Source organism: Malaya genurostris, chromosome 1 (genome assembly GCF_030247185.1).
Source record: "Malaya genurostris strain Urasoe2022 chromosome 1, Malgen_1.1, whole genome shotgun sequence".
Lineage (NCBI taxonomy): Eukaryota > Metazoa > Arthropoda > Insecta > Diptera > Culicidae > Malaya > Malaya genurostris.
In genome coordinates this window covers 130,020,342-130,164,520 of record NC_080570.1, presented here as the reverse complement: position 1 = coordinate 130,164,520, position 144,179 = coordinate 130,020,342, and the positions used below count along the sequence as shown (strand labels likewise).

At 37.1% G+C, this 144,179-nt stretch overlaps 6 protein-coding genes across 10 annotated transcripts in view; 3 read left to right on the top strand and 3 right to left on the bottom strand.

Annotated features, from left to right (window-relative positions):
- LOC131425774 (protein big brother) overlaps positions 1-22,662 on the top strand; it is a 24,748-nt gene extending 2,086 nt beyond the window's left edge. Inside the window, exons 2-3 of the mRNA XM_058587922.1 lie at positions 14,000-14,230; positions 21,814-22,662. Of these exons, the coding sequence (XP_058443905.1) occupies positions 14,000-14,230; positions 21,814-22,110 (528 nt within the window). The 3' untranslated portion in view covers positions 22,111-22,662. The remainder of the gene's footprint in view (positions 1-13,999; positions 14,231-21,813) is intronic.
- Positions 22,663-88,425: 65,763 nt separating this feature from the next.
- On the bottom strand, positions 88,426-90,143 carry LOC131425773 (uncharacterized). The gene is made up of 2 exons (XM_058587921.1): positions 89,853-90,143; positions 88,426-89,490 (listed from the first exon to the last, which is right to left on the bottom strand). Exon 2 carries the CDS (start codon positions 89,398-89,400, stop codon positions 88,741-88,743), a length of 660 nt encoding a protein of 219 aa, XP_058443904.1. The 5' UTR covers positions 89,401-89,490; positions 89,853-90,143; the 3' UTR covers positions 88,426-88,740.
- A 7,426-nt stretch (positions 90,144-97,569) lies between these two features.
- LOC131425772 (G2/mitotic-specific cyclin-B3) lies at positions 97,570-128,247 on the top strand. 2 transcript variants are annotated; one of them, XM_058587919.1, is made up of 6 exons: positions 97,570-97,766; positions 108,003-108,647; positions 115,277-115,598; positions 115,664-116,443; positions 116,508-116,838; positions 127,141-128,247. In XM_058587919.1, the coding sequence occupies exons 2-6, from the start codon at positions 108,580-108,582 to the stop codon at positions 127,464-127,466; spliced, it is 1,827 nt and encodes a 608-aa protein (XP_058443902.1). In that variant the 5' UTR covers positions 97,570-97,766; positions 108,003-108,579; the 3' UTR covers positions 127,467-128,247. The 2 variants fall into 2 exon arrangements, with proteins under 2 accessions (XP_058443902.1, XP_058443903.1); XM_058587920.1 differs by lacking the exon at positions 97,570-97,766 and adding an exon at positions 107,728-107,922.
- Positions 128,248-128,353: 106 nt separating this feature from the next.
- Positions 128,354-129,503, bottom strand: LOC131425285 (steroid receptor RNA activator 1-like). Its single transcript, XM_058587046.1, has 3 exons — positions 129,336-129,503; positions 128,723-129,190; positions 128,354-128,655 (listed from the first exon to the last, which is right to left on the bottom strand). The coding sequence occupies exons 1-3, from the start codon at positions 129,367-129,369 to the stop codon at positions 128,474-128,476; spliced, it is 684 nt and encodes a 227-aa protein (XP_058443029.1). The 5' UTR covers positions 129,370-129,503; the 3' UTR covers positions 128,354-128,473.
- A 2,680-nt stretch (positions 129,504-132,183) lies between these two features.
- Positions 132,184-143,943, bottom strand: LOC131425771 (myrosinase 1-like). Of its 3 annotated transcripts, none has more exons than XM_058587918.1 (3): positions 143,540-143,943; positions 142,395-143,479; positions 132,184-132,377 (listed from the first exon to the last, which is right to left on the bottom strand). In XM_058587918.1, exons 1-3 carry the CDS (start codon positions 143,933-143,935, stop codon positions 132,356-132,358), a joined length of 1,503 nt encoding a protein of 500 aa, XP_058443901.1. In that variant the 5' UTR covers positions 143,936-143,943; the 3' UTR covers positions 132,184-132,355. The 3 variants fall into 3 exon arrangements, with proteins under 3 accessions (XP_058443901.1, XP_058443899.1, XP_058443900.1); XM_058587916.1 differs by lacking the exon at positions 132,184-132,377 and adding an exon at positions 138,860-139,250; XM_058587917.1 differs by lacking the exon at positions 132,184-132,377 and adding an exon at positions 139,309-139,429.
- On the top strand, positions 135,767-138,934 carry LOC131425770 (uncharacterized). Of its 2 annotated transcripts, none has more exons than XM_058587914.1 (5): positions 135,767-135,988; positions 136,088-136,367; positions 136,430-137,107; positions 137,545-137,852; positions 137,919-138,934. In XM_058587914.1, the coding sequence occupies exons 1-5, from the start codon at positions 135,925-135,927 to the stop codon at positions 138,761-138,763; spliced, it is 2,175 nt and encodes a 724-aa protein (XP_058443897.1). In that variant the 5' UTR covers positions 135,767-135,924; the 3' UTR covers positions 138,764-138,934. The 2 variants fall into 2 exon arrangements, with proteins under 2 accessions (XP_058443897.1, XP_058443896.1); XM_058587913.1 differs by having other exon boundaries at positions 137,533-137,852.
- Positions 143,944-144,179: the final 236 nt, after the last annotated feature.

Here is a 144,179-nt window from a genome sequence, read left to right as displayed (position 1 = left end):
TTGTGTAAAATGAATTCATATCTGCTTTTCAGTACCATGTGTGCTGCAGAAGTCTATCAATCGTCACCGGAAACTTGTTTGCTTACGATTGTATTTCACGCGTACAAAGATAAAAGCGATAGTGTTTGTAGATTACTTGCATTTGTAATATACATCTTGTAGGAAAACTTTCTATAAACACATCCAACCATCCTGACTTATCAATTTTCACTATCGAGCTATTGTAAGTTAATTTGAAAAAAGGACTGTAAAGCGCCTGTCAACATATGGTATTCTAAGATCGGTAGTCAGAGTATGGCACGTTTCTCGTGTTTATCAGTGATTTACTTTTTGACATAAATTCTTTCCAAGTCTGATGGAAGTGCTGCTACATTCAAGTAACATCTGTAACGTCATTTTTCGTTAATTGAATTTTGTTCAGAATATGAAATTCGACAGCGTTATATGACATCTTAAGACCTTTCATTTGAACATAAGCCGGTGAAAATTGGATAAGCGGTCTCTGAGAAAATCGTGCGCATTTTTTTCATTTTTTCAAGCACATTTTACCTCGTTACTCCCGAATCGGAATTTCGATCTGGGTAAAATTCAATAGGAACCAAGAGACCTTTCATTTCAATCTAAGTTGGTGAAAATCAGTCCAGCCATCTCCGAGGAAATCGAGTGCACATTTTTGTTACACACACAGACACAGATACACAGACATTTTGCGTACTAGAAGATCTGAGTCGAATGGTACGTGACACGGTACTCGGTACTCGGTTCAAAAATTTCACAGTGATTACATAGCATTTCTATATGATAAAGACAAAATGGATCAGGTGGCACGTTCCCTGATTATTTGGAGACTTATACCTTTCCATATTTTTTCTGTTGGGAAGGGCAGTATTTAAAACGAAATATGCAAATGTGTTGTGTTTTGATAAAAGATAGAAGATTATACAAAATACGAAATTGTTACGGTTATTTTTCAGGACAAAAAAATCACTTTTATATTATATTTAATCAAATTGGTTACGTATTAAAACACCTTGCACGTGTAAAATATATTGCATTCTAACTTGAAACTTGACCTTTCAGCTCGTCAGACCTTGTAGTCGATTCTTAATGTACAGGACTTCCTGACTAGAGCATATGCAGATTATTGTTGCAAAATCTAACATCTCTGTAAGCATTGTCTAGGCGACGACACGACCAGGCACTCCGAAAGAAAATCAGCATTAATATTGTCCGTTAATGATTTACAGCCAGTTACCAAAATATGGAGACCCCTTGTTAATGATAAAAATAATCTTCGAGCAACACTGTTTAAGTTGCTACGAACTAGTTACCAAGGAGCCCCAACATAAATAAACAAACATTTTGAGGAAGCAGTGGAATCGTCGTTCCATTAGTGTTAAATTTTATACAAACGACGGATTGTTTTGATAACGAAGCAGAACTGCATTGGATTGAACTCGAATGAAATGAAACAACCTTTGAACATCATAAATATGCATTTATTTCTAATATAACAAAAGTAATCGTATAGAGATATACATAATTGTTCGCGTGATGTTGAGATTCATGGCCAATGCTCACCCAACTTTCTGCGCCCAATATTATTTGCCACTCTTCCGTAGTTTTATCTATATATAGATGTAACCCTGCACACAAGACTTTTTCTGTAGATTCCTCTATCGAAGACAATTCTCTAGTTCACTGACCAAAAACAAAAATTTCCTCCGATAACGGAAAACTGGCTAAGATGCAGTATTTCTCGCTCTCGTTGATGTATTGAAACTATTACCATAAGAGTAGTCTCGCTGGCGGTATTCCGAATACAACTCAATTCATCCTAGCGGGAGGACTCATTCAGCGATCCGTTCCAATTGAAATGGATGATAGACACTTCCTATGGTCAATGAACCAGACCGGTCGTTTTATCGTTTCCCGACGAATTAACTGCTTCCAGCTATTCATCAATACACTTGAACTGTTAGCCCAGTACAAGAAACCCCATCTTCTGGGTTGTTGATTTTTGGCGTGAAATACCGGTGTTAGAATCGCCTCGTGTCGGCTGATTGCGTAGTATTTCACCTTGTTGGTCACCACTCGAGGATTACTGGATAAATCTTTCCAAACAGAGAAATCATTTTGTCGAACATTATGTAGGAACCGCAGCGCAATCCGCTGTCGCCTGGCCACGCTCAGCTCGTTGTAGGTCATATCCATGTCTTTCTTATCGGTTTGCGCCGAGCTGTCATAACACAACTGTTACAACTCAGCAGTGGGTTATGCGTAATAATGTCCACTACGGTCGAAATGTTAGACATGGCCGCAACGAATTTCAGTTATTGGAAAAGAAAAATTGAGGTATGAAATACTTACTTCTCTTTGGCAAATAGTAGAAACCGCTTTATAAAAAACTTTAATAACTGATATAGTAACAATCTAAAACAACTGATTTCATTCGCATTTCGCTTCCTGGCTGCATCCCTCGCAGCTTTTACTTATCGTGAGAAGAGGATCTTCTATTCGTCACAGTCGGTAAATCCATTAAAATTTTCCGTAATTAAATAACCGATCCGCAGTTTATTTTGTTTATCATCTAACCTTCAATATGCAATAACCAAAGCCATGGTAATTGTTATTCAAAATCAATAATATATTAACTTGTGCTGCCAGTTTAAGTATTTGCACTAGCGTTTTCGATTTGACATTACCAGTTACTGGGGGGTAGTTAAATTTGCGATACAGTTTTTATAGACGAGTGGCAGGTCGTGTCGTCGGTCTAGGCTTCTGAACCATCAACTAAAGCTACTCACATAGTAGGTTGTGATCGTTTCGTTGCTATAACCCATACTTTCTTTATTTCTTATGCATTCTCCACTACTTTACGAATACAAAATCGATATCGTTTGCTTTATACCACTCTAGCTCGTCCTTCGCGTAGTAGCATGATGCCAAATTCGGTCAGAAGATCGTCGGGCCGTCGTGAGCCTTCAAGAGAAGGAGAAGCCGCTTTTGAAAATACGCACCCAAATAGACCTGTCTATTCATGGTAGTTATCGCAAGCTCTGCTTTTTTCTGCAAGTACAAATCGCTCGTTTACCCAATCGCTTTTTTTTCGGATCATCACTTCCGATCGACGTTCTTCAAACCGTTTTATGACACCGTGGAACTCGCGATAGCCAACTTATTTTTTCCGAAGGCGCGATGCGATTCTTGAAGTACTAATGCAAAACTTTTTCGCGCATGCACTGTAGTTTCGTCGAGATACAATACACATTAAACTTTTTTAATGTAAAATTTCAATTACTTTACCCACCTGGATCTTTTTGATCTGTATGACGTCCCATCGGAACTCGTTTATAAAATAATGAGGGAATATTGGCTAATTTGTGCGCACGAAAATAACAGCACTGCATTCTCACAAGCGATTGGCACAATTTACATAATATGCTAAATATGATACCGTGCGATAGCGTTGCTAAATTTCGCTCCAACCAGACTCGGTCTGAATGGCAATCCTGTTAATTGTGGTGATATCTGCTATCTTTGTTCATTGCTTTGGCTTAAACGATAAGGCAAACGGTTCTAATTTTCACATCAATATGTCAACGATTCAGATGCTCATAGCAAAAAAAAATAGCTCCTAACACCTGAAAAGTTTAATTTGCCATCTGTAAGTCAATAACATTAAGTATGGTACGTTCGCCATATTTTTAAAATAGTTCACTTGTAGGTGTTCAGCAGTTGCTTGTTTGTTTCAAATGAATATTCTTGTTCACCATGTTTCACATCCAACTCAGTGGTATCAAGTAAGATCAGCTCGAAATCAGCTTTATTTTCCCCCATAATCAACTTCAAAGTAAACAGTTAAGAACCGCATGTCTATCCGATTACGCTATAACTTTGCATAATAGGATTGGATTTTACTTTCTGAAACTTCAAGTCACCCTTTTGCTAGTCATGATAAGATTTATCGTTCTTAACGCATCGGAAGCTTAGTAACGTGGTAGCTTTTTGAATTGATTTTCTCTAATTTTGAAACATAAAACAAGCGCAGTCAAAATGAGATTCATTTTTAAATATCGTGTTGAAGCGTCAGAAAAATAAGAATTCATTTTTTATTACTTTAAGTGCAATTTTTCTCGCTCATCAACCCATCAGATTTTGGCTGAACATCAGATATGGATAATATTCAATAGCAATCGGACCACGAGATCTCTCAGGTTATCTAAGTTTTAAAAATCGATTCAGTCATTTCGATGTAATCAATTGATTGAACTCAATTTTAGATCATTCTGATCAGTATTTACTAAGCTTCTGAAACCGACTTTTGAAATTCAATAGCACTTGACGCCATTCATAAGAACTTATTTTCTCACTTTTTCATCCATATTTTAAGCATTTCATCTGCTTCCAAAACTTTCTTCCCAGTCTTTCTGAGTTCCCGAATCACCACCCCTAACCCTTTACTCTGCCTTTCTAAATTGTCAACCATTCAATAAATAAAAGCAAAAACACGGATTTATCTAGAAACTGCGGTAATTCAGAAACCGTTAGGTACTCAAAATAAAGGTCATTTATTACACTTTAAACGAAGAAATATATCCCGAGTTGGTTTTGATGAAATCTCGAACTTTCATTCGAAGGCCACTGATCAAATATTTGAAAAGCTGTTGGTTATTCTAAACGGTTATTTTATTCCAATATATCTTCATCTCTGTGTATCTTTTACATTCATCTTTTGTTTTTGTTTGACAATTGCTCAATAATATTCAATTGAGGGAAATTGAAGGCAGTTGAGTGAGTTGTTGCTTGTCACGAAAACCTGGAATTTTTGTCTGTAGCTTCAAATACCTGGCCAAATCATAAGCTTTCTTGTGCATTTATCGGCCAGAACGATTTAAAACTTGCTAGAAACAACATCTGGGCGCAACACAAAAGTTTATTGACTGATGTAATAAAGTTCTGCGAATCAAGCTCGCCTCCTGTGTATCATCTCCGTTCTCAAATTTATCAGGAGTTGCTTCAAGGTAGCAATATGAGCTGTTTCGCTGCTCGGTGTTGACTGCAGATTAGTATATGCCAATGATTTGAAATTATACCATGTAGTACGCTTTGTCGACGACGGCATCCGGTTTCAAAAACTTCTTGTTACATTTGTCGCCTGGTGCGAAATCCTTCTCGCAGACTAATTTTTCATAGGTGTTTTGGCTGATATTGAACTTTTAGACGATATTCTATTTCAGCCTGGGTTTATCATAATTTTAAGCACCTTCAAACACAGCTTTCGATTATTAGTTCCATTAGTGTCCCTGAAATTAAATTGCGGTGCGCAGCTTCCATAAAGCAAAACTTGTTTGAAACAAAATGGATTGAGAGATATATTTTTAGCACTGAAATAGCTGTCATAACGGATCAGGGTCATTTCACCGAAAGCCATTTCGTCGAAAGCCGTTTCGCCTTTCGGCAAAATGACCCTTTCGGCGAAATGACACTTTCGGCGAAATAACCCCTTTCGTTGAAATGACCTTTCCGGCAAAACGACTTTCGGAGAAATGGATTTCGGTGAAATGACTCCCGTCAAAACATTCCAGTTCCGATAACTAGGAATTAGAAACACTACAGTAAAATAAACAGGGTGTCCAGATATTGAATCACTCCAGCTTTGAACGATACTGTCAGTTACATTTCTGCTAATATATAGAACATTGAACCTTTTTAGTACTCTACGATTTCGGATTCAATCGTAGAGTACTAAAAAGGTTATTAGCAGAATTTCCCCAAAGTACGATTGTACAGTTCCGGATTTTCCATGTGAGTGTACAATTGTTTTTCTTCTTCTTCTTCCTTTCTGGTTGGCGTCACCTCACTTGAGATGACGCCGAATTGATGGCACAGCAACTAAGGCTATATTGCCAGTTAATTTTCGTTTAAATCGTTTAAAGCGTTTAAATTTTCGTTAATTTCGTTTAAAGCGAAAATCTCGCTGTGTGGCTGCGTCGAATCGTCAAAGTACGGCTGAAAATCCTTTCTTTCTTGCGAAATACTCGAATTTTCCCCGGACTAACACGATGCAACGTGCTCACCCGTTGAGAGTTTCACCGGAAGTGACAATTGTTTTTCAGATATCCACTCGACTTACTAGCATACGCAATAATACACATAACTACACTGATAAAAATTGGCACCTATAAACTATATGTATATGTAAAACACGTGAAATTCGAATAAATTCCATTTATATTGTAAAAAAAGTGTATGGGAGACCGGGGCTGATTGACCGAGTTTTTCTTTCGGAATTCCTGTACTACTTCTGGTTAGATCTTTTGAGCAAATGTGCATTTTTTCCATTCCTGAAAATAGTTATTAACCAACAAATGCGGAGAAAATAAACGACCAACCAACCCCAGAGCCGGGGTAGATTGGTCTAGCTTGAAAAAAATATGTGAAACACATCAAGTGCATCAATAGAAATCGTTTATTAGTGAAAGTAAGTTAGCATGCGCCATTTTTTTTATGTAGGAACGTGGTTTTTAGTCTTTTTTTTAAACTATTTTGGACTTCGTTCCGGTAGTTTAGTGAACCTTTTACTGCAGCAGCGTACGCGCTTATGTTTGGTTTTATTTTTCTCCTCTTCTAATGTTGATTTTATTGGGAATTTTAACGCTCCTCCCAATCACTCGCCTTAGGAAGAAGCAGACCCTGTCAGCTTGGAGCGATTGATTTCTACAGTTCAGCAACGCCATCGCACGGCATCACAGTCAAACTATCATATCAATTTTATGGGTGCGCAGTGCTGCTATTTTGGCGCGCACAAGTTTGACATTTATATCCCCTTCTTCTATGTGCGAGATTCGATGCGGACTCGCCTGAGGGCGCCATACTCGCAATAAAGGATGTAGCCAATTATTTGGTCTGGAAATGTGAGAGCTGGATATCTTGTTAATATGAAGTCTTTGGAAGAAGTCTGACGGCTCTTCAGGAGGGCCTACATCTACAGTAGATTTTATACTGATGGACGAGTCTCGGTCGGGGTTGGGCCAATCTGCGACAAATCCCGCCAGAAACTCCTAATGCTAAAAACTGTGGTGACATTTAATTCATTAAATATTGGCATCGTCTTTTCTATCAGCAATTTCTTTATTTCTATTTGTTAAAAATTTTAATTTATTTTTAATATTTATTGCCCCTGTATATGTAGTTTTCCTAATAGTCATCAATATTATCATAATATCCAATTCCGCCCAAAAACAAGATAACATTTCACGAATATCGAAGTACACTTTGCTTTTAGCTAAGATCACAACTCGGCCAACCTGCCCTGATTTAATGTTTTCGAGAACAATCACGATTAACAAAAATAAAAGTAAGGCTACACTGGAAACCGATATGCCATTTTGTACAGTTTTGAAGCCCCTTTCCAATGTATACCTTGTTTTTAGAAATCGGAGGTACAAAACAGAAACTCACCATCGCCGAAAAAAGAAAAAACGTGTGTCTGTACACACGACAGCACAGAAACACCTGAAATTGCGTCGGTACGTGACCTAATACTCCACCAACGTCACTATAGATGTCACCACTGCGCATAATAGCCTTTTCAGAAAAGCCACTCGGCCAAACAGCCCCGGTCTTCCCTAAAAACTATGAATTTTGAATGGAATTCATGATACATTCATTTGACAGTCACTTCAAAATGATAAGAGATGCTAATGACGCCAAAATTCTAAATGAATTCCGTAGGAATGTCTCTTTCTTTTAAATATAGATATCCATTGAATCACGATTTTTCGAATCTATTGTTTTTAATATAAATACGTCGCATACAAACTTCTATTTGAGAAAGATGTTTCAAACACATGTAGAATATGGGTTAAATACATTCAATGGAAAACGTATCTTGGCTGAGCGTAGAGGCAATGAAACTAGTATTTAAGTGAATTTTCACATGAACTACATGCTGAAATAGCTTGGAAAATGTTTGTATTGGGAAAGAACATCAAATTGAAATTTTACTTCACATGAGTCTGTCGTGTGTACTTTTATCAGTGTACGGAAAATAAAAAGTACCTATAATTTAACTTCTTTTGACTTAATTTTGTTTTTGAATCTTTCCTTTCATTCGCTCATTTAATTATTGTCAAAATACAAAGAGCAAAACCACCCAACAATGAGAGTTTCGTTCAATAAGCTAAAATTAAGTTACCCGTATCGTCGGTGTTGAACAGTCGTTCGCACCGCACGCGTATAGCTCTTGGCTCCTGGAATTTTTTTCTGGCTACCTAGAGTTTCATTGATTCAAGGCTTCAGTCTTTTTCAAGGCTACCTGAATCACTAACTAAGTGACTAAGTGATACAAAGAGTGATATTAGAGTGACTAAGTGATACAAAGAGTGATATTAGAGTGACTAAGAAATTAATCAGCCTTTTTTAAGGCTAGCTAGGAGTCTAATCGAAGACTAATTTAGCCTAGTTAATTTAATTTAAAATTTCATTAATTTCAAAAATGCCTGCGTCCAACCGGAAAGGCAACAAGCCTAAGGCTAAAAATAATTCAATACGGAATAAATCACAATCCGTTATTCAACATTTTTCTAATAACATTCACGATCTTATAGAATCTGAATGTAAAAATAAAAGACAACGGACGGATTTCCCTTCCGTTGATCCTATGCCGTCTAACAATATTTACGAGATTCTTCCTGAATCCGATTGTAGCGACATAGAAGAAAATTCTTCAAAAATTCCCAAAATGGACGCTTGTCGTTCTGGGAAGAAACATCAATCTATGCCACCAGTGACGGTGATGATTTCCGATTTCAAAGCATTCCGTACTGAGCTTTCTACTTTTCTCCCGGAAGTAAAAGTCTCATTTCAAATCGGACGAAGAGGAGAATGTCGAGTCTTGGTGGATGGATTGGAAGATTACGAAAGTCTTATTCGATATTTGTCCGAAAAACTTCATAAATTTTATTCATATGATATAAAATCAGACAGACCCTTCAAGGCTGTCTTGAAAGGATTATCAAATGATCAAAGTATTGATGAAATTAAAAATGAACTAAAAGAATTGCTTGGTTTTGCCCCTTCCCAAGTAATACTTATGAAAAAAGAGCGAATGGTACTTCTAAACCACGCTCTGGAATTTCCCATGAACTTTACCTAATACACTTCAATCGAAGTGATGTAAACAATTTGAAAACTTTAGAAAAAGTACGTTTCGTTTCCCACATTAAAATTCATTGGGAACATTATAAACGGCATAATCGTATTGCAAACTTAACGCAATGTCGTCGTTGCCAAGGCTTCGGTCATGGAACCAAAAATTGTCATATGGATATACGGTGTTTGAATTGTGGTAAATCGCATTCGAAAGACGTTTGTCCAATGAATGAAACCACTGATAAATTTTCATGTTCAAATTGCAATGGAAATCATAAATCCAATTATTTGAAATGTCCTGTCAGGGAAAAAATTTTAAACGCTCGTTCGCTTAGACAACAAGTCAAATCAACGACCTTAAATTTACAGAACATACCTGAAAATTCTTCTAAGGCACCTGCCAATTCGTCTTCTAACGAAAACAATTTATTGACAGGTAGATCGACCTCGTCATCATCTTCTTCTAATGTCAGTTATGCTGGTATATTAGGTAGAAATCTATCTCCTATTTCTTCTAATGTAAATAATCAAAACACAGGACCGCCTTGCAGTTCTTCTTCTAACGAAAACAATTTATTAATAGGTAGACCGGCCAAATCATCTTCTTCTAATGGCAGTCTACCTACAAATATTCCTTCAATGCCATTCGCTTCTTTAAATGAAGTCGATTTAGGCGATATAACTGAAAATAAAATGATCTACCTACAAGATCAACTTTTTCAAATGATCATCCAAATGAATTCGACTTCATCACTTTTTGAAGCATTTCAAATCGGATGGAAATTTGCAAATAATATTATAATGAATTTAAAATTTAACAGTGATGTTAAATAATTATTTGAATATTTTAAATTGGAATGCTCGATCTTTGAAATCGAGTGAAGATGAATTTTATAATTTTCTCAAAGTTCACAAAATTCATATTGCCATTGTGACAGAAACTTTTCTTAAACCAAATGTAAAATTGAAAAGTAATCCACATTATGTGGTTCATCGATTTGACAGGTTTACTGGAATTGGTGGTGGAGTTGCCATTTTTGTCCAACGGCAAATTAAACATCGAATTTTACCTTCTTTCAATACTAAAGTTATTGAAAGCTTGGGAATCGAAGTTGAAACCATTCATGGAATTTATTTCATCGCTGGAGCATATTTGCCATTCCAATGCACCGGCGAACAATTAAATTTCTTTAAAGGCGATTTGCAAAAACTTACAAAATATCGATCGAAATTTTTCGTAATAGGGGACTTAAATGCTAAGCATGTCCAGTGGAATTGTAGGCAAAATAACAATAATGGTAAAATACTTCATAATCAACTCTCAGCTGGTTACTTTACAGTTCTTCATCCCAGTAATCCTACTTGTTTCTCTTCCGTGAAAAACCCGTCTACAATTGATCTGGTTCTAACAGATCAAAGTCACATTTGTAGTGAACCGATTACTCATGCTGATTTTGACTCAGATCATCTTCCTGTAACATTCAGACTTTCCAACGAAGCTATAATTAATCCAATTAGTTCTATTTTCAACTATCATAGAGCTAATTGGTTGGATTACAGATCTCACATTGAAAATCATGTGGATCATGAAACTATTTTAGAAAATTCTGCGGGTATCGACACAGCAATTGATAATTTGAATCATTATATTATCGAAGCTAGAAATCTTTCAGTTCCCAAATCTCAAACTAAATTAAATTCTCCTATCATCGATGACAATCTTCAACTGCTCATTCGGTTGAAGAATGTTCGTCGACGACAATATCAACGTTCTCGTGATCCTGCTATGAAAAACATAGTTAAGGATTTACAAAAAGAAATTAAACATAGATTTACTCTTTTGCGAAATGAAAATTTCGCTAAAGAAGTTGAACAAATTAAACCATATTCTAAACCTTTCTGGAAACTTTCTAAGGTTCTTAAGAAACCTCAGAAACCTATTCCTGCTCTCAAGGAAGGAAATCAAATACTTCTTACAAATGGCGAAAAAGCTCAAAAACTTGCTCAGCAGTTCGAGAGTGTCCACAATTTTAATTTAAACGTTGTGAGTCCTATTGAAAATGAAGTCTCACTGAAGTATGATCATATTTCAACCCAAGTGTTATCACACGATGACATTATTGAGACGAATTTTGATGAAATTAAATCAATTATTAGGAAACTCAAAAACATGAAGGCTCCTGGTAATGATGGAATTTTTAATATTCTTATTAAAAATCTTCCCGATGTTGCCTTGAGACTCCTGGTTAAAATTTTCAACAAGTGTTTTTCATTAGCTTACTTCCCAAAAAGATGGAAAAACGCTAAAGTAATTCCTATCCTAAAACCTGATAAAAACCCAGCAGAAACATCAAGTTATCGCCCAATTAGCTTACTTTCTTCTATCAGTAAACTTTTTGAAAAAATTATCTTGTTAAGAATGATGACTCATATAAATGAGAATTCAATTTTTTTACCAGAGCAGTTTGGATTTCGTCATGAACATTCAACTACTCATCAACTTGTCAGAGTAACGAACATGATAAAATCAAATAAATCTTCTGGGTTATCCACTGGAGTTGCTCTTCTAGACATAGAAAAAGCATTCGACAGTGTTTGGCACAAAGGTTTAATAGCAAAAATGTCTGATTTCCAGTTTCCTATTTATTTGATCAAAATGATTCAAAATTATTTAACTGATCGTACTCTTCAGGTTAGCTATCAGAATTGTAAATCTGAATTGCTACCCGTACGAGCCGGTGTTCCGCAGGGTTCGAGTGTAGCTCCAATCTTGTATAATATTTTCACTTCTGATCTTCCAAATCTACCCGTTGGTTGTCAGAAATCGCTATTCTGTGACGACACAAGTCTGTTAGCCACAGGTAGAAATCTAAGAGTGATCTGCAGTCGCCTACAAAGAAGTTTAAATATTTTCAGTGATTATCTGTCAAAATGGAAAATTAAACCAAATGCAGCAAAAACGCAATTAATTATCTTTCCTCACAAGCCAAGAGCTTCTTTTCTTAAACCAAACAATAATCACATTCTCAAATTGAATGGCTTGGAATTGACATGGTCTGATCAAGCTAAATACTTAGGTTTAACGTATGACAAAAAACTCACTTTCAAGGATCACATTGAAGGAATCCAGGCAAAGTGTAATAAATATATTAAATGTTTATATCCTCTTATAAACAGAAATTCTAAGCTCTGTCTAAAAAACAAATTGTTAATTTATAAACAAATTTTCAGACCAGCCATGCTTTATGCGGTACCAATTTGGTCAAGCTGTTGTTCCACCAGGAAGAAAACGCTTCAAAGGATTCAGAATAAAATTCTGAAAATGATTCTGAAGCGTCCTCCCTGGTTTAGTACAAATGAGTTACACAGACTCACAAATATAGAACCATTAGATGTAATGTCACATAATATTATAAGCAAATTCCGACAAAAATCGATGCAATCTTCAATTGAATCGATTCGCTCTCTGTATTAGTTAGTAAGTTAGTATATAAGTTCCTTTTCCCCATTACACAATACAAGTAGGTTTAGAATTTTCCCTACACAAAAATCTCAGAATTGCGGAAGCAAATGATGTCTTCATGGTAATAACCAAATCATATATATATATATATATATATATATATATATATATATATATATATATATATATATATATATATATATATATATATATATATATATATATATATATATATATATATATATATATATATATATATATATATATATATATATATATAACAGGGCTGAAAAGTCACCACTTGTGGCTGAACACCCAATTTAAATCTTAATAATTTAATTTTAACTCATATTCCAATAAATAGTTATTTAAAAAAAAAAAAAAAAAAAAAAAAGTTACCCGTATCAACCTGAAAGTGAGTCAACACGTTTCAACTGTAGAGTAAATATAAATCACCTTTAAGTATTTTTTTCATGTGCCTTACAAAAAACTACCTAGAACCAAAGACATCATATTAACAAGATATCCAGCTCTCACATTTTCCGAACAAATCATTGGCAACATCCTTTTTTGCGAGCATGTCGCCCTCAGGTGAGTCCGCATCGAATCTCATACATAGAAGTAGAGGAGAGAAATGTCAAATTCGTGCGCGCCAAAATAGCAGGGCTGTGCACCCATACAATTGACATGACATGTTTAATGAGACGCCGTGCGATGGCGTTGCTGAACTGAAGATTGAGATCGCTCCAAGCTGACAGGGTCTGCTAGAACCTAAAATCTAAAATTAGGTTATTGAACGGAAACCCCAAATTGAGTGGAATGTACTTAAAATTATGTTGTTTTGTGGTTCCGTGTAAATAATACACTTCAAAGAGGCACTGTGCAAAATTAAGTAAATTATTGTCCAACGACAAAAAAGTTACAGTCAGTTGTAAGAGTTTTCATACTTTCGAGTTCGTCTTTTAATGCGGTCATCTTTTAACATAGAAATCATTAATTACTACACCTTTGTTTAAAGTACTAGAAGTTGCTTTTATTTGTTTGTGTTATGATTCAATTTTCGTTTTGCTCAAATCAAATTAAATGGTACTGACCTCTAGATATTCATAATACAGCGATAAATGCAAATTCAGTTCGAGTGTGAAGCATGTATGCTAAATGTTGACAATGGGTAAACTAAATAATGCTAAGCCCGTCACGTTCGATATCGACCTATCGCTAAATGGTAAACGATTGGAACGGCGGTAGTTTGACGCTTGCCGTATGACGCAGCGCATGGAATTCCCGTCGGTGTTGTCACATCAGTATCAGTTTTTATTATCGAGCCCGGACTTTCCAAGCGCAATAATAAATCCGTTTCTTCTATTTCTTTTACGCTAGGTTCGATATACCGGTTTCCGCGATCGTCCAATCGAAGAGAGGCGCGGTCGCTTCCGGGCTGGATGCTGCGAGGGCCATACTGAAATTTCCTTTGCCGCCACCGGTATCAACCTGCAGCTAGTGTTCAATCCCAACCATGGACTGTACCATCACCCGCACCATCACCACCATCACCATCCTGCTCATCTGGGACTGGAGAAGGAGTGCGACTTCGATAAGGAACATGGCAAGGTAAGATCCGACAATTTTCTGACTATAATTGTGAATCAAACATGGTCTAGGTCTACGATCAATCAGCTGCAGCCGAAACTGTTCCATGTTACCCTACTTCACGACGTTGTTGAGATTGACAACTCAATTAGGCGCGTATAATTGGGGGCGAGTTTGAAAACGGCGCAACAAATTGGATTTGCTAGGGCGGATTTTTTTTGTTTGTTCAAGTTACTGTTGAAATTTTCAGTTCTGAAAATAGAAAAAAGAGAACTGACAAACATCGAAAAGCTCGAATGATTTATGGCCCATGGGTGTTTCGATGTGTTTCAAAAGGGACAAATCGGTGCAAGGAAACGGACATCATTCTTACAAATTCAGTCGGGGGTGAAGCACCCACCCCCTGTGTGTGAAGCACATGATGGACATCATTCCCTGATTGCTTCGGTATCTGCTGGGATGAGTTTTGTACGAATCTCGTCTATGCGTATAAATAGCTGCGCACTCGACGGGAAGCCATGTTGGGTCCAGAGCATAAAAAACTTACGGACTTGCGCATTGAAAGCATAACAATCAGTGCTGGGTGCTGGTGGTCCTGTTACAGGAATTGAGGAAACCTTTCCTATTAAATAGGGTAGTAAATCGATTTTCTGTGTTCGAACGAGCAGACTATTTAAAGCAGACAAAAAATGCTAATTTGTGACCCGACCGGAAGCGAACGTTCTAGGAAGAAGAAAAAACTATTCGTGCGGTGGTCGAATTGTTACAGGATTTGGGATCGCTAACAGACTGAAATGACTCCACTGGTGATCAATGAAATATGAATCATTTATTTTACTTCGCGGCAACGCAACGAGTTCACAGCTCTCGGCGAGCGATCTGAAATGCTAATGAGGATCCATTATTGTCTTGTGCCGGCCCAAGATCGCCGGCGTCGACTGGGGGTTCCTTTGCGTGAGTCATCGTTGGTCGATGGTATACGGCTAAGCGGCATCTTTTAGGCATTGGCACGAACGATTTTGGGGAATACTTGGAAGGTGGAAGAGCAGTGGGATTGTTTTCAGAGTTTAGACATTGTTAGAAACATAACTATGGAACTAGATGCAAATGATTTTTTTTTCAACATATCTGTTCCGCTTAGTGTAAAACTACGTAGTACACTGTTGTGCTCAGCTACTGTCAAATTATTCAGATCTGAAAATAAAAGCTGACTAGATGATTACATTTTTGTCCAGTTCGAACGAAATCTTAAATCATCCTCTTGATGGAGCCCATCGGCGCTAGCACAGATGAAACGGAATCTGAGTATTTTCTTTTGCATTCTGTCCACGCCGGTCGAAATTTTGGGCAATCCGAAGCATTCATTATCTTGTGAGTAAAATCGTTCTTGTTGGCAGCATACTAATCCAAAACCACCTTGGACTAGTGGCAGCTGGCCAAATCAAGCCAAAATATGACTCCACCCCTGTGCTTGCGGATGAACCTGATCCTTCGATGTAAATGCAAGATGTTATCACTTGCTAAATCATGGTCTTTTCCACGAACTTGTCGGCAAACATGTACTTGATTTCTCTCCGGCACATTTCCACGTCCACTCTGGAAATTCCAGGTTTTTGTGCAATTTTTTCTTTTCTTTCCAGTTTCATTTGATTTTATTTCTAAATTGTACGTGTGAGACTTTTCTCGTTTCATTATTTCAGTTTTGTTGTTCTAAAACACTGTATAATTTTTAAAATGTATATTCTGTGAAGAAACTATTCGTAAAAACCTGTTTTAATCCACCTAGCGGTGTAATGATGTCTTTCTCATATTCTCATGCATAATACTGCGGTATTACTAATATTACTAGTTTTTATTCAAATTTTGAAGACTTTATAAGATTTTGACGTCGTACTTTAAACCGAGAAATGTACTTAATTTTTGGTAGAAGCATAAAATCTTTCATTTGAACCTTTGGGAATATCGATTCTGCAGTCTCTATGAAAAGTGAGTAAGATCCATTTTTGAGCATATGGCTATTATCTCCCGTCGTTAATTGAAAAAAAAACGGGAGCCAGGATAACCTGAATCGGTTTGTTTGGCTGGCTACTAATAATGGCTACATATGGAAGTAGTTCTGAGGCCCATTTAGAGTAATTTTTACGGTCGACAATAGTCGCTGGGGGCCAGATTTGGAGAATACGGGATATGGTTGACCAATCCGTATAGCAAATAATTCAATCTCGCCGTTGCTTTTATGCATGGATGCGCTGGTGCGTTTTGTATTTCATAGCATGATGAAAACTAGAACTCGTCTGACACGACCAGCTGTTATTCAAACACTACTGGATAGATTGTCATGAAATTTGGTATTAGTTCATCTAGAGGATCAACAAAAATATACACGGTTCGAAACTATTCACGCCTTTTCTGTGAAAGGCCCGGGAATTTCTTTCCCTTTAGTAGGTGATATTAGACACCAAGAACGATTGACGAAAGTTGCAAATCGTTACCTTAAAAAATGAGGTCAACGCAGCCCATAACGAATTCAATAGTTTTTTTTTAGCGCTTTGTTTTCACCAGTATTGCATTTTCCAATGAAATGCACTAAAAGTCATTTTTCTGAGTTAATTTAAGAAGGCAAAACAAGTAGGATAACGGCTTCCTTATTCATCTGAGCTCCTATTTCCATCTCATTTCTTCATCTAATACCTTTGAACATGAATCATATCTTTCAACGTACCTGAACCAAACTGTGAAATGTTTTAAAGCGTTTATTTAAGCTTTTGTTACACTTTCACCTTCGGTAAAATGGCTTTAAAACCTTCAGCGATCGTTTTTCTCCATTTTTAATAAACTCACTTCATAGTTTAAAAAAAACCCTTCCGTCTCAAGTTTTACAGAACGTCATGTTTCTGAATACTTACTAATCAATTCGTCCCAAAACATGATCACTATTTCACGAAATTGAACCACTATTGAATGTTGGATGACTTTATAGTGAGTAATGTTCACTTTCCACTTGTTTAATCAACGATTAACGACTTTTAAAATTACCCGATAAGCAATAAAAGTCTTTTAAAATACGAGATGAAAATTTTCACTTAATTCACTTGATTGCGCTTTGTTTTCATCTCATTTCGTATCGAAAGGTTGCCAAGTTTTCTCATAATGCAGTGAAAAAAAATATTTTTTCTCGTTGAATTTCTATCAACAATTACTTTTTTGGTATCCGTGACATTAGTGTAATTATATTATTGATATTTATATTTCAATAAAAGTGTTTCGGCCTTGAATATTAATAGAAAGTGCGTGTTAAATGCTAATAGAACAACCATTGCGTCGAATCTTATAGCACTGGTTTCATCCCGATATATCACGGGTAATTTTTCAAAAAGGCGTATAAGCAAGTGACAGTCTTTCTTTAATCACTCTCTCTTTCGATTATTGTGATGTGATTAAAAAGATTTTCTTTGATATCACTATTCTATTTCGGGTATCATTTCATGCAAAGAGTTGAGTGATAAACGTGGAAACCGCTTGGTAATTAATAGAAGTGAAAGTAAACAAAGAGAAACTCTCACTTGCTTATACGCCCTTTTGAAAAATTAACCGAGATATGTCAACACAACGCTGTTAAGTATGTACGTTTCATGGGCTGTGCACAGAAATGCCAGATAATTTCATAGAAAATCTGTGTTGCTTTTTTATAAAAAGTCTATATATGTTGTATCTGTTTTTACAAATAAAATTAAATTTCTATTGAGGGCGGCCCTCACAAGAATATTCAACGAGGAATTTTTTTCAATAACTTCATAACTCCTTTGAATATCAGTTCAAATTGGTTTAAAATTATGATATAAATGATTGTCAGTGTTCATTATCTCATCAAATATCTGCACAAAAGGTTTCCATTTTAACATGTGATTTGTCCGGGTTCAGGGTCATTTCGCCGAATATCAGAAGTGCTTTTCAAGGGGTTTTTAAATACTAGTTTGATTTCCAACAAATGTGAATCAACCCCCAATGTGCCGCAAGGTGAAATAAGCAGAAATATTAAATAATTATAGTGATTAGTGAGATGAAATAGGGAGCCGTTACCCTATTTAGTGAAATTTCTATGTATGTTTACAAATATTGTTTGTATTTCCATTATTTGGTGGGGCATTTTTTCTTATTTCGATTATAGAGGATGTAGCTTTACGGTCATTCGCCTCTCGATTCAGAAAAACACCCTAGACCCGGGTCCGGAATTACAGGGTGATATGTACAATAAAAATGAAAATGTGTGCACTGAAATTTCTCGGAGATGACCGATTAGCTTAGATAAACTTAGATTCAAGGGAAAGGTCTTAAAATACCATAGAAAATTCCAGAATTTCAGACTATTTCGATTTCCGGTTAAGGATTAGTGTAAAAATTTAAATGGCAAAAAAACTTACTCATTTTCCTCAGAGATGGCGCGACCGATTGTTACAAACTTATGTTCAAATGATAGATCTAATGATCCCATACGAAATTCCTAAGTTTCGTCAGAACCGGTTCCGGAATTATCAGGCGAAGAGTGGCGAAGCAAAAAAGGGAAAAAATCTTCTTAATTAGGCTCAATTTTTGTGAAGAATTTCATCATTGAGTCACCTTCCATCTTTTCCATACTTATTTGAGCTCAAACAGTTGTTTTTGCTGCACATTTGATTTACCATTTTTCCCCACGTATTTACCACGGTGAGGCAAACTGGTAAGAAAAAAAAAGCTTCGGTAAAAGAGCCATGATTGTTTCGAGAAGTATTTACCAAATATTATTAACAAACATAGAGAGCAGATTACCCTACAAAATGAATATAATGATACGTATGTGCGTGACAATTTAATACCCGAACAAAATAAATGCTAATCTACTGCTAATGATTGCAATAATTGTGAATATTTAATTTTGTCATGGAGGTATTTTCTGTGATTTTTTTTTCATGGATTTTTTTTTATTTTGGCTCATATGCACTTAAGCTTAACATGGCCGTTTCACACTAGAAGAAAGTAGTACTGCTGTAGAGAGAGAGCGCAGTTGTCCTTTGATGCAGATGTCTTCTTGTCCAGTTTTTCACATGCCTTACAATAGTGAACAGCTCTTTGGCAATATTGACATGTGGCCATCTGATTGTCATAGGTAACAAGTGATTTGCACGGAACCCTAGTATCTTGGTCGAAAATCACATAAGAAGGTATAGCCTTCTTCAAGTGCATGCGTATCAAACGTACACCGTTTAGATTACCGGGGAAAAAGTTCTTCCACTTTTCTTTTTCGTTGGAAAGAATCTCTCCATACAGGAACGTAGTTTTGCGAATATAAGGATCACAGATGCTTAAGGGTAGACCATGCATACGCACTTCTTTAGCATTATCTTCCATATTTACTGGTACTTGATGTTTTCATGCTCCACATAGTGCACATTGTTATTGTCTTTAGCGAATTGACATGCATCTAACTCTTTATAAAACTGCATGAAAATAAAAAACATTATTTGTCTTGTTGCATTGTAGTAAATGCACACGTTTAATATCAAGATGCAAACCGTCAAGTTCTCGTATCGAAGGTCGAATTTTGCACTGCCTGAAGTCAACAATAATTGTATTCTTTCATAGCGGCTTTTGTTCGTTTGGTTCACTCATTTCGAGATCGTTCTATTGTTCACTACACGATACTGTACTTGGTTTCTTCCGTCCCGAACGTAAGCGGTTTTGTTTTATCGACTGACTTGGATGAGATGTGAAAGCGAACTTAATTTTCTGGGATGAAAAGTCGAAAAATATGTTTATAAAAGATATGAAATTAGCCTTTTTTAAATTATTTTTCCAGTGGTTGAAAATAGCTATTGAACTGTCAAAAACAACCATGCTCTCTGCCTTAGGCTAATTGGATCTAACGCAGCGTGCCGTGATAAAACATTCGTGCTCACGCTATTTTCTTTTTATTTTCGCGCCGGTGAAGTGTTGAACTTTAAATATATTCCTTAAATGCATCATATCGGTATAATCATAACATTACATTTATTTGGATGACTCGACGAATTGGGTCTAGGTCTCTAGTTAGCTGTCCACAAATTTTTAACGAAGCATAGAAATCAAAATTTCATCCTAACCCATTTAACTACTAAACAGTTGTTTAAAATCTGCAAATCTATTTGCAAATCATTACAATATCACGAAAAAATTACCGCTGACTTGAACCGTTACCAACTTTGCCACCTAGCAGAAAGCGCCCCGATGTTATCGTTCCCATTAGCCAACAATTACCCGGGAACAAAAGAACCGTTCAGACCGGAGCATATTCAAAAGGGGTTCCACTTCAGTTCCACTCATTTAGCATCAAACAATAACACCAAATGACATGTTAGCATGAAGCTTGTTTGGCACTGCAATTAAACTTTTCATTCAGATGGAACACGGACGGACCGATCGACCGACCGACCGACCGACTGTTGGGTACTCGAGTTTTGCTATTCGGTATGATTGCACCCAGAATGGAATACAAAAAAAAAACAACGGCAGAAGTGATGATGCGTCTGTGACAGCTTCCTCCTGCTGCTGTTTCTACTTCTGGGGGGAAGGCTACGCATTTGTGGCCGCCTTCGCCAATTTGTCCGATGCACTCGCATCCAGCTGACGGCCAACGAAGTGCAATGTTCTACAGGAAACAAATGCATCGGAATGGCTGCACTTTTCGATTCGATCGCGTGCCTCTAATTGGTCTGCTCAACCATCCGTTCAAGTATAGCTGCGAACCACTTGATCTTTTTCTCCAACATAATAAGTTAAGTAGAGCCCAAAGACATTGTTTGCAACTGACGCGATTTTTTGACAGGACGGCGAGAACTTTTACATGGGATCATGTTAAAAGATCATAACAAACAACCAAGGGCAAAGGCAAGTCAAGTGATGCTGAAAAGTATCGAATTACCGGGTTGGCGGGTCACATTCCTTCGTTCGGCATTGCGTTGCGGAGAGTGATTTGACGAAGGTCGACGCTGTTCTACAATGGCACAGGCAGTTGGAAATGTTTCACGTGGAGTTCGGTTCCAACGTTCACTACACCCTAATTGGGTCAATTTACAATCAGTGCAGCGTCCGCTGCTGTCGCCACACTCGATGGGCCGCTGCTGCTTGTGACGCTGCGTGCGGAACATGAAAATAGAAGCGAACTCGTGCACGGCACGAGATCAGTTGAGAGGGTGCTGGCTGACGTATACTGCATGCCAGCTTCCGTGGAGGTCCCAGGGATCTACATACGTTCCGTACTTGACAGCCGACCCACGCCAACCCGCGCGCGGAAGGCTGACAGGGAGTGGAGGGAAATTCCTGGGCTGCTGTTGTAAGTAAATCGTTGTTATGACAAAAGTACACACGACTGATCGTTTTTCAATGCCTTTGGAAAAGAGGGATAAAGAGCTACCAGCGAGGTTCGGGTTTAAGAACTAGATGACAAATGTTTCGAGACTGTCAAACAGATAGCTATTAACGTGAAGGGCTTCCGAAATTGATCCCTTTCCCGATGATTTAAATGACGAGCAAGAACACGTCGGCTGGATTAAGTAAAAGACTAACAGCTGATTCCTTCTTTCCTTTCGCAGGTTCACATCAAATCACACTTCATCATGAATGGCGTTTGCGTTCGATTCCGCGGCTGGCTAGATATGGAACGTCTCGATGGAATCGGTTGTTTGGAATTGGACGAAAAACGAGCTGCCCAAGAGGATGCTATTTTGCGAGAGCAACTGGATCGTTACAATCAACGCCTGCGAGATTTCGAGGATAAACAGAGAAGCTACCAACGTACAACACAGGACGAATTCGAACAGATGCGCCGGAACAGTTCCGGCATCGGAGTTGGCGTTGGCACCGGGGCGACCGGTATGTGGAGGCGATAAGGTGGCTTGTCGCCGGCAAAGTGCAAATTGTGTGATTTTAACACTTCCCATAGAGTCTGTGCTATATGAGAAAAAGGTGTACGTTTTAAAAACTGACTATCCGTTTACTAAGCATCACTATAAATCACAAGCAACTACCGTAGTGCTTACAGTTGATATGCAAGTCGAATTTCTGTAACCATCATGAATTACTAATCGAAACAGCGTGTATACCATTTTTTATGTTTTCTGTAAATATTATTTGAAGTACGGCCACGTGCACAAATTATGCGAAATTTTGCATAGCCCTTTGTTTCGATATTGTTATCAGCTTAGTAGTGTGGCAATCCCACTTTCAGTTTAAGCAATCAGCTCACAAAGTCAGATTTTTTATTCTACTCAATTGAAAGTAAGTGAGAATTTTTATATTATTTTATGAATGAATCACATCTCTGATGAACAGCCAAAAAACAACTTTATTATGATTTCATCTGTCTTATTATGAAGGCAGACGTTAGTTTTTAAGTAGAATCGTGAATAAATTTTACACTTTTTGTTATGATAATTATAAAATGCTGTCTGAATTATCAATCGTGAATGAGAAAAGAAATGCCCATTGGTTACTTGCCTTACCTAGCAGCTGTAGTCCTGGGGTGTCTCCGTCTAACTCAGTCCATAAGTGTTCGCCGCAAGAAACTCAAAGCACCGTTTGTAGATCACCCTCCACTTGATCTATCCCCCGGTTTTCAGTGGCATTATAAAAGTCATTGAATTTTCACTATCTTTATGGATGCGTTAGAGGTATGTACGATAGTTATTGGTTTTTTGGAAAATTTCAACTTATGTAGGAATTTTGAGATAACTGGTCTTTAACTACAGGGTGGGCCATTTAAAATGGAAGCATCGGGTAGCCCAATAACTTTTGACAGAATTGTCAGATCGACTAATGACATACCGCGTTGGAAGAGTCATTCCAAGACAATTTTACCATGGAACAGTACATACCAAAAGAACGCGCTGAAATTGTTCATCTTTACATTCAAAATAACTTCTCAACTGTAAAAACCAGACGTGCGTTGTGTTCGAGAAATAAAGTTTAAAGTGCTCCAGGTGATAACACTATAGGACGATTCTCTGCCGTAGAAAACCCTCAATTAATTGAGGAACGGCCTCTATACGACTAAAAAGTTACAGTTCGATGTGGCGTTTGTGCGGATATGGTGATTGTTCCCTATTTTTTCCAAGACGATGATGAAGCAACAAAAACTGTTAATGGCGATCGTTATCGAGCAATAGTAAATGTTTTTGTGGGGCCCATTGTTCGTGAAAATGGTTTGAATGGCTACTGGTTTCAACAGGACAGTGCAACATGGCATACAGCACGACTAACAATCGATTTGTTACGACCATTGTTCCCCGGACGAGTCATATCGAAAAACGGTGATTTTGACTAACCCTCGAGATCATCCGATTTGATGCCACCAGACTTTTTTGTCGTGAATACGACTTACTTTACTATAAGGTGCCTTTTCAAAATTTACCCTCTGAGAGAGTGGTAAGTTTTTGATCGTGAATATCTCTTGTTGTATTTAACGAATCTACATAATTGCATAAGTACCAGGACTTCGCCCATAGCACTGAATCGTCTTCCCTTCACACTTTTTTCGAGCAATACAGACTAACCTTGATTAACATTATTGAATTTTTTTACCAGCTATATTTTTCAATTTTCATCGCCGATTCTGATAAAATTTGATTTGATACGAGATAATAGTACTCCAAAACCATACTGTCCTCAATTTGGCGAATTTTACTATTTTGTCGTGAATACGACTTACTTTACTATGGGGCGCCTTTTTAAAATTTACTCTCTGAGAGAGTGATAAGTTTTTGATCGTGAATATCTCTTGTTGTGTCTAAGGAATCAACATAATTTTTGCTACATGCCATCGGAAATAAAGGGTGATTTTTTAAGAGCTTGAGAACTTTTTTTAACAATAAAAAGCATAAAATTTGCAAAATCTCATCGGTTCTTTATTTTAAACGTTAGATTGGTACATGACATTTACTTTTTGAAGATAATTTCATTTAAATGTTGACCGCGGCTGCGTCTTAGGTGGTCCATTCGGAAAATCCGCTTTTTTATCGACAAATTTTGTTCAGCGATGAGGCTCATTTCTGGTTGAATGGCTACGTAAATAAGCAAAATTGCCGCATTTGGAGTGAAGAGCAACCAGAAGCCGTTCAAGAACTGCCCATGCATCCCGAAAAATGCACTGTTTGGTGTGGTTTGTACGCTGGTGGAATCATTGGACCGTATTTTTTCAAAGATGCTGTTGGACGCAACGTTACAGTGAATGGCGATCGCTATCGTTCGATGCTAACAAACTTTTTGTTGCCAAAAATGGAAGAACTGAACTTGGTTGACATGTGGTTTCAACAAGATGGCGCTACATGCCACACAGCTCGCGATTCTATGGCCATTTTGAGGGAAAACTTCGGAGAACAATTCATCTCAAGAAATGGACCGGTAAGTTGGCCACCAAGATCATGCGATTTGACGCCTTTAGACTATTTTTTGTGGGGCTACGTCAAGTCTAAAGTCTACAGAAATAAGCCAGTAACTATTCCAGCTTTGGAAGACAACATTTCCGAAGAAATTCGGGCTATTCCGGCCGAAATGCTCGAAAAAGTTGCCCAAAATTGGACTTTCCGAATGGACCACCTAAGACGCAGCCGCGGTCAACATTTAAATGAAATTATCTTCAAAAAGTCATTCAGTAATAGCCGTTCAACCGAGAAGGTTGTGTATAGAAGCGTACAGTTTAATAACGCTGGTTAGTTTACAAGCGTTAAATACGACAACGGTTGAACTACAGGTAGAGACCTGTTGGCAGCAGCCGTTAAAACGTAAAATCGTGCTGCATAAGAGAGCCCTAGTGCTGGGCCAAGCTGGTGAAGGAAACAACAAAGGGCGTTTCCCAAGCTCTACCCAGGCCACAATATACAGCCACAAGTGCTGAGCAGGAGAGTGCAAAGGCACATTGAAGAAGAAGAGTGCAAAGGCACACAGAAGCAGGAGAGTGCAAAGGCACACCGGTGCGAAGGCACTTCGGTGCAGAAGCATATCGGTGCGGAGCACAAGGAAGAAGGAGACAAGACAACTCGGTCTTTCCACTGCCATACAACACGCAGGTATACACCGGTGACCTGCGCTGGTTGCAGCTGGCGAAGACAAAAGTAAATCGGAAATCGAGTGGTGCTGGATGTCAGGTAGCAGTAGCATCACATCATATTCTATCGCTACAGTGAGCTTCAGCATTGTACCAACGTCCAGATACATCCAACAAGAACATCTAGAGCAACGAGGATCTACACGGCAGTGCAACGGAGATAGACACAATTTCAAGGTAGAAGTTTTTTCTTTTCCTTTTGATTGAGTACTGTGTAGTGTTGATTTCATTTTTTACTTTAAAGTTTGATTAAAAATTTTAATGTGATGGATGAATCCATGGACGTAAATCCTAGCATGAATCCTATACCCCCACGAACGAAAAAATATCAGGAGAGCTCTTCTGGGCCTTGGATAGTCTTTTTTAGACGTATATCAAAGCCATTAAACATTTACCAAATTTCTAAAGGTTTGACACGATTCTCTTCAATCAAAGAGATCATAAAAGTAAATAACGATAAAATTCGTGTTGTGGTAAATAATTTGAAACACGCGAATGATATTGTCTCTTCGGAACATTTCAATAAAGAGTATAAAGTTTACATACCCTCCAAAGATGTCGAAATTGACGGTGTTGTTACCGAAGCGAGTCTTTCGGTAGATGATTTACTCAAGCATGGTGTTGGTCGTTTCAAGAACTCTATGCTCGAGGGTGTGAAAATACTGGAGTGCAAACAACTGTACTCAGTAGTTTATGAAGAGGGAAAAAAAGTTTATCGCCCATCAGACTCGTTTCGAGTGACATTTGCCGGATCTGCGTTGCCGTCCCATGTCTATGTCGATAAAATTCGCCTCCCTGTTCGGCTTTTTGTTCCAAATGTAATGAATTGTACGAACTGCAAAAAATTCGGACACACAGCTACTTACTGTAGCAATAAACCAAAATGTATTAAGTGTGAAGGACCTCATAAAGATAATGATTGCAACAAGGAAATTGAAAAATGTATTTATTGTGGGGAAAGTCCTCATGAGGATATTTCAGTATGCACTGCATTTAAAGTGCACAAAGACAAAATTAAGCTTTCTTTAAAAGCACGGTCTAAGCGCACATATGCAGAAATGCTTAAAACGGTCATTGATGTCCCCCCTTTGGAAACCGAAAACGGGTTTTCAAATCTAGAGGAAACAGAGGACTCTGACTCTGACGAAAATAGTGAAGGTAATTCGTTTATCACTACCCAAGGGTCAGTTAAGAGAAAGAAGTCTTCTTCCAAATTACCAAAAAAGACACCTAAAGTTTCATCTTCAAAAAAAGATCCCCGTGTTAAACAAAAAAAGTCAAAACCAAAGACTGTGCCTCCTGGTTTGTCAAATTCACAAACCAATCCAGGATCTAGCACAGAAAAAGGTAATAATCCTGTGGGCTCCATTTCACAGCCACCAACAGGATTACTGAAGTTTTCGGAAATTGTTGAATGGATTTTCTCAGCATTCAATATATCTGAACCCTTAAAGACCCTCATAATGGCATTCCTTCCAATAGCTAGAAATTTTTTGAAGCAGTTATCAGCTCAATGGCCAATTGTCTCAGGTTTTGTATCTTTTGATGGATAATTTATCACCCGCCGCAAATGATACAATCACTGTCCTGCAGTGGAATTGTCGAAGCATCATGCCAAAACTTGATTCATTTAAAATTTTATTGCATAGTCAAAAATGTGATGTATTTGCTTTATGCGAAACATGGCTTACTTCAAACATAGCTTTAAATTTTAATGATTTTAACATTATACGTCTCGATAGAGACTCTCCGTATGGTGGAGTGCTTTTGGGAATTAAGAAATGCTGTTCCTTTTATAGATTAAACATCCCTTCAACTTCTAGTATAGAAGTTGTTGCTTGCCAAATAAACATTAAAGGCAAAGATATTTGCATAGCTTCGGTTTATATTCCTCCAAAAGCACAAGTTGGACAGCGACAGCTTAATGAAATGGTTGAAGCCCTTCCTGCTCCACGATTGATTCTGGGGGATTTAAATTCGCACGGAATGATGTGGGGTTCCGTTTACAATGATAGCAGATCATCTTTAATACAAAACATTTGTGACAATTTTAGCATGACGGTATTAAATATGGGTAGCATGACACGGATCCCAAGACCTCCTGCACGCCCAAGTGCATTAGATCTATCTCTTTGCTCAACATCAATTCGACTAGATTGCACCTGGAAAATATTGCCTGATTTACACGGTAGCGATCATTTACCAATCATCATCTCAATTAGCTGTAACAAATGTATTGCTAATTCAGCTAGTATTCCATATGATTTGACAAAAAATATCGACTGGATTAAATACCAAAGTAGAATCTCTAGTATTTTGAATTCAATGGAAGAGCTCCCTCCACTTGAAGAATATGACTTCCTCGTTTGTTCGATTCTGGAGGCCGCAGAACAATCCCAAACTAAACGCTTTCCTGGGCCAACGACTAACAGAAGGCCTCCCAACCCCTGGTGGGACAAAGAGTGCTCAGAGGCTAAACTCGCAAAACAAAATGCTTGCAAGACGTTTCTAAAACGGGGAGGAGGAACTCCTCAGAATTTTGAAAAACTTATGGTTTTAGAAACCAAGTACAACAGCATACTTCGAGCCAAAAAATGTAGCTATTGGAGAAATTTTGTCGAAGGTTTGTCAAGAGAAACCTCAATGAGCACTCTTTGGAATACGGCCAGACGAATGAGGAATCGTAACGTGGGCAATGAGAGTGATGAATACTCGAACCGATGGATATTTGACTTTGCTAGGAAAGTTTGCCCAGATTCTGTTCCTACGCAGAGCATTATACGGGAATCTCCTCCAAATAATGGTTTTATTAATAACCCATTTTCAATGATGGAATTTTCTATAGCACTCTTGTCTTGTAACAATAACGCCCCTGGGTTGGACAGAATTAAATTCAACTTGGTGAAGAATCTGCCCGACCTCGCAAAAAGACGTTTGTTGGAATTGTTCAACAAGTTTCTTGAGCAAAATATTGTTCCACCTGACTGGAGACAAGTGAAAGTTATCGCCATTCAAAAGCCGGGGAAACCAGCTTCCAATCACAACTCATATAGACCCATTGCGATGTTGTCCTGCATCAGAAAATTGTTCGAAAAAATTATTCTACGACGTCTCGACACTTGGGTCGAGACGAACGGTTTGTTGTCAGATACTCAGTTTGGCTTCCGTAGAAATAAAGGGACGAATGATTGCCTTGCATTACTTTCGTCTGACATCCAAATTGCCTTCGCTCAAAAGCAACAAATGGCATCTGTATTTTTAGACATTAAAGGAGCATTTGATTCAGTTTCCATTGATGTTCTTTCAGAAAAGCTCCACCAACATGGACTTCCAGCGGTTATAAATAATTATTTGCACAACCTTTTGTCAGAGAAGTGCATGTATTTTTCACATGGCGATTTGGCAACATTCAGAATTAGCTACATGGGTCTCCCGCAAGGCTCATGCCTCAGTCCGCTCCTCTATAATTTTTACGTGAATGACATTGACAGCTGTCTAGTAACCCCATGTACACTAAGACAATTGGCAGATGATGGCGTGGTTTCAGTTACTGGGCCCAAAGCTATTGATCTGCATAAACCATTGCAAGATACCTTAGATAACTTGTCCGTTTGGGCTGTTCATCTTGGTATCGAATTCTCTGCGGAGAAAACAGAGTTAGTCGTCTTTTCAAGAAAGCATGATCCCGCGCAGCTTCAGCTCCATATGATGGGAAGAATGATCCAACAGGTTTTAACTTTTAAATACCTCGGGGTGTGGTTCGATTCCAAATGCACGTGGGGAGGACACGTTAGGTATCTGATAACGAAATGCCAACAAAGAGTAAATTTTCTTCGAACAATAACAGGATCTTGGTGGGGTTCTCATCCGCAAGATCTAATAAAATTGTATCAAACAACGATACTTTCAGTGATGGAATATGGATGCGTTTGTTTTCGTTCCGCTGCAAACTCTCATATTATCAAACTTGAGCGAATTCAGTACCGTTGTTTGCGAATTGCCTTAGGCTGCATGCATTCGACACATACAATGAGTCTTGAAGTTCTGGCGGGAGTTCTTCCATTAAAAGATCGATTTTGGGAGCTTTCATCACGCCTGCTAATAAGATGTGAGGTGCTGAATCCCATGGTAATTAATAATTTCGAACGACTAGTCGAGCTTCGATCTCAAACAAAATTTATGACAGTATATTTTAACCATATGTCACAGGAAATCAACCCTTCACGATATATTCCTATCCGTGTCAGCATCCTAAGTGCCCCTGACTCAACTTTATTTTTCGATACATCCATGCAGCGTGAAGTGCGTGGAATCCCGGATCATCTACGCTCGACGGAAATCCCAAAAATATTTTCAAGTAAGTTCAGGCATATTGACTCTGAGAAAATGTTTTATACGGACGGATCGCGAATTGAAGAAGCGACAGGGTTTGGTATGTTCAACAATAATGTTTCGGCCTCATTTAGGCTTCAAGAACCTGCATCTGTTTATATAGCAGAGCTAGCAGCAGTTCATTATAGTTTGAGTGTAATCGTCACATTATCTCCAAACCATTATTTCCTCTTCACAGATAGTCTGAGTGCAATTGAAGCCATTCGCTCAAACGCTGCTGGCAAAAATGAACCGTTTTTCCTGGGCAAAATAAAACAGTGCCTGAACGACATATTGAACAATAATTATCTAATCACTATAGTCTGGGTCCCGGCTCATTGCTCCATTCCTGGCAATGAAAGAGCCGATATTTTAGCCAAACGTGGTGCTATTGAGGGTGAAATTTATGAGCGACCGATTGCTTTCAACGAATTCTATAGCTCGTCTCGCCAAAGAACACTTGCCAGCTGGCAAGCATCTTGGGATAGAGATGATCTGGGTCGGTGGATGCACTCAATTATTCCGAAAATATCGACAAAGGCATGGTTCAGGGGACTGGATGTGAGTAGGGATTTCATTCGTGTGATGTCCAGACTCATGTCCAATCACTACACGTTAGATGCACATCTCCTTCGAATTGGGCTCTCCGAGACTAATCATTGTGCTTGCGGAGAAGGTTATCGGGATATTGATCATGTCGTTTGGACATGCGTGGAGTATCGTGATGTCAGATCTCAACTAATAAATTCTTTGCGTACCCAAGGTAGACTATCCAATATCCCAGTTCGAGACATTCTTGCTTGTCGTGACCTTTCATGCATGAAACTTATTTATCATTTCATAAAGAAAATTGGAGTTTCAATTTAATAAAGGCCCCTTTTAAGACTTAGTTCTGATCCCAGCTGCGTCCATGAGTTCAACCAATAGCTAAATTAGAATAAAAATTATGTAATGATACAAACAAACTCGAAACAGTTTATGAAATTATCAACAAAATGTCTGAAAATAACAGCTTATTTTATAATTTATAGAAGTTAATCGTTTGGTTCAAATAATATTTCCGAGTAGATTTCATAATTAATGACGAGTTACCTAAGATGATATTTAAGCTATAAGAGAATGTGTTTTAATAAATTCAAAACGTTGTGACTATGTTAGAATTAAATTAGGATAAGAATATTATGTAAAAGTGATGCTACGGCGAAGAAAAACTTATGTAAACTGCCTTAAGAAATAAACGTATTTATGGAAAAAAAAAATCTTCAAAAAGTAAATGTCATGTACCAATCTAACGTTTAAAATAAAGAACCGATGAGATTTTGCAAATTTTATGCGTTTTATTGTTTAAAAAAGTTCTCAAGCTCTTAAAAAATCACCCTTTATAATCACAATTTTATGATACAATTTTCAGTTGTGTGTCATAATCTCAAATAATTCAAAATTAAACTTTTCTGAAATGTTTGGTATAAACGAGTATCAAAGAGGATAATTCATAAGGCGCATTTGTCTTTCTGGTATTTTAAAAACTCATAGCTTAGTGATCTGTGAAAGGATTTATATAATCTAACTACCAATAGAATCGAAATTTTTCAACTTAAACGTTTTAGTAAAAGCATTGAAGTATCTGAATAGTACACTATTGAAAAACCTGTTTTTATAGCCGTTAGGACCGCCCATTAGTGAAAAAGCTACAAACGGAATCAGGTAAAAATAAACCTCTCAACAAAAATTGGATCAGTTTGGATTCTATCGCCACTGCGAGCAGATGTATTTTGTGTCGTTTGCAAAGCTAGTTTCGCTTCCGACAAGAGCGATTACGTCACAGCTGCCAGTCATTTGCATTGGTGAAAAAACAGCGGTGGAGAGCATCACACAAATCAGCCGATCTAATGTCTCTGAAAGTTTTCTAAAGAACTATTAGGATTTCTTGCTCGCAAATCGAAGCTAAATATCCTCAGTTTTGTGCAAATCTAGAACTGTTTGATTAGATTTGCGCACTTTTCGCTGTGTGAAATTCACAGTAATCGAGATCAAGTGAAGTCTTCTTTGTTTTTGCGAAAAATGTAGAAAAGGGGAATGCTTGCTTAATTCATACAATTGATCAACTAATTGATATTCGGAAGTGTTAAGGAACATGTCAGTTGTTTTCGTATTCACGACATCCAGTTATGTCTCTGACATTACCCTCCCGCATCATTTTCCCGATATATAAGAGGGAAGGATTGAAAGAAAATGGTAAGGGTTGGACCCTCCCGCCTTTTCTATGAAGCTATTTGAAATCCTAGGTATACGCTGAAAAGTCAAGAACCATAGCTCAACTAAAAGACAACATACGACATGAAATCACCACCATATCGACCGATAAATCAGCCAAAATGATGGAAAATGCCGAAAAATGGGCACATTTTGTACTCAAGACTGAAGGTGACCATTATCGCGATATCAATTTCTAAACCTTTTTTGATCCAGCTAGTGGTGTAGTGATGCCTTTCTCATATTATCTATATTTCCAAAAATATCGTTAGAAGATTCTGTCAATAAATTAATCTTGAAAAAAAAAGAAGTTCTTTGGGTATGAACTAGCATAACCTTTGCAATTTGTAAACAGTCGGGCCAATTTTGTCCCGGGTTGGTGGTTCAATGCAGAGGACGCTGGTCTTACAAGCCAGTTGTCGTATTGTCGAGTCCCGACCTGGAAGGATTCTTAGTGTCAGTAGGATCCATAGTACTAGCCATGCAATGATTCTGTACACTAAGAATCGGCTGCGAAGTCTGTTGAAACAGAAACACAGTTCCACAAAAGGAATGTAATGCCAAGACTTTGCTTTGCGGGCCAATTTTCATTAATCAATCTTTCTATATGAGAAAAGCAAAAGCATCGTTATCATGACTTTTTGTAACACTAACTAATAAACTTATAAAACCGATACACTGAAGAAGGATGTAAATAACATTCCGAAATACGTATCTGTATTATAAAAATACGTATTTGTATTATAACGTTTGATACACTTTCGTGAAAATAGTGACTTTGTGACATAGTGGAATTAAACGGTACAACAATAGTACTATTAGTGAGAATATACTACTAACAGCTCAAACAGAAATTTACTAACAAGTAGGTACAAATTGAATAAAAGATTTACAAATTCACAAATTTTCACCTGAATAATATAGATTTAAACGTGGAAACCATGCACGCTATACGGAATTGAACAAAGCACGCTGCAAACGGAGCAAAGCCGCACGTACCGACGCGTACCAGTTTTGCATCGTCATTTTGAATGATGATTTAAATGTTGTGACACTAAACGCCCTATAATTTCGGAACCGGAAGTCGGATCTGGATAAAATTGCACAGTATATTTTATGATAATGGGAGCTTTAATTTGAATCATGATTTGTGAAATTTGTGCTGAGAAATCGAAGTGAGTTCCGTTTTTTGAGCTTTTCTTCACTAATATCGGTGCTTTCGGAAGCGGAAACCGGGGACTAGTAGTCCCAAAGTAGTTTTATTTATTCACTACATAACAAGATCTGCCAACTAGATGAAATTAGCAGTATGTCTTAGCACTTCGTCTCGCCATCACTTGTGAAAAATACTCATGAAATTGAAAACTAATCGCACTGTAATACCGCAACCAGAAGTCGGATCTGAATCAACTTTTCAGAAACTTTTTAAAGAAGTTTAAGACCTTTTATTTGTTTCTTAGTTTGTAAAAATCGATTAAGAAATTTCTGAGAAAATTGAGCTCGCATTTAATCGTAAATTTGCACATATTTCCTTGTAATTCCTGAACCGGGAGCGGGATCGGAATAGAATGGTGATCTATGGGGCCATATGCTCCTTTGGTTTGAATATAAGTTTGTGAAAATCGGTCACGCCATCATTACCGGTAGTTTGTAAAAATCAGATTCCTACATTACCTGTCGGGAATAAATTCGGAATCAAATTCGAGTGGGCGAAAATTTTTCATTCCACTTGAAGGAAATCTGTCGGAACTGAGTAAAAAAAGCGAACTGAATTGTCAGTTCATTTTTCTCTTCTCCGATTTTGTGTTGCGTGCTGATTTTTAGTTAAATTAGAAAAAAAATATTGCAGTATCTGCCTGGAATTCCTTCCGTCTAGCAACAGCGCAACAAAACTTTTCCGGCGGAGAATTTCGCCAAGCGATTATTCATGGTTTGATTTCAGTCAAGATTGAATCGGTTCTACATTTTTATTCTTCCAATTAAAATCGTTGTTTAGAACGACCGTACTCCTTCCTTACATTCACTAAATGAGAAGGATTGGATATCTACTCTAAAAATGAATTATTGAGTCTTAGAATATTGTTTTTCGTTTGTTGCAGAATCGGTCAAAACGACGCACAGTGGTTCGAATCAATAAAACGTGGACATAAATCAGTAGCTGCCAAACCGTTCTTTTAATGCATATAGTTTCTTTTAAGAAATTATTTACAAATTCATACCGCGTAATTTGATTCTATCCTTAATTGTTCATGGCCTGCTTTGACAAAAAATACTTTTAGAACTATTAAAAATAATTTACTTTGTCAAATATACCAAAAGTGTAGGTCGCACCGTTTCGGATATACAAAGCGTTTTTGTGGCAACCCCCTTAAAATCAATTTTTTATTCATAATTTGTTTCAAGTTATTTTTTTATGCATACTTTGATTGGAATATTTGAAGAAAATAAAAAATCCCATATTTTTGTTGAAGGTAGTGCATAAGTTTGATTGTTTCCTGACAAAGTTATACAATATTTTACCTTTTTTTTACCTATGATAAAACCTTACATCGAAGCGAAATATGCAACTTTATGCAGCTGATTTTTACTAAATTAATAGAAAAAGATATGCCCAATACTACAAAAAAATTCTAAGTGGAACTCGATGGAACTTTTTTTTAGGCCATTCCAAAGTTAGTTTTAATTATTGAATTATGACAACCCCCTTAAAACTAGTTTTCTAATCATAACTTGTTTCAAGTTATTTTTTTTACATATTTTGTTTGGAATAATTGTAGAAAATATAAAATTGCATAATTTTGTAGAAGGTAATGCATAGGTTTATTCTTTTCTGAAAAAGTTATACATCATTTTACCTATTTTTACCTAGAAAACCTTGTACTGAAGCGAAATATGCAACTTAATGCAGCAAACTTTTACAATACTTTTAGGAAATTATATTCCTAATCCAATTTATTTTCCAATGAAAATATCCTGAGTACTATTCCTGTAACTCATTTTCACTATGGCCATGCTGAAACCATGAATGGTTAAGAAACGGAGGGCAGCACGCGTCTGCTATTTCTGTAACTCACTTTTGCAGTGAGCGTAGAGATGGGCAATTCGTTCCTGAACTATTCCAGTGAATCGAATCTTTAAAAAGAGCTGATAGCTCACAGCTCTTTTTAAAAGAACCGCAGCTCATCAGTTCATCGCACTGGTAAGCAGGGATGCCAGGTTCACAGATTAATCTGTGTTCCACAGATTTTCAACCTTTTGCACAGATTTAAAAAATGGCACAGATTTGCAGAGATTTCTGAGAATGGTCACAGATTTACACAGATTTTGAAATCGATCACAGTTTTTTGAAATTGATCACAGTTTAGCACCAAAAATTACAGAGCGTTAGGAAATAGTGAGACCTTTTTTTTTGCTTACCATAATGATTCCGATTAGTTATTATGGAAACGGGGAAACGTGCACAGATTTTGCACATACAGGTTTTTGGCTTGATCATAGATTTTTTAAAAAAAGCACTCGCACCCCTGCTGGTAAGGTGGAAACAAGCTACAAGCTGAACGGATTTTCGGATCTTGAAGAGCGAGTTATAAATGAGAAGAAATGTGTGCATGAGCTTTTGTTCGTTTTACCAAATGTGTATTTATCCTTTTTCAACAGATTGAACGAGCCGTTGTCAAAAAGAAATCTTACCTCTCACTCAGTAGGCTAAGGTACATTCAGGGATGCCACTTTTGCAGATATTCTCAAATATGACATAATAATAATTCGCAAACAAAGTTAGTTCGCATAGCATTATTCTTTGTGCATCAATGATTTCGATCATGCATATGAAAGAAAAACGGCGCTCAAAACAAACCTTCAGTTCAATTTAGATGAGCTGATGAGCTGATACATTAAATCGATTCTCTTTAGTGAGCTGATCGGTTCGGAGCTGCTCACCGGTATGAGCTGCTTCGCACATCTCAAAGTGAGCGTCGCACGATCAATATATCATCCTAAAAAACGTGTTGCTTCGCGATAACTCAATTTATTTACATGTTTAAAAATGGAATCTCTTCGTAAAGGTTTGCACTTTTTTCATATTTTCATTGGAAAACATTTTTACATTTTTTGGGATTTTCAATATTTAAAACCCACTTTGAAAAGCCTAAAAAATTGCATCGAGTTCCATTTAGATTTTTTATAATATTGTTAATTGTCAAAAAGTAAACAAACTAAAAATCCCAACAATTTGCTTAAGTTGCGCGTGCAATCATAAGCATGTTTATGCGTGTTTACGTGCACTTTGTAGTAGATACTTAGGTAATAGAGGTAGATTCTACGTAGATAAATCCAAAAAAATTGTTTTTAAAATAAAGTGAATATATCTCGAAAAATAATTTTTTTACACTATTTATATCTTCAGCAAAAATACTTCAAATATTTTTTTCTTCAAATTGAGATACAAAAAAAAATTTTTTTTGTGAAAAAAAAATATTTTTATTCGAAATTAGTGCTACCCCCTTAACAAAAATTAAGGTACCACTTTCAAAAGAAGCGTAATATAATCTTGTAAAACTTCTTCGAAGGCACGTTAGCTCTTAAAAATCAGTGAAAGTCAGTACAGACTTTTGACCGTCTTTTTCCAGTTTTGGACCACTGTGCGACGGCTTGAAATTTTAAGCAGTATCACTATTTCCACTTACCGCCATCACATATCGCTCGAGGATTTTTCGAACATTAGTTCTTGTTTTAGGGCGTCTATAGACCTAAAAATAGAGGAAAAATTGAATATTTGTTTCTGTTGATCGGTACATCTCCGAAAGTATTCTGTGTAATGAGTTCCTTAAATTCCTAAATTTTCTTCGAATAGTTTGAAACATTTAAAAAATTAATGAAACACAACAAACATTTTTCTTTGGAGGGTTTTTGGAAAAAAGGCCCCAAGACAGGCTTATATTATGTTAACATTTGCAGAAAATGACATGTTTTAACGTTAATAATATAAAGTTAAAACCGAACTGTTCACACTTGGATTACGTTATACGCATGACATATTGTTTGTTATTAAGTTTGTTTAGAAACAAACTGCAAAAATGTCTACCACGCAAAAATTAAGCACTCTTCAAAAAAGAGTTGGAGTTGATCTTTACTTTTTGGTTTCCAGAAATTTTGTAGTATAGTTTGTAATGCTTCGGAATAGGAAAATCTACAGAGAAAAAAATAAAGATTGCATTTCCGGCTTCAAGAAGCGTGGTTTTCCACGATACCTTGGAGCAAGTTAATCGCTTATTTCTGTGTATAAAAAAAAGTCTTTTTTGTCATATGTAGGTTTTTAATATTCATTTCACGTTAATTGCCAAGGTTTCGAAGATTTATTGCATCGAAACGTTAATTATTTAGGTGAAATGAATATTTTTAAGCAACAAATAACCAAAAGTGAAAATACAAAAAAAAACAAAAATAGTTCCAGTTTTGTTTTATTGTGATCACATGGCTACTTTGATGGAAATATGCTGTTGTTGAACAGCTTGTCAATTGACATAGTCGAAAAGTGACGGAAAATGCTAGCAGGGTTGTGCTTTACTGACAATTATATCAGGATGTTTAGGTAAAACATGTTTTAATGTGAAATTTTTGAATATGAAATAACGCAAAAGTAAAACATGTTATTTCGCTTAAAACATTAATCAGAGTTCGTTTAACTCGTACTGTGAACATCGATGAGGTCTTTTAACACGGATTACTGTATCACTTCTAGAAAATCTACAATTCAATACACAAAACAAAACCCGTTTTGAAACTCAATTCTACAGGTGGAAAGTGGACATTTTTCACTTTCCACAGCCTGCACCTTTACTAAATCAGTTATACGCTTACTGGGATCACATTATTCCACCTTAAAGTGCACCTCGTCAACTCCACCCCCAATTTGTTAACAAATGAAACGCAACAACTGTTACGACCCTGAACCGATCAATCCCCTAACAGCAATTGAAACGTTCTTTCGACTCGTATCATTTCGCGACCCGACCAAGTTCAAAGAATGTCCGCTCCGGTGTGTCGAATTTATTAAATATTAACTCGCTAATAGCCTCCCGAACGAACCGACTCATCATCATGATCTGCCGACTTCCACAACCAGCAAGCAATGAACCTATTTTGTTCCAGCTTCCAGCGTTAAAACACTTATCTAATAAATCGTGAACCAGGCTGTCGCACGGTCCGTTTTTTTCTTCTCTCGTTTTTCTTCATTCAACCCATTTATTACACCCGTCATCGTACCATGTCAGATTAACTCTTTCACCGGGGCTCGCTTATTATATCGTTAGTGCTACCAAGCATAATATAATAGTTTGATACGTGTGTGCATCTCTCAGACCTAAAAAAAATACAACTACAATAGCCGTCGGTCCACCCCTGTTTTGGCCCAGTTCGTTTTCGATCTGACAGCAGATCGTAAAAAAAGGGGTGACAGTACTCCCCTTTGATCCCTTCTTGTTAGTTGTTCCGCTGAGCATCACTTCTGGAGTTGTTAACAGCACTTGGTGACTCTTCTGTCAGTGAAGATATCGATTCCCAACAGGAGCTTCATGCTGGATTATTTAATCGCGTTAGTTTAGGAGGGCTGATACGTCTTCAGTGATTTTCGAAGATCGATAGAATCATCCATGTACAAAATATCTAAAAAGTTGCATTCAGTACAGCAGAGATGAATGTTATTTCAATTAATCACGTTTAAAGATGATAGACAAAATCTTCCGATTTGGCAAGTGTTTGTTACATGTGGGCGATTTTCGTATTTAAAACAACTGGGGTAAAAGGACTGGAATGAAACTAAAAATAATTTTGAATGATATTAATTGAAACTAGATATTCTAATGTTTCAATGTTGAGTATACATCTGCTTTACACTCTAAGTCATGTTAACTTATTTCATGCAGCACCACTAATATTTACATATTTCAATACATTACATTACTGAAATTTTCACTAAATGGGACTAATATGCGGACACTTAGCGTATGGGGCAGATACGAGTTGACATTTTGTTTTACATTTAACTGAACAAACTCATAATTTTTATTGCAACTTCAAAAAGTATATAAAGAATAGACATCATCCATCAAGCTAACCCAAAAATGCCGAAAGTCGATATTAGGCTCTCTGACAGCTCACTTACAACCACAAATGCAAATGAGATTGGTTTGTTTTCATCCGGAAAACGCATGCATTAAACACGGTTCAGACGATCAATTAACTTCTGTCGACGTCCAGATTATTTTTATTAATTTTTTTAGCCGAACATTGCTCACGTATCCGACGTTAACATGTTCCGTGAACTTGACGTAGTGTCCTTTCATATGAATTGCTTAGAATTAATGTTGTTGTTCCGTAATCGTTCCATGCAGGTGATAGTCACTTGATGCTGCGTGTGAATCGCTTTTACATATTGTTTTGTTTTCATCAGGAAACGTGTTGGCCACCCATTTTCCAGTAGGGCCGCCGTTCATTTTTCACCGGGCATAGAAACCTCAATGGGACTGATATGCGAGTATGGACAGTACACCAAACAATGAAATCATTCTTGGAGGCATTCAGCCTTGTCAATTTCACAATTCAGCAATGTCTGTTATGACAAAAATTTCATTTCACTTTCCAAAGGTGCAGATAGTCTACCTTATAAGATATTGAGAAACCAAACTTCCACATTTTTTTTAAAACGATCATTAACTTTAAATTTATCTTTTTCGGTGTAAAACTTTTAGTTTTAAGTTTTGACGAATGACGTATTTCAGGTGAAATTACAATGCACCGGCATTTTTTATTTTAATTTAAAATATGTTTTTATAAATTTTAAATAAAGACACTCCATGCTGGGAAACTACTAGATGAAAATAAACCTTCATTCTTCTACTTCCCGATGCCGCATTCGGTTTCTCCATCTCTTGTTTGGTTCCAATGTAACCGGAGAACAAAATGTGTCAGGTTCCTTTGCGCAGCCCTGTTCAATTCAAAGCAGTTTTGAGTTAAATTTAAATTCTGCATGAGATTAGAGTTTTTGAAAATCGGTTCAGAAATCTCAAAGAATATGAAGTAATTCCGGAACCGGAAATCGACATAACAGAGATGAATTATTTTAGTAATCAACTTACATATTTTAAGAATTATACAACTCAACTTTATTCGTTATTACGTCGCCATGTATATAAAAATACCATCGGTATTTTTTTCTTATCACCCTGTAATTTCGGAACCGAGAGTAGAATCTAAATTAAAATCGATGGCGTTGTATGGGGTTGTAAGACATTTAATTTGATTGTAAGTTTGTTGAAATAAACTCAGTCATCACTGAGAAAAATGAATATTAAAATATTATAATTAAGTTCGATCATCTCGTTATTTAAACTTGTAAAGTCTCACTTTCTCATAGAACGCTACGCATATTTATCGGGATCCGACTACTGGTTCCAGAATTCAGGTCACTTTTTTTCTCTACATTTAACGTATTCGCAATAACCACACCTTGCAAACTCATTTGCTGTAGCACCAGCCTTGAAAATCCAAACAAGTTACATAGATAAATCGGAGAACTGCTTGGAAATAATTATTAACCTATACTCCACATGACTAATGCACGTATATTACGTATAAGCAATACATTTTGCAGAAAAATCGAGAAAATACAGTACATCGACTTTAAAAAAAAACAGTACATTCTTCAGTACGCATTTTATTTTTAAAATAGTGAATAAAAATAAATCAAAATTATTCTCAGATGATTTATTTTCATCATCCTAATAGTATTTTTTATTTCCCGTTACAGTACAGATACGAGCGTTACACATAACCAAAACATTAAAAGAGTAGACGATATACATAAAATGGTGTCGAAAACCCACGAAGAAGACTTTGTCGGAAATTTCGAATTACTCGATTATTTAATAATCGAGTATCATTTTGAAACTAATCGATTGTAATTTATTCGATTATCTGGGTTATTAATCGATTACTCGATTATTCATTCGATTATTACTATGGGATTTTTTTAATTATTCGATTATCTCAATAATCGAATATTAGTTTTAAGCTAATCGATTGAATATTACTCGATTATCTGGGTTATTATTCGATTACTCGATTAATCGATCGATAGTACGACATCCCTATTCTAAACAGAAGAGTTGGCACCACTGGGAATGCGATACGGTCTCCTGGTGCTGCTCTCAAAAAAGTACAATTTTAATGTTTTGTTTGATACGTATAGTAAAAAATTAGGTTGAAATAGTTATTTTCAGTGATAGTGCAGGTGTAGCAAGTGTGTGTTTAGAAGTGAGAGTTCTATTTATTGATTAATATTGATCCGCGATGCTGATGCTCAAGGGGCGGAAACTGAGAATTTATCGCCCCAAAATTCAACGATGTTAACCTTTTAACCGATCGAAGCGCCGTCCGCATGTCATTGTCAGTGTTATCGGATTTCTATGGAATGTCTGAAAGTTTACAAGTCGATCGTGTCATTCAGACTGAAGGTCTACGGTTGCTGCAGCGAACCCATTCGCGAGTGTTTTTATTTTATTCTTTCAGTGGTCGTGTTTCATCTCGCGTTTCTGACAGCAGAGCGAGCAGGAGAAAAGGGATACTGGTGAGATCGTTCTTTGGAGATATTTTATATTTTACTTACTTATATTTCTCCTGAGTATCGAAAATTAGGTTTTGTTGAGATGATATTGTTTACCAAAACAAATCCGGATCTCTTTCCCTCCCTACTAACAAATTTCCTATCCCGTGATGCTCGTGGAGATACAGTGGTACCCGCGGTCTCTAGAAACAACGAGTATCGGACTAACATTCCTTCCTTTCCCTCAGTAGCACAGCCTTTGGTCGTAGCCAGCGTCGTTATTGATAATTTAATAAAAAGTTAGGAGTGAGTGGGTATGTACAGTGAAAATGATTTGATTCTCCCAAGCTTCATTTTCTTGGTTCATTGTACATTTCCACTCATGTGTGTTGGGAAGATTCAAGTTCGTGTTTGGAAGATTGGGAAGATTCATGTTCGTGTTTGTTGACAAGTGCTGTCAACAAGGTCGATTTTTTCGGGTTTGATGCGTAGATGTCAGGAAGCGATGTTTGCAGTCGTTTCAAAGTACTTGATGTCCACTTCCGGTATATCGATATTCGTTACAATGCTTCACAATGTGGGTTTTTTGGAACTAGTTTGAAGAGCTGGGAACTCCGGTTCATTGATGTTCGTTACAAACCATCGTAATATGGTATTTTCGGAATGACTTTGATGAGTAGAAGCAGGAAAGCGATGTATAAAGTCATTTTTTATTATCCTAGATGGTGACTTACATATCTAGGATCCTGAAGTTTTCGAATTCGAATGTTGAAATGGCTTTTACTATCGTTTTCCGACATCCACTCATGAATCCCGTTCCAAAAATATTGAATGATTTGTAACGGGATAAACTGAATGCCGTCATCTTGGATACTGAATCCATATCCACTAAATTATATCTAAAAGCATACATAATTTTTTACGTGGAATATTCCAAATAACGTGCTTTTATGTCAAAATTCAATTTAAAAACCTCCGATTATTACGTCAAAGGAGGTGTGGGTGCAATAATGGCACAAGTAGATTCATATACCGAAGTGGTCTGAGCACGCATACCATTCGAAAACTACTCAACTATATGATGTTGATGTCAGAATTGACGTATTGAAATAAGTGTTGCCATATTTTCAACCTTATCATGAAGCCCTCTTATTGTGGCGCGGCTTGAATTTCATATGGTTTGAACTCCGATAGCTTCTTCTAGTCCCGCAGGTTGCATATGTCAACCCCAATGCCAATATTTTCAATCATAAATTGTGCACCTGACATAATCGATTTGGTATTTCAATGACTATCAATAAAACAAATTCAGCAAACCGAACAGGATAGAGGCTCGGAAGAAACACACGTGCAATACGTAAGCTTGGTGATGTTAATTAATGATCGAATTTCTCGCTAACCTCAGGTTACTTCTGTTAGTCGATTTCCCACGGCAAAACACGGTAACACCGGATACCATCAGAAATCTACACGTGCAAGTGTAAAACTTCATGCTCGGGCAGCACTGTCACAATCAATGCCCAGATGATCTGAATTTAATGAATACAATCATGCATCCGTTCATCCATTCAAGCTACAAGAATTTTTAGTTTAATCCAGTAGGTAGGGATTATCTGCTTGCGTATGTGTTAATCCAGGCAGAAAACGGACCCTTCGTGTTGCATCATGATTTCAAAGGAAGATTGTCACCGAAAGCTCCATACACAAGTAAGTTTACCACCTATAGGTACCTGCAATCGTCTTTGTACTTTGTATCTCCATCGTCACTATGAACGGTTGAGAGATGAATTCCTGAATTGGAATGTATGTTTATTTACTTTGTATTAGCAGCAATTAAAGGGATTTCTAGCACCCCCTTGGCGCTTCGCAAAACCGGAACCTTATTACTCGCCCGCATTCCTTGCTGTAAAATTCGTCGAAAAATTCAAATTAAAAAGAAATATTTGAACACTTCGCCTCGAAGTCCCCGATTGGCATTCAGAGGCACGTCGTCGGACTTACGAGACTCTACTAACAACAATAACAGCAACTGGCCCCTGCATTCAATGGCATGCATGGATGATTCAAAGCAACGAAAAGGCTGCTAATGGTTCCGGCTCGTTTCGGAACAAATTTGAACTTTGAGATTCAAACTAAACATCCAGTTCACGAGGGGCAGTAGCACAACAAAAGGAATGTTTATTATTATTTCAATCCATGCTGAACACCCTCCGGTGTTCCGTGATTGAAGCGTGCAGCCGGAAGAGGAACGAGCTGTAGGTAGCGTGCAAACGAACGCAGCTAGGGTAAATTTCAATATTGTGCAAGGTATTTTCCTTCCAGACTACACAAATGACACTTCTAATAATGACGCTTGATCATGTACGAACTTCGGCGGCAAAGGTCTGTCCCATCATGCGGCCGCACACCAGCGCGCTGAACATCTCCGAAGGAAGAAGGGGTGTACGGAAAACGACACGTGCATGAGATCATTTGCATCAATAAGTGAAAGCGACTAGAACGTTATAAAATCATCGATTTCAAATTGCGGACGCAAGCGGCAGCCAGCATACTCAAGTGTGATTCTCCAGAATGATGATTAGATGTGCAAATAAGGTACGTGGGGCTGTCCCGAGCGCACGCACACGTCAAACGTCACGGATTGTCACCTTTGGCGTACGGTTTGAAGACGGGCAATCGGGCACGTATGCAAGCGTTTTTTCTTTTCTTCTGAGTCACTCAGTCGTTCCAACTGACCGTATGAGATCGTCATAGAATACAGAATATATTTTCGGCTATCGGGTTTTCCCGTTATCATGAGTTTAAGTTTTCTCCTATTGTCATGAGTAAAGCTAACTTCAACACAAGAGTCTATCTCGGACATAAATCATGAAAAATAAAACAATCTGCATGTAAAGCGAATATGCGACATACCTGTCTACTCTTTAGAGGGTAATTTCCAAACTTAGGAAAACGGATTTGGATAAAATTCAGCAAATCGTTTATGGAACTATCAATGGTTTATTTGGATACAGAGTCTCATGGTCTGCAAAGTAGAGAAAATCACTAGCCAATATAAAGAGGTAGCTTATGAACAAAATATTTCTGGAATTGACGTTTTCACCCTATCTCCGGAACCAGGGGTTTGATCCGAATGAAAATTGGGGTATTCTTTTGGCATCTTAAGGGGCGGGTTGGGTCTAACACTTTTGAAAAATTATTTAATATTTTCTTTATATTTTCTTATAGTAAAACATTTCAAGAATTTTCTGTGAAATTTTCGAGCCTATTGGAATGAAACTCTGGAAGTTATGGACCTTCATCTATGGCTATCTCATTTTACGAAGAAACAAGAGCTCGGCGCACAGGCCCAAGATTTCTACTTCGATTGATTTTAAAACTTGACAAAACATTCTTGAAATGTTTCGTTATAATAAATTATAAAAGAAAAAAATATGATTTTCTGAAAATGTTAGACCCTACGGACTCCCTGGAGTAATTAATTGTTTCCATTGTTTTTATAGACAAAAACCTTTAAACGCGTTTTCCTCGAAAGCAGGTTTTGAAAGTCCGTGTCCATCGTCATTCAAAACCTACTGCACCATTTTTTTTCAAATTTTGCACACACTTCCTATATATAAAAAAACAGACACCAACGTATTCCTTTTCGTTGTTTGTTACTTTAGGGAGGTTTAACAGCCACAAAATGGCGGATTTTTTCGTGAAAAATCGTAGTTTTCACTTTGAATAACAACCAAAAATTTTAAAAATTAAAAAAATCAAACAAAAACGTTAGGGTCTAGAAAAACTTCTACTCTAACTATGCTGCCGTCATTTGTTCACTTCTTATTGGTCTGCGCTGAATGAAAAAATGAAAAAATTACAAAATGTTGTTCGAATGATGCTTTTTATCATGCAAAACGTTTGAATTTATTTTGTTGAGCGATAATTCTGGGAAAAATTCGTAAAAATGATGATTTTTTTCATCGTTTAGAACCCAAACCCATGCTAACCCTCAGTTGGATAAACGTATACTGAAGGCGTTCGAGCAATTCGGGATGTGGCCAAAAAAGTGGGCACTTCGAAGTCAAATGTTCTTCGTGCTAAAGGTCGTTTGAATCTTCGAACCTATAAGAAACAGAAACAACCAAAACGTAGTCCGAAACAAGAAGCATCGATCAGGCCGTGGGTTTGAAAGCTGTACAATACGATTCTTGCTGTAAATTTGAACTGCATAATCATGGACGACGAAACCTACGTGAAACTCGATTAAAAATCCTTGCCGGGAACACAATATTATACGGTGCGAGAAGGGCAAGTGTTAAGTCCGAGACATTGATTGAAGTCGAAAAATTTGGTAAGAAAGCTATGGTCTGGCAAGCAATTTGTAGCTGCGGTAAGATTTCGAAACCCCACCGCTTCAATGATCAGCGAAATATACATCACGGAATGTTTACAAAAACGACTTCTATTCATGATTCGAAGCCACAAGGATCCTGTTGTCTTCTGGCCAGATCTTGCTTCTTGCCACTACTCGAAATCAACGGTAGAATGGTATACTACCAAAAATATCACTTTCGTCCCAAATGACATGAATCCACCAAATTGCCCACAACTTCGACCAATTAAGGAATTTGAGGGCATTAACGAAGGCACATATTAGGAAACATGTCTCGGAAGCCGAAACCATTCAACAGTTCGAAAAAGATTGGGAAAAAGTGTCAAAACTTGTCGCCAAGAAGTCTGTACGGAATTTAATGAGGAACGTTCGCAAGAAGGTGCGCCAGCTAGTCTACAATGGCTAAGTAACAAATGATGAGAATAATATTCTGTTGTAGTAGTCTAATATTATCAGCAAGTCGAATAAAATTTGAATATCTAACACTTGTGAATTATTTACAGCGAAATCAAAGTGCGTCCATACTTTCTGGGACAGTATTTAGGAGAGCAAAGCAAAGTCTTGGCATTACATTCGTTTTATGGAATTTGGCCTTTCTGTTTCAACAGACATCGCAGCCAATTTCAGAATCAGTGCATGGCTAGTACTACTACGATCCTACTTCTAGGTTGGGACTCGAACATACGACAACTGGCTTGTAAGACCGTCGACCCGGGGTTATTAGGAACAAGATTTATATCATCGAACTTAAATTTATAAATTACATAGAATATAATAACTACGGTTATTTACTTACTTACTAACTTGCTTCTCTTTTCATTAGCCTTGTATATCCTATGTTTTGATCATAAACGTAGGAGCTATAGATAATATCTGTCACCTTGAATTATAGCTTCATAAAACTTTGAAGCTCAAATCAACCTAAACTTCATTATTGTCTTTCTTACATACAAAGGAAATGCAATCACCGTGAAATCCGACTTTAGAACCGAGGTTCGTAGGGACGAGTGTCATATACCATTTGATTCAGTTCGTCGAGATCACAAAATGCCTGTGTGTGTTAAAAAAATATGCAAAAAATATACATTCATTTTTCTTCAATTCATTTTTCTTTTCGGCTAGATCGATATTTACAGACTTATGTCGTTTTCGCTTGAGAAAACTGAAACTAACCAAGGGTAATTTTATCAAACAAACACTTTTTTGACGAAACTGTGTTGGTTTCGCACTTAGCAACGGGGAGTTGAGCAAGCCTGATATAGAAACCAGGTTCGAAACTGACTCAATTTTCAGTTCAACAACATTGAAACTAGCTTCAAATATACGGTTTGACATCAGTTAGGGTGGAAACTGGGTTAGTTAGGGTTTCCGGTTCCAGAATTATGGGGTAAAATGTGCAAAAAAAAAGAAAATATGTGTTCTGATTTTTCTCATAGACGGCGCGACCGATTTTCACAATCTTAGGTTCAAATAAAAGGCCCTATGGTCCCAAACGTAATTCCAGAATTACATGCGCATCCGACTTCCGGATCCGGAAATATAAGGTAAAGTGGATTAAAAACTGTATACCATCACTGAAAATGGGGAAAAACCGTAAAAAGTTTTCTAAATCGACCTCAAATCTTTTCCAATTGATAGTTTTTATCAGTAGACGGTCGAACAAACCGATTTCATTTATTCTTTTAAGAATCGAAGAAATTTACTTTGAAGAATACCACAGTATTATATGTGATAGTTTGATTGATATGAGAAAGGCATCATTACACCACTAGGTGGATTAAAACAGTTTTTTTCGCTAACGTTCTCTATACTCTGAGGTGTGACATCTCACCCAGATTTTCATTTTTTAATCAAATAAAAATATTTAAAAAAAAATTTTCAATATGTAGTACGATCCTTCAACTTTTAATAATAATAAGTTTAGTTCTGATTCGGTAAATAGTTTTGAAGAAATATCGTTTTTTTTAAATTGTGCTTTGTTTCCGTTTCTTGAATAATTACTAAAAATAGTTCGATTTTCAAGTTACATTCGAGTCTTCAAATATTTCGAAATCTTTAACTCGTATGGCTCGTAACTTAAATTTGCACCAACTAAAACAATTCATTGTCAATGATATCGCACAAGTGATGTTCACATTATTCCGCCCGATGTGTCTTCACTTCGCACGTATCGTACCGTCCGAGTTACTACCAGCTGGTAAATGTTTCATTCATATTGAAGAGCGAACATAGATTTGGCAATTTAATTTCCGATCATAAATCAAGGCACCGAAACACGCCACAGCTCGCAATGACAGTCGGCTATAGTTTCCCTATAGTAACCCTTTGCTCGAATACGCAGTCACACCCAGCATCGATTGTTACAACACGGCTTGCAGTGTAACTCGTCTTTGTTCTGGTCGAAGGTGTTTAGGGAACATTTTTATTAATTCAACGTACGGTCTCGAGTTTGTCACACACAGACAGTACATCATTAGCTACAAGCAATTGTTAGTTCACTAGTTTTTTTTAGATGCATTCAGGGCGTGACCGTGAAATGGACACAAATGCTACTGGGAAAGGGTCAACATAAAATTATGCTAATTTTGACAGTTACAGTTTGTTTGCTTTTCGATTCTATGTATAGTTGGGTGAAGTTACAATTGTACTTAAAGTCATCCCCGTCTTGTCCATCGGGTCCGTACGACTGCGCTGCGAGTAGACGCCCACTTTTCCGAGAACTGAATGCAACCCTGATACCCTCGTTTGCCCAAATAGCCTGTTCGACTGTTTTCATTTCCGCTCGAGCAAAAAACGTTCCATCAAAGGATTTATTCTAGGGATAGCTATTAATCTCGAAGTAAAATATTTATGGAACTAATTCTGCACTGTAATTGAAACTGTTATTGGATTGACTGAAATGAAAATAAACAGCCATGAACAGAATCGAGGTCTGAATTACAGGTAGAGTTGGTAGCTGGTGATATGAAAAGAAGGTCCCAAAGCAGAACGTTGTTTGTCAAGGCAAAACGGGGGCGGAGATGTCCTTTTCTTCTACCGTGAAAAGAAGCAGAAAACAAATAAATTTTCGGGCTTTCGTTACCTGCAGGATTGTCTGAGCGCTCCGGGGATCCTCGACTTATTATGACATCGTAAATGGTGTAGATGTGATATTTGAGAAAGTGCGATTCTTTTGAACTATTTTTTTTATGGCATTCGGCATTCATTGGTTTCGAAAATCCAGAAAATCTGTTCGATAAATAGTGTAAATGATCCATTGTTTGTTTTTCATCTCTTTCAGTGCAATCTATCCGTTATCGGGGATTCTGTCTCATACACGAGTTGCGAGTTCCCGTTGAAAGGAATGTAGAGAATTGAACAATCGCGTCGTATACGTTCTAGGAAGTATCAAATTGATGTGAGAAGTTCAAAGAAGAAAAAAAAATTCTGTGTCAAAGATGTCTATAAGATAATTTGGTATTCGTAAACGTAATATATATTGTCTCACAAACGATCCGGACGAGGTGCTGATTAGTGACCAGGTCTTTGAAGAGTTTTTTTGCCTCACACGAAAATGGTTATGCAATGGCAGATTGTTATTGTTATAGCTTAACTAAATAAGGAAGTTTATCTTTTTAGTGTATTTCGCAATTGATATTACTTTGCTCCAATACATAATGATTTATAAAAATTGATGTGCTATTGAATTCGTATATTTTATAGGTTCGAAATGTTACTTGAAGATCCACACAGATAAGAATATTTTGTAGGTTTACACCTTTTTTCATGCACATATTTGGAGCACGGATTTGAATATAAAGTTACATTAATATTCTTCAGTTTTCAATATACTTTTAGAGCAAAACAAAGCTTTCATTAAAATATACAATCCAATTAATTTAAAAATCAATGCATTTTAGCTTCATTTTACATCGAAGATGGTTTTTAGTGAGATTTTCTATTCAACTGTAGTCTACTTCATAATAGAATTCGATGATCCCACAATAAAAGGGTTTAACTGCCAATGAAAGTTTCTCTTTGTTTGCCTTTTCTTTCATGATTTACCGGGTCGTTTTTATATTTGACGCCTTACTGTTCACAAAACTTTCAAGCTAAAACCACAATTTTCTAGCGACACACGAAAACTTGAAGCGAATGATTTTCGTATATGAGATGACTACTGGAGGTGAGATGACTACTGAAGCCTACTTGAAGGATCTTTAAGCATTATTTATTGATCTTTTTTCTATTCGTTATTTGTGTCGGTACGACCACGTTTAAACTCGGCGAACCACAGACAAATCGTTGCTTTTGATGGACAAGAGTCCGGATAACATTTTTCAATCCATTGTTTCGCTTGTACGGTGTTTTTACCCATTAAAAACAATGTTTTATCAAAACACGAAACTCGGTTTTTTCCATTTTTTAAACAAACTACAAAACGACTTTACTCCAACCTCGATAACTCAGCTGTTTGTGGTCGGATCGACTTAAAATTTTGACCCGTTTCAAGCAAAGGTTAGTACTCTAGAAAGACGTGGTTACTGGTTTACTACGAGCGCCATCTCTGCTTTAGTCTCGGGACTTATTGATCCATGTGTTATTATACAGCTATTGGCTGTTGATCAAATTTGGAAGTCTCAAAGCGAACACTTCCTATTTCAAATATAAAACGTAATTTTTTTGCTGGTATCTTTTTGGCAACACTGTTTATGACAGATCACACGTAAATCATGTCTTGTGTCATTGTCAAACTTGTTCAGTTTGGTCTATAATTTAATCAAGAATCCACGTTTGGTCTATAATTTAATAATGGCTCTGGCAAAGTCACTGTTTGGTGTGGAATATGAGCCGGTGACATTATTCGTGAAATACCAGCCTATATGTTGGACAGAGTATGCCAACATTAGCAAGGATCTAAATTTTGGATTAAACTCTAGAACTGAATTTTAAATCTAAATTCTGATTCACCTAAATTCTAAACTTAACTTTATGTTTAGAATTTAGTTTCAGAATTTAGTCCCAAACTATCAGGTTCAGAATTAAAAATTTGATTCTGCAACTGAATCTCAAGTACTGATTCTGAAACTGGCTTCTTGATTAGATTTTGGAACTGACCTTTTTGTCTTAATTTATGGTCGGGTTTCTTTTCAGCGTCAGAACTCGTGAACAAAATTCAGAATATGAATTTTCAATCTGAAATTAGGAACAAAATGTTAGATCTGAACTCCGAACCTGAGTTTTAGAATTGACCTCTTAACCAGAAATTAATTTCTGAATTTAGTATCATAATTTAAAACCTAAGTTCAGTTTCAGGATTCATTTCCAGAATACAGAACTTGTATGCTAGAACTAAATTCGGAACATGGACATGGAGCTAAATTTTGGAACTAAATAGGAACTATTATTACATTTTGAAATTCAAGTTTAGATTTCAGTTCTTAATTCGAAATATAGATTCCGAAAATGGGTTTAGTTCCATAATTTCGAAACTAAATTCGGAGCTTGAATTTTGCAGCTGAATTCTGAACCTGTCCCAGATTTAAAATTTACTAGTTGTAAACATTGGATAAACTTCGTAATTCGCTTCTTTTTAGAACCATTCAGATATTCCTAAAGGTGTATGTGAACTTTACCTTTACTTCTCTACTATTTGTTTCGTGTAAATAACAAATTTGTCGTCAATAAGTTATATTAGAGTATAGATGCATTGTTACATTGCGAAGCAATAAAACATGCCAAATCTACACCATCTACTAATATGATTATATAATCGGAAGTGTGAAAGAAACATGTCAGTTTTATTCGTATTCACGTCTTCCTATTATGCCTGTGACTTTTCATTGGCGAATTTCGAAACAACTCGTACAAATGTTGGCAGCACTTTTTCAGATTTTAATACTTTTTCTTATTCAAACGGAAGTCTTGCTATCGAACACTCTATTAGTGAAGGTCATAATTTAAAAATCCAAAGAATTTTCATTCTTGAGAAGATTTTGTCTAATTCAACGACTATACTTTTATTTATAAAGAATTCCATTTAAAATGAACTCATATCTATATATTTGCCTTTTACCTGTAATGTTTAGATCTGAGGTAAAATCAGGGACAGAAATAAAACGTATGGTTCGAAAATTTCTTTTGTTTTCATCATTTTTTCTTTTTTAATGTCACGCATATTTCACACGAGTTGAAGTAAATATTTTCGTTTTTACGGTGGCACTACACCGGTGTAGGGAAGAGAAGGATGCCTTGATTACACCCAAATTGGAACGAATATAGTCACTGCTACACTACACCGGTGCAGCGCTAAAAACAAAACCGGCATTAATCAAACTTTCGGAACAAAAAACCACGAACTTTGTTTTTCCAGAATTGATCTACACTGTAAATCGAGTTAACCCATTACTGTTTTTGAGTTCATAACGAATAGTAACTAAATCATTATCTACTCAAACTTTGACTTGATCGTAAGAAAAGGGTAGCGAGTTTTGACAAAGTTGCCATGACAACACTTTGTGTAATCTTCCATTTACCTAAATATTGAGGTCATCATTCGTTAGCCTGGTTTATGTACTTTAGTTGTTTTTGGATAGGTTTCTAACAAAAATTTCGATACTTTTCAGCAAATTTCATAATTTAAGTAGAATCGATACAAATCATGCCGGACAAATGTGAATACACGCATCGGAACATGGATAAGAATATGAGCGTCCCAGCACACCACCGTGCCGGCACTAAACCGGATCAGAAAAGTTTGAATAGACCTCAATTCGAATATTTTGATCGGTATGGAATAACGTTGTGCAAAAATTCACCAATAGCAGTAATATATTGATAATAATCCTTAATCTGATTAACGACGTATTGAATTTACCTAAGAATCCTAGCTTTGAGTTTGCTTGTGTTATTAGGAATACAAATGAAACACCGTAAAAGTACAGCAACTGACAAATCGCGTTTTTTCAGTCTGCTCTGTTTTTTTTGGAGATGACTCAACCGATCTCGATTATTTAATATCTGCCAGCAGAGTAAATTTTAGAATAAAGGTTAACGATTTCAAAGGAACTTTATTTCTTATGTATTTATAGAGTCAGCCTGAAAGATCTTCCGCACATGCACTAATGTGGATCTTTTTGAATAAATGCAAAGTACAGATAGTCTAAAACAACATAAGTGTAGCAAATTGCCATCACCTACAAGTTTTTAATAGTTAAGATCACTTTTAAAAACAAACCGTAATTCGCAAAATTTATACGAAACCCTTCAAAGGAAAAATGAGCTATCAGTTACTTCTCGAAATCTACGATTAGTTGAGTTTCATACTTCTCCAGAGTCAGCTAAATATCTTTCGGAGATACATACTATTCAAGAATTAAAACACAATTGTGTGTGACTAATTTTTGTTTTTCTAAATATCATATCTTGTTTTTTTAGATTTCACGGCAACTTGAATCAAATATTTCTTCATATGAACAAATTCTCGCTTTTCGTTTAGAATATATCAACCGGTTTGTTCAGACCACAAATTTTGTTTTTTTTTTCTTGTTTCCATTGATAAAAGAAAACGAATGCGTAACCAAGGTTATGGTAACTGTTTTCCGATAAACAACATGTTATCGACTTGTGTTGCCAGTTTCGAATGTATTTCAAATGATATCATTTTGACATTTCGACTTACTGAGGGGTAGCTAAATTTGTGATACAGTTTTCAGACACGAGTGGCAGGTCGTGTCGCCGGCTGAACTGAGCTGAGCAAAAGTAGGCCGCCTCTAGTCACACTTCGGCATTCATCGAGTGAAAATGCACAATGAACCAAGCAAATTAGACACTTTTTTAATTTTCGACGCATATTATGTTAACAATATTTACAACATGAGTTTTTACATACGGAACTATGACATTTCGCCTACAAAAATCATCCTCGTGAGAACATACCAGCTAGCTACCAACGATACTAAGTTGTTTACAAAAGTCATTTCTTCGTCATTATCCTTCTAATCGACTCACTAGCCCTTTGCAAAGATCCAAGCAAGTAAAATACATTCATCGGCAGCCGGTGTGAAAAAAAACTACCGATAAAAAACGTGCGGGTGTCCGTTATTGGCAATCAATCATTCTATTAGAAACCGAAAAAAGAAACATCAACCAAAGGGTGCAAAATTCGTCTGGGATCCCTATGTGGCGAAACGGATTTACTTGAAGTGGTGTTGCATTCTGCCTGCTTCTCCCGAACGTACGGGGTACGGTCATCGGCAACTTTTTTTTCTCTACAATCGACAAGCTCTAAGGGAACTTTCAGAAATTTGAGAACCGAAGCACACCGGTAATGAGCTGTACATTTGCAGGCAAAATTATAAAATAAACTGTTTTCATTAAATGACTGTTTTCTCATTGAACAATGAATAGTGGAAGCCCTGCTGGATCTAGCAAGCTGACGGTTGACATATACTCACAGCGACATCTATCTAGGTAGCTGTGAACTAGTGGCGACAGAATTACATGCTATATGAAACAGGCCACAGCTCGCAACGCAATGAAATCGGACACCATGCCGGCACTGATCCCGACGACCGACGATGGCGGTTAGACGGTAATGACAACACTGCAACGGGAGTAACATCGATAACTATAACAATCTTAAATTAATTTTCTACTTGGGTGGCATGCGACGTCAATTTAGTTCACACATGACTGGTCAAGGTGTTCTTTTTGCGCTATTTCATGAAAGGGAATGCTTGCTGGCTGGAAGGACTGAACTGCATCGAAGAAAAAACTTTCGCATTGCCATGCATTGTCATCGGTGAGGCTCTCCGCAGTACTATGGGAAAGTGAACTTTCATTAAATATACATGAACGATTCGGCTGGGGAAAGTGAAAGTGATTCAGACCATCGGTAGCATATGAGAATTGTGGTATGTGTCTGTGATTCAGAGTGTGAAGCGCATTTTTTTTTTTGGAGCCAGTGGTCGCGAATTCGAGCCTCGACCTGGAAAGCTGATTAGTGCGAATTTGAATGTAGTGCTATCCTAACAATAGGCTTTTCGCTCGTTAAAAATATGAACTAACATTTTTATTTAATCAGCAAATTTATCAACCAATGTAAATCCCGCGGACCCACACGAACCGAAAGGAAGCGGCCATAGATAGCGCCATCTGAAAGTCATGCAATATTCAATTCACCGACCACTGCCGAACGCCAGCTAAAAGCTTTTTTCGAAAATTCGAGACGACATAATCTAATGATACTATTCTAGTTTTAAGTTAGTCGTTAATTAAGATTAGGAAATACCCTTGCCATCATAGAGCTTAAGCAGTGTGCCTAAAATATATATTATACTTTTGAATAAAAAAAACAATGTAAATTTTTAATTTCTGGTGCTAATTTTGGATTACTTCTAAGCTTAATTCTTGTTATCATTTTGACTTATTTCTTGTGCTAATTTCGGCTTACTTGTGCTAATTTTCTTGTGACAAGATCTATATATAAGGTAAGTTTCTAGCACAGTCTTTGCATCTTTATCCTAAATGACGGTTTGATATAATCAACTCCCTGCATCTTCTATTTCTGGAACCGAAAGTCAGATCCGCATAAAATTATATATGTGACCATAAGACCTCACATTTTGATCAAAATTTTAACAAAAACCGCTATACCCGTGCAAAAATGTTCCATTTGACGAAGCGTTTCACTCGATAGTATCGTGAGATGGAAAGCGTTAGGTTAAAGAAACGTTGCATACGATAATTTTCTTAAATATTTGATGAATTATTATGAATCATGAATTATTTTATTGAAATTATGAATGTTAAAAACCGTTATAAGGGATAGATTGTTGTGGTAAACGAGTTACGAAGCGTTACTTTTAAGGAAGTTATAGGTGGTACGAAATGTTATATTTGTCGTTCTTTTGTAAGTTATAGATGTTACGAAACGTTACATGCGTTACTTTTTTTGTAAGTTATAGGTGTTACGAAGCGTTTCTTGCGTTCCTTTTTCGTGAGTCAAAAGCGTTATGAAGCGTTGCATGCGTTACTTTTCTGTGAAAGTGTTACGGAGCGTTGCATGCGTTAATCTTTTGTGAACCATAAGTGTTACGAAGCGTTACTTGTTCGTAAGTTATAGGTATTACGAATCGTTACATGCGTTACATTTTTTGTAAGTTATAGGCATTATGAAGCGTTACAAGGCGTTACTTGCGTTATTGTTTTGAAAGTTGTAGGCGTTACGAAGCGTTCCTTTTTCGTGCGTTGAAATCGTTATGAAGCGTTGCATGCGTTACTTTTTTGTGAACCATAAGTGTTATGAAGTGTTATATGCGTTACTTTTTTGTATGTTATAGACGTTACGAAGCGTTACTTTTTCATAGGTTAAAGATGTTACGAAGCGTTACATGCATTACTTTTTTGTGAGTTATAGGCGTTACAGCGCGTTATAATGCGTTACTTTTTTGTAAGTTGAAGGTGTTATGAAGTGTTACCTGCGTTACTTTTTTGTAAATTATAGACGTTACGAATCGTTACATTCGTTATTTTTTTGTAAGTTATACGCGTTACGAAGCGTTTCATGTGTTACTTTTGTGTGAGTGACAGATGTTACAGGTGTTACGAAGCGTTACGAGCGCTATTTTTTGGCAAGTTTTAGGTGTTACGAAGCGTTTAATGCGTTACTTTTTTGTAAGTCATAGGCGTTACAAAGCGTTATTTTTTAGTAAGTTATAGACGTTATATAGCGTTTCATGCGTTACGTTTTTGGAAGTTATAGGCGTTACTAATCGTTACAAGTGTTACTCGTTTGTAAGTTACAATCGTTACATATGTTTTTTTTTTAAGTTTAGGGTGTTATGAAGCGTTACATACGTTATTTTCTATAGAGATATAGGCGTTACGAAGCGTTACATGCGTTACTTTTTATGAGTAATAGACGTTACGAAACTTAATTCGTTTGAAACTTACAAGCGTTACGATGCGTTACATGCATCACTTTTTAGTAAGTTTCAGGAGAAGCGTTACTTTTGTAATTTACAGGCATAACGAAACGTTACTTTTTGTAAGCTACATGCGTTACAAAACGTGACATCGTTAGTTTTTTTGTGAGTTGTAGGCGTTAGGTGCGTTACTCTTGCATTCGTTATATTGAATAAGCTTAAAGCGTTACGAAGCATTACATGCGTAACTCTTTTATAAATTATAGGTGTTACAAATCGTTACATGCGCAACTTTTTCTGTATGTTTCAGGTGTTACAAAACGTTATATGTGTTATATTTTTTTTCAAGGCGTTACATCTGTTACTCTTCTGTATGTTTTGTGTGTTAGGAAGTGTTAAATGTGTTACTTTTGGTAAGTTATAGGTGTTAAAAAGCGTTACAAGAGTTTTGGCATCCCAATTTTAACATATTGAAGAGTCTCTTATTTGCAAAATCTAATGGAAATGTAAAAATTATGAACTGATTAGAAATGATCCTACAACGACATGGAATGCAGTGATCGAAATATTGCTCCAGCTTAGGATGGTTGACATATCTTTTCGAAACGAAAATTTGTAGTTTGAAGGAAAATGAGCGTGAATATTATTCTAGTGAATTAATTGTTCTATTCTGTCCATTAAGGAATCATTAGTTCTTTCCTTGGTATAAGGGGGGAGGGGGCGCTTATATGATGTTATCTGCGCTTATATTGATGTTTTGGAGACGCTTGAATTGCACAGAATACCATTACAAATCATAACAGAAATACATCTGAAATCAAATAGTTCAGATTGGCGTTGAGAATCAACCACCTGTCATAGAAAGCTATCGTGTTAACCATTATGCAAACTCCGCCTCCAAGAATTCTTCTTTTGGTTTTTCTTATAATTACGAAAACAAAAAAGTTGTGTAAGATGAAATAACTCTTTTACAGTACGGTCATAAAATTGGAAATACAACCGTACAACGCCGGATTTAATTGAAATTTCATCCAGCGACAGCCAAAAGCACATAGCTGTCAACTTATGCCAGTCAACTGTAACGTAAATCGGCACCTTTTTACTGAGTTGTCGTTTTTTTTATTTCGATCGGATTTAAAGTTGCATATCATTGCAATTTAAAATCATTAGCGGCTCTGTTTGGAAGTGGATTTGTTTGAACCCTCACAGTAGTAAATCTTTCTCATACACAACGTTTAGATCTAACTTTGCCCGACTCGGCGGAGGAATGTCTGGATATCCACAGGAAGGGTGCAACAATAGACTGTTTACTGTTCGAATTAATGCTATTTAGATTAATCTTGAAAACATATTTTATTACTACAGTGTCTGGCAGGGAACGAAGAAATGGAAAACAGGGAGGCGCACATGGAAGCATTGCTTCGGGCAGCGCAAAACTTCGAAGCAGGTTCGCACCCCTCGCGTCCTATTACTCCGTAAATCCGATTTCAATGAATACCTAAAGCATGGGCAAAGTAAACTTACACCATCCTAAGCTGGAGCAATATTGTTTTACATGCATTCATGGTCCCTTTTTTTCAATTATTTGGATATTCTGGACCTGATAAAAGGGTTAGCCAAACGTGTCACGACGTCTGTCGATCATTTATCGGATCGGACAAACGAAAAACCGATGAATAAAATCAGATCGTATCTGTACTACTCTCTACCAAAGTGCTCTGAACAGAAATCAATTACACGTAATAGATTCTAACAGATTAACGCTTCTAATTATACATCTCGGTTCAAAGGAAAACATTCCCCGTGAACTGTCAAACGGCAGGTATAACATTTCAGCATTCAACGATGGGACAAAAGTTAAAATCAATCCGTCGGATTTGTATCCTCGTCAGAAAACATCGTTCCGAAATTGATTTTCGGTCTCCGAAGGATTCCGTTTTCTACGCTTCTTCTCTACGTCGCACAGAATCCCAATCCTCATCCGATGGGTCATGTCTGAGAATGAAAAAGGACAAATTGAAAACGAGCCGGCGAGAGAACCGGAAATTAACAAATCATAATATGTGCCAATTTACGTCTGCTTTGAAATGTGTTCAAATATCGGTAAGCAGTGCGCCCAGCTGCACAGTTAAATTTGTGAAACAGTTACGTTCAAAAACACTCATTTTCATGTAGACCGAAAAGTTAGATATTTTAATTAAAATTCCAATTGTTATCATCAAATGTGGTCTCACTTTTCCGAGTAGTGGAAAATAGATAACCTAACATATCTTATTGATCAATCAAGTCCAGTTAACGTCTATTTGTTCATTTGTTCAGTTAGGAGCAAGGAGAAGCCAATTGGAGTTAGTTTCTGTCAAACTTGCTCTCCAACAGACATAAAACCTCTTCATTTTTAGCATCAGCAGATTACAATAATCCAAATGACACATTTTTCTAATACTAAATTCAATGTTATTAATACTAATTAGAATAAAACTATATTAATACTTATTAGACTAACACTAATCAGGCATTAAGCTGAGGGACAATTTCTTAATAATTTGCGTTGGATTGCTTCAATACGTTGGATAGCATGTTCAAGCGTAGATCGCACCAAAGTGCAAAAAAGTGCTTTCAGGCAGTGTATATCTTCGAAGTCTTTGGTAACGCGTAAAATGAATCCCAATAACTAGGAGATTTTCAAGATAGTAAATTCAATATGCTTCTTTAAAATTAATTTGGAATCTAGAAAGACTCCCAGATGTTTTACCGATGAGCTTTGTTCGAGAATAGTTTGATAAATATTGCAGTCGAACTTGACTGCAGACAGTTTGCAACCATTAATTATTCTGTTGATATAACACCATTTATCAACTTATCGAATTGTTGCTGTAATAACTCTGAAGTTGTTGATTTAATAATGTGAAACAGTTTGAAGTCATCAGTAAAAGATAGCTTCATGCACTTGAATAAAAAATATAAATCGGTGAGATAAAGTAAAAATATGAACGGTTCAAAATGACTTCCTTGAAGAACTGCAGAGGTAAAAGGGAATCGTCTCCAAACTGGTAAGCGAAGGGTTGTTTGCCAAAAGTCACTTAATGCGTCACTACTTTTTAGAACGCATTTGACTTGTTCCACTCCCCTTTATCGTTGATGCAGTTAAAGTAAATGGGGCGGCATCGATCCGATAATCGGATAATTTTTACCCTCAGTCTATAGGCAGCTCCCGCGTTGGCAGTTCTATGCATAGGACGCTTGTCTTACAAGCCAGTTGTCGAATGTTCGAGCCCCGACCTGGAAGGATTCTTAGTGTCAGTAGGATCCATAGTACTAACCATGCAATGATTCTGTACACTAAGAATCGGCTACGAAGTCTGTTGAAACAGAAAGGCCAAATTCCACAAATGGAATGTAAGGAAATTCCACAAATGAAATAAATGTGGAATTATTTTTATTGACAACTAATTAGTTCTAAGCTGAGATGCTTTGATAATAATAGAAAAAGACGATTGTTAGCTTATTTGAATTTATATTTGATTATTTTCGAATGAACCGGTTCTATCTAGTTTAGTTCAGTGATCCTTAGTTTATCTCACAACGAAACTTTATGTTCTGTAGCTCATAACATCTCATCCTAACAGTGCCAAAACAAATTTTGAGCTTGTTTTGTTCTGATCTTCTACCTCATACCTGGCATCACGTTAAACACCCAGACTAGTTGGCATAGTTCAACTTAAAAATATCTGAGGCAAACAAGACGTATGAACCAAAAAGTATTTAGACTTGGCCAATCAAAGGATCCGAGACCCAGGCCCGTAACAAGGATTTCGTTTCTTCGAGAGTGGCCCTCAAATAAACAATGTCACCGGAGATTGCTTATGTACATAATTTTCGGTGCTCCTCTTACCGACTTCTTTTCCACTGAAACTATCATTAAAAAGTATTCAAATAGAATTTATGACTGTAACCGAGAGAAGGATACTGCATTACATTTCTTAGCGTTTACTGTCATGCCCTTTCAGTTGCACATATCTAAGACCTTCAAAATGTCCATTTCCAGAGCACAAAAATCCACAACACTTTGCTATAGATTTTGAGAAATGGTTCGAGACAGCTCCCTTCGACTCGTGGAGAACGAAAAACATCTTCTAAATTTATAGGTCATATTAATTGATGGCCATACAAACTTACTTTGGCTATACAGCTTTCGGTATCAGGTTCCGGTTTTGTTCTCTGATATATAATAATGGATTCCAGCCAAACATGTACTCAAAATGCAGTTGTGTTCGCCTTTTTAGTCCTAAATAAGTATGTGCGAGATCCAGCGGCAGGATAACTTCCTCGTCTAGAGAATCTTGCTATGGCAAGCTCACGCACTTTTTCTTTCCGGCCATCCAGTAAAATTTAGCGTCTTTTTATTATTGTCGTTTATCTTGCCCCGCATTCAACCTCCATTTTATGTTGTTTTGATACTGTTCGCTTCATATTACATTTTTTTTGTTTCCTTTCCTGATTTAGGGAAGGGCAATCGTAAATCTCCCGGACATGTAAAGTTGGTTACAATATCACTAAACAAAGCATTAAACAGCTTATTTAGTGACAAGATATGTGTACAAACAATAACTAAGCGGAACACTCTCAATAAATGCATCGCTAACGAATCACGCCATGAGAATAATCGATGAGAAACGCGTATGAATTGAGCTCACCCCCACCTTTGTTTGAATTTTGAATTTTGTTTTCCAAATTAGATAATTCTTGAAGGCTCGACAGATAACAGAACATTGTATTGAAAAATTAAGAATAAATTCAACCATTCGGTGTACTAAGTGATAGTTTAGTTAAAGATAATTTTTGTACTAAAAGTAGAAAATGAGAAACTCCTGCAATTGTGGACTTTTACGACATGGAAGCAGGAACCTAGTGGATCTACTCTTGGCTGTATTTTTTTGCCGTCGGATTTCACACGGCCTCTAGGCTGGTCCTGCCCGGAGAAAGATAATAGGTACTGTCGATCACCTCTTGGACCCCAGCCCCTTGGCTTCCAAAAATCGGGAGGTAACCCAAAAAATGTTGCCCAAACACGCGTTCGGAAACTCTATTTACATGATGCTGTTAATAAAATACCAATGTTAATGACAAACCGTCATTTATAAAAGCCCTAATTAACAGTTACATCATCTCGCGACGGGAAAGGTTACTAATTCAGTATTATTTAATAGTTTGCGTTTAGCATGCACAAACATCTGAAATGTCAAAACTAATTGAGCATGATGCCCACTTAGAGGTGAGGACTTTTCTATATTTGAAGTGTTTTTTTCTGATGAAATAAAAAATCGCCTATAGACAATAGAACAATCAAAATAACAAACCGCTCAAAGTTTTTTTTATTTTTATTTTATTTTATTTCTGGAGCAGGGAAAAGCCCACTGGAGATAAGTTATTATCAATGTAACACTATGTCTCCAGTAGGCATAAAACCTCCTCATCCTTTGTACCAACAGATTACAGAATATCCAAATGATACATTTCATATTAATAACTATTATAACATATTGCATATCATTAACTATTATAACTACATAGCTAAGTACTTAGAACAAATGATAAACTTCTAAAGAGATAGTGTTCGGCTAAACAATTTCCTAATAGTATCACGAGTTAGATGAAAGTCGAACTGACTTGAACAGCTATTGAACACTCGGCACATACTGACAAATGACTCGTTGTGGCCATAGTTGGTTCTGGCGGCAGGAATGCGTAGGAAAGGATGAGTTCGAAGACAACGACGACGAATATCAAAATCTAGCAAACGTAACAGCTCCGAGCAATCAATTCGTGACTGGAGAAGATCAGCAATGAAAACAGCCTTGAACACATTTCTGCGATCGGACAATAGATCGAGATCTATGAGCTTGCAGCGATCTAGATGGAGTTCGCAGAAATGTGTTCAAGGCTGTTTTCATTGCTGATCTTCTCCAGTCACGAATTGATTGCTCGGAGCTGTTACGTTTGCTAGATTTTGATATTCGTCGTCGTTGTCTTCGAACTCATCCTTTCCTACGCATTCCTGCCGCCAGAACCAACTATGGCCACAACGAGTCATTTGTCAGTATGTGCCGAGTGTTCAATAGCTGTTCAAGTCAGTTCGACTTTCATCTAACTCGTGATACTATTAGGAAATTGTTTAGCCGAACACTATCTCTTCAGTGTTCAGTGTAGAATTAGAATTAAACTTATCGTCTTCACATACAAAAGTGATGGAGTAGTGATCAACTTTTCTGGAAACAAAACGACCTGATATTGTGTGTTTATACCACTGGAATCGGTAATCATCCCGTTCCGGGTTGGCGGTTCAATGCATAGGGCACTGATCTTATAAACCAGTTGTCGTATGTTCGAGCCCCGGCTTGGAAGGATTCATAGTGTCAGTAGAATCGTAGCACCAGCCATGCAATGGTTCTGTAAACTCTGAATCGGCTGCAAAGTCTGTTGAAACAGAAGGTCAAATTCCACTACAGGAATGTAATACCAAGGCTTTGACTTTGATCGGTAATCATCATCATCATAAACCAGAGTACTAATGAATTGATTTCTAAAATCAATAAATTGTAATACTTTCTTTGTAATACTTAGTATCACGATGAATTCGTTTTGTCCTGTGTTATCATTTAGAGTCATACGTAGATTGAAAATAAATCTCACATTCAATTATATCAAAAAAATGTTTGTTTTAATGATGGATTCTCTCTCGAATTAGTAAAAGATTGTATTTTTGAGTCGTTATCACAGCCTTTTTCCGTTCAGTGCATATGGAGAAATGTTTTATATATTTGGGGTTGTTTGATACAGTGTACTGATTGGAAAAGCTTTCATGTCTCGATGAACATTAGAAAAGGTCCCAAGTGCAGATGATAGTTTCTCTTGGTTTACTTTTCCTTTTAATTAGTACGGCAAATTCCAGTGATTTCCAACAAATTCTACAGTGCATATCGAAAGTTGATGGTTTTTGCTATTATCCTATGTAAAGTGTTAGATGGAAAGATTGCTGATTGGACCATAATACTCGAAAGAGAAACTGTCATTTGCACTTAGGACCTTTTCTCGTGTTTGTCTTCATATGTGTTAAAAAAGACTGCACTTGAATCGTAATATTTATAGCCATCGTAATAAATATCGTTTCAAATTTCGAACGATTAAATCGTAAATAATCATACGTATTTTATCACTGAAAATGCCTTTTTACGGAGAATCAATTAAATAAAAACAAAACTAGCCGTGCAACCTTTTTCTGTCATAATTTAGAACGATAATAACTCATAGTTATATATAATTTAACTACCAATCGATTCGGAAATATTTAACTTAAAAATGCATGGCAACGTTTACGTTTCAGTACCATACTATAGTAGTTTCATATCATTGAAAAATTGGTTAGAATCGACCTATGTTTTCACGAACCAATCACAGCAGGCCATAAGGATGTCATCCTCTTGATTCCTTTTGCACGCACGACGGTTTTGATCGTAGTTTTACACCTCGCAACAATTCTGCTCAGTAGACAGTAATCAACAGATTTAAAAAACAACCGAGCATTTTATTCAATGCTCATTAATAGACGTAGACATGAACAAATAGTTGATGAAAAACAAAATGGAATACAAGTACATAACACGTTACTGAAAAATGCATTAGCGCTGCTATTATTTCGAACAGCACTGTATAGAAGAATTCAAAGATGAAAAAAACAATTATTCTTGTGCCGCAGTAGTCTTCTCAGGAAAGAAATATGTAATGTTTATACATGACAAATACTGTTCCCATAGATCGAGAATAGTGACGGTTGAAAAGGGCTAACTGGAAACCGTTCTGGCAACACTGGTCAAAGCGATCCCGCACCACCAATAGGGATATAATTTATCCCAATTACAATGCGGCCGATCCTGTCGGTATGAAAAGGAGCAAAAATCACGGAACGAGAGCGTAGGAGTACCAATATAATAATAGCCTCCGAATGATCTCTGTATTGACAGACATTGATTGCACTAAAGTCATTTCAAAACTTTACCATATTTACCATGGTAGGGGGAAATGTGAAGCTGCTGCCATACAATTTGGCCACGTTTTCCGATCCGACTGGTCGGCTTTTGTGCACCTCAGCCGTTTGTGTTTATTTGTTAATCATTTGTACCCCAGTCGAGCACACTCTGACTGAACAGTAAACAAAAGAGTATAAATAATAAAGCAAATGAGCGAATGCGAGAACCATTAAACTGCTGAATGTTACCCAATAATTGCGGCTATCGAAGGAAGAGTGAAGGACTAACTTCCGTTGATGGATGGATGCGTTGAACCTACGACGATCTGCTCGAATCGAAGGATTAAATATTATTTTCAACCGACGAATAAATTTCACAGTCTGTTCTTTTCCCATGAGCAGGTGATTTTTTTTTGGCATGCTTTCATATCTGAATTTAAAAAAAATCGGCAAGAGACTAACATGATCACATGCACATGACGGGATGCAGTATCGAATTTCGAGCACCTTTTCATTGATACTTTCAAAGTAATTAATACGATGCGGATGAAAACAAAAAAAAAACATGTTCTGTCTGAGGTCGACTGATCCATACTTTGAAATGAGATTCAAAATCAAAAGTAAGTTTCAGTGCAGTCATTTAGGGGTGTTGTTCAAAAGTTTTACCGCCTTTGTATAGTCGAATTTAGTGATTAATTAATATCTAAGACTACAACGGAAGAATACACTTCCTGGTGATCTCCGTAGTAAAAAAAGCCTACCAACTGAAACGTAATAAAAATTAGCTGCGGTATTACACATTCGTTCTAGAAGAACGGAACATGATCCGAACTTGCATCATATGTATTTTGAAAAGGGGTAAATGTCTGCAAGAATGGACACCCTTTTTTTCACGGAACGTAACGTTTTCGAAAAAACTGCACAAGAAGCAAATAGCTGGGAAAATTGAAATCGATTTTCAATGCTCCATAAATTGTGTTTGATTTAGTTTCCAAGTTTGTCCCTAAGCTATTACGATTACAAAGTTCGACGAAAATCGGATCCGATGATGTGCGTGAAATTGAGTGCATATTCTTCGATTGATTTGTAACGTTTTTCTCTTGTTATTATATATTCAGTAAAAATGAAACACTAGGGCTAACTTCTCTACGGAGTACGAATTCCGAGTATGGCGGACAACCAATCATAACCTTCAAATTGAAATATCATATTTCACGTAAACTCCCCCTCTGTCTGTCCGTTTATTTTTATATACAGTTTTCGAAACGCACAAGCCGTTCGTCTCAAAAATCTGATTATTATCTCCCCTACAGTCGCAGCCAGTCGGTCTCTTTGGAGTTATATACGCACACTGTTTCCGAAAGTATCTATTACATTGTATAGATTATTTACATAATAAGACCCTTATTCACGCAGTTTTTGCCTTACGAAGAGAACTCTCACACTAAACGCGGTTTCTGTGATGAGAGTTCGATATTTATAGTCACTGTAGAAGAGTATGCTTGAATTCGATAGAAGTTATTTTGGTAGTATAGGTCATTGTTAATTGTTTGAAATTCAACTTAATCATTTAATCCTACTCGTCTCTACTAATTAAAATATTTTTTCTGCCCAATCGGATAAAAAGAATTTTCAGAGTATACATACCTAGATCAGTCATATCCAGTATCCTTTTCTCGAATTTCATCCCCTTCCTTGGTCTATCTAAGTTCCCGATTAGTTGTGGCCTGATAAATTTCTAATGAACGTAGTTCGGAACAGTTTAGTGAATTCTTGTCCTTGGCTATCAAAGGCACCGAAATAGCTTCATACTATTCAAGCATGCTTTCAGAATTATGACATGAAGCTAAATCCCACCAAAGAAGTGCTTTCACATTGTGCTGCACCAAAAATGCCAGACGGCATTTTCGGACATTCAGTGTAATAAATTTCACGTTAAATGGTACGTATTGTGATGAAAATGTCACATTTTGAAACGATCATCCACATCAAATTTTTCTTTTCCGGTATAACACTCCTTTCTTGGATCTTTGCCGGGCAGCTAGGACTTATATTTCATCCATCACACAGCAACTGTAGTTGCTTCCAGAGATGCCAGGTCATTTTTTCAAAAATCTGTGGTCAAATCCAAAACCAGTCTGTGAAAATCTATGACCGTTTCCCATACCCCGATAGCAGTTTAAAATCAAATTAGAAGAGCAAAAAAAAAAGGTCTCACCACTCATTTTCCGTCCCCATTTCTGCTGATCGAATTCAATTTAGTCTCACAACCAACACACTGTAACTTTTTGGGGCTAAACTGTACTCGATTTCCAAAATCTGTGATTCTGTGATTTATTCAAGAATCTGTGAAAATCTGTGACCATTTACAAAAATCTGTGTCAATTTTAAAATCTGTGCAGAAAACTCAAAATCTGTGAAACACAGATTAATCTGTGAACCTGACATCCCTGGTTGCTTCATATCTCCATACAGAGCTTCCTATTTAGAGTCTTGGCAAACAGTTTATTGCTATTAGGATCTGGGAAGTGTTGAAACTTGTTGCATACCTGCAGGGTTATACAGATTTGGCTTGACAACCTGGAGGTTACTTTGTGAAACACTAATTTCCTAGGGAAATTTACGTGTTAAAATACTGGGATTTGTCATAAAAATAACCTCAAGACCTCGAGGACAGCTAATTGACATCGAAACAGACACTATGCTTGAATTTACGACAAGTGTAAGTTTCATTTTATCTAAGAGTTCATGACTTGAGTTTACGAATTTATCAGGTGTACAACTTTGCTTCCGCCGTTTTCCGATAGGTGGCTGTACCGGCTGAGGCTGGTCAAAATACATAGATGATCATGCCTTTAAAGTGAGTGTGTACAATACCTAACGAATTGTCATCGCCGTTTCAGTGACAGTTGTCTGTTTATGTGCCCAATTCTCGCCATTTGCGGGAAGTTTTACTTTTCTGTTACAATACGAAAAAATTGCAGCTGAAGCGCATCAAATGCTCTCAGAAACAAACGGTGATGCTGCGCTGAGTAAAAGAACGTGTCGGGAGTGGTTTCAAAGTTTTAAAAATGGTGATTTCGATGTCGAAGACAAACATGGTGGTGGAAGAGAAAAAACCTTCAAAGATGAACAACTATTAGAAGCATTGCTTGATGAAGATTCGTGCCAAACCCAAGAAGAGCTTGTCGAATTGTAGGGAGTGAGTCAGCAAGCCATTTCAAAACGTCTCAAGGCCCTGGGCATGATTCAGAAAGAAGGAAACTACGTACGAGTTGAAACCGAGGGACATCGAGCGCCGTCTATTTGTATGTGAGCAACTGCTTCAAAGACAAAATCGTAAGGGGTTTTTCCATCGAATCGTAACCGGTGATGAAAAGTGGGTTCGATACGATAATCCTAAACGCGAAAAACCATGGGGAAAGCCCGGGCATGCTACTTCGTCGAAACAAAACCGAATATTCACGGCACCAAGGTTATGATTTGTATTTGGTGGGATCAACTCGGTGTGATTTACTACGTGCTCTTAAAACCGGGTGAAACCATCACAGTAGATCGCTACCGAGCGCAACTGATGCGCCTTAGTTGCACACTAAAAGAAAAGCGGCCACAATATCAAGAGCGACATGACAAAGTCACGACAATGCTCGGCCTCACGTCGCAAAAGCGGTCAAAAAGTACCTGGAAACGCTGAAATGGGAAGTCTTGACCCACCCGCCGTATTCCCCAGATGTCGCCCCTTCTGACTTCCACCTATTCCGTTCGATGCCACACGGCCTGGCAGATCAACATTTTCGATCCTTCGAAGAATTGGAAAAATGGATTGCTCCATGGATAGCTTCAAAAGAGGACTCCTTTTTTCGAGCCGGGATCCGATAATTGCCAGAAAGATGGGAGAAAGTTGTCGCTAGCGACAGACAATACTTTGAATAATACATATGTAAGCACTTTTTCGCAATAAAGCTTTTAATTTTGGAAAAACCGGCGGAAGCAAAGTTGTACACCTGATACTTTTTGCTGGGTGACATTTAGTGCCAACAAAGCGCGCAAAATCTTAGCCACCCCATAAATTGAACGAACCATCGCACAAAGCGTATCATGCAAACTAGACAAATAGAAACACGGAATATTTTCAGCGATTGAGCACAGTGGGCTTACGACACGTTTTGTTCGCTAGTAAAACAGGCACTTTCTATCTATGGTTATAAACCATGAGTATGTATAATTGACTAATATGAATTCAATCATTATAAATATCAATTTATAACCCAAATGATTTTATAACTGATTTTTCACTTGTTCATTCTTCATTACAAAAAATGTCTAGTTTTCTATCTCGCGTTTAAAAAAACGTGTGATATGTGCTTATCATATCGGTATATAAAACTGATAAATGCAGAGTTCGTGGCTTTCTGGTATTTCTCCTTCTTGTGGAAAGATTGACAAATGATGAAAAATCATTAGTGTATCTCTTGGATAATATTGTCGGGAGGAGATTTCCGGTTGAACTTAGATTGGTAATGAAATTTGAAGTTACTGGCGAGTGGAGCAAGCAGAGCAAGACTCTAACCACGATGGTGGCATCACGTGAGTTATTCCAAGCTCAAATTTTCACAAAAACAAGTATAAACAAATGCTCCTCCTCTCTCCTAACCCAGTTTCCACCCTAACTGCTATCAAACCGTTGTTTGAAGCTAGTTTCGAACCTGGTTCTTATATCAAGTGTGCTCTGATCCCCGTTGCTAAGAACGAAATCAACACAGTTTCGTCAAAAGTGTTTGTTTGATGAAACGATCGACATAAGAAAATACGTGATTATTTTTAACAGCTGGAAAATGCAGAACAAGTTCCACGTGAACTTTCTCGCTGTCTGAGAGTAAGCGCCGCTTCCGTTGAATCTCTCAACGGGTGAGCACGTTGAATCTTGTTAGTGCGGTGAAAGAAAGAATTTTTATTCGTACTTTGGCGATTCGACGTAGCCACACAGCGAGATTTTCGCTTGTAGTCCAGTGAAAAGAAAGTCCATTGGACTATAAACGAAAATTAACTGACAATATAGCCTAAGTTGCTGCGCCATCAATCGGTGTCATCTCAAGTGAGTTGACGCTAACCAGAAAGAAGAAGAGCGTAAGCGCGGAGACAGTCTCACGATAATTTTTTTTCCTTTTTTATTTATATAATTTGCAACTCTGCAAAAAAGCATGCTTGTTACATATTCGGCATCAACTCTCAAACCAAGCGCTTGACATTTGCGTTGTCTTTTTGTATTTGGCAACTTTCAGAAATATTATTCAATGTACAATGATCAAAGTCAAAGAATTCTATAGTTAGCATCTAGCATTTATGCTCTTGATACTTTCCTCGTTATTGCATAATTACACTCTTAGAAAAATGAAATTAATCCTTGACAAAAATTCAAGCATGCCGTAACTCCTTCGTCGATGACACAATATTACATCTATTAACATGTAAAAATAAATTTTGCGTCCGTATTGATGTAAGTTTCAACTAAATGAACTGTGAAGTTAACGATATGACTTGGCCTTACATGCTTTGAATCGTAAATGTAAGTGAATCGCGACGCTCCTTTTATGTGCATCTATAAAGATTTAAATTTTTCTAAGTGTGTAGTTTACGTTAAGGGTGCAATTCCACCGATTAGGCCAATATTTTGCTAAATTGCTATTCATACATCAAAGAAATCATATTATGAAGATATTCTGCTCTCAGATTCGATGAAATGAATTATAGGCGGCATTTTTGCGATTATAACTCTCCCAGTCGCGTCTGCATTGAACAACATTGAAGTAACAGCACAACACACTCACAAGTAAGCGATACGTTTGACATTTATGTATGCCTTTAGTGTAAACAATAGCAGCTTTTGATTGAATGTGCAGCTATGAAAGAGAACGGGCACCATGATGGAATGAAGCGTCACATTTCGACTTTTTGGAAACATAATTACGATCGAGAGTTCAATCTGACACAAGCTGGTATGGTTTGGACGAGACGAACAAAGAAAAGTTCACCACAAACTTTTTCTAATAACCGCGGTTTCCTGTGTCGAGCCGGAGGAAGCCAACACACGAAAGATAATGTTCTGTTATCGTTCGTATTTTACCTAAAAAGCGATCAGCAAGAAGAGCCATGCTCTTTTTTTATGTGATGAACTTTCATAACCAGCACATCATATTTCTTCTTGCGGTTTCCTTTGTGTTTCTGCGAGCTAAAAATGCAGCCACGTAGTTTTTCTCACCTCAGAGGTGGGAGCTCCTTTTGCATGCATCATACCAACGAGAAGATATTGGAGAACATTTTGAACTAACGCAGAACATATTTTGGATGCGGTTGCGTGTATACAAAATTAGAGTTAGTATTTGTATCATAAGTAGTAAAATTGACTGAAGTTTCATTATTTATTGTTCAGGCTAATTTGATTTGCAACTGAAAGCGATGTAATCAAAGAATTCTTACTTCATCATGTAGAGTTCGACTGATGTATCGAGACTGGTATTGTTTGGTGCAAACCATCTGTTTCACCACTGCACAGTGGTCCGGATTCACAATTTAGGGGGACAAAAACATTTGTGGTTTAGCCTTATACTTTAGAGCTATGATGTCTTCAGAACAAATGATCAGTGAAAGATAAGCCATATTTTGAAGTATATGGTATTAGGGTGGTTCTAATTATTAGGGTGATGCAAAAATTATTTTCCGTATGTGTTGAGATAGAGGACTGCATCCTTCGGCAAAATTGTAGGAAAACTTATATCAAACCATTGAACCATTACCTGGAAGCGGCAACTCGAATGATGGTATCTGGGCCCGTAGATTCTTCAAAGAATATAACACAGTAGCGCAAATCATCGAGTTAAATGGAAATATACTTGAACGGTTTTTTATAATCTTAACGTTGATAAACAGCAATGTGAAGATTTCGGTACCTGCTTTCCAGGAGTTTGCTGAACAAACAAGAATTCGTTTTGTGGAGCTGTATGTATGGTATGCTCTGTCGCCAACCGTGCATAAACTTCTGGTGCATGGGACTGCAATTATAAAACATGCTTTGCTTCCTATTGGTATGTACAGTAAGGAAGCACAAGCGAGTCGAAATAAATCATTTCGCAAGTATAGGCAGTTCCATCCGCAGAAATTCAATCGTTTAGTGAATCTAGAGGATGTATTCAAACGATTTCTTTTAACGTCTGATCCCGTAATAGCATTATCGAATAGAGTAACAACCAACGTGAGTGTACTCCATCTTCCCGATTATGCAGCTGAATTAGTTTTAACATGCTAGAAGACAGCAATACATTATTTTAATATATATATATAGCTAATAAATGTCTTACATGAAAGAGCATTTTTCAATGAAAAAACCCAATGTTTGAACACAATTTAAAAAATTTAAAAAAATATCTTCTCCGCCATTTTTTTTGTAAACATTCTCGAAAGTATTTTATATCAAATGAAAGAAACCGATTTCTTTTTCATTTGCTCCAATGTTAGATATAGCAGTTTAAAAATGATCTGTTTTTGAACTAGTTTTACTCATAACTTCGGCTCAGAAAACGCTACCTGAATGCGCTAGTCATGATAAAATTGGTTTCAACAAACTCTAAATGATATTCAAAGACACCAAAATCGAGAAGTGAAAATTAAGAAAGCTAGATCAAAAAATCTGATTTTTTTAGGAACACCCTAAGTTGCTCTATTAAAATAGCTGTAACACTAAAACCGTTAGAGATACTACAATAGTGTTTTCGGCAAAGTTGCTTGATATAAGTTTTTGTACAATTTTGCCGAAGGACGCAGTCCTCTATCTCAACACATACGGAAAATAATTTTTGGATCACCCTAATAATTAGAACCACCCTAATACCATATGCTTCAAAATATGGCTTATTTTTCACTGATCATTTGTTCTGAAGACATCATAGCTCTAAAGTATAAGGCTAAACCACAAATGTTTTTGTCCCCCTAAATTGTGAATCCGGACCACTGTGCACTGGTATTTAAAGCTATTAGAATTATGTAGCTACTTCGTTATGGTATTGAAAAATTATTGGAGGTCTTCGTTCAATAAGAATTTGTTTTGAGAAACTATTACTCGAGTCATTGCATCGTCTAAATTTTAGTGACTCTAAGACAATAAAAAAACCTGTTTGCTTAAAAGCTAACTTCTTTTGACAATGTATTAACATGTTTGCCTTTCTTATAAAGAAGGGTATGCAAGCACTGATCTCAAAATGTAGACCTTCAGATCCGAAATTGTGTTTCAAGTTCAAATCCATTTCGATTTATAGGTTATGCTAGTTGGGGCTCAATCATTTTTTGTAATTTAAAAATTTGAAGAAAGAGTATGAAAATATGAACGATATGAGAAAAGCACCATTATCCCATTTGGTAGATTAAAACAGTTCTCGGTTGATTTTTCATTAGGGCGTATAAGCAAGTGACAGTTTCTCATTGTTTTCTTTCTCTTTTATTAATTGCCAAGCGGTTTCCACTTTTATCACTCAACTCTTTGCATAAAATGATACCCGAAACTTTAAAACAGAAGTGAAATCAAAGAAAATCTTTTTAATCACATCACAATAATCGAAAGAGAGCAAGATTAAAGAAAAACTGTCTTTTGCTTATACGCTCTAATGAAAAAACAACCGGGAGTTGTTTTGACAGTGTCAATATTTCTACGAATAGTCAGTGAGCAAACTACCTGTCAAGTCCAATATAAAGCTTGCGGATAAGATTTCGCCACTACTGCATTTGATAATGTTGAGAAGGAGAAAAAGTTATAAAATTTTCAGATCTTCTTGCAAACATGATGAAAATCTTGGCAATTTATCATCTGCATAAAACCGAAAATCTTATCGAATTCAATTTCCCTTTTGGTTCTGCAAGGTCCAGTACACTGAAAATAATTTGCACGCTGGCATCATGTGCAAAGCATTCGATCTTTCACTGCTTGTAGAACACATGAAATTCATGAAAATATACACTTAACTCATAAAATGAGTGTAAAAACTGTTAATATTTAGTGGAAATCATGCTACGTTTATATGCAATGCACTTAAAAACGATCAGATATATCGTTACCTCTAGATTCTATATGCATTTCATGTAAATGTCACATAGTTTTCCACATAGATTTCAATTGAAACAGAGGTGACCGATTCAAATGTTTTGCACATACATTTATGCTGTACTCATTCCCACTAGAAAATGAAGTGTTTAACACACGAAGTTCGATTCAATAGCAAACACATCAAATCCAAAGGAAAAACCACATCGAAGCTAAGTGAAAATAATCTAATCTTGCATCTTAGTGAATTTGCACATGAAATCTTAAAACAAATCGCTTCGGTTATGTGTTGAAATGAAAAAGCATATTAAATTGAAGTGCTGTTTACATATGAATCTATCGTGCACATTTTTATCAGTGTAGTTCTAATTTTCCGACAACCAGGCCCGTACCCAGGATTTCGTTTCGGGAGGGGCCCACAAATAAGAAATAATGCATCTAACTGATGATTCTTGTGTCTTAAGTAGTTTTTTTTTTTTTTTTTGAAAGGTGAGTGCAAGTAATTATAAATTTAAGTAAATTTGTACTCACATATTTTGGATTGCACAATGAGGGATTGAAGCAAGAAGTTATATGTATCAAAGGGAAGAGATCGATTTTTTACATTTCTTTTATCATATAGTCCCATAGTTCGGCTTCGACTTCTGGTTCTGGAAAAACTGAGTGATGAGTATTAAAACCTTCAATTTTAAAGGTGTATTTTATGTAAATGTTATTATGTGTTCACTATGTAAAAAGAAACAAATATTTTGAAACTATTCAAGCTCTTCTAGTTTGCAAAATTTGTTGATTGTTTGTCGAACAGATGATCGAGCAGATTTAAATAAATTTATATTCAAATGAAGTGCTTTATGATCCCACATGATCCTATTTAATTTCATCGAGTAATCTTCCGTGTCTGGATCAGAGATGTCAGACCTGCAGATTTGTTTGTAAATCAGCAGATTTATAAAATAAGCTGCAGACATGTTTCAGTTGCAGACTTTTTTGAAGACTTGAAAATCACGTTTTTTGTAGACGTTTGTAAAAATTTACAGACTTTTGAAATCGCCGCGGTCTGCTTTGTTCACTATACCAATTCCTTACATCATTCTTTGAAGAAAACTTGGAGTTCAGACAGTACAGACTTCTTCAGCCCTGCATGAATATATTCAAAATTTTTACTTTGTATCTCTGTTCTGGTTATACAGGGTGATAAGTATAAAAATTTAAATTCGTCATTGGGAGTGACGATGCTACAACAGAAAAATCTTCTTAGTAGTAGTCATAAACTCCAAAATGGAACTCACATAAATTTCTCAGAGATGACTAGGACGATTTGCACAAATGTAAGAATGGATGGTCTTATGGATTCATAGACTTGTATGCTATTTTAACCCAATCCGACTTCCGGTTTCGGAACAGGTCCGGAAGAAGCGATCAGAACTCCAAAATGAAGGTCACACTCTGCTCTGTGCCTTGTCTCGAAAAACCAATCGCTATAATAATGCACACTTATACTTGCTGTCGAAGGTGTTTTTCTTTGTTCGAGGTAGTCCACGAAAAGTATACCGAGACAAACCCAAAGAACCGACCTCATAACCATTTCGCCTAATTTAGCCTACCTAGGTCGCTTCGGAGCACTCGTGCCGAATTCAGTCTATTGTCGGTTAATCATTCTATTCTCTGGTGTATAATAATGGATCCAGATTTCGTCAACAGTAACCAATCGACATCATCATCATCAGCATAGGCGGACAAGCTTCCGACGTGTGCTCGCGTTCATCGTTTTAATCCTGAGTATGCAAGTGCGGCATCCAGCGGCAGGACATCTTTTTCATTCGCAGAATCTTGCTAAAAGTATGATAATTTTGCTCAGTACTAATCCTCATGGCACTTTTTGGTCATCCTGTACCATTTCCTTTAATTTTGACATTGATTGAAATCACTGTGAAAACCGATTTTTGTGCTTGGAAAAAAATCGATTGGGTTATCTGAAATTGGTTGGTAAAATCTTCTAATTAACAGATCATGTTAGTTGATGAGTCATTTCTGTTCTTCACGGAACGACCGAAATCAGCATTTTCGCGAAAAATTTAGTTGATTTGCTGATTTTAGTTAGTTATTTTTTGAGACAACTAAAAAAATCTTACTTTTGCTGATTTAGATTTTTTATTCTCATTCCCTTAATAATAATAAAATATTTGTTGAAATGACTATTTTTTTTAGTTGAATTCACAAATTAAATGTACTGTCATTTCTTAGCTAAGGCACACTACATATCCAGTCAACTAATTTTTTAGTTGAATCAAAGAAATATAATGTTGTTTTCAACCAATATGAATGGTTGAATTGGCTTCTGCAATCTGCAGCTATATGGCGCCCTGTCACCGAGAAAATGTTAACACTTTAATGACTACTAGCCACTAGATGGCACACTACTGCCGAAAAAAATTCAGACGCGGTTGTCTTTTCTATATTGGCAGGTATAAATACGATGTTGTGTTGGAGAAAAAGACATAAACGAAACGTAAACATCTTTTTGAATTTTTTTTCTTCTAAATCACTGTTTTCTTCATTCTCACTGAAAACTTTGAGCACTCGGAAAACAAAAACCGAATACAAATAGTACACCGGACGGCGCAGCTCGGAAGGTTTGAAGATACAAAAAAACTTCATCACAATTAGAGTGAAACATTCGAAATTCACTTCACTGTTCCGCGTAAAAACATTATTACGCACAATCGCTTCAAGTGCGCACAAATTCTGAATAAATACGATTTCCACTAACAGTTTACGACATTTTTACATATCGGTTTAGAAATGGATTTAATGGATTGTTTTGCTTTGACACTTCTCATGAGTTTTTGGCTAATAAACTTGTTAATAATACCCATTTCAGTTTTGGTTTTTTTTTTGTGCTGTCCTTCAGTAATGATGGTGATAGATAAATAGAAACAAATTTTCTGATTTTAATAACAAAATTAGTTGTCAATGAGAATTTCGTGTTGGATTGAAATATTGCTGGTTTGAGTCCAGGATATTCACCAACTAAACACATTCTCTAATGGCGTTTTCGTTTTTAATTTGCACTACACCGGTGCAGTGCTACACCATGGCATGAATAAACGAACAAAAATGATGAAAACATAAACAGTAACCATTGACTACAATAAACGATTCCATTGCACAGAGCTACACCAAACTTTTGATGAGTGCTACACCAGTGGTATCGGTGCAGAAAAAGTGTAGCACTGGTGTAGTGCAATTGGTAAAAACGAACGGTTTCAGTGCAGCTTACGCTACACCAGTGTAGTGCAATTTTTTCAGCAAAGTAAATTCTCAATTTTAACTAATTTTATAGTTATTTTGGAAATTTTGTTGTTAAAATCAACTGATTCAAAAACAGTAATACGAATTAGGCGCAGAGCTAATTTCGGTCGTTCCGTGTTGATTCTGGAAATAGTGGGTATGGTGGCCGGTACCCAGGAGGAGCCCAAAGATAAAAAATAATGTTACTGAAGATTGCTTATGTACCTAATTTTCGGTGTGCTTTTTACGGGTTTTTTTTAACAGACGCTATAAACTTTTCCACTGGATCTGTTTACTGTCTTATTTTTTTTGTAACACATGTCTGAGATCTTCTAAATAATTATATATCTGTTTTCGATTTCGGGAGGGGCCAGGGCCCCTCGGGCCACCCCTCTGGGTACGTGACTGCCGACAACATTCCTCGGCTGTTCAAATTCCGGCAAAATTTTACCGAAATTCGACCATAAATTTGATCGGGTAGTATCCAACAAATCTCTAAAATTCTAATGAAATACCGATTTTTTATAGAACATTGGAATTGAAAATAAAACAATACATAAAAATCTGAATTTGCAGCTGTCTTTTAGTCATGCACTATTGGTTCGAAATAACTGAAAAAATTAACAAATATCATCAATCTAATTTTAAACCGAGCGGTTCGCCGCAAAATGACGATTATGATCGCATCATTTGGTTGGGGTTACTTGTACTCGCAACCAAATTTCCTAAAATGCATTATCCTGATTTTTCATAACCAACATTTACAACAAGCGAGCATCATCACCAAACGTCGCTATCGATAAACCCTATGCATCTCTCTGATGTCGAATCTGTAAACAATTAGTCATGGCTAGCTGCATGCAAATATTGGAATAGGTGTGAAATCGCAATTTCGTTCACTATAGGCATACCGAGTTTGATAATCTGTGTGAATCCCGGTGAAAAAAAAAACGATTCCTGTACCGAAACGTAATGGTTCAGCACCCCTGGATCAACCCGTTCGCGTCATGCGATTGCTTATGACAGGGTACATTTTTATTGAGATGTTAACGAGACAAAGTATTCAACCCTTTTCTGCATATATGGAAATATCTGTTCAAATGTTCAACTGTTTTTCTTTCTTTCGTTCTTTGTTCTACATGCATATTATTTATCATTTACGCCTGTTTGAGCCGAAAAAGGCCGCGAGAGATAAAAAAAAACTAACAAACCCTTTTCATCCACGGCGAAAACGAGGAAACAGCGATAAACAATTTTATGCATAATAAATTGTTGCTGATAATACTTTGGGCAAACATGCTTACGCAGCGTTGCTTCACTGATGTACTCTTCAGGCGCTTATCGAAAAAAAAATTCTGCCATATAATGACTTATGCACACATCCGATTAGTTCTGAAAACTCGATAAATGAGATGTAAATTTTGACTGTAATAGTTTTTTATTCTGCTCATAGTTCTTCTTAAATTGAATTGTCGTCGATTGAATCGTTCAGCTTGCTAGTATTGATTTTTCATTGCCGTTCCCAGTATACCAGCAGACTGTGACAAACAAATAATTTGACACTGGGAACCAATTACCTACTTTTGACGTTATTTCCTAGAAGTACAGATTTCCATCGTTGATTCTGCGTGATGGTACATACACTCGAAGTATGGTGATCGAAGAAAAAAAAAGAGCATTCATGCTCATCTAGATCAGACCCTGTCAGCTTGAAGATCAAAGATAGAAGATGTCAAACTAAATAATTAAAGTTAGAATCAAAATTTGATTGTTTGCAAGATTCAATTTTTTCCATTGAAAAAATCCTTTTTGATTAATTTCTCTTGTCATTCAAACATAAGAACATTTTTGTTCATTATGATGATTTCTGACTCTAATTCGGGTAGATTGTTAGTTCACAAAAGTGTAACACAACGTTATGTAAGCGTTATTCGACAGCATTCTCGAAACCAGAAATATCAGCAACAAGAAATTTGAATTTAATCATTGGATACTTTATGAAAAACATGCTTAATGGTGTGATGATGCCTTTCTCATATCTCTCATATTCTCATACATAAATGTGAGGTATTCTTCAAAATAATTTTCTTTGATTCTTGGAAAATAAAACACTTCTTAATCCACCTAGTGGTGTGATAATGCCTTTCTCTTCTTTCATAACAGTCTCATGAACATATGTTTCATACTTTTATTAACTAATTTTGGATACTAATTTTGACACCAATTGATTCTAGTAGTTCACAAAAGCATGCTTCAGTGTTTATGTGACACAGTCAGCCTCATTTTTCCAAACTAGTGCTTGACATTTGCGTTGTCTATTTGTAATCAGTGATGCTAATCTAAAAAACCCTTCTTAGTCCACTTAGTGGAATTTTCATATATCTTGAAAAATCACCATAGGGGGGAGTACATGAAATTTTCGAAATCGAAAAAAAAATTTTGATGCCAAAAGGCTTAGAATTGCATGAAACGTCGAGATTTAGTGTCATCTCGAAAAAATTTTTTTTTGAAAAAGTCGACTTTTTTCTAAGTCCCAGAAAGTTGATTTTTTCAAAAAAAATTTTTTTCGAGATAACACTAAATTTCGATGTTTCATGCAGTTTTAAGAGTTTCGGCATCAAAAAAAATTTCGATTTTGGAAATTTCATGTACTCCCCCCTATGGTGCTTTTTCAAGGTCGAAAATTGTCAAACCTTTACCACCGGGCAGCACCCCTTACGCATGTCCGATTTAGGTCAAATTTTGCATGAAGGCTTTTTTCGAGGTGCTTAAACTTTTGAGCACTAGAACTTAACGAAAATAGAGGTGATCCTAAAATTTTGGCACCCATATATATATATATATATATATATATATATATATATATATATATATATATATATATATATATATATATATATATATATATATATATATATATATATATATATATATATATATATATATATATATATATATATATATATATATATATATATATATATATATATATATATATATATATATATATATATATATATATATAAGAGCGGTAAAAATCAATGTGTTTTGTCGGTTACGTCACTTATACCATCATATATCTGGAACCAAAAGTCACAACCATTTGATCTTCGAACTTGATCAATGGCCCGATAGTACCTTTCAAACGAGCCCAAGTTTGTTAAAATCGGTTCAGTTATCTCTGAGAAAATTGAGCGCGTTCAAATACAACGCTTTTTGTCGGTTACGTCACTTATATAATCATATCTCCGGAACCAAAAGTCACAGCCATTTGATCTTCGAACTTGATCAATGGCCCGATAGTACCTTTCAAACGAGCCCAAGTTTGTTAAAATCGGTTCAGTTATCTCTGAGAAAATTGAGCGCGTTCAAATACAACGCTTTTTGTCGGTTACGTCACTTATATAATCATATCTCCGAAACCAAAAGTCACAGCCATTTGATCTTCGAACTTGATCAATGGCCCGATAGTAGCTTTCAAACGAGCCCAAGTTTGTTAAAATCGGTTCAGCCATCTCTGAGAAAATTGAGCGCGTTCAAATATCTTCTAAAAGTGCACACACACACATACACACACACACACACACACACACACACACACACACACACACACACACACACACACACACATACACACAGACATTTTCCGATCTCGTCGAACTGAGTCGAATGGTATATAACACTATGGGTCTCCGAGGCTCCGTTCGAAAGTCGGTTTTTCCAGCAATTCTAATACCTTTCTATAGAGAAAGGCAAAAAGGTTTGTCGATAAACTAGTACATATAACCTACAGAGTGAAACAACACTCAGGTCGGTTAAGCCATTTCTGAGGAAACGAAAAGAGTTCCACTATAAGGTTTTGTACGAACATGACATAACCTCACAAAAATGAACTAATTTTGACAGCTGTCAGTTGTATGTTTATGTGTTCATTCTAATTTGAATGCGTGGTGCACTGAATAAAATCCAAACTGATGGATTCATATGTAAATTGAACTTCAATTTAATGTGCTTTTTCATTTTAATATGCAAATTTACTAAGATGCAAGATCAGATTATTTTGCATTTAGCTTTGATTTGTTTTTCCTTTGGATGTGATGTGTTTTCCATATGAATGTCATGTATATGAGGCAACGATATATCTTATCGTTTTAATGTTCGTTAAAGATAAATATAGAATGATATTCACTTTCCACTGCATAACAACAGTTTTAACACTCATTTTATGAGTTAAGTGTATATTTACACGAATTTCATGTGTTCTACATGTAGTAATAGTTCAAATGCTTCGCATATGTTGCTGTGCAAATTATTTTCAGTGTAATAGATATGCAAAAAAACCTCTAATAGCTGTCAAACCTAGATTCATCGGAAGTTCACTTGTATCATCATCGTGCAAAACCTAATTCCAGGTACTTCCGAAACCGGAATCCGGCAACCGGTATAATAAAAGTCGGTTCGAGAAAAGTAGCTGGAATCCATTTTTGAGTCTATGGCTACAATCTCCGGTCGTTAATCGAAAACCGGGAATCAGGAATTAATTTGTTTGATCGTCTACTGACAATAAGTACCTGGAGTAAAATCCGCATGAAATTTGAACATTTTGTATGGGACCATGTAACCTTTCGTTTGAAATCGGTCACGCCATCTCTGAGGAAAGTGAGGAAGCAATTTGAAATAAGAATTTTTACACTAATCACCCTGTAATTCTGAAACCGTAAGTCGGATTCGAATAAAATTCAGGAACTTTATATGGGACTATAAGTTCTTTCATTTGAATCCAAGTTCATAAAAATCGGTTAAGCCATCTCCGATAAAACCCTCTTAGAAAAAAAACGTGCTTAATCCACCTAGCAGTGAGATGATACATGAATATTATTCGGTGTTTTAGTTCTCATGACATTATTTTAATGACCGTCGCTTTAAGCGGCTATTTGAGATTTTAATCACTCATTACTCTGTGACGTCTAAACTGCAAATCGGATCGAATTTGAATCTAAACGTGTGATAATCGTTTGAACATTCTATGATATGTCGCAGTAAGTTCAACTTTAGAGCTTACGGTTATTAAAGATATTTCCAGAGCCGGTATTCAGGAATCAGCATAACCCAAACCGATTGGTAGGAATTTTACATATTCATCATTCTATAATTCCAGAATCGGAAGTCAGAATTGGATAAAATGAATTAATTTTGTCGTTGTAGATTTGGCTTTTTTTGTGAACACGATTGAGCTTTGAGAAACGATTTGATACTGGAACCGAAATTCGAATCGAAAATCGATGTAGCCGAAGTCAGATGAATTCACCTGAGTAGCTGTATAGTTTATATGTAAATCAGTTTAGATATTTGAGAAATCGTAGTGCGAATTGAATACGAATCGAAAACTGAATACCAATAAAATAAAATTAGTTTATTTGGTTATCAACTATCCAAATCTGCAAACCCGATAAACCTCCAACGACTAACAGAAGGCCTCCCAACCCCTGGTGGGACAAAGAGTGCTCAGAGGCTAAACTCGCAAAATAAAATGCTTGCAAGACGTTTCTAAAACGGGGAGGAGGAACTCCTCAGAATTTTGAAAAACTTATGGTGTTAGAAACCAAGTACAAGATAAATACTCGAACCGATTTATATTTGACTTTGCTAGGAAAGTTTGCCCAGATTCTGTTCCTACGCAGAGCATTATACGGGAATCTCCTCCAAATAATGGTTTTATTAATAACCCATTTTCAATGATGGAATTTTCTATAGCACTCTTGTCTTGTAACAATAACGCTCCTGGGTTGGACAGAATTAAATTCAACTTGGTGAAGAATCTGCCCGATCTCGCAAAAAGACGTTTGTTGGAATTGTTCAACAAGTTTCTTGAGCAAAATATTGTTCCACCTGACTGGAGACAAGTGAAAGTTATCGCCATTCAAAAGCCGGGGAAACCAGCTTCCAATCACAACTCATATAGACCCATTGCGATGTTGTCCTGCATCAGAAAATTGTTCGAAAAAATTATTCTGCGACGTCTCGACACTTGGGTCGAGACGAACGGTTTGTTGTCAGATACTCAGTTTGGCTTCCGTAGAAATAAAGGGACGAATGATTGCCTTGCATTACTTTCGTCTGACATCCAAATTGCCTTCGCTCAAAAGCAACAAATGGCATCTGTATTTTTAGACATTAAAGGAGCATTTGATTCAGTTTCCATTGATGTTCTTTCAGACAAGCTCCACCAACATGGACTCCCAGCGGTTATAAATAATTATTTGCACAACCTTTTGTCAGAGAAACGCATGCATTTTTCACATGGCGATTTGGCAACATTCAGAATTAGCTACATGGGTCTCCCGCAAGGCTCATGCCTCAGTCCGCTTCTCTATAATTTTTACGTGAATGACATTGACAGCTGTCTTGTAACCCCATGTACACTAAGACAATTGGCAGATGATGGCGTGGTTTCAGTGACTGGACCCAAAGCTATTGATCTGCATAAACCATTGCAAGATACCTTAGATAACTTGTCCGTTTGGGCTGTTCATCTTGGTATCGAATTCTCTGCGGAGAAAACAGAGTTAGTCGTCTTTTCAAGAAAGCATGATCCCGCGCAGCTTCAGCTCCATATGATGGGAAGAATGATCCAACAGGTTTCAACTTTTAAATACCTCGGGGTGTGGTTCGATTCCAAATGCACGTGGGGAGGACACATTAGGTATCTGATAACGAAATGCCAACAAAGAGTAAATTTTCTTCGAACAATAACAGGATCTTGGTGGGGTGCTCATCCGCAAGATCTAATAAAATTGTATCAAACAACGATACTTTCAGTGATGGAATATGGATGCGTTTGTTTTCGTTCCGCTGCAAACTCTCATATTATCAAACTTAAACGAATTCAGTACCGTTGTTTGCGAATTGCCTTAGGCTGCATGCATTCGACACATACAATGAGTCTTGAAGTTCTGGCGGGAGTTCTTCCATTGAAAGATCGTTTTTGGGAGCTTTCGTCACGCCTGCTAATAAGATGTGAGGTGCTTAATCCCATGGTAATTAATAATTTCGAACGACTAGTCGAGCTTCGATCTCAAACAAAATTCATGACAGTATATTTTAATCACATGTCACAGGAAATCAACCCATCAAGATATATTCCTATCCGTGTCAGCATCCTAAGTGCCCCTGACTCAACTTTATTTTTCGATACATCCATGCAGCGCGAAGTGCGTGGAATCCCGGATCATCTACGCTCGGCGGAAATCCCAAAAATATTTTCAAGTAAGTTCAGGCATATTGACTCTGAGAAAATGTTTTACACGGATGGATCGCGAATTGAAGAAGCGACAGGGTTTGGTATGTTCAACAATAATGTTTCGGCCTCATTTAGGCTTCAAGAACCTGCATCTGTTTATATAGCAGAGCTAGCAGCAGTTCATTATAGTTTGAGTGTAATCGTTACATTATCTCCAAACCATTATTTCCTCTTCACAGATAGTCTGAGTGCAATTGAAGCCATTCGCTCAAACATGACTGGCAAGTTTTTCCTGGGCAAAATAAAACAGCGCCTGAACGACATATTGAACAATAATTATCTAATCACTATAGTCTGGGTCCCGGCTCATTGCTCCATTCCTGGCAATGAAAGAGCCGATATTTTAGCCAAACGTGGTGCTATTGAGGGTGAAATTTATGAGAGACCGATTGCTTTCAACGAATTCTATAGCTCGTCTCGCCAAAGAACACTTGCCAGCTGGCAAGCTTCTTGGGATAAAGATGATTTGGGTCGGTGGATGCACTCAATTATTCCGAAAATATCGACAAAGGCATGGTTCAGGGGACTGGATGTGAGTAGGGATTTCATTCGTGTGATGTCCAGACTCATGTCCAATCACTACACGTTAGATGCACATCTCCTTCGAATTGGGCTCTCCGAGACTAATCATTGTGCTTGCGGAGAAGGTTATCGGGATATTGATCATGTCGTTTGGACATGCGTGGAGTATCGTGATGTCAGATCTCAACTAATAAATTCTTTGCGTACCCAAGGTAGACTATCCAATGTCCCAGTTCGAGACATTCTTGCCTGTCGTGACCTTTCATACATGAAACTTATTTATCATTTCATAAAGAAAATTGGAGTTTCAATTTAATAAAGGCCCCTCTTAAGACTTAGTTCTGATTCCAGCTGCGTCCATGAGTTCAACCAATAGCTAAATTAGAATAAAAATTATGTAATGATACAAACAAACTCGAAACAGTTTATGAAATTATCAACAAAATGTCTGAAAATATCAGCTTATTTTATAATTTATAGAAGTTAATCGTTTGGTTCAATTAATATTTCCGAGTAGATTTCATAATTAATGGCGAGTTACCTAAGATGATGTTTAAGTAATAAGAGGAATATGTTTTAATAAATTCAAATCGTTGTGACTATGTTAGAATTAAATTAGGATAAGAATTTTATGTAAAAGTGATGCTACGGCGAAGAAAAACTTATGTAAACTGCCTTAAGAAATAAACGTATTTATGAAAAAAAAAAACCCGATAAACCTGATTAATTTATGTGAAATGGAATATTAAAACTTTTCCTTTGAATCTTAGATGATTTTTAGATTTCATTTAAATCTTAGATCGGTTCATCCATCTACGGGAAAAATCAGTCAAACAATTTTAATTTCGTTTCACATATCATCCTATAGTTCCGGAACCAGAAGTCGAATCCAAACATAATTCAGGAATATTGTTTGGGAGCATACGACTTTTCATATGAATCTGAGTTTGTAGAAAATAAATTTTCCGAGAAAATTGAGTGAAATTATTTGTCATATACGCATTTGCTGATTTCGACGAGCTGATTCGAATGGTATATTGCTATCATCTTGAAAATGCTGCCATCACTTGTTTTCCATATGGCATATTCGAGCGATTTTGTTGCCTAAAACGAACCGTGCTAAAATTGGCCCGATGCAAAATGTCATGAAAAATGATGCTGTACACAGTCTTTTTGGTACATAGAATCACTTGTATGTAACAGCATAAATCAAATAAACATAGATTTCTCACTGTACGGTGACACTAACAGCACCTCTAGTGAGAAACGGGTGTACTTTTTTCCATTAGCTACTGTGGTTGTGTTAAATGCGCAGGCAACTTTTTGCATGCATTTCAGGAGCATTTACGCACCCATTCTCCACCAGACGGTGCTTTTGGTGTCACGGGTTGCTCACCTACATTACTATTACACTGGGAAATCTATGTTTATTTGATTTATGGTAACAGTATGAAAAAACGTGTTTCACGTTGCTCCCAAGCATTTCTTTGTCATACAATGCTCAAAACTCCTACTACTGGAATAAGGCGAAAAGTCGCTTACACAAAAATGTCGATATCTCCGTTGAAAATGGACGGATTTTAACAATCTATGGCTTGTTAGATAGCTATTATCGTGCGGAATCTAAGTCTGGAAACATATTCTGTTTTCAAGGTCATGTGTGACTGATAGTGTCAAAGAACTGAAATTTTTGACAAAACTTCGTATAACTCCAAACCAAAAGTTACTTTCAAACGAGTTTTAATTTGTAAAAAACGATTCAGCTATCTCCAAGAAAATCAAGCGAACAGAAACAAATGGTTGCTTATAGCATTCCGGAACCGGAATCGACAGCCAATGAGTAGCTTTCAAACGAGCATTCTGTGAACATCGGTTCAGCACACACAGACATTTGCCGATTTTGTCGATCCGAATAGAATGGGAAATGAGAAAAATCAAAAAACACTATTTCAGAAGATTTATAATACTATTTATGACTTTGTAGTATGTATCTTTTCTATTGCTATTATAAATTTCAAACGAACGTTATCTGTGAATTACATCTTATTTGCATTCATAATGCTGAAATAAAGTATTTAATTCTTCTTTATCGATTTAATCATTGCATCCCGAATAACAATATACACTGTGAATGCACGCGAGACAGATATAAGACCACCAAGTCGTATGTCTGCTTTATATTTGTTTATATAATGTATATAGGACTTGATTGTTAATTAAAATGTTTTGAAACATCAGCAATTTAATTTGGAAAACTTGAAAAATAAAGTTGGGAATTTGTGAAAGAAACAACATATAAACTTTGTGCATTTTTTTTCGGTTTATACTCATTTTCTAAGCTGTCCGGTAACCTATACACTCTGCTCTGTAAATAAATCTGTACATATTCTGCTGTTTGCGCTATATAAGAGAATGTCGGTAATCCATTTTACTTTTATATTACCGATAACATATAACAGTGAACGAAACTAAATTTAGACTAATTTTAAATTACTGTTCATTATTAAATTTTTTATCGTGACGTCACAAATGAACAAGCATTCATTCTAGACAGTTCAGCGGTACTGTTTACAAACAAGCTTAAACAAAAATCGAAGAACACGTCTTAAAAAATCATCTTTACATTTTAACTCTAGTCTATTCCTCTGAAATTTTCAAAAAGCTTTATTTCATAAACGGTTAGATTTATTTGGTTTTCTTGGCAATGTTTTAAGTGACCATCTAAAAGTGACTGGTCTTAAAAAAAATTAAAATCAGTTTTCTCAAAAACGATATATTAGAGCTGACCTTTGATGAAGTTTATTGCATTATAGCTCAAGATAGGGATGGGCGAAGAAGTTGTTTCGATTGTAGATGTTTTAACCTTTGTTCACCTCTTCGGGACAGAAAAATTTTCCTGATGTGAATTCATGAACAAATATTTATTTATATTCTATGTTACGTGAATAAACCGATTCCGTTCTGCTCGAATCCAACAAATATAGAATATACGTTAGTCGTTTTTCTGAGAGGGTTCTTTTTTGGGAGAGCTTTCATCTGAGCTCGAAACTTCCTAGTTTCTGCCATTATTGCACAGATGGCTCTCACGAAAGCATTACACGAAAGGCTTTTGTCTCGGCCATACACATATTTGATTTACTCCAGTATAATGCGAAATTTTATTCTTACATTGTTTAAAACCAAAAAGAAATTCAAATAAAGTATTTACCACGAAGTTTCGCAATAGAATCGTGTTAATTCTTTTTTAATTGAATCAACCTCAGAGATATGAGTTTATCATGATGCCCATTCATCGAACACTTAGACTGTACTCCGGACAAAAATTATAATAAAAATACGTGCAATTTTTAACAATTATAATTTATTTGGAGAAATTTTAGTTGCTGTCTCTTGAAATATATTTTTCAAAATATATATGAAATGGCTCGTGCATTTGTCTCTATTCTAGATTGTATAAATATATTCATCAAATATAGTAAATAGCAGAGTCGTTTCATGTAGAAAATCTGTATCAAGCTCGAAGGTAGAGCATCTAAATATTTGTCCTCAGTTTCAAATACTATACATGTATGCATACGTATACGGCGTACATTAGCACTGTTCTACATTTATAAATGTCGTGGAAAAAGCAGTTATTTCCATAACCTGAGGCTGTTTCTCTTTCACATCTCTAAGCATAATCTTCTACTGCATAACAAGTTCAGTTCTATACATATCGGCATCTATCACAACATTAACAGCAAAAATTTCAAAAAATCCCAACCCGTACGTGTAAAGATCTATAAACGATACACTGTAGCGATCGGCCAACCATGGTAGAGCAACCAGTTTCATTCCATAGGAAACGGCCAATCCGATACCCCAGACGTTCTCGTTTTCAACCGAAATCCATACCAGCACAGTCAGATTTATTATGGCCATTACAGTGGTCACATAGTCACTTTTATGCCGTTGACTCAGTTCGGAATATATCAAACCAACTAAAAACGGAATAAGAACACTTGCTAGTAAGTAACTGGAAGTCCAGAGTTGTGATTCGTTGAGTTGATATTTGAGGTACAGTTGAGTGTTCAGCAAAGGAAGGGGACAGACGGTTGCAACGAGCACTGATAACTCATACAACTTGCGCAGATTGTTGTGCGGATCTGGGTGACTGTAGCGAAAGATTCCCAGTAAACTATGACAGAGCAGGAACACCAACAAGAGAAGCATGAATGATACTGGATCATCCGCTGCTGAAGTGTTTGTAGTACCAATAGGCAGATGTTTCAGGGACCAGCCCGTGATACCGGCCAAAATCAGATGTGCCAAACAGGTTGGAATGGATGGCTGGGCAATCGTCATCCTAGTGCTGGACTGGTGCTGTGATATTTCATAAGTAGATTAGCATAGACATCAGTGAGGTCCTTTCAACAAAGCCGTTGCAAAGGTTGTCTGAAACATAATTAGAAAAGGTAATTTAAACATTGACTTCTTGATATAAATTCTTTTATGAACAAACAAAATATTTACGTCTGTTCATTTTGACTATTAGATGTTTATTTGCAATAAAAAGATATACAATGCATTTGAATGAAAAAGAAAATAGGAAGGTCGTTGGTAAAAAGATTAACAGTAAGATTTTTTGTACAGCTAAATAATAATTGAAATAACACTTGAACAAATCGTAATTGCGATGTAATAGAGGCATTCTCGCAGGCAAGTTACTCTTTACGAATAGACTTCCTAAACAAGCCCTAATAATATGCAATGTAAACTGTTAGAGGGCTGGGCTTTTTACAGTAACTAATTCTCACCGATTTCAAATTCCTGAGATGTGATCCAAACGAAATCTGGTGACTATAAATGCGGAATGAATAGAATGTTTGTAAATATCACACGATTTTTTCAAATAAAAACAACACTGCTGGATATTTTAAGATTAACGTAAACTAATCGCTATCGGGAGGGTTTAAACAAAACAATATTTGAGTGATTCAATGTATTCACGGTTAACTTTTCATTTTTCAATTTGTGTACACAACCGGAATCATAACTTGCACCCCAAACAGATGATTGTTGCGCATTTTGTTTCTGGCTTCTAACCGTTCGATCATAATAAAGATATATTTATAGATTTCTTTTTCAAAGTATCCTATCCGTATTATAGAACCTCTCCAACCGTATTTTTTCTCATCTAAAAACTGAAGCTCCATTTAGTATTTTTCGAACACAATATTCAAATTAACTCATATACTGCTATTATTGAAAAGAGGTTTTGAAGAAAACAAAAGCCACCGAGACTTTAAAAGAAAAGAAAAAACTTTACAATAAGCTTTGTTAGATAGATACGGTGAATACGTTGTTTCGAAAAGAAGGTCAGCATTGAGCATTTTTGACATATAGTGTTCCCACCTTCAAAGCGTTTTAAATGATTCGTGGCGAAGAGAGTGTTCGCGTATATAGAGAAATAGAGTATGGTTGCAATAAAAAAATAGTTAATAATTTTTTAGGCAAGATGGACCGTGAGCGGTCTCAGACGTCCTTATAAAGACACTACAAAGAAAAAATAAATACATTTTTAAACTTGATGTATGTTGATTTCAAGCTAGAATAACATTGTTTTGAACAAATTTCTTTCTTCAACATCAACAATGATCTCTTTTTGATTCGAATCAAAATTTTGGTCCACCCAAACGAAAAAAAAATTGTTCCGGCTTATTTTATTGTCAGAATAAACTAACAATTCATTACATATCAACAAAAGTTGAGTTAATGTTTTCAGCAATGTTCAAGTTCATTGATTTCAGATAAATCAGTTTGTAAATTCTAAGCGCTACAATTATTAACTTTATCAGCTGTTCAATAATTTAAAACTAATTTTTAAAGTTAAATTTACTGTGAAACTGTTTGTTTGGGAACTGACAGAGACGCCCAAGTAAAATAGATGTTATTTTTATCAAAATATTGATTGGAACTAACTAATCCACACATTTATTATCGGGTTTTGTAGTTTCAAGCTACAATATTTTCTATATCGAACCCGATTGTTTTTGTCCCTATTTCAATAAAAAAAATCGTTTTGTGAAACCCAAATTTGAATATTTTACAATTTTATTTAGAAATTTAGAGGTATTTTCAAATAATAATACCCCAAACCTCATACAAATGCATCGCCAATGTTTAGTTCAACGAATTCACACATTTCAGTTCCGTGACGGTTCAGTGAAAGTGCCTTCAGTGCGCCGTCAGTGTTCTTTTTTTGTCGGAACCCGAATGCAGTGACATACCGACTTCAGTGAAAATAAAAAAATATCGGTAACGACGAATTTGAGTTTACCGGACGGACGCTACACTGACGGCGAGCTGCACTGAAACGACACGGTACCGGATAGGTGTGAATGCGCGCATAGAAAACGAATGAAATAATATCAGTATCGGCACGGTGTTGTGCCGGCACTGAACCGGATATGTGTGAATAGTCCTTAATCGATTAAACCTAATCTCTTACCAGCCGCTACCTATTTTTTTTAGGTAACTCACGTATTACCAGACTAACGAGTCATGACCTCAATATTTAGGTAAAAGGAAGGTCTACGATCAAGTCAAAGTTTGAATAGATAACGATTCAGTTAATACTCACTATAACGCAAAAAAAGTAATCGGTTATTTACCTAAAATTTGGGTAGTACCTGAAATTTGTTCCTGCCTACTTTTGGGTAGCTCATAGAAAAGCTCGATAATGAGTGATTTCTCCTGAAAAAAGTAAACGGCTTTTAGTGTAGTCTATTCTTACCTGTAGCCCTGACAAGTGTAAGTAACCAAAAATGCTTCTTTTTGGCAACTTCATGTTTAGTTGCTGTAGTAGTATTTGTTTTGTTATTTTCGGTTTTTCTACAAATTTTATCAAACTGGCTAGTGTAGTGTTATCATCTACGTCACTTATAATTTGACATTTTCAAAATCACTCGTGTTTTTTTTTTAAATCAGGCTTAATTTGTTACTCTCGTAGGGGCTGGGGTCCACTAGGAGATTGATAGTACCTATTAGCTCTCTCCGGACAGTACCAGCCTAAATGCCGTGTGGAATCCGGCGGAAAAAATGAACCAAGAATAGATCCACTGGGTTCCTGCTTCCATGTCGTAAAAGGCGACAATTGCAGGAGTTTCTTTTTCCTTTCAGTTATCAAATATTTCCAATGTTTCACTTCTGATTACTCTATTTTACTAAATTATCTCAATTATCTTCAACCTATCTTTAGAGACGAACCAGCCACCGAATGAAAGTCTCTTTAATAAAGAAAACTAACTAACTTCAACCTATCAATTTCCGTCTAGCTTCGAAGAAATGTTTTATTTGGAAAGTTTTCTTCTTCCATGTTATTGATTGTCTTTCAGGATTATAAATTGAATGATAAAAATCAACTATTGCGCAAATCCGTTAATATTACAAAGTTAACAACAGAGATAACATATATCGGTATATTGAATACATAGTAGAAAACACTTGATATTAATATTTCAAACAATAAATTAATATTTTTCTCGGTAGCCGGCTGCCCAGATCAACCAATATAACCAATTAATAATTTTAATAAATAATTAAAATAATAAAGCGGAAATAATACAGAATCAAGACGCGCGTGAATTCTATTGACCTTTATTTCACTCGTTTAATTTGTATCACGTAATTTCATTTATAAAAAAATAGGGAAGTTTTTATTCTTCACGCGATGGTATTGCAAATTTTTCTTCAGTTTCCTCGAATAAGAGCTGTGAATCAAGACTTCCCGGGACTTCAATATAGGATATTGTTGAAACGTTCACTCGGGAAGTTAGTGAGTTTAGTGGTGCATCGGAGCATCTTGAAACCGAAACATACTTAGTCGCGCGCGAATAATCAAAATACTGAAATTTTTACTAACAAATATCCTTCTCCCGTGACACTTGTGGAGTGCGCAGTAGTATATACGGCCTCTAGTAACAACAAGTGTTGGACTAACATCCCTTCCCATTCCTTAGACGATCTACGTTCGGACCTGGCCGGCGCCGGTACTGATCAATGAATTCTGGGATTACCAGAAGATGTACATTGAAGGATGATTTGCCAGTCCCACGTCGGATCATCTAAAAACTCCCTGTACAATTTCAGCTAATCCCGATCAGTAACGGAGTAGCAACCAGGGGTGGTCGCTCAAGCTCAAGCTCAAGCTCAGGCTTAATTTGTTACTCTTGAGTAATAATGTAACATAATTAAACCAATAGTGAATTTGTTTAGTACAAATACACGAGTCATTTCGTTTCAATTTTACCCGTTGAGTTTCGAACGCCTGAATAAACAGCAAGTTTGTTTTGCAATCATCTGGATAACTGAATTTTACTCTTTCTGTTACTATCGCTTGTTGCATCAGAAAAGTAATAACTAAAATACTGATAACACTCAAGGTTTGCTGTTTTTAATACAAATTATTATTATTTGTACACTGCAGTCTTTTTTTATACGAGTTTACGACCGCATAAAAAAACGCATAAAAACCGAATAACTCTGAAAATTCGCATAAAAAACCGCATAGCTCTGAAACTTCACATAAAAAACCGCATAACTCTGAAAATTCGCATAACTCTGAAAAATCGCATAAAAAAAGCATAACTCTGAAAATTCGCATAAAAAAAGTCGCATAAAAAAGACCGCATAAAAAAAGACCTTAGTGTACTTATTAAAAAAAACTGTAGCCTCATACTACATAACCTACCTAGCTAATTTTTCTAATGTTTGCTGCATTGTTGCTGTGCCAATTTCGAGAACGCATACTTTCCAAATGGAACATCGAAGCCTTTCGGAGGACTATTCCGACGACACGACCTGCCACTCGACTATCAAAACTGTATCGCAAATTTAACTACCCCTCAGTAACTGGTAATGTCAAAACGGATTTGCTTGAAAAAACGTTGGAACTGGCAACTCAAGTTGGTAAGTTATTGATTTTGAAAAACAGTTACCAGTAGCCTTGGTAACTACATATGGAATGTAAACAAAAACAAGAGATTCTCACTTGAAATGAAACCACTGAGTGTAGTTGGCCGCTGTCAGGTATTAAATTTATTCTTTCAGAGAGTTTTGAGTCATTTTTTTTTAATTTGTTTTTTTTTTATAGCCAGTCAGATACCTCTAGCTTCGGCTATCAGCTCGATGTTTCTTTCCATAATCTTCTCAAAGTTACGTGCCACAATATCAACATCGTCAGCGAAGCCAAAGAGCTGTACGTACTTTCGGAAAATCGTGTTGATCCGCGCTCTTCGAAGCAATATTGAACAAGAGACAAATGAATCCAAAACCTTGCCGTAGCCCTCTCTGAGACTTGAAACGACTCGAGAGCGTCCCAGATACTTGGACGTAGCGCATTACTCTATCCATTGTTGCTTCGACCAATCACGTCAAATTATACGGAAATCCGCATTCGTTCATAATCTGCCATAGCGATTGTATCGTATGTCGCTTTGAAGTCAATGGTTGTATTCTCGACACTTCTGGAGTACTTGTCTCATAACGAATATGTAATTCGTAGTGGCGTACCGTACCGGCAACGAATATTATTGACTAACAAAAATTTGATTTCGGTTGTTTAAGGCAATAAAAACTTCTCGTGTGCTATCTTCAGAGGGAATATATTCATCTAACTAAGCATTTATCACTTTCATAATGTTCCCAGAATTACATTCCTCGTTTAAAGTTTTGCTCGAGCTTCCTGGTTTAAAACTAGTCCACCAAGCCGATTGAATGTAGACTTTTTGATAACTCCAGGTGACCACAGTGTTTATATAAACTTGGTGGACATATCAGCATTGTTTAAGGTTGTCAAAAATTTTGAACGTGCCTGTTCAACGTCACTAGTTTGTAATTGCCCTTGCTGGACTGAACTTTGAAGTGCCGATTGGACTAGATCTATGTAACCGGTAACCAGATTTCAGAGGTGATTTCAAAGCATTTATGAAGTCTTGTTCCAAGCAACTAGCATCGTTATTAACAATAGCACACACTCCGTCTAGTGATTGCGTTCCATTCAAACGTCGAATGCACTTCCGAATAATGGAAAATGCAAATAATGAAACATTGTAAAATATTTTTAATAATGAAATGTGGAATTATTCCATAACTATTTCAAACTGTTTGTTTATTTATTCTGGTGCTCCTTGGTAACTAGTTTATAGCAACTGAAACAGTGTTGCTCGAATAGTTAGTTTTTGTCATTTTCAGGGGGTCGCTATATTTATGGTAACTGGTGGTAAATCGCTCATGAACACTTTTTATTCCGATTTTTTCTGGTCGTGTCGTCGACTATTCCCTGACATAGCTGGAGAATAGGGTTTCCACTATTGTACATGCTGTTTTTAGTTTGGGGGTCATCGACCGAGGAGTACTTGGTCATCGAGATATTGGCCGAGTAGTTTTATCCTCCCATTGTGCATTCATTTCAATAGAAGAAAATAAAACACAACTATTTCGAAAATAAAACTATTTAATGTAGAAACAAGAGATGTACGTTTTCGGAGTATAATCCGGTGGCAGAACACCATACCGTTATATATGTCACAATTTCTAGTCCCTCAGTCTCTCGATCTTTTATTTGTAATAATTGTCTGGTCCAATTCGTGGTTAGAACCGCACTACTGAAGCTGTCCGTGTTTGCTGTCCTTTCATTCTTTGAACTGGTGCAATGAAAAAAACGTTTGGTTCCAGAGTATTCTATGATTTGGGATTGCCAAATATCAAACGGTAGTTAGCTTGAGAACATGAGATTATAGCGAACTTAAAAATAATTTTATACAAAATTCCGCAATGATAATCAGTGCCCATGGAAGTGTAACATTTTATTATTTCTGACCAACGTTAGTTGTGTAGAAAATTGATGAAAGTACACTATCACTCTGACAGTGTACATCATAGCGCAAAAGTTATCCACAAAATTTTTTTGGCCAGGCGCTCATAACTGTATGGTAGAATATGTTGTTGCAAAAAAGTTGCAAAAATCACACAACCTTATTCGTATTCCAGTTATGTTATGTCTGTGACATTACCCACCCGACTTTCTAGTACAATTTGATAACAGACTATGGGACCATGCGTCTTTTCTGTTGTTGTACAAAAACAAAAATATCTATGGAAAATAAAAAAAAAGAATTCAAATATTTACTCGCAGCTCTGGTCACTGCAGCAGTATTGACGACGGTTTCTAACTACCCAAAAGTTCGGATGTAAAAAGGAATGATTTGGCTTAAGCAGCTTACGAAGTTCATGAATAGAATTCTAAGATGCCCGTTTTTAAGTTATTGTCCACACTTTAAAGTTCGCGCGACGCAACTGAACGAACATCTAAGCTGCTTCTAGAAGCCGGACACCAGAATAAATGCCAGCCATATTTTTGTCGGTTTTGCGAGTTGTATAATATTGCAATTGCACATTTTCTCTAATAATCACTACTGCAATTCCAACAGGTGTAGGCGAATGAGCATCCTGTATAACGATTTCAAAACGAACTTTTTGTTTACTTTATCTTTCGATTATTGCGGTACTCTTAGCAATCCTTTCCTCAAAGTTCTTACAAAATCCAAAACCATTAGTTACACGCGCCTGAACAATTTGTCTGTCTTTAAATTGTATAATAGAATAAATGATTTTTTTCAAAAGCAACAAAAATCATATTCAATTCGATGAAATTCTCCTTGCCTAATTTCTTGGCGCTCGTCCGTTTAAAACCCAAGCCTGCGATTCTTGTAGTAGTGAACTAGCGAGTGTTTTGTTTTGATCATTTTCGTTAGCGATGCAACTCATTTCACTGGAGCACATACACATGCTAAAGATGACGAGAGAGTACAAATCGAGAGAGACAAGGGCGAAAACCATCGGCTATTTCAAAATATGAGCTGTCATTTTTCAGCATTCTGAAGTATTACGATGGCTGCACGAAAAATTATGCACTGAACTTGACATTACATGCTAGCAATAATTTTTGTACGCATCATGAATGGTTTCTAAAGACAACAGCAAAGTTGCGCCTATACAGTAAATTTTGCTGTTTGAACTTAAACAATTTCAGTACCTTTAGTAAAATCAATTCAACGTAAATTTAATTTATGTCTGAAACATTGTAACTGCAACATCCATTACTCCGAGAGAACATTAACATCATTGACATTTCCAACGGTCGATTTTCTCATTTCTTTCTCTCAGCTTCGCAGTGCATTTCAAGACCTATTATTGAAAATGTGTTATGTCGAAATCGGAGCCTCTGATAATTTTCGTTGTCGATTATTGCCGAACTTACCGAACATTCTATGAGCTAGCAATTGACACTTGACAGATTGTATTATTTTATCTTTGCGAAAAGTTACGGGAAAACGCCAAAGGAATTGATAAATTACCGTTGAACGAGGAAATGAAAGGGAGCCTTCTTATGTGGATATGACGTTTCGAATAAACGGTCTAGTTTTTTTTCGCTCTCTCCAATGACGTTTCGTTGTTTTCAATTCAATCGTATCGAAGCACTGCGGAGCGAAGTGGTTACTAAAAGCGTTGAATTTAACAGAAGTTGCTCACCGGAAAAATAACTGTCGTCACAAGGGAAAAGCACGAGGTTTTTGCAGTGAAACGTAATAATTTTAGTTTTTAATTGATTAGAAAGTAGTATTTTGGGATAAGACTGAAGTTTGCTCATCTTGTTTGACTTGAATCAGGTAAATTCATAAATTGAACAATTACGGTTATAACCATTTTTGTCCGTTGCATTGTGATTTTTTGTGTGTGTACTGTCCACTGGTTTCTAAAGTAAAATGGCCAAAGGATGATCAGCGTATGGCACTTATTTATTACCTGTGGCTGCTACTGTTGTCTTTTGTTTTGAAAGTTTTTTTTTTAAATTGGAGTATTCCGCCAGATTTTGTTTATTATATTCATACTAGTGTGTGGTATTATCAATAAAAGCCGTTAATACACAGATAATAAATTCAGTCAAATCAAATAAATTATTATATTTCAACGAATTATTTTGTATAGGCTGTTAATGAATATTGTAGTGTAATTAATTATGGTTGAAATAATGATACTCCTATTATTACCGCATTCTGGTTTGACTCTAATGCATCTTGGTTAAAAAAATGCTATATTCCGACTTGAATCTACTATAATATCCTTTAATTGTTTATCATTTTATTTGTTGAAATTTGGCTGAAATTGAAAAATTCAGAACAGACGCTAATATGTTGAATGTTATATTGATTTATACTGCGGTAAGTTCACAGAAATATAAATTAATATTGGCTGTTTCTGACTATGTTGAACAGCACTCTCTTTTTTTTCCAAAAACCGACATATGCAGAATTAACTTTAAAATTAAAATTTATTCAAAATTGCAATACAAATGTGAATGAATACTATTCCATGAGACCAACTCTATTCAGTCTCTTTGCAGTCAAAATCAGTGTTATAGAACTGAATTTTGGATTTAAATTGCGGAGCTGGGATTTGGACTTGCATTCTGGAACTGTATTTAGATCCTGGTTTTTGGAACTGAATTCAGTAACCAGAGCTCGGATACTCGACACTGGTGCTGAATTCTAAAGTTCTAGAACCTAGGTCCAGAATTCAAATTTCATGTTCGGAATTTAGTTACAGAATACAGTTCCGAAATTGAAGTTCAGAATTAAGTTTAAACACTTAGTTCTGGATTTTGGAACTAAATATTGTGCTTGCATCTTGAAACTGACTTCAAGACACGGATTTTGGGACTGAAATCTAGACCTGAATTCTCGAATTGAATTATAAACCCGAATTCAGAAACTGAATTTTGAACCTTAATTCTAAAGTTCCAAAATTTTCTTCCTGAAGTTCTGAACCTCAATTCTGCAATTGAATTACAATCCTGGATTATGGTACTGAATTCTGAACCTGGTTTTTGGAGATTATTTCTGAATCTGGATACTGGAACTGAGTTCTGAACTTAATGTTTGGACTCTAATTTTGAAATTGAGTTCTAAATCTCCGGAATCTAGAGCAAGAACTCAGATCCATAATCCTGATTCACTGTTCAGAATTTAGTTCCAGGGACCAGGTCTAAAATTTAGTTTCTGAATCCAAGTTCGGAATTCTTTTCCAAAATTTAGTTCCAGATTTCAATTCTAGTACAAAAGCTTAGAATACAGTTTCGGAATTCTGTTCTAGAACTTTGAACCTGGGTTTGAAGTTCTGCATCTGAACTCGAAGTGAATTCTGAACCTGGATTCTGGAAATTAATTCTGGAGTTGGATTCTGGAATTGAGTTCTGAACTTGAATTCAGAAATTGAGTTTTGAGCCTTAATTCTGAAGTTCCCTAGTTTTGTTTCTGAAATTATGTTCAAAATTCATTCCTAGAATCCAGATCAGGTATTCAGTTCCAGGATCCAGGTGTAAAATCTGGGTTTCAAATGCAGTTGTGGATTCTTGAAACGAATTTTAGTTTTCTGAATCTGTGTTCTGGAACTCAATTCTGAATCTGGGTCTGAATTCTGAATCAGGTTGCTGGAAATGAATTCTGAAATTCAGTGTCGATCCAGGTCCAAAATAGTTCTAGAACTCATGCTCAGAATACAGCTTATAAATTCAGTTCATGATTCTGTAGCTTTGAACCTGAGTGCTGGGAGTTTTTCTAAAACTGAATTGTGGAACTGGATTCTGAACTTGAATTCAGGAACTGAGTTCTAAGCCTTAATTCTGAAGTTCCCGAATTCTATTCCTGAAGTCATGTCCAGAATTCATTCCGAGAATCCAGATCTAATATTCAGTTCCAGATTCCTGGTCCCAAATGCAATTTTGAATTTCTGAAATAAATTTAAGTTTTTTGAATCTGTATTTGGAACTCAATTCTCAAACTGGATCTGAATTCTAAATCTTATCTCTGAAAATGAATTCTGAAATTTAGTTTCAATTCAGCTCCAGACAGGTCCGTACCCAGGATTTCGTTTCGGGAGGGGCCCAAAGATAAAAAATAATGTTACTGAAAATTGCTTATGTATCTAATTCTCGGTGTGCCTTTTACAGGTGTTTTTAACACACTTTAAGCTTTTCCACTGGAACTGTTATTGTATTACATTTCTTTACGTTCCTGTCTTGTTATTTCTGTAACACATGTCTGAGACCTTCTAAATAATTATAAATCTGGTTTTGATTTCGGGAGGGGCCAGGGCCCTTCGAGCCCCCCTTCTGGGTACGTGACTGGCTCCAGAATAGTTCCAGAATTCCTACTCAGAATACAGTTTCTTCAGTTCCTGATTGTGTTACTTTGATTCTGGGTTCTGGGACTTTTTCTGAAACTGAATTGTGGAACTGGATTCTAGAACTGAAGGCTGAACTCCAAATTCATGAGCTGAGTTCTGAGCCTTAATTCTAAAGTTCGTGAATTCTATTCCTGAAGACATGTCTAGAATTTACTCATAGAATCCAGATCTAGTATTTAGTTCCAGATTCCAGGTTAAAATTTGGGTTTCATATGCAGTTATGGATTCTTGAAACGAAGTTTGATTTTCTGAACCGAATACAGGAACTCAATTCTGAATCTGGTATCTGGAAATGAATTCTGAAATTCTGTTTCAACCCAGGTTAAGAATAGAAACTAAATAGTGGAACTGTATTCTGGAATTGAGTTCTGAACTTAAATTTAGAAATTGAGTTCTATCCCTTAATTCTGAAGTTCAGGTCCTGTAGAGATAAAGAAAGAGGAAATAAATCAAACGAGTTTAAGAACTTTTTTGCATTCTAGTTTTGTACTCTTCAAGAATATATTTTATGTCCAAAATACCTTTTTTGAGCGGTTTATGGAATGAGCTAAATCGTTTTATAAATTCTATAACTATAATTATAAAACCCTTCTTAATCCACGATTACGTCAATTACCCAATAGTAGCTGTCAGACAAGCCTAAATTCGTTAAAACCGGTCCAGCCATCTCGGAGAAAATTGCGCGGTAAAACAATTCGTTGAAAGGTGCACGCATATCCCACACATACATTTTCTAATCTCGTCGAGTTGAGTCGAATGGTATAGAACACTGGATATGAAGCTACAATCGAAAGTCGTTTTTTTTTCAGCAATTCCAGTTTTTTCTAGCAATTCGGTAAAATTCAGGCTATTCACAATTAGTGTGGTTCCAATTTCAGTCTCGGCTCTGTGATCTCATTCCATTCTCCAACACTCAAAGTCGTGAACAGAAACTCGAAATCTCACATATTATAGCTCAGCTGTGGATACACACATAAGTATCGAAACTTACGTTTCTATTTTGGACGAAGTTACCAAGCGGTTCCAAGACCATGTTCCAAGTATAACCCGGAAGATTAAAAAGAGATATAAATTATGGTGGGCTTCTCCTGCAAACAATGTTCTCGGCTCCCTATTTCAAGGGTGGATTTAAAAAAATACGATGGGTTGCCTAATCTTGAAATTTTGTGTAGTTATTTTCCTGCCACAATGCTAATATTATGTAAAATTATTGAGTCATTCTAGGGATGCTCAAAATGAAACATACAGTGGTAAATGGCGTTGTGTTGTTGAGTCTGTGTGTGTGCACTTTTCAGATGTTTTTCTTACCGCTCGATTTTTTCGGTGATAGTTGAACCTATTTCAACAAACTTAGGCTCGTTCGGAAGCTTTTATTGGATCATTAATAAAGCGATCACTGTAGGTTCTGGAAACAATAGTGTGAGTGACATAACCGACGAAATGTCCTGTTTTGTCCCGCCCAATTTTCTCGTAGATGGCTTAGCCGTTTCCAATAAGCTTAGTTTTATTTGATTCAAATTTTAACTGATCAAAAATAGTTTTATTTGATTGAAACAATTGTTTGAAGTTGACTTAAAGACTCAACATATATTAATCTAATGTGTTTTATTTCTCTGCGTGTAGGATCACGTTCAAATATATTATTTCTGATGCTATGATTTGAGAAATGTTGTCGAATACATGACGTAAAGATGCTTTTGTGAACTACTCAAATAAATATGAATGAATTTGCATGAAAAATGAGCCCAAATTCATGTTAGAAATTTAAATTTATTTTCACTAAATTCCAATGTCAACTATCGAATTCATGTCAAAATGCTAAGAAACAGTGTCGGGATTCTAAGTGAACCAAATTCTGCAACACGTTGGGAATTGTACTACCGGTTTCACAGTTGACATATCGAAGAAAATTTGGCATGATCCGTTGAAATTGGTTTTGTAGTAAATCAAAGTTTGGATTCTTTTATGATTGTGCCTACAAGGACGGATACATGAATTTCCGCAGCTGTTCCATTTGTTCGGCCTCAAAGTATGTCAATACTGTCAGGAAGAATTGCATAAGTTTTCGGTTCCACATCTGATTCGCTACATTTGTGATAGTATATTTATCCAAGGTGCCGTTTCGGGGCCGTGCGGATCTCCGGCAGAGAGAAGGAGAGCTAGGCAGGTAGAATCTTTTTATCTCACGTTCATACGTCGGTTTGAAAATAGGTGATAGTCATTTACCTGCTATTTTTTCCGAAAGCAATGAGGGCAACACTTTGGCGCTAAGAAGCTTCATATTGCCCTCCTGCCTATGTTCTATATACTTTTCGGAAACAAAGGACAATTATTGACTGTATTTCGTTGGTACGTATAAACCATACGAGAAATATAATTTTGATTGCATATAAAGATAGGAAGTTTATGACAAGATACCACGTCATGTCAATGAAAGTTGGTTTGAAGTACTTTCCTTTTGAATGAACACTGATATCTGACATCATGAAAGAAGGTAAACCTTGCTATTAGTCAACGTACTCATGGGAAAATATTATATTCGATACTGCTTTATTTGGATTTTTTTTGTCAAATCCTAACTTTATGAAATTATTTTCATTTGTATTGGAATTTCTATTATTTGATAAAAACAATATTTGATCGAATCATATGCACACATTTATCTATGTTCAACGCAACAATGATTACACAATCAGTTTCAAAGACAATGCATTTGTCCAAGATTGAAGATATTAATAACTGGATTTACTCGCTGATGGTACTGTAGAAAAACACACGAGAAATATTCGCGTCTTCCTGGTTCCTTCCGTAAAAAGCAGAGTGTCCTTCTTTCCATATGACGAGCCAACAAGGACACGGATCAACAATGCACATCACAGCACAATCATTATTTAACTATACATCGCATAATTAGTTCGCCTGTCTGGAAATTTAAATGTATTCCAATGAGGAATTCACCCTTCGATGCTCCACTAGGATAACGTCGTGTATCTTTCCAATTATGAGAAACCAGATTTTGTTGGTTCCCATTCCTTGATGCTCGAGAACCGAAAAACGGCACGAAGGCAGCAGAAAAGTCAAAAGTTTCTTGTCGAGTATTCCGCGGAAAGACGACGATATTGTTATGTACTAATCATGTACACGGTAGTGATGAGCGTTTCGGAATTATATCTGGCGTTTCAAGAACAATTTTCCGTCGGCGAATGCGCGTGTTAGCAATATTCAATTTGTTAATGCGTTAAAATTTAACACAATCTCGAAAGTCAAAACATGTACCATTTGAATCAGTTCGTCTGAATCGAAAAATGTCTGAATGTAACAAAAGTATGCACTAAATTTCCTCGAAGATAACAGGCTTAATTTTTACATTTATAGTAGTTTCCTTCGATTGATAATAAATTCTATCCGAAGTCTGGTTCTGGTAGTTCAATTCGGTTTATAGGAAAATACTGCAACATTAAAGCATATTCACATCACGTCAAAGTGTTCTCATATGAATGAAATGAAATCGTTCGACAATCAAGATTACACTTTGAATGTCATCGTTAGCATAATTATCAATAATATGGTATTTATCTCTTAGAATTCAGTTAATGATTGACCTTTTGCCTTTATTGGCTTCGAATGCCGTTATTCGTTGACAAATCTTTAATTATAATTATTACCTATTGTGATTCTGCAAAGCCGTCATAAAAATAGTTTCATTATGAATTAATACCTAACGAATGACAGATTTGAAAAGGATACTCCTACTGGGAGATTTGTGCCAGATGTCACGGTTGTGGAACTGCCTGATATAAAAAAACTATGCATTCACTTTTCTCGGAGATGGCTGAACCGATTTTCACAAACTTAGATTCAAATGAAAGGTGTCATGGTTCCATATAAAGTTCCTAAATTTCTTTTGGATGCACAAAAAAGTGAAAAAAATGTCAGTAGCTTTTTTCGAAGACGAATCAATCGATTTTAAACATTTTAGATTCAATTAAGAGGTCTTCAGGTACCATAAGAATATCGCGATTTTTATTCACACCAGACTTTCGGTTCCGGCGATAGGGTGCTTAGAGTAAAAATATCAAAGGCATTTTTCTCATATGTAACTGTGATTAGTAGCGAATTCTTTAAATTAACTCATGCATTTCCGTAGTTTGCAGATTAAGATATTCTGGTGTAGGTCTGCTCGAAGCGCCTCTGTAGGCGAAATGTTACTTGGTGATCACTTTGCCAAAGAATCGTTAAATTTCTTACACACTTTGAAATCACTTCATGGATGTCTGTTCTCTGTGGTTTATAGCAATTCGAGTTGTTTTAGTTTATGCTGGATCCGTTATTTAATTCGAGTTTTGGAAATTCTTTTAAATTGGGTTCAAAACTGTTTCAGTTTGTAATTCATATTATCTGATGGTTCAATAATTCTAATTTCACTAAACTGGTATCCAATTTTCGGTTCCGGGAATGTCGTTAAAATCTCTAAAATGAAGCTTCATTTTCTCAATTATGGTTGGATCGATTGCCACTAACTTGAGTTCAAATGAAGTCTTCAAATATAGTAGTATTATGCAAAAGAAGTCTTCAAAACTTGGTTCTAAACATTTTTAATTTGTGTTTTGATTAATCTTTCTGTAATATATAGGAGATAATGAATAATATGAGAAAGGCATTATTACACCACTAGGTGGGGTTAAAATAGGTTTTTGGTCATAAATACGACTTTCATAATTTACCCTGTACAAGAATGGGTAGAACTTGAGGATTAAAAACCAAGTTTACTTGTATTTATATATGTATTTATTTATGCAACCAGTTTATCAAACGAATTGATTTTAAAACAATCTTTTTTAGCAATAATTTATTCTCAAACGAACGTTAAGCCTGACTTTTTGGATGAAATATCAGTTTTGATCAATTTTTCACCAATGTTTGATGGAAAATTGCTTGCATGAATGTAAATTTTAATTCCCTAATAAAAAAGTTGGCTACACTGCTTCAATACATTTGTATTAGATCGCGCTACACAAAATAAACAGAACTAAATATTTTCTGTTAAAAAGCAGTTTTTCGGAAAAATGAATAGTTTTACGACAACCTTCCATATCCATTGCCGTTCGCGTGTTAAATTAATGGCTCCTATTTTGCGAGATTACTAAAATAAGGTACGCAAATCTTTATTTCGCAAAAATTTCTGCAAGAGAAAATCCATATGGAAATGTATGCGTTGCTAATCAAATGTGTTAGTGAAAGTAAGCTGAAACTGAAAAAATTTTTCTCGAGCAGTTGTCAAAAAAAAAACAATTAAATTATATTATTTAGATCTATTATCGTCTTTTTAATGTTCTTTATCTGAAACTCCAAACATTCAGTACAACTAATATATCGATATTAAAAATGACAATGCGGTAATTAGAATATTCCACTAAAAGACTCAATACTGGCTTGTGCACATTTCGATATACTTAAATTTCTACAGCTTCATTGAATGCCTGGAGTTTCAGGAACTTTGTAAAAATTAATTCAATTTAGAAAGACTTCTGGAATCTTTAAAATTGATCTATCTACTGATGGGAATTGCAGAATACACCAAAGAACTTTAAAGATTTTCAGTTTTATTCTGATGGTTTTAAACCAAATTTGAAGAATTTCTACCGAAAAAAAACCGTGAGATGAATAAAATTAATTCGCGAGAGCAAACCCTCTCCAAAAATTACCGAAACTATCTGAGATAGTTCTGTAACCTCGTGATGTATGCTACTCTCGAAAATTGTTTTCTCTTTCGAAGTATATATCGATATCAAATCTCTTCTACACACTTATTGTTTTCGCTGAATCTCGGCAAAATACCACCGAGTACTCGATAATCATTTCGGCAAAAGGTAAAATTGCGAAGTCTCGGTCATCTCAAATTTGACAAACGTCAGTTATTACCGAAATTATCGGAAAAAGGTTTACTGTCTGTTCTGGGTTACCTTTGTTGAATGTTCGGCAAAAGCTACGAAATGAACATTATGAATTACTGAGACTTCAGCCGTTAAAAGTAAAAGAACTCGTGTTTTTAATTGTTAACATTCAGTTGGGTATTAGGATTTCATTTTATTTCCTTACAAAAAATGTACATTACTTATGTTTCGAAGACGTACAATTGTAAAATAGATAATTCTGACTGTTGTTGAATACGTCGTTGAAGTTCTTCGATCAGAATCAGGAAGGTCTTTTCTATGATTAATCAACAGTAGTTATTAAACCTTCTGGAAACATAGTAGATTCTCACGTCTTATTTTTGGACTTATTGGACTTATTCCGAAATATTTCGTCAAAAATTGCCTTCGTAGTGCCAAGCGACAATATAAAACGTTAATGACAGTTGTCTTGTCGAATTTCGGATAATGAAGCTAACACTTATTTCGAAAATTCGGCAAACGCAATTGTTAATAACCGATTAGTTCAAATTTCGGCAAAAAGTTTGCCGAAAAATTAGTAAATCTACTAAGCGAATCTCGGAAAACATAATATTGATTACTGAGCAATCAGCAAAATTGCGTTTTGCCGATCGGTCTCGGCATTATACTTTACCGAGTTCAAGAATTGGTTGTAAATGTGTTTGATATGCGTTTTGTCTGGCATCGCTGACCTCGTCATCCGCAAAGAACGGCACACATCTCGCAGTCGAAACCAAGACAGAAATCCGTTGTCTGATTGATCATTGGCATCGGTTGGATTGGATTATTTTATTTTGAGTTCTATTCCTCTACCTTCCATCTCTTCTTGAAGGGGTACCCAAATCCAGAAATTTCAATCGTGGTTTCCAGATTGTCCAATACTCGCACTTATTTAGATTGGCGCGAAACAAGTCCTGGCATGTAGAGTTGGCTTATGCATGTTATGTTGTGTTTAACTAAAGGACGAAGAATATAAGGAAAAAAATGGGGAAATAAGAGGTTCGTCTTGAACTTGGTTTACCACCACACCGTTAAGAGGGGTGAATAGTGGCACAGAATATCCGGTTTCTAAAATCGAAAAAAAATGTCAATGTCATTTCACCGCTCTGATAAATGTGTAAGTCTTCTTCTTAAGAAATAAAAAGTTACTTTTAGCTGTGATAGTTATTTTCTATTTAAATAATTCTTGAAATCACCTTAAATACTGTTTTTAGTTTGAAATTTTATTTGAAATCAGCGCAAAATCTATTCGGCAATCTATTCAGCATTCAAATTCACATAAGCCTACGGTACCATGCTCAGTACATAGGGAGTTGTCAGAATATTTTTCGGTTATGTATTTACTTTCGTCCTTCCATCCGTTAACCAAGTGCGACTGTAATAACTGCCATCTGTCCTGCTCAAGCTCACGACCCGAGCGGTTGGTGTGGATTTGACTGATGCGCGAAGGAAGCTAGCTTATCCAATAGAAGGGAAAAAAGCGTACCCAGTCGCAACAGACAGACAACAGTTGATTCGAAAAGTTGTGTAGATTGTGTCTTGGATCGGACTAAGAATGGCTGTTGTTGGATAGTATACAGGCTTTGTTGTTAACTGTATCCCAGTTGTTTTGTTAATGTCTATTGTTTTGTTATTTTTTTATTTATAAGTAAGTGATCAAGCGGTACGCGAACGTGTTGCAGATGTGTCATAATGCATTTCTAATAATCGTCCTGTCTATTGTTTCAGAATTCAACGGTGCTATCCAACTTCGATCGACCGTGATTATTGAATGTCTCTTGTTACTAGTGAAAGTGTGTGATTCCGATCCAAGTAACCAGTGATAACGACGACGTGAATTTTAGTACATTCATTAGCTGTCGGATTGACATTTACAAGCTGCAAAACTCCGATAACACATAAAATTTTTCTTGCAATACTTTCGGCTAGTCGAAGAAAACAGCGTCAGTGTCATATGAAAATGTGTCAATATAGGTAGAGATCGAACTGCGATTAATTACCTGGAAAATGTGTCCGTTACGAATCATTCGATAGCATTTGTGTGCTTTCATACGAAAGTGTCGAAGAGCCAGCTGCACTGTGAAAAAGTGAAGAAAAGGAACGTTCGTCATTTGTGCAGTGTGATTGAGTGCGTGTGTAGAAGGCGAATAACGGTCGAAAATTGAAATCGGTGCCTGTTGAAGCGAGGAAGCGAAACCACAACAAAAAAAAAAAACAATTCGTTAAAGGGAGTAGTGCATTCGTAATCAACTATTTAAAACGGTATTGTTGTCATTGACGTCGGTGGATCTAATTTACCCAAGAAATGGCTCCCGCCAAACAGAATGGCAGTACAGCGCTTTTACCTCTTCTGAGGAAAACCATAACCACAAGGTGAGTACTGGTTTCAGGATGGTGAAGTTAACAGTTATGCTCACTCTGTCAATACATGTGAAAAAGTACGTAAAAAATTAAGGATTTGGATAATTCGACACTTGAAAAGGTTCAATATTTTCCAGGAAAGTTATCTACTAGTTATAAGATTCTCAAGACCACGTGACTTGAGATAACTTTTCATACATCTGTGGTTGTAATTAAACAATGGGACTCTCAACTTTTGGATTTTAGAATAGCTATCGACGAATTAGAATAAGTTGTTAAACAAGGTCGCTGTATCACATACCGTATCATCTTCTATTGTCGACAGATCTACTAGATTCATAATTTGCAAGACAATTGCATGGCTAGGTATATCGTTAAATAGTTGTTTTAAACAAGAAGCTCAACCGCAGGACCATATTGCCAATTTACATTTTATGTTCTAAAAAACAAACATAAGAAACTATCCTTCACGCAGGATCATGACTAGAAACTCCACAGCTTTTATCACTAACAACCTACGTGACCAACTACATGTCCTGCGGTGTGAAAACATATGACGCTTCCTCCGCATTAGTGTTGTGGTCCTTCAGAGAATTCATGAATATCTCAGAATTAGACGTTTTGTTGTGAAAATTAAGGATTATCAATCCGATTATTTTCGCTAAACCTGGAATTCCATAAATAAGCATTTCCGCTTCTCGGATTTCTTGCTTCACTTTTACGTTGTTAATTCTTTGATTGATCGCCAATGTTATCGAGATCTATCTACTGTATCATCTGCAGGTAAGAAGATGTGTCCATTCTTCAACCGCAAATGGTTTTCTAATTAAATTGTTCGTTGCAAATACAGCGTGCAATGAATTGTCTTTTCCTAAATGTGCCAATTTTCCATATGGGACTGATATCTAGGTAAAGGTACACCCAAACCTCGGTTTACGTACACTTTTTTTACGTAACTCTTTTTACGAACCAAATCCCAAATAACGTAAACTTTATTTACGAACTGGATGATTTCTATGATTTGGGAGGAGGAGATTCTACCGCAGGAATGGATGGATGGGGTGGTATGTCCCGTCTACAAAAAGGGCGATAAGCTAGAATGTTGCAATTACCGCGCAATCACTTTGCTGAACGCCGCCTACAAGGTACTCTCCCAAATTCTTTGCCGTCGTCTATCACCAATAGCTAAGGAATTCGTAGGGCCGTACCAAGCGGGATTTACTGGAGCCCGCGCCACTACGGATCACATATTCGCGATAAGACAAGTATTCCAGAAGTGTCGTGAATACAATGTACCCACGCATCACCTATTCATTGACTTCAAAGCGGCATACGACACAATCGATCGAGAACAGCTATGGCAGATAATGCACGAATACGGTTTCCCAGATAAACTGACGCGATTGGTCAAAGCAACGATGGATAGAGTGATGTGCTACGTCCGAGTATCTGGGACGCTCTCGAGTCCCTTCGAATCTTGGAGAGGGCGTCAAGGTGATGGACTTTCTTGTATCTTGTTCAATATTGCCCTGGAAGGTGTGATTCGAAGAGCGAGGATCGACACGATCTTCCGAAAGTCCGTACAACTTTTTGGCTTCGCTGACGATATTGATATTGTGACACGTAACCTTGAGAAGATAATGGAAACCTACATCGGACTGAAAGCTGAAGCTAGGCGTATCGGACTGGCCATAAATGCGTCGAAAACAAAATACATGAGAGGAAGAGGCTCTAGAGAAGAAACACTACGCCTCCCACCACGAATATTGATAGCCAGTGACGATATCGAGGTGGTTGACGAATTCGTGTATTTGGGCTCACTGGTGACCGCTGATAATGACACCAGCAGAAAAATTCATAGACGTATTTTGGCAGCGAATCGTGCGTACTTCGGACTCAGAAAAACCCTCCGATCGAGAAAAGTACGCCCCCACACGAAATTGACCATCTAAAAAATGCTCATTAGACCGGTTGTTCTCTATGGCCACGAGACCTGGACTATGCTGGCAGAGGACCAACGCGCCCTCAGTGTTTTCGAAAGAAAGGTACTGAGGACCATCTATGGCGGAGTGCAGATGGAAGACGGAATGTGAAGACGGCGTAACGACATGCAACAGCTGCTAGGAGAACCACCCATCGTACGGACAGCTAGAATCGGACGTCTACGATGGGCTGGGCATGTCATAAGGATGTTTGACGACAGCCCAGTGAAAATGGTTCTTGAATCTAATCCGACTGGTACAAGAAGAAGAGGAGCGCAGCGAGCGAGGTGGATCGATCAAGTGGAGGGTGATCTCAGAAGCATCCGTGCCTTGAGTGGCTGGCGACGAGCAGCCATGGACCGAGTTATGTGGATACGTATGCTTGATACAGCAAAGGACACCCCAGGCCTATAGCTGTTAGGTAAGGTAAGTTATTTACGAATCGAATTCGTAAAAAGAGGTTTTTGCGTGAGATGAAAACGAATTGATATTCTGTGGAAACCAATGCAATATGGATATTTTTGGAACGTGTTTGAAGAGTAGATTTCGGAAAACAAAATCAAAGATGACGACTTTCGGTTTATCGATATTCCTTTAAAACCCTCACAATATCGGTACACACTCAAGTTTTATTGCTGAATCTCGGTGAAATAATTGCGGAGATTTGCACAGCAGAGGGCTCGGGTACCGTTTTGACAAAATGTATAATTACACTGAAGTCTTTTTTTATGCGAATTTACGTACCGCATAAAAAAAAACCGCATAAAAAAAATCGCATAACTCTGAAAATTCGCATAAAAAAACCGCATAACTCTGAAACTTCGCATAAAAAAAACCGCATAACTCTGAAACTTCGCATAAAAAAGACCGCAGAAGGGTAAACCGCATAACTCTGAAAATTCACATAAAAAAAACCGCATAACTCTGAAACTTCGCATAAAAAAAACCGCATAACTCTGAAAATTCGCATAAAAAAAGTCGCATAAAAAAGACCGCATAAAAAAGACCGCATCAAAAAAGACCTCAGTGTACTAAGAATTTCGACAATTTCCTGAACTGTCAATTATTGCCGAACTTGTTAGCTCGGCAAAAGCAATCGCGATCGAATCATGGATTACCGAGTCATCAGTAATCGAGTGTAGAAGGGATTTTGCTTTATTATTGCACGGAAAACTTATCACGAAAGCCAAGCTTGGGGAATGAGTGTTAAGAGGGGTTCAATAATTGGTTTTTCATTTCAGATTTTGTAGTAATGTTTTTAACCAATTTTTGTTTTTCTGCAGAATGCTAATTTTCGTTTTAACTTTGTAGTTGATGATTTTGATTTGATAACCTACGAATTTAATATAAAACCTAAGAAAACAATTCACGAATGATGTGATATTCAGACACATTTGCTGCTTACTGGTAGCGATTGTAGACTTCAACCATTTGTCCGTTGATCATTTTGATATTGGCCAGTTCGTGAATATCTGAGATTCGCATGGACGGCGGGACCTGGAGTATCATCCGAAGATATTTATTCTGGATCATTTGAACTTTTCTCCTGTGTGTTGGAGCACAGTTCATCCAGATGGGCGAAGCACACAGCAGCATCGGACGGATTGTTTCTAGTGCTCGCTTTACCTGAAAATAAACAAATATTCAAAAGTATATAAAAAAGAACATTTTGATTCCACTTAGCTTTCCACGAAATACGGAAATCTCTTTCATTCGCCAAATTCGTAAATATTTTTCAGCTCCATGAGAAATGGCGACGTACGGTGCTTTACAAAATCGATTTCGGTTTATTTGTTGTTTACGGACAAGTTTAGCAACATATTATGCCAATAAAATGCACTTCTTCGAGATATCAGAACTTTACAATAACGAATTTCGGCAATCAGCATGTGAATTACTGAACAATCAGTGAAACTTCGTGTTGCCGATCTAATTCGACATTTCATTATGCCGAGCTCGAGACTCGGCTGTACATCCTAAAATAGCCGTAAGTTTAAGCACAAGTTCTAAGCGTACCATTGGATGGATAGAATCCTTTCAGGTCGGGGCTCGGACATACGACAACTGTCTTGTGAGACCAGCGTCCTACGCATTGTACCGCAAACCCAGCTAATTTATATATTTGACAAGATATTATTTACTCTCAATATAGAGACAAACTTCATAGAGATGGTTGTAATGAGCTCACTTCGTCCGCGTCCCTTGGTTTTACTTCAGCTATCATATGGTTTTAACGTTTCACATCTTGTTACTCTATTTTACTAAATTATCTCAAGTTTATCTCAAAAGTCTCACAAATATTTTCTCTATGTTACGAACAAATGATTTCTTACGTATTTTAATCCAGCTACTGGAAAAAGTATTATTTGGTATTTTATTCTTTTTTCGTGGTATTGATTGTCTTTCAAGATTATAAATTGAATAATGAAAAACAACTATCGCGAAGATCCGTTCTTATAGCGGCCTTCCGGCAGGTAACCGGAACATTCGTCATGGCGGACGAAAACATGCTGGTAGGCTTGTTTTTCAGTTCTTTTTTGATTTTATTTATCAATACGTCCTGAGTTTTTGCAACAGAATTAGACCTGAAGGCAAAGATTTTACGCTTGAGGTTGACCCAGAAATCCTCGATGGAACGAAGCTGGGGGACGTTGGACGGGTTCGCCGACTTGTTTACCACATCGATATTTAGCCGGTCCATCTACTCTAACGATCGCTTTGAGTAGTGAGCAGACACTGCGTCTCCGTCCTTATGGTATTATTTGATGAACGACGCAATTTTCGGCAGGTAGTTCGTACTTTAGCTTTCCCCGTACATGGCCAGTCCTGTGCGAAAGAAGAGCGGCTTTGACATCCTCTTCTCGCCGATTGTCAGCAAAAATACGAAGTTCTCTGCCAGTCGTTGCCATCCATAGGTAAGATAGGTCTCGTCGTCACGTCGCGATTCACCGGGAAAATCGAGTTGACTATCTTATTCAGCCGCTGCCGCTGCGTCATTGCCTGCAGCTCCGAAATCAGTGGACGCGGCTTCCACTTTCTAAAATATATGTTCATTTTCGCCAGAGCCCAATTCCCGGTCAAGGGCATGCAGCGATGTAGCCACTTTTCCCTCGGTCTTCCTCTTCAGCTTCCTTTGGAGCTTCTTGTCGCTTAGGATTGTCGGCCGTTCGGAACCGTGCTATCTTTCGATGCTCTGATTGTTGTCTAATAGTGTCAAGATGTTGTAGATGCCGGAACGATGCCTGTTTTCGACTGATACAGCTGTCAAATTTTGTGTGCTGACTCATGGGTTACTATGATTGATGCTGCATGGGTACTTTTGTCAGTGCCGTAGAAGGTCGGCAATTTTTGTCCATTTTTCCATTTTAAAATTACATTTTGCTATTTGGGGCAGACTATCAAGCATTCTTTGTTGGAGAAATGATTATTTTTTTACTTATTTAGTTGGGAGCAGGCAAAAGCTGGAGCTGAAATGTATAATCACTGTTTCCAAAAGGCGTAAAACCTCCTCATCTTATATACCAAAAGATTAATCATATCCAAATGGTACAATTTAAAGCTTAGATTAAATTAAGTTACATTGCAAATTAATTGTACAGTATTTGTTTGTAAAATTGCTCTAGATCTACAAATAGATTGATAAGAAATTGCGGAACAATCGCTTTATTGCATTTCGGGATAGATGAAAATCGAAGTCATCGGAGCAACTATTAAATAAACGACACATTCTAAAAAAAGTTTATTATATACCTAGTTGGTTCTAGAAGCGGGAATTCCAAGAAACTGACTATCCATAAGAGATCAGAACAATCGATACGCGATTGTATAAAGTCCGCGATGAAATCTAAACATTTATTCGAACAGATAGTAGATCAAAGCCAAGAAAGCCGGCAGTGATTCTCGCTACTTGGAAGGTTTAATGGATCACTCCATGGTAGATTGCGGAGTGCGACTCTAATGAATTTGCGTTGATGAATAACTTCGATTTCAATTTTATCATCAATAGTTGCATATTGGAGGGTTGAACGGACTAGTGCACAATAAAAAGCTTTCAAGCAGTGTATGTTACGAAAACTTTTAGCAATTCGTGAGAGGAAACTTAAGGATTTGGAAGCCTTTTAAATTACGTTACCGACGTAATTATTGACATCTGGTTTGTAGTCTAAAATAAGTCTTTCATAAAGGGTTCACGTTTAAGAACGTCTTGGCATTTTATCAGATGATATAGTTTGAAATCATCAGCCATCACGACTGCTTGAAAGATTTTACAGTGAAGTTGAGATCGTTGATATAGAGTAAGAATACAAACGGTCCTAAATGGCACTCCAGAACTAACAGCAACTGGCGTTGTTATACTATTTCCTATTTTTCTAGACATCTCCCGACCAGTTAGATATGACTGCACTCAATCCAGTAGAGCACCGTTAAAGTCAAGTCTGTCAAGTTTAGCTATTGCTATTTGACGGTCTATTTTATTTGTTGTGTTGAAAAGTATTGTTAGTATTGAAGGAATACCATCTGACCCTGTGTTACTAGAATGTATCCTGAAATTAAGATGCGTTCTTGTAAATCTTTTAACTTGTGAACAAAAAACTGCATTTTTTTGGGAATAGCAAATAACAACCAACTACCTTCTCAATGTAATTTTTACATTTGCAGATCAAAAGCAACCAACAACCAAAACCATAATCCAGACGATCATCAACCGTCGCAGCGTGGCAAGCGGAAAGCCGACCTCAGTCCGCTGAAAAACGACCGTGGTGTGAAACGGTCGGCCCTTGGCAATTTGACCAATGCCGTGGTGCACAATGCGGAACTCGAAGCCGACATCAAGGGTGGAAAGGGAACGAATGCAATCACGGTAACGAGTACCGGAGCCACCACTCTGAGCAAACAGGCTTCCCAGCTGCTCCACCAGTTGACTAATAATATCGTCAACAATAAGAAGACTGCAACAGGCAAGAATGCTACGACCGTAAAGGTAGATAGTTGAACTAGAAGATTTTGTTATTGTCAAACTTTATTGTCATGTTGCATCCATTCCAGACGGAAGTGTTCACCAAACCAGACCCGGACGGACCGAAAACTCGGGCGGCAACGAAAATTTTAACCCGTGCGGCCAGTCGGCAACAGCTTAGTGGGAAGAACACGGGAACTCGTGCTGCCAAACTTCAAACATCCGCTGGTCACACTCTGAAATCCGAACTTTCGGACGTAGCCAACACCATCGTAAAATCGAAAGATGAAACTAGTTTTCAAGACAGTAAACTACAAACCATCACGACTGCTGCCAATCAGCTGATAAAGCCAAAGCGTAGAATATCCAATGAATTTGAGAAAACGGATGATAGTTTGTATGTGTCAGCCTTGGAGGACATCACTTCTAGTGGATCACTTAGGTTGTCAGATAATTTTCTGAAACCCGCTTCACGCTCAGACACACCAAGTAATACGTCGACTGAAGACAAAGATACATCATCACCGCGCAAACGGACGCCCGATGATGTGGAAGACTATGATTTTGCAAATTGGAACGACGTGTTTCAGGTTTCTCACTACGCTCAGGATATTTTTGTATATCAGAAAGAACGTGAACCGCACTTTGTCATCCCAGATTACATCGCCAAACAGCCACATATTAGCAAGTGGATGAGAGCTCTTCTCGTCGATTGGATGGTAGAAATCCAAGAGTCGTTTGAGCTGAATCACGAAACTTTGTACCTAGCAGTGAAGATTGTCGATATATATTTGTCGCGGTCGGAGATACAGAAGGATTCATTGCAACTGCTAGGTGCTGCCGCACTGTTTATCGCATCCAAATATGACGTAAGTTGAGGCCGAGGAGTACCGTTGGGGATTGATTTTTGAGTTTGTTTGCTTCTTCCCGTAGGAACGAGTCCCACCGACGGTCGATGATTTTCACTACATTTGTGATGGGGCGTACCAGCGACGTGAGATGATTTTGATGGAGATGACCGTGTTCAAAACGATTGGCTATGATCTGGGCATTCCGTTGTCGTATCGATTCTTGCGACGATATGCTCGCGTAAACCGAATCGATATGCCGGTTCTCACTCTGGCTCGCTACATCCTGGAGTTCACTTTAATGGATTATTCCATCGTCCAGCTGAGGGATTCGAAGCTGGCCTGTGCCGCACTATTCATCGCTATGCGGATGAGTAATATGCCCGGCTGGAACAAGACGCTAGAGTTTTACTCAGGTGAGTAGAGGCAAAGACGTCACATTAACAAGATATCCAGCTCTCACATTTCCCGAACAAATTATTGGCAACATCCTTCTTTTACGAACATGGCTCTCAGGCGAGTCCGCTTTGAATATCTTACATAGAAGTAGGGGAGAAGATACCGTGCGAAGGCGTTGCTGAACTGAAAATCGATTTCTCTTCAAGCTGACAGGGTCTGGTAGAGGTGTCTGGCAGTTTTTTTGTCTTTCTCATATAGAAAGGTTATGCAATCAGTATGAAAACCGACTTTTGAACCGAGTGTCATATACCATACGACTCAGTTCGTCGAGTACGCAAAATGTCTGTGTGTGTATGTACGTATGTGTGTATGTAACGTTTTTTTGCACTAACTTTTCTCGGAGATGGCTGAACCGATTTTCACAAACTTAGATTCAAATGAAAGGTCTTGTGGTCCCATAAAAAATTCCTGAATTTTATTTGGATCCGACTTCCGGTTCCAGAATTATGGGGTAAAATGTGAAAAAATTGTGAAAATAAGTGCACTAACTTTTCTTAGAGATGAATGAACCGAATTTCACAAACTTAAGTTCAAATGAAAGGTCCTGTGGTCCCATACGTAATTCCTGAATTTCATCCGGATCCGACTTCCGGATCCGGAAATATAGGGTAAAGTGTGTTAAAAATTGTATACCATCACTGAAAAGTGCGAAAAACCATAAAAAATTTTCTAAATCGACCTCAAAATTTCTCCAATTGAAGACAGTGAAACAAACCGATTTCGGTTATTGTTTTAATAATCGAAGAAAATTATTTTCAAGAATACCACAGTATTATATAGGATAGTATGATTGATATGAGAAAGGCATCATTACACCACTAGGTGGATTAAAACAGGTTTTTAAAAAAAGTTGGGCAATTTAGTATAAAATTCTATGCTAGCAAGATGCTTCTATATTCCGTTGAAGGACGTATATTTTGTGTTAGTCTGCCATTTACGTATATCAGTCCTATAATGAAAATCGGTAATTTGAGATAAAAGACGATTTAAGCTGTATTTTCGTTTTTTTTTTAATTTTTTGTGCTTGTTACAAAATCCTAACTTGATAAAAATTACACTCAATGGGAACTTTTTACATGGGACACACAAGAGTTGCAGTGTGGCTATTATTGAAGAGCTTCCGGTTATACTTATCGGAACTAATAAGTAACCCGCGACTACCGTAACTTAGCAGTTGGTGAGGATTCGATTCTATTAATACCATTTCGGTAGTGAGGATTCCAAACGACAGAGTAGTACTGAAGGGCAGAGCCGAAATTGTCACGTATTTTTAATAAAAGCACTGTTTTTACTGTCTCATTTGTAACTAATCGATTTTAGTCCAAACGAACCGAAACGAAGCATTTTCGCCTTTCGCTTCAGCAGATGATAGTTTCAATGCCAACGTCGCTGGTTTGCTAGTGACAAAAAATCGATCCAATTTGGCCCTAACAATAGCTAAATTAACTTTATTCATGTCATTATCGGATGAATATAGATGCTGCACAACAATGAGTGGATAGACGATTTTGGAGCTACTATTTTTCTTTTGTCGCTTGTTGAAGTTGAATCTCGATATCACAGTTTTCAAGTAGAGTAGAGAATTACATTTGTTTTGGTCACTTTCGTCTGTTTTGAATAAAAGAAAATGACTTATCTGATCTCCCGTAATTTTTTTTTTCAAAAATTAGCTTTTTCTCATTTTAAAAACATGTAATAAATAGGCGGGTGGGTAATGTCAGAGACATAACTGGATGCCGTGAATACGAAAACAACTGACATGTTCCTTAACACTTCCGAATATCAATTAGTTGATCAATTGTATAAATTATGCAAGCATTCCCATTTTTCACATTTTTCGCAAAAAAAGGAGGCTTCACTTGATCTCGATTACTGTGAATTTCACACAGCGAAAAGTGCACAAATCTAACCGAACTGTTCTAGATTTGCTCTAAACTGACGATAATTACTTTCGATTTGCGAACAACTAATCCGAATAGTTCTTTAGAAAACTTTTAGAGCCATTGGAACGGCTGATTTTGTGTAATGCTCCCCACCGTTGTTTTTTCATTAATGCAAATGATTGGCAGCTGTGACGTAATCGCTCTTGTCGAAAGCGAAACTAGTTGTGCAGACGACACGAAACACATCTGCTCGCAGTGGCGATAGAATCCAAACTGATTCAATTTTTGTTAAGAGGTTTCTTTTTATGTGATTTCGTTTGTATGTTTTTCACTAATGTGCGGTCCTAACGGCTATAAAAATAGTCGCATACCGAATTTTAATGTCGATTATTTCATTTCGGATTTGGATTTCATTGAAAGAAACTGTCAGGGTACTGTACGGGATTCATTCCTGCCTTTCAGAAGGACCAAATTGTGGAACTCACTACGATATTGAACACTGTTCGGAACATTTTCCTCGAACGCTTTGTTGTACAGCAGCAGATATTTTGTTCTCTTTCTCAGAACGCGTTCTGATGGGCTGGTGTTGACATGGGTCAAATGAGACAGGTTTTTCAATAGTGTACTATCGAAATACTTCAATGCTTTTGCTATACACGTTTAAGTTGAAAAATTTCGATTCTATTGGTAGTTAGATTATATAAATCCTTTCACAGATCACTGAGCTATGAGCTTTCAAAATACGAGAAAGGCAAACGTGCCTTATGAATTATCCTCTTTGATACTTGTTTATACCAAACATTTCAGAAAAGTTTAATTTTGAATTGTTTGAGATTATGTTACACAACTGAAAATTTTATCATAAAATTGTGATCATATTTCCGATGGCATGTAGCAAAAATTATGTTGATTCGATAGATACAACAATAGATATTCACGATCAAAAACTTATCACTCTCTCAGAGGGTAAATTTTGAAAAGGCACCCCATAGTAAAGTAAATCGTATTCACGACCAAAGAAGTTTTTATGATTATGTTTGTACGCTAAGTAGCAAACAGCAAAGATATTTCAAGCAGTATACCTCAGAAAAATCTTTGGCCTTCACTCTTCATTGCAAATGATAAGCTGCGAGAAGTTCGAGAAAAAAAATATAGCAGAATGTCAAACATATTTTAAGGCCGATGGCTTTTATGCGAGGGTACATCAAAGAAGAAATAAACGGGCAATAATTTACTATTTAATATACAAATGCGGACGTCGTACGCTAAATGGAATAGAGGTTGTATCGTTTATAATCCGCACACACTCAAGTTGCTTTAACTTTTAATCCGTTGGGTAATATTAATTGAAATTTTGCGTAGCCAGAAGATGTCAAAATTCGTTAAGAAGTTCTTGATTTGGCAAGCAATTTGTACTTGCGGAAAGTGAAGCACATCTTTTATTACCTTAAGCACCATAAACGGACAGATGTAAAGCTTGCTTGAGATAGAATTGGAACAAAGGCAATTGCGTGTATTTCAGTCATTTATTTTTGAATTCAAGATCTTTTTTAATACAAATGTAGCGTTTTCTTCATACTTTTAAGAAAAAATACGGATAAAATTATTCGTCACGGTTTCGAAGTAATTCTCGAATTTTTCCTGTAACACGGCTCATTAGGCGGCGCACACCTTCTTCGTCCATCATTTTAGCTATCTTATTCCACCAGGTCGTCATTTGATTGATCTCCTTTTCATGATTGCCCAGTATTTCTCAATATGGCGGAACTTAGGGCAGTTCGGTGGGTTAAGGTTTTTCGGAACAAACTGGACCCCTTTCTCTGCATACCATTCTTGAACGACTTTGCTGTAATGACAGCTTGCCAAATCTGGCCAAAACATTACGGGATGGTCGTGGGATAGAATGAACGGCAAAATTCGTTTTTGGAGACACTCTTTTCGGTATAGTTCCGATGTTATTGTCTTATTTGTAACGAAAACTTTCGTTTTTTTGTCACAGCTGCAAATGCCCTGCCAAATCATAAATTTTATTGCAAATTTGCTGGAAATAATCAAATTTAAATTTGGCTGGAACATCCCCCCGAGCCGTTGCCAAGTAAAATTTTCGACCTGGGATTTACCCGAAGTCAGCCTTGACATAGGTTTCATCGTCCATCAGAAGACACCCGTCGAACTTGGTCAGCACCTGGTCATATAGTTTCCGAGGACGAATTTTGACCACACTATTCTGTTTTATGGTCCGATTTGGCTCTTTGCTAGCTCGATACGACTTGATTCCTTCCCGGAGTCCAGTTCTTCTCACGGTACTATGGGCAGCACCGAATTTTTTGGCCAAATCACGGTCCGACAGATTAGGATTCCTCTTAATCGTCTTCAAAATCTTACCACGCAGTTTCCGGTCGACAGTTTCACTCCGACGATTGGCTTGAGGCTTCCGAATAGTCGTCAATGTTTTCTTATACCGTTTGATAACGCGCCATACGGTATTTCTGGGCAATTTCAGCTGTTCAGCTAGCCTAGATGCAGACCACAATGGAACTTCCAAATAACTGTGCACAATTTTTTCCCTTTTTTCGGCTTCCATGTTGATGGTTTACAAAGTACGGTCGATTTGCGGAATGTCAAAAATCATACGTGAATGTGAAAATTCCCGACATGTAGGCGCCAAGAACTTTTAAATCCGTCCACCAGGAGCGCAACAATATGAGCAAAAGATTGTTCCAATTCTAAATGAAGCAAGCTGTATTTGAGAGAGGGTTTTCTAAAAGCGGCATTTCCCTGAAGGCGCACAACGGTCCGACAATCTTCTGACCGGATTTAACATCATGCCACTATACGAAGGTCGAGCTTGAATAGTATAAGACGTATGATTACGATTTCATGCCGATAAATACAGAATGCTTTGAAATTACTAGCATAGATTGTTGTTGGTTTTCCAGAATGACAAGCGTCCATTTTAGGAATTGTTGTTCCCTATTGATTTATTTTCAACCATACGTGTACCAAATTGATAATGAAAACATTCATGTGCGTCAGAAGAAATCGGTTACAAAATCCTTAGATAACTAGAAAAAGGTTAGTCTGCCATTTACGTATATCAGTCCTATAATGAAAATCGGTAATTTGAGATAAAAGACAATTTAAGCTGTATTTTCGTTTTTTTTTTAATTTTTTGTGCTTGTTACAAAATCCTAACTTGATAAAAATTACACTCAATGCGTACTTTTTACATGGGACACACAAGAGTTGCAGTGTGGCTATTATTGAAGAGCTTCCGGTTATACTTATCGGGACTAATAAGTAACCCGCGACTACCGTACTTAGCAGTTGGTGAGGATTCGATTCTATTAATACCATTTCGGTAGTGAGGATTCCAAATGACAGAGTAGTACTGAACGGCAGAGCCGAAAAATTGTCACGTATTTTTAATAAAAGCACTGTTTTTACTGTCTCATTTGTAATTAATCGATTTTAGTCCAAACGAACCGAAACGAAGCATTTTCGCCTTTCGCTTCAGCAGATGAGAGTATCAATGCCAACGTCGGTGATTTGCTAGTGACAAAAAATCGATCCAATTTGGCCCTAAAAATAGCTAAATTAACTTTATTCATGTCATTATCGGATGAATATAGATGCTGCACAACAATGAGTGGATAGGCGATTTTGGAGCTACTATTTTTCTTTTGTCGCTTGTTGAAGTTGAATCTCGATATCACAGTTTTCAAGTAGAGTAGAGAATTACATTTGTTTTGGTCACTTTCGTCTGTTTTGAATAAAAGAAAATGACTTATCTGATCTCCCGTAATTTTTTTTTCAAAAATTAGCTTTTTCTCATTTTAAAAACATGTAATAAATAGGCGGGTGGGTAATGTCAGAGACATAACTGGATGCCGTGAATACGAAAACAACTGACATGTTCATTAACACTGCCGAATATCAATTAGTTGATCAATTGTATAAATTATGCAAGCATTCCCATTTTTCACATTTTTCGCAAAAAAAGGAGGCTTCACTTGATCTCGATTACTGTGAATTTCACACAGCGAAAAGTGCACAAATCTAACCGAACTGTTCTAGATTTGCTCTAAACTGACGATAATTACTTTCGATTTGCGAACAACTAATGCGAATAGTTCTTTAGAAAACTTTTAGAGCCATTGGAACGGCTGATTTTGTGTAATGCTCTCCACCGTTGTTTTTTCATTAATGCAAATGATTGGCAGCTGTGACGTAATCGCTCTTGTCGAAAGCGAAACTAGTTGTGCAGACGACACGAACCACATCTGCTCGCAGTGGCGATAGAATCCAAAGTGATTCAATTTTTGTTAAGAGGTTTCTTTTTATGTGATTTCGTTTGTAGGTTTTTCACTAATGGGCGGTCCTAACGGCTATAAAAATAGTCGCATACCGAATTTTAATGTCGATTATTTCATTTCGGATTTGGATTTCATTGAAAGAAACTGTCAGGGTACTGTACGGGATTCATTCCTGCCTTTCAGAAGGACCAAATTGTGGAACTCACTACGATATTAAACACTGTTCGGAACATTTTCCTCGAACGATTTGTTGTACAGCAGCAGATATTTTGTTCTCTTTCTCAGAACGCGTTCTGATGGGCTGGTGTTGACATGGGTCAAATGAGACAGGTTTTTCAATAGTGTACTATCGAAATACTTCAATGCTTTTGCTATACACGTTTAAGTTGAAAAATTTCGATTCTAATGGTAGTTAGATTTTATAAATCCTTTCACAGATCACTGAGCTATGAGCTTTCAAAATACGAGAAAGGCAAACGCGCTTTATGAATTATCCTCTTTGATACTTGTTTATACCAAACATTTCAGAAAAGTTTAATTTTGAATTGTTTGAGATTATGTTACACAACTGAAAATTTTATCATAAAATTGTGATCATATTTCCGATGGCATGTAGCAAAAATTATATTGATTCGATAGATACAACAATAGATATTCACGATCAAAAACTTATCACTCTCTCAGAGGGTAAATTTTGAAAAGGCACCCCATAGTAAAGTAAATCGTATTCACGACCAAAGAAGTTTTTATGATTATGTTTGTACGCTAAGTAGCAAACAGCAAAGATATTTCAAGCAGTATACCTCAGAAAAATCTTTGGCCTTCACTCTTCATTGCAAATGATAAGCTGCGAGAAGTTCGAGAAAAAAAATATAGCAGAATGTCAAACATATTTTAAGGCCGATGGCTTTTATGCGAGGGTACATCAAAGAAGAAATAAACGGGCAATAATTTACTATTTAATATACAAATGCGGACGTCGTACGCTAAATGGAATAGAGGTTGTATCGTTTATAATCCGCACACACTCAAGTTGCTTTAACTTTTAATCCGTTGGGTAATATTAATTGAAATTTTGCGTAGCCAGAAGATGTCAAAATTCGTTAAGAAGTTCTTGATTTGGCAAGCAATTTGTACTTGCGGAAAGTGAAGCACATCTTTTATTACCTTAAGCACCATAAACGGACAGATGTAAAGCTTGCTTGAGATAGAATTGGAACAAAGGCAATTGCGTGTATTTCAGTCATTTATTTTTGAATTCAAGATCTTTTTTAATACAAATGTAGCGTTTTCTTCATACTTTTAAGAAAAAATACGGATAAAATTATTCGTCACGGTTTCGAAGTAATTCTCGAATTTTTCCTGTAACACGGCTCATTAGGCGGCGCACACCTTCTTCGTCCATCATTTTAGCTATCTTATTCCACCAGGTCGTCATTTGATTGATCTCCTTTTCATGATTGCCCAGTATTTCTCAATATGGCGGAACTTAGGGCAGTTCGGTGGGTTAAGGTTTTTCGGAACAAACTGGACCCCTTTCTCTGCATATCATTCTTGAACGACTTTGCTGTAATGACAGCTTGCCAAATCTGGCCAAAACATTACGGGATGGTCGTGGGATAGAATGAACGGCAAAATTCGTTTTTGGAGACACTCTTTTCGGTATAGTTCCGATGTTATTGTCTTATTTGTAACGAAAACTTTCGTTTTTTTGTCACAGCTGCAAATGCCCTGCCAAATCATAAATTTTATTGCAAATTTGCTGGAAATAATCAAATTTAAATTTGGCTGGAACATCCCCCCGAGCCGTTGCCAAGTAAAATTTTCGACCTGGGATTTACCCGAAGTCAGCCTTGACATAGGTTTCATCGTCCATCAGAAGACACCCGTCGAACTTGGTCAGCACCTGGTCATATAGTTTCCGAGGACGAATTTTGACCACACTATTCTGTTTTATGGTCCGATTTGGCTCTTTGCTAGCTCGATACGACTTGATTCCTTCCCGGAGTCCAGTTCTTCTCACGGTACTATGGGCAGCACCGAATTTTTTGGCCAAATCACGGTCCGACAGATTAGGATTCCTCTTAATCGTCTTCAAAATCTTACCACGCAGTTTCCGGTCGACAGTTTCACTCCGACGATTGGCTTGAGGCTTCCGAATAGTCGTCAATGTTTTCTTATACCGTTTGATAACGCGCCATACGGTATTTCTGGGCAATTTCAGCTGATGCAGCTAGATGCAGACCACAATGGAACTTCCAAATAACTGTGCACAATTTTTTCCCTTTTTTCGGCTTCCATGTTGATGGTTTACAAAGTACGGTCGATTTGCGGAATGTCAAAAATCATACGTGAATGTGAAAATTCCCGACATGTAGGCGCCAAGAACTTTTAAATCCGTCCACCAGGAGCGCAACAATATGAGCAAAAGATTGTTCCAATTCTAAATGAAGCAAGCTGTATTTGAGAGAGGGTTTTCTAAAAGCGGCATTTCCCTGAAGGCGCACAACGGTCCGACAATCTTCTGACCGGATTTAACATCATGCCACTATACGAAGGTCGAGCTTGAATAGTATAAGACGTATGATTACGATTTCATGCCGATAAATACAGAATGCTTTGAAATTACTAGCATAGATTGTTGTTGGTTTTCCAGAATGACAAGCGTCCATTTTAGGAATTGTTGTTCCCTATTGATTTATTTTCAACCATACGTGTACCAAATTGATAATGAAAACATTCATGTGCGTCAGAAGAAATCGGTTACAAAATCCTTAGATAACTAGAAAAAGACTTTATGCTTTTCTTGTATGCACTAGTAATAATGTATATTTTCTATTTATACATCGAGATGCCCGAAAAGTACTTCAATTCTCAATTAGCGAGCCTGTTATTATGTTATTTTTTGACACGTGATATCTGCTTAAAGCTTGAATTAAAGGAATATTTAAAAAAACTAAACAGAGGCGATTTGGGCCTGTTCCGAAAACCGAGAACTTTTATCTCGCAAACCGGGAAAAACCCGAGAAAAAACCGGGAAATTCAAATCGGCAATTCACTTGCCACTCTGTTACTACCCACTGATCTGTGGAAGAAATGAAACATACTAATCAAATCTCCCATGATTGGTGGTATGTATGTGTGCAGCATAGATTGCAATGTATATTAACACAATATTTCTGTTTCCCTTGTCCTTTGTGAATGGAATCATGTGCTCTTTGGCACCTGCAAACAGCGTGGACAACATCGTACAAAGTCTGCACACCTAGTAGTTTGATTGCATGTTAAATGTAGCTCTCTTTAGCTTCTAGCTTGGTATTTTCTCTGACATTCGTTACTTTCACTCAGCTCCTCTGCTAATGCTACAATCACTCATCAATCAACAGTCATATATTAGTATAAATCGACAAAGCTAAAAACAAACAGAGAAGATTAGAAAAGTTTCGATATCATTTCTAGATAATTAAAGTAATAATCAAATGTACCGCTCCAGACATAAAAACACTATATAAGAAAGCAGGGCCATGATCGAAGCGGATACGATACGAAATTCTCCGTAGTTCCATTAACGAAAACATTGGAAACACAGAAACAGTTGGTAGGATGACAAAATACCGATACGATACAAGACAGACGACCCAATGATGGACTGGTGACAAATTCTCTGGCAAACTTGCAATAGAAGTTCAGTTTTTGCAATGACTAAGTGGAAACATTGGATTTATTGGAGAAGCCAAACGAATGAGAAACTCACAGGAGACAGGATCGTACCAATCTGCTTCTGGTAGGAAAGAGCAGACTATCAAACAGCTTCCATATATAATAAGTGATTATAAATATACTCTCCTACCCAGTGCCTGAGCGGAAGAACAGGTATAGAGCTAGTAGACTAGTGTGTGTTGTTTGTCTGATGAAGATGTTTGGATATGTGATACCGATTGTGAGGCGGCTAGTATTTTGACCATGTTCGATGTACGCTTACCAGACCCAATTTACACCGTTACAGCATGAGGGATGGATGTATTTCTTTATTATTAATTGCTTCCGTTTCATCATGCAGGTTACAAAATCGAAGATTTCGCCGAGATCGCCATTCTGCTGAACAACATCATGACCCGCAAACCGAAGGAATCTCTCAACACCGTTCGCCACAAGTACTCCCACGAGCTGTTCTTCGAGTCGGCGAAAAAACCCTTCATCACCGATCTGACTAAGCTGTTCGACACGACCGACTACCAGCCGGCATCGGCATCACCGGCATCGATGACTCCTACCGTGTCCGTCAACAGCAGCGTACCTCCACCGACCACAGCGACTAGATCACATCAGTCACAAACCGTGAACAAGAAATCAACTAGCACTACCACCACCACCACCACAGTCTGAAAAAGAGAGAAAGGAATAAATGAACTGTTGTTACTGGTGGCAAAGAAGATTTGAACGTTTACGATTCACTCGGTACTTTGTGTTCTTTTAAACACTTGATTGTGAACGGTGCTGTACTCCGTGCGGCAGTGTCAACCCGTTCCGAATTTGTGTAGTTAGTCGATATAAAAATTATAAAATATATTTTTATCAGTTTAATTATTGTGGCAAATTTTGTCCAATAACGACCAAATATGGATAAAAAAAAGAACCGTTTTTCCAGTTTAATTTTTTCTTTTGGGTTTGTTTATCCCTAAACACATACAATTTATTGGATTTTTTTCCCGTTATAATGATGTTCGAAAACATTTAATTGATTTTATCACATTTATTCAAATGAAAAAATTGAATAATTTAGAACGAGGCGAGTTTTGCGCATCCAGACAAAGCAACTGCCATTTTCGATCTCAAAATATTAGTGGAAAGTGAACAAATAAGGTTTAGAACTATGACAAGGTTGCCTCTCGAGAAGTAGAACCTTATCAATCGATCAACGGAACTCTCATAAAAAATCACCGAGCGGAAATAATTTATGAGGAAAGCAACAGTTCAGTGGTAAATTGGTATGTGACGAACAAGATGCTGAAAAAACACATGTTTGATAGTACATAAAATAAACAGTAAAAATGAACATCAGTTGATTTGTAACGAGACCATGGTTTTTTTTCATCGTGCTTCGTATGTTATTCAAGTGTACATGAATTGCATCGTTAATTCCCTCCTCAATAAAGACTGTTTGCTACCAGCGTACTTTGCTATGTCATGAATCACAACAGTAATTGTTGTGTATCGTTCTTATGCCGAAATGTTCCCTGTCTACGGTTCTTCGAAAAGCATAAAAAGCAGGCTTTTTACGTACTATTGAACAAACTTTATTTTTACCGCACATTTTAATAATGTAATAGATCACAAAATATAAAACCAAACAAAACTTTACGCTGTATAATTTAATAAATAAATGACTGGTTTTACGCGCCAGATAGGGGCTCGACGATGGATTTAGTCTTACTGTCTTCTGTGACCTTTTCTTTGGCTACTGTCAGTACAAGTTGTCGTAATGCCGGAGCCCATTGAACACAATCGCTTCCGTGATCCACCACTATCGACCGGTGAATCTCATTTGCCTCGGTTGCCTTTCTATCGGTTAGTGCTGGAATGATTGAAAACGAATCATGTATTTCACTAATTTTTCGGTACAATAACAGTTTTCTTTTTACCTTGAGCTAATCGATATAATTTTCTAGTTAAACTTTCGCACAACTTTCCATCGCTCCAGCTTCGTTCAATTAAAGCACATCGTTTCCGGATTTCCGCTTGTTTGGAACTGTCTAATTCAAGGACGAGTTGATCCAGTGCCTCTTGAAAATCTTTTAGCATGTCCGAGCTGTCCGGATAAATCGAAGTGTCTTGCACGGATGTGATTTTCTGGCTTTGATTAGGTACAGATTTCGGAGGAGTTGTTAATACACATGGTTGAGTAGCAGGAATGCTGTGTACATTCGGGTGTTCGGATGCACTAGGAGGAACGAAATGAGGAAGTAAGCTTCCCACTGGAACTTGAGGATTGGTAGCATTTAGTACCGGGAATGCTACTCGTTTGTTTAAATTTAGCTTAGTTTGTTTTGGACTCCCTTCGGTTGAATTGTAATCAATTTTCGGAGGATCATTCCAACCTGGGTCGTGTGCTATAAGAAGTATGTTTCTTTTTGGTTACATGTATCATATCGGTTTTATCTTTAGATCAAATGTGAAAATTTCATTTTGTTTTTTGATCGAACTTTGCCATACAAAAATTTAAATACAGAATTCCTTAATTAAAGCAATACATACATTTTGTAGCACTGCGATAGTTTTCCCCACTCATTTTCTATCTTAATATTGCAATGGTAATACTCGATATAAAATTAAATGGAACAGATTTTCTAAGAAAGAAGTTGGAATAGTACCGCCGATCCGTATCAATACGTAAACAAAGTAAATGCAATAACAATTCTCGGTTAATTTTTCAAAAGGGCGTATAAGCAAGTGACAGTTTCTCTTTAATCACTCTCGCTTTCGATTATTGAGATGTGATTAAAAAAGATTTTCTTTGATATCAGTATTCTGTTTGAAAGTCGAAAGTTTCGGGTATCATTTCTTGCAAAGAGTTGAGTGATAAACGTGGAAATCGCTTGGTAATTAATAGAAGAGAAAGTAAATAAAGAGAAACTGTCACTTGCTTATACACCCTTTTGAAAAATTAACCGAGAATTCCTTTCCACTTTCTTCTTCATGTCAGAATTAACACCCACCCCCACCGGCAAAAATTTCAATATCACCCGGCTCTATACACTGCATGAAAATCCGACTGAATTATGTGCTCCCTCCCAATGAAATTTGTCGACCCGTATAAGTCCGATCATCGGCCCGATTATCGGACCGATTGAGCACGATATGGGGCCGATTGTAGCGCTTCGGTCGGTCGGTCATCGGACAATTCTGCACCATTTGCATCAACCGCGTCGACCTAAAAAAGTTTTATGTTTACATTATGTATCGCTAGAGAATCAGAGCGAAGGAATATCAAACAAGGCATTTTCGAGCCGACGTCTCCCCGATCGGGTGTGAAAGAGTGTTAAACATTCTTTTGATTCGATCATAGAGGCTTTAACCTTAAGGTCATTCGCCTCTTAGGGCCAGAAAGATTCTGGCCCTATGTTCGGGGTTGGAAATCCAACCCTGACATATCCCATACCCTGACTATCAGACATCCGCTCTCTGCTTTGGTATATCTTCACTCTTTTGTTCTACCGATACACTACGTAAGTTCGAAACGCAATCAAAAGCTTTCGTGCACGATGCGTCCGATGTTCGGATTTACTGGGCTCCAAGCGTGGGTCGCTTCCCGCATACGCACGGCTGCCAAATGGCTGACTAAACGCTGCCAGCGGGAAAAATATGGCTGGCAGACATTCTGGTGACCGACTGCCTCATCGCTGCCAGATATACAACTCAAACGATACAACCGTATCCACCAGGATTTTTCCACATTGAAATCTTTGACATTTTCAGCGAAAGTGAGAAGATGAAAACACTCGGCTAACTTAGATACAGGCGACTTTGTTTAGTCAAATTGGATTTGACAATCGTCACTGAATCAATTTTGGTTGCCGTCTGGTGGCCATGGCTGCCCAGGTAGCCAAAACGCTATGCGGGTTAGACCCGCATGCCCGCATACGCATGGCTGCCACATGGCTGACTAAAAGCTGCCAAACATTATGGTGACCGACTGTCTCACCGCTGCCAGATCCCGCATAGCGTTTTGGCTATGCGGATTTGACAACCGTCACTGAATCAATTTTGGTAGCCGTCTGGTGGCCAGGGCTGCCCAGGTAGCCAAAAGGTCGTGCGGGGTGCCATTCACTCATTAACACAACGCTTTGGTGCATTTTTCAATATTGGCACTTTGAAAATTTTTATCTCTTCTTGCTATTAAGTTTGCAATGAATGAAGTAAATTTTGTCAAAAAAATATCCGGTGGGCCATATCGTTCAACTGATTGATTGATTATATCGTTTAGGCTGCCCGTATAACACATTTTTTATTTCATTGCAGGCAGAGATGTCTATCTCCTCTGTGTGACGAAGAGCAAGCAAAATATCTCCCCTCGCACTGACAACTTCAACGAGAGCTCTTCTCTTTCACATTTATACACCGCTGTTGTGTAAAGTGTGCAATCATCATGAGTGCGTTTGTTTATTTCCTTTTACCTCTTCCACTGAATCGCTCCAAAGTGCTAGAGCATTAGCTAATAAATTCTCTGAGGTGGATGCAGATACTTTCACAGAGGTGTACACGCCGGTGAGCACTCTGCTGTATGGTTTTCGTAGATGAAGCGTGGACACGCAAAATCAGCAAAATAAAACAATTTATCGTAAAATTTTCGGTTGTCCTTGCAAATTTTTCATAGCAAGGCCAGATCTACTCTCTATTAATTGAAGTTCACAGAAGTGTTCGCTCACCATCACGCGCCAGTGGTCACTTGGGTGTATTTAGACGAGAGCGCGTGTGAGCGATTCATGCGAAGAGAATGTGTTTCACTCGCGCCAGCTGCTTTAACCACAAGCACACACTCAAATGCTGTCTATTCGACACTGAGAAGAAGTGCGCTTTCCTCTTTGTGTGGTGCTTCGTTTTTTTCATCCTCGGTGTGGCAAAAATCTGACTTTAGCGTGTATCACTCTGGTGAAATGCCATCTCTGATTGCAGGTCATTTTAAATTGGGGCACAAAGTGGCACACTTAAGTTCACAGTATATCACGCGTATTTTTTAGAGGCACAACAGAGTTTGTGTTAAGCGACTCTCCCTTTGGTTCCCTCTCACCAGACCCTGTCAGCTTGGAGCGATCTCAATCTTCAGTTCAGCAACGACATCGCACGGCGTCTCATTCAACATGTCATGTCAATTGTATGGGTGCGCAGTGCTTTTTGGCGCGTACGAATTTGACATTTCTCTCCCCTACTTCGAACCCTGTCAGCTTGGAGCGAAATCAATCTTCAGTTCATCAACGCCATCGCACGGCATCACATTCAACATAACATGTCAATTGGATGGGTGCGCAGCCCTGCTATTTTGGCGCGCACGAATTTGACATTTCTCTCCCCTACTTCTATGTATGAGATTCGATGCGGACTCACCTGAGGGTGACATGCTCGCAAAAAAGGATGTTGCCAATGATTTGTTCAGGGAATGTGAGAGCTGGATATCTTGTTAATATGATGTCTTTCACTAAGCGGTTCTATTTTGTTGTTCGTTGAGCGCCTGTTGAACGATATACTGCACGAAATATCCGTTCAGTTTGCTGGGCTTGTCACGGCTTGTTGTTTGTTCGCCTGCAAAAATAGTGTCAAAATAAGGTGTTACCTTCATACAAAAAAAGCTGTTGTTATTCTAAGTGAAGTAGAACAATTGTACAGGTATGTAGTGTTAGCTTAAAAAAATAAGTGGAAAAAGCTTCAGAAATTTTACAGTAAAACTCAACAATGGACCTCTGTCTGCTGGGTTTGTGGAACGAAAACAAATGTCATTCGGCTCAACGGTCTGTTTCAAAATAGGCAAACGAAGGTCTCGTGTTGATTAAACGTATTGGACCAACGAAATACCACCGTTGAACGTTTATTTTCTAAGAGTGTTCCTTTTCCCAGTACGTGCAGAGTGGATGAAAAGAGAGTAACGACACCCACATTGTGTTAGAGAGTCAAGGGGCAAACCATGCTAAACTCTGGACTTATTCAGACAAATAAACTCATTTAATTCGAAATTGTCCTACCTAATCCCGCACGGTCCTTAAACTTTTTTTTAAATCCCTGTTAAAGTTTTCCAATCATACTAAACCCGCACAATTCCCTCAACTTTTTTAATCCCGCATAATCCATCCTAAACATTTTCTTAGGTTAAAATACAACGTAGATTAAATGTCCACCCTATTTGATGCGCAAAAAGCAGCGTTAAATTTTGCATAACATTTGGGCAGTTCGTGCTTTATTGATGCTATTTCAGCTCGTATATTAGTTTTGAGCTCGTCAATGTTCTGCGGCTTTCTGAAACATAGACTTCAAAACTAAAATGTTTCAACTAAATATTAGATTTTTTTGGCTGCTGAATGGTAATTACTAATGTCTGACATGGAGTAACTTCTTTAAACATGCCACTGATGCTTCATTAGATTTAAGCAAATCTCAGCTTTCGGTTCCAACATTTTGTTAATATTGTAATTATTACTACAGATATCTACATCTGAGAACTGAAAAACAAATTACTATTCGTTTCGAAAAAAAGATACAAACAGAAGGGAAAAATGAGCAAGTTGACTTGCCTATTCTTTTATTTTATCTTTTTTAATGGAAAAAATCATATCTGGTAACGTTACAATAAAGAGATCATATTAACAAAATATCCAGCTCTCATATTTCCCGAACAAAACACTGGCAACATCTTTTTTTCGAGCATGGCACCCTCAAGCGAGTTTGCATCGAATCTTGTACATGCAAGTAGTTGGGAGAAATTTCAAATTCATGCGCGCGAAAATAGCAGCATTGCGCATTGGCATTTTACCGGACTTATGCCCTGTTTTCACTTCTGTTGCCTGCCAGCATGCTGGTGCCAGTATATTGGGTCCAACACGCTACAAGCATAATGTAAACGCTTGCCAGCTGCTGGTTGTTACCAGCATGAAAATTTCTGAACGTTCAAGATTCTGACTTGAAAGCATTCGTTCGTATGAAGAATGTCTGAATAGTCACCACACACGCTCAGTTCAGTTAATTTAATTTTTCAAAAGGGCTCTTTGTTTACCTTCTTTAATTACCATACGGTTTCCACGTTTATCACTCAACTCTTTGCATGAAATGATACCCGAAACTTTCGACTTTCAAACAGAATAGTGATATCAAAGAAAATCTTTTTAATCACATCACAATAATCGAAAGAGAGAGTGATTAGCATTAGCATTAGCATTAGCATTAGCATTAGCATTAGCATTAGAGACCGCCCGTGTGTTGCTACTCCGTTATTGATCTGGACCAATTGAGATTGCAAAATGATTTTTTGAAGTAACATGTTTGGGAATAACACATTGTTTCACACTGTGCAAACTGTATTGAACCATGCATGCTGATCAATACCGACGCCGGCCACGTCCGAATGCAGATCTACTTGGGAGGAAAAGGATTGTTAGTTCGATGCATGTTGTTACTAAGAACCGAGGAATCCTCTGCATTCCCACATGCATCACAGGAGAGGATACTTTGTTAGTAAATGTTTTAATAATGTTATCATGTGTTTATTGCTCTGGGTAGCCGGCTACCAAGAATGTTTTAAAGTATTATCGTTTTATGTGTTACTTTGTGCTGGCAATATAATGCACGAAACAGTCAATCTCCGAAATTGACAAAACTCCGGACAGCCGGCTGTCGAGTATGCAGTCACTCGTTCATGCATCTACCTTTCGCGTTTTTTTTAGTCATGCAAAAAAAACACATTCGGATTGATAAAAAAAAGGTATCATCTCACTGCTAGGTGGATTAAGCACGTTTTTATAAATAAAACTACGTGATACAAAATAAACGAGCGAATAGGATTTAGACAAAAAAGTTGATTCATTGCATTTAAATATTCTAAACAGTTATTATAAAATCATTTTAAATTACCAAACAAAGGTCAACAGATTTCACACGCGCCTTGATTCTTTATTATTTCCGCTTTATTATTTTAATTATTTATTAAAATTATTAATTGGTTATATTAGTTGATCTGGGCAGCCGGCTACCGAGAAAAATATTAATTTACTGTTTGAAATATTAATATCAAGTGTTTTTTACTATGTATTCAATATACCGATACATGTCATCTCTGTTATTAAATTTGTAATATAAACGGATTTGCGCAATGGTTGATTTTTATCATTCATTTTATAATCCTGAAAGACAATCAATAACATGGAAGAAGAAATCATTCCTAATAAAACTTTTCTACGAAGCTAGACGGAAATTGATAGGTTGAATAAAGAGATGATTTAGTAAAATAGAGTAATCAGAAGTAAAACATTGAAAATATCTGATAACTGAAAGGAAAAAGAAACTCCTGCAATTGTCGCCTTTTACGACATGGAAGCAGGAACCCAGTGGATCTATTCTTGGTTCATTTTTTTTTCCGGCGGATTCCACACGGCATCTAGGCTGGTACAGTCCGGAGAGAGCTAATAGGTACTATCAATCTCCTAGTGGACCCCAGCCCCTAATAATCGAAAGAGAGAGTGATTAAAGAGAAACTGTCACTTGCTTATACGCCCTAATGAAAAATCAACCGAGAAATGACATTACTTCTTAGTAATGACACTTTTAATGATCGTGTAAGGGCCACTTAGGGTACAGGGGGCACTGTAATCTTTAGTTTATCTCTGATTAAAAGACAGGAAACATAACCCAATCACCGGAATCCATCAAACAAATGAAAACTTATCGTTTGATACTGTGCAACGCATACGACCATCCTCAGATTGAGATTGTAATAGAATACAGTATCTTTGTAATAAAAATACTTCTTTTGCTAATTTGTATCGATCGTGAATGTGAATTCAAAATTCTGAATGAAGAAAATGTTCACCTTTACTTTTAGCATCATGTTCATATTTCAACGTCAGTTAAAAGTCAGCATTCGTGAACCCCTCAAATACCGTTTGAAAATGATTCAAATCGATTTCTCTTTCGCATAGAACGTTTCGTATTTTCAGCGCAAAGGTAGCGTCATTTGCATATCACGCTGTTAGCCATTTTTATACAGAGAAATAACAATTAGAAGTCTACATTGAAATAGAGAAAACTAATAAAACGGAAATCAATACTTTGATTTTAGAAATATTTGAGAATTTGATTTACGAAAATGACTGATGTAAGTAACCAGTCGGCCGATGGTAGCAGCGTTTTGTTGGCGACCAGTGGTTCCGGTGAGTAGTTTAGTATGAAGCCATTCCCAATGCTCGTAATTAAATAAATGTGGCCGGTTTCAAAAATAATGTTTCATTTTGTTTGTATCAAACAATTAGCAACGAATGAAGAAGATCTGGCTCATGCTAGTATTTCCGAACGTCAGTTGGACACTTCCGTTGGTGATTTGATTACTTATCCACGTATATTAGACGCTTCAATACCCCAAATTTATCGTAGTGAGTATCCGGTAACACAAATTAATGGGTGTCGTCAGTATGGACCACCAACAAGTTGGACTGGTCCGATTCCTGGTTTTGGGTGTGAGATATATGTAAAACGAATTCCACCCGACTACACCGAATCGGATTTGGTTCCGCTGTTCGAACGGTTTGGCAGGTAGATATGGAAGACGTTTTGAATATTAGTAAACAGATGTAACTAGTTAATTCGTTTGTCAGGCTTTACGAGCTGCGGCTAATGATGGATTACAATAACCAGAATCGTCGGTACTGTTTTGTGCGTTATACAACGGAAGAAGATGCCAAAGTTGCTATTGAAGTCTTGAACCATCATTATGTGAAGGAGAATCAGACGCTCGATGCACAGAAATCGTTTGAAAAATGTCGACTTTTTGTTGGGAATTTGCCGAAAGATCTGGACCGTAAGACGATTGAAGTTTCGTTTCGCTCACTTTTCCCCGAAATGACTAGATTCGTGATGCACAACCGAATAGCGGATGGGGAAAAGAATCGTGGATTTGCCTTCATGGATTTTCCGGAGCACTCGGCGGCGCTGCGTGCCAAAAAGCAAACAACTCCGGGCTGTATGCGAATGTGGAATCGGGATATCAAAATTGTTTGGGCCAACCCGCAACGTTCGCTGGATCACTCCGGAGTCGACGAAGTTAAAACATTGTTTGTTCGAAATATTGACCCAACGATCAATTCAAAAGATTTGTACAATCTGTTCACACGGGTGGTACCGCGACAGGACATTATCAAAATATCCCGGGTACGGGAGTTTGCGTTTGTGGAGCTCGCTTCCCGAGAACAGGCCGAATTGGTGATGCATGCTGTTCAAGGGTACACGCTGAATAAGTTCCCGTTGGATATTGAGTGGGCCATGCCACCGTTGAGGTGAGTTGATTGGAGCGATATTTTTTTTAAATTACAATTGTTTTCTATAGAAATCCTATTCTATCAGTTTGCAACTCAGGCAAATTCAGACAAGGAATGTAATAATTTTTAGTGCTATCATTTCAATTTTCATAAGTTGCAAAATTGTTCAATCTTAGTCAGTTCAATCGTACAATGTCCATAGGGCCTAACTGCTCATGACAGCCTTTTTTTTGTTTACTTTTTCAATTTTAACGGAGCTATTATAAAACAAATTCTTCAAAGTTTTCGATATTAATCAAATGTTTGTGGTTTAGTCAAACGGATATGTCATGCAGTTAGGCCTTTTTTGTCGGGACAAGATTCAATTAGGAAAAAAGTACTCTAACCTCCGTCGATTTACTGTTTCGGCATAGACATAAACTGATGCACAAAATAACTCGTAGACCCACCTGCAGGAACTCGTTCCACAACATGAAGAACTACGATTTCGATGCACTGCTACGTATCAAGTGCATCGCCAACGGTTGGGATTTGCCGATCATCCTCTATGGGCGGGTATTCACGCTTAGTTGCCTCCAGTACGCCTCCATTATCCTGCGCAACCGAGGCCAGTTGCATGTTTACTTTGTGGAAATCTACATCACCGGATTGACCGACATACAAAGTCGCATCTGTGAAGCGGTTACTTCACTGATCATCGAGAACGGAACACTCCCGGGGCAGCATTTGGTGCTGAAGGTGGAAAATGATACGAAGATGTTGAGTGAGTTATAAGTTGATTTTTATTATCAGAACAAGGTCTAACAACGCACGTTTTTTCTGCTTTCAGTTGGCTCCGTATCATCGTTAACTCAACCGGTCCTCAATCTAGCTCGAGATGTAGATAAATCGCTTAAACTGTTTTGGAACGAAATTGTCGACTTATGTGCGGCAGCTTGTAAAATTACGCAGTATAACTTCAACGATTTGTACACATTGTACAATCGGGAACTAGAAAAATCTCTTCCGTTCCCTTACCTGGAATCCATTAAACTGAATGACCGTATTATCGGTTGCCTTGATCGATCCTTCCGATGCCGCCCAGCGCTCAACCGAAAGCTAGATGATCGGGAAATCATTTTCGTTCTGTGCGACCAGTATACCTTGACGAACTACAATTTTGCCAAGAAGGACAACTACATCGCCGTGACACTGTCTCTGGTAGACGTTGGTGCCGTCAGCCCGTTTCCGTACAAAATCCAGTCCATGTTTCCGTCCCGTTTTGTGCAGGCCAGCGGTGGGCGTAAGATAGAAGCGGTTTTCTTTGGCCTAAATCCTTATTCCACAACGGAAGCACCCGGCGGGTTGGCTTTGTGCATGCCCAATCTTGAGAATCGTCAAGAGTACCACCAGCAACCATCCAACTACTATCCGCAGATGGGTTTGAACGTGCCTCCTCTACCAGTGCCACCTCAGTTTCAACATTCGTCACTGTTTGCACCTGCGCTTCCACCCCAACATCCAGCAATGTTTGCCGACAGTAATCTGCTGGTCCAGGCAATGCAACAACTCGGTTTCACCCAGCATCAAATGTTGCAACCACAACCGTTCTTTGGACCGCCGACAACGATGACTGGTGGGCCTCCCCCACCGCAGCTTCATGGTTCTATGATGACACAACCTTTTTATTACTAAGAGCATAAACATTTTGGCTAAGTAGTGCGTAAGGAAAAGACTGCACTTATGATAAGGCAAATTTAATCCATTTTTTGATGCTGATTAATTTTTTAAACATTTTTTTTCTCTGTACAATCATGAATTTTATTTCTTTTGGACGAATTTTTCACTTACTTAGTATTTTATTTGAACGACTTTCGAATATGTTTTAACTAATCTTTGTTTAAGGCAATAAATGATTTGATAACCTTTCTATTGTTATAATTTCAAAACTTTCTGCTGAACAATGCTTGTCCTGATACCCTATTTATTGAACAATTTTTGTATTCTGAAGCACGTTATCTTAAATGCCAATAGATGCTATTTCTTATTTAATCTGCTGGTTTTGTGTGTTTCGGGAATTATTCTTGTATGTGTAAGTTCCTTGAAAAATTGAGAGGACAGTTTTGGCGTGCGCTCCAGATTTGGGCTGGTAAAATTCACTTGATAAATGCCGAATTTTTCGCTGAAAGTAAATACAACGCATTTAGTAAACTGAAACAGTTGAATGTAAAAGTCTCTTTGGGGGAGTTTATTACCAGTGTCAGTGATCGATTTTAGAAATCTGTGTCATTTTTGAATTCTATGCAACATATTGAAAATCACAGATTAATCTGTGAACCTGGCATCGCTGGTTGAGATTGGCTTTGAAATTAAGGATCAAGAGTAAACCAAGTTAACTTGAGTTGGTAATTTGTATATATGTATATATGTCATTTATGCAACCAAATTTTTACATCCTTATACAGATTCAATACATAATACACATTTTATACAGATGTCTTAAATTTAATAAAGATTTGAACATATTCCACAAAAAGTTATGAAGAAAAATTAAACTTTTTCGTCTGAGCTATCTTTTAGTATTTGATTGCACATATTTAAATCTTAACCTTGATCTCGGCGAAAAAAGATGCCGAAAACGAAAGGCGAAGCGATATTTTACAGAAATTTCGCTAAGATCAGAGCTTAAAATTGTCACGCATTCTCAATGAAAGAAACCAATCCAACAGTCTTATTTTCAATATTTTACTGTCTCATTCGTAAATGACTGACACTAGAACAAACGAAGAGAGACGAAGCATTCTCGTTTCTCATTGAAAAAATGAGAGAGTATAATTGCCAACGTAACTCTTTCGTCTATGATAACACATTTCCAAACTAACGTCTTCAGGGAGCATCAGCAGAATTTTAATTCTCATTCTTTCATCGATGTATTGAAAATCTGTTACGCTTGGCTAAAAAGAGTGACTAAATATGACAAATCGAATTAATTACATCTCAGAACCTCTTTGGAAAGCAAAACTACTACAAATTCGAGCACCAACAGGTAAAAGTCATTGTGAACACTTTTTCCGTTATTTTCGATTCTCAAAGCTTCGGTTGAATATCGACACTTCATACTATGGTATTTTCACTGAAAACCGCAAATGAAAGAAAGAACACCATTTTTAAACAGCTGTACCGCTTATGTCATTGACTGGACATGGATTACGTTCTCATAGTTTGCAAGCGAAGCTGAGAGTGACAGTAATTTCTGGTCATTTTCGTCTATTTTGAGTTAATGAAAATGAATTTTATTAGCTCTGGCTAAGCTAGCTTCTTCCAAAATACTCGGTCTATTATTTCCCAGCAATTGGTCGTTTTATCGAAATCCGCAAACTAATGACATCAACTTACCGGAATCTCATTAAACGGCTTTTAGACAACTGAAATTCAATGATTCATCAAAGTAGCCATTTTTCTTCAGTGCAAAACGATGTAAGCGATGTAAATAAGTGCATGTGTTCCAGTTCTTGAGATTGGTAGAGTAAAACGCCGAGACAGATCGGCAACACAGAATTGTGCTGATTGCTCAGTATTCAATATTATTTTACTCGAGATTTGATTTTTCTGAAAAGTGCATCTTTTTGAAGAGATTTGATAAAATTTTGTGCTGAACTCTTCGGGGATTAACAATTATCTCGAAATCAGCAATTGCGTTTGCCGAAATTCGGATATATAACTGTCATTTACATTCTACATTTTCGCTTGACACGAAGCACTTCGGAGAAAATTCCCGGTGGTCATTAGAAAAAAAAAGTAAACCGTAAGAATCTACGATCTATCCAGTAGGGCTGTGAACCATTTCACGATTAATTTTGGTTGAAATCTGACACTTGAGCGGTTATTCGAGTAGTTGAATTTAACTAAAACTGCGGCCCATTTCAAAATTTGATAGACGGATAATTATTTGTGTTTATTTTCCACTGGAAATAATTTGAACTAAAGAATTAATCTTAGAATTTTCATTGAAAGATTTTTTTCAGTGTCGGAAAATAACCATCGATCTGTCAAAAATAACAATGCTCTCGAGCAGGGTTATTTCAGCGCTGCCAACTATACCGATTTCTCGGTATGTATACCGATACAGACTCGATACAGGAATACAGATATGCTCTCTCAAAATACCGATATTTCAATTTTCATACAGATAAATACCGATTTTCAGTTTTTGTGTTGGGTTCCATAGGGGTAAACCAGGTCGAGCGACCTTTTTTTTTTTTTTTTTGTCGCAAAATCTGTTTCCGCACTAAATCGATGATTGATATTTCGAGAAAGATATTGTACAGATTTATTTTTCCGCCAAATACAGATTTTTAGAAAAAACAGTTGACAGCACTGGGTTATTTTTGACAACGTCAAATTAACCGCTCGAGTGTCAGATTTTAACCAAAAGTTAAAATCAACCGCGAAATGGTTCACAGCCTAAGTATAATATCTACAAACTGTTGATTATTTATAAAAAGCTCCTTTTAAATCCTGCTGTCGGGAAGTTATTTTATGATATGTTGAAGAACTATAAGGACATGCAAAACCTTGAATATCTAATTGAATGTTTACTATTGAAACAAAAACGAATTTTTTGTCTACTTTTAATTGCAACATTCCGAACATTCAGTAAAGGTTTTGTCGAACAGACAGTAAACTTGATGGTGACAATTTTGGTAATAACTGACGTTTGTGAAATTTGAGATTACCGAGACTCCGCCATTGCAGCTTTTGCCGAGATGATTACCGAGTACTCGGCGGTGCAAATCTCGTCAATTATTTTACCGAGACTCAGCGAAAAAAAAATTTAGTGTGTTTAGTTTCAAAATTCAGTCTCACCTTTCTAGAATTGTAACTGAATTCGGGAACTAAAACAATTCTAACGATTTTTTAAACTAAATCTCGGGTCTGGAATCTACAAATGAATATCGGAAATGAATTCGGGTTCCGAATTTGAACTTCACCGAAATTCTGTAACTCAAATTTTGTTGCAGACCAGAATCCTAGTCTTCGAGAACACAGAGCTTCAGCTCAACAATCCAGATCCAGAATTCAGACATAGAATTCAGTTTCAGAATTCTATTTCCGAGTTCAGGTTCAGAATTCAGTTCAGTATCAAAATTGAGTTTCAGAATTCAAGAAGAAGTTTTAAAATCGGTTCCACTTTATTCGTATTCGCGTCATTCAGTTATGTCTCTGACATTGCCCACCCATCTTTTTTATAAATTTTAAGTTCTGATAGACGAGACAGTCGACTTTCTGAATGTTTTATGGAAATATCGCGTTCTGAACTACTCACCTATATCCTCTGAGCCACTCAAAATTATCAATGATGCTCCAAGCAGTAAAAGCTGTTACCAAGCAACCGTCCTCCTCTAGTGCATTCAATACCTGTTTCAGGTGGCTTCTGTAAAATTCGACGCGATCGTGATCATCCAATTGGCCATCGTCTGAGTATCCGTTTTCAGTTATAATTACTTCCGTATTGTTATAACTTTCTTTTATCCAGTTTAATGCACCGCGCAAACCCTCCGGCACTACGTAAAGCCAGCTTGACTTTGCTCGTTTCCACGATGGATCAACGCTATAGATCAGGCCGGCGTCTTTGTCCAACGAAGGTGGACTTGTGATGTTGTACTCTCGTTTATCCAGCTCGACCAGTCGGCTGCTGTAATAGTTGTAGCCGAAAAAATCTGCCGATCCTCGAATTAATTTTTTTTCGACCTCAGACATTTCGGGAAGTCGTGACATTGTACGTCCCTCAAGCAAACTATGATCTGCGATGTCCTCTATCATGATGGGTGGATAACCGCCTGCTACACTAAACAATGGGTGAGCAAACCATCCAAGCTGATATTGCAACGCCCGATCGATCACATCATCTCCAACGCCATTGTGAGCCGGGTAAAAGAATCGTCCGCTAAGTGTGATGCCAATGCTGTCTACGTTTGGAATTTTGTATTTTTCGTTGAAAATTTTAGATGCAGCAGCATGACTAAGCAGCACATTATGGGCACATAGGTACTCCCCAACACCAGGAGCGTAAACTAGTGGACCTTCGGTTCCACTCCCATATCCTGAAACGCAAAAATCCATCGGTTCATTGTGAGTAATCCAAACGTGAACACGATCACCGAAGTGGCGGAAGAGTGTATCGGCATAAATTTCAAAGTATCGAACAAACAAAGGCGACGCAAGTCCGCCCAAATTTTGCAAGTACTGCGGGACATCATAGTGAAGCATGGTAACCACTGGGATAATATTGGCAGCCAGTAGTGAATCGATCAGGTTGTTGTAGTAATCAATCCCAGCCTGTTTGAGTGATGATAGATCCCCCTCCGGAAGGATTCGAGACCATGCGATTGAGAAACGGTAGAAATGAAACTGTGAAAGAACGAACATAACTAATATTGTAGGTGATCAACCTAAACCAACCAAACTTACTCCTGTTTCCTTCAAAGCAGCGATATCATCTTGAAAACGATGATACGAATCAGCAGCCACATCACCGGTGGCTTGGTCTACTACTAACTCTGGATGACGATGAGTCAAGGTGTCCCACACCGAAGGACCTTTACCGTCTTCATTCCAGGAGCCTTCGATCTGGTAAGCTGCGGTTGCTGCTCCAAAAGCAAACCATGATGGAAATCTTCCAGATTTTCTATGCTCAATATGCTCTTTCTCGGTGGATTTTGAAAGATTTTTTATGACATTGAGCAAATAATGTTGTTTCGATGCCTCCACTACTCTCGGGGCACCGGTTCCACTTCCATCGTATCGGCTTGTGGCGAATGAAATGTAAATGCCTAACAGGAGTAACACGACGATCAACGTCTTCATCGTGTATCTACGAAAAGACACAGAATGAAACTGAATATAAGACTGTGCATTAATTCATTCAATCAGCGCATTCTGTTTTGACTGGCGGTAGATGAATATTACTAAGCTGATATGCTGTCACGTTATCAATTGTCGGTTGGGTGCAGAAAGTTTGCTTCTAGTAAGTAAAATCGTAATAATCGGTGCAATGAGGAATAGAGAGAAGTCTCTTATATTTGTGTTTACACGGTACAAATACTAAGGA

Coding starts and splice junctions, on each gene's coding strand:
- LOC131425773 (XM_058587921.1), bottom strand. CDS start 89,400: ATGACGATTGCCCAGCCATCCATTCCAACCTGTTTGGCACATCTGATT.
- LOC131425772 (XM_058587919.1), top strand. CDS start 108,580: ATGGCTCCCGCCAAACAGAATGGCAGTACAGCGCTTTTACCTCTTCTG. Junction 116,444..116,507: donor TTATCGCATCCAAATATGAC/GTAAGTTGAGGC, acceptor TTCTTCCCGTAG/GAACGAGTCCCACCGACGGT. Junction 116,839..127,140: donor GACGCTAGAGTTTTACTCAG/GTGAGTAGAGGC, acceptor TTCATCATGCAG/GTTACAAAATCGAAGATTTC.
- LOC131425285 (XM_058587046.1), bottom strand. CDS start 129,369: ATGAGTGGGGAAAACTATCGCAGTGCTACAAAAT. Junction 129,191..129,335: donor CTATCGCAGTGCTACAAAAT/GTATGTATTGCT, acceptor TACTTCTTATAG/CACACGACCCAGGTTGGAAT. Junction 128,656..128,722: donor ATTATATCGATTAGCTCAAG/GTAAAAAGAAAA, acceptor CAATCATTCCAG/CACTAACCGATAGAAAGGCA.
- LOC131425770 (XM_058587913.1), top strand. CDS start 135,925: ATGACTGATGTAAGTAACCAGTCGGCCGATGGTAGCAGCGTTTTGTTG. Junction 135,989..136,087: donor GTTGGCGACCAGTGGTTCCG/GTGAGTAGTTTA, acceptor TCAAACAATTAG/CAACGAATGAAGAAGATCTG. Junction 137,853..137,918: donor AAATGATACGAAGATGTTGA/GTGAGTTATAAG, acceptor TTCTGCTTTCAG/TTGGCTCCGTATCATCGTTA.
- LOC131425771 (XM_058587916.1), bottom strand. CDS start 143,935: ATGAAGACGTTGATCGTCGTGTTACTCCTGTTAGGCATTTACATTTCA. Junction 143,480..143,539: donor CTGCTTTGAAGGAAACAGGA/GTAAGTTTGGTT, acceptor GTTCTTTCACAG/TTTCATTTCTACCGTTTCTC. Junction 139,251..142,394: donor GAGTGGCTCAGAGGATATAG/GTGAGTAGTTCA, acceptor ATTTACTTTCAG/CGAAAAATTCGGCATTTATC.